Source organism: Salvelinus alpinus, chromosome 13, assembly GCF_045679555.1.
Source record: "Salvelinus alpinus chromosome 13, SLU_Salpinus.1, whole genome shotgun sequence".
Classification (NCBI taxonomy): domain Eukaryota; kingdom Metazoa; phylum Chordata; class Actinopteri; order Salmoniformes; family Salmonidae; genus Salvelinus; species Salvelinus alpinus.
The window spans coordinates 11293050-11437228 of NC_092098.1; the positions used below are offsets into that span (position 1 = coordinate 11293050).

The window sequence follows — 144179 nt, forward strand, 5'->3', positions numbered from 1 at the left end:
CCTCTCTAACTTTTCTCCTGAAAACCGGATGTTTCTGTTTTCAAACAACCCTGCGGAGCGTGCTGTCAGACAACCACCTGTCACATAATGAGCTGCTGTGATAGAGCTCTTTCCCCCTGTTGTTGTGGTGTAATGTGGAGAAGGATTGGGGGCTGAATGTGAGGCGGTCCCTAAGAGATGACCCTGTCCCTGGGCAGAGAGAGAGAACGCCTGCCTGCCTGGCGGAGCTCATTAGGACCAGGGCGTCTGGGTGCAGGGGCGTGGTGGGGTTAACACTACAGGAGACAAAGGAGACAGTGACCTGGGACCTGGGGGCAGAGAAAGACATGACAGAGCGGAGCTCATTAACTGCCTCCAGTGGAGCTTCTCTCTGTTCTCTGCGGCGAGCCAGCCAACCGAGACGCAACACACCTGCGGGAGAACTGAACAGTCAGCTGGATTTTGGAACGCTGCACCATGGCTATGTCTGCACAGCCAGAACCTGGACAGAGGAGAGGCAGAGGCAGATGGGATGGATGAGATGGAGGAAAGGGTTTTGCACGTGGTCAAGTGAGCATGTCAGTCAGCTTTCCAATTCATCCCAAAGGTGTTCGATGGCGTTGAGGTCGGGGCTCTGTGCAGGCCAGTCAAGTTCTTCCACACCGATTTTGACAAACCATTTCTGAATGGACCTCGCTTTGTGCATGGGGGCATTGTCATGCTGAAACAGGAAAGAGCCTTCCCCAAACCTTTGCCACAAAGTTGGAAGCACGGAATCGTCTAGAATGTTAATGTATGCTGTAGCGTTAAGAGTTCCCTTCACTGGAACTAAGGGGCCTAGCCTGAACCATGAAAACAGCCCCAGACCATCCACCAAACTTTACAGTTGGCACTATGCATTGGGGCAGGTAGCGTTTTCCTGGCATTGGCCAAACCCAGATTCGTCCGTCGGACTGCGAGATGGTTAAGCGTGATTCATCACTCCAGAGAAGGCGATTCCACTGCTCCAGAGTCCGAAGGTGGCGAGCTTTACACCACTCCAGCCTACGTATGCAATTACGCATGGTAATCTTAGGCTTGTGTGCTGCTGCTCTGCCTTGGAAACCAATTTCATGAAGCTCCCGACGAACAGTTCTTGTGCTGACGTTGCTTCCAGAGGCAGTTTGAAACTCGGTAGTGAGTGTTGCAGCCGAGGACAGATGATTTTTACACGCTACGTGCTTCAGCACTCAGCATTCCCGTTCTGTGAGCTTGTGTGGCCTACCACTTCGCGGCTGAACTGTTGTTGCTCCGAGATGTTTCCACTTCCCAATAACAACACTTACAGTTGACCAAGGCAGCTCTAGCACGGCAGAAATTTCACGAACTGAGTTTTTGGAAAGGTGGCATCCTACGACGGTGCCACGTTGAAAGTCACTGAGCTCTTCAGTAAGGCCATTCTACTGCCAAAGTGTATCTATGGAGATGGCTGTGTGCTCGACTTTATAAACCTGCCAGCAATGGGTGTGGCTGAAATAGCAGAATCCACTAATTTGAAGGAGTGTCCGCATACTTTTGTATATATATATTGTATTTCACTGAGTGATTAGAACAGGAGTACCCTATGAATCAATGTTGGTGATGGTCGTTTGTAACATGTGTCTCCTCCTGCAGACTGGCAGATAGCCACCCTCGTGTTGCTGCTGGCCGGTGCTGCGTTGACTCTGGTGGCCTTCCTGGTGGCCCTCATCTCCCTGTGCCGGGGGACACACAGACAGCACTACCGCACAGTAGCCGTGTTCATGTTCGTTGCAGGTGAGTCCACCAAACTTAAACTATCACAAACCCAACAAACCCAACACCATACAGGGTCACACTGCGCCACAACACAATCACATACAAATCAAATCACATTTTAACCATCATATGCTTGGTAAACAACAGGTGTAGATTAACAGTGCAATGCTTACTTACGGGCCGTTCCCAACAATGCAGAAAGAAAATAGAGAAATAATAGAAAAGTAATAACGTAATAATTAAAATATTAATGAATACACAACGAGTGACGATAACTTGGCTATAGACACGGGGTACCAGTACAGAGTCGATGTGCAGGTGTACGAGGTAATTGAGGTAGATATGTACATATAACTAGGAATAAAGTGAATAGGCAACAGGATAGATAATAAACAGTAGCAGCAGCGTATGTGATGAGTCAAAAAAAATGGTGCAAAAAGGGTCAATGCAGATAGTCCGGGTAGCTATTTGATTAATTATTTAAGCAGTCTTATGGCTTGCGGTAGAAGCTGTTCAGGGTCCTGTTGGTTCTGGACTTGGTTCATCGGTACCACTTGCCGTAGGGTAGCAGAGAGAACAGTCTATGACTTGGGTGGCTGGAGTCTTTGACAATTTTTAGGGCACCGCCTGGTATAGAGGTCCTGGATGGCAGGGAGCTCGGCCCCTGTGATGAGCTACCCTCTTTAGCGCTTTGCAGTTGGATGCCAAGCAGTTGCCATACCAAGCGGGGATACAGCCAGTCAAGATGCTTTCAATGGTTCCACTGTAGAACTTTTTGAGGATCTGTGGGCCTATGCCAAATCTTTTCAGCCTCCTGAAGATGTGTTGTCGTGCACTCTTCACGACCGTGTTGGTGTGTGTATCACAACTCAGGATATGACCCAGATGCAGGCACAGGAGGCGGATAGTTTGATTCTCAGAATATTTAATATAACAAATGGGCAGGCGAAAGGCAGGTCGAGGGCAGGCAGAGGTTTGTGAACCAGGTCAGAGTCAGGCAGGTACAGGACGACAGTCAGGCAGTCAGGCTCAGGGTCAGGACAGGCAGAAAGGTCAGAACCGGGAAGACTAGAAGACGAAACCTTGAGAACAGGAGAAACGGGAAACCCGCTGGGAAGACCTGACAAATCAAGTCGAACTGGCAACAGACAAACAGAAAACACAGGTTTAAATACACATGGGTATAATGGGGGAAATGGGAGACACCTGTTGGGGGGTGGAGACAAGCACAAGACAGGTGAAACAGATCAGGGTGTGACAGTATGTGGACCATGATAGATCCTTAGTGATGTGGACACCGAGGAACTTGAAGCTCTCGACCTGCTTCACTACAGCCCCATTGATGTGAATGGGAGCATGCTCGGACCTCCGTTTCCTGTAGTCTACGATCAGCTCTTTTGTCTTACTGACGTTGAGGGAGAGGCACCACAAGTCTCTGACCTATAGGCTCTCTCATCGTCATCGGTGATCAGGCCTACCACCGTCTCGTCGTCGTCAGCAAACTTAATGATGGCGTTGGAATCATGCGCAGCCACGCAGTCATGAATGAACAAAGAGTACAGGAGGGGAGTAAGCACGCACCCCTGAGGGGCCCCTGTGTTGAGGGTCAGCTTGGCGGATGTGTAGTCGCCTACCCTCACCACCTGGTGGCGGCTCGTCAGGAAGTCCATCATCCAGTTGTAGAGGGAGGTGTTCAGTCTCAGGGTCCCTAGCCTAGTGATGAGCTTGGAGGGGACTTTGGTGTTGAGCTGTAGTCAATGAACAGCATTCTCACGTAGGCACAACATGGAGATACAGTGTAATTCTTTCCTCATACCGCATTGGTCTCCATACAGACAGAATTCACCATTTGAGGTCATAGTCAAGTTGTTTGCACAAAGCTAAATAGACACTGACTGAGACTGGAGAAGGAGAGGGCGGGGGGATGAGAGGGGAGTTGTGGGTGAGAACTCTTTCTGTGGTGCTTTGAGACCCAGAAAGCAGGCTGATGCGTGCCAAGAAAAAGCAGCCGCAGAATTTGCACAGTTACCAATGAAGAGTGGAATGTATTCCCTCATGGATAATATCCATGAAGACAAAAATGAATTCTCCCACAGCTCTCTCTGCTCGGTCTGCTCCCCCTCTCTCTGCCCCCACTCTCTGCTCACTCTCTTCCCTCTCTCTGCCCCCACTCTCTGCTCACTCTCTTCCCTCTCTCTGCCCCCACTCTGCTCACTCTCTTCCCTCTCTCTGCTCTCTATTTCTCTCTCTCCCCCTCTCAATGGTCTCTCTTTCATTTTCTGCTCTCTCTCTCTTTCCCCCTTTCTCTCTGCTCTCTCCTTCACTAGGCCTCTCCTTCTCAGGCTCAGTCAAAACACAATTAAGAGGCCATGCCGGAATAACAGTGCTGTGGAGCATCTCTTAAAACAAACTAATTGTTCAAAAAAAACTAATTTCACAATAGTTTTTATTTATCTTCTGTGAACTGTATCAAATCAACAGCTGCATATTACTACCAATACATCACCATATAAAGCATCCACAGAGAGGACAAGCACAGGAAGCCATACTGAATAAGGAAGCAATATTAAAACCAACATCGCTTTTTGCTGTTTGTTCTTGTAATGAAAAAGAGTGTGTGTGTGCATTTCTGTGTGTGTGTGTGTGTGTGCATGTTTGTATGTGTGAGGTCAGGAATAGAGCAGTGTGCAGTCAGTCAGTCAGTGATGGAGCAGTGACAACAGCCTTTGCCTGGTTTGTATTCAGTCCCACTTTCCCCAACATTCCCCAATTTTAAACTTTCTTATATAACAGACAGGCATCTGTTATTTAATTTATATAGAATGAAAACAAATACCCTTGCTCCCACTCCCTGCACTTTCTCAGGCCTGAACACATACAGTGCATTCAGAAAGTATTCAGCATCGTTCACAACCTCTTAAGCTTTAGCCCCACCCATCTCTTTAAGGGTTGATCTGAGTGTTCTGTCTTAACAACAGCAGTCAAGCAACCAAGCTAACTAGCTAACGTTGGCAAGCTTGCTAGCTACTGCCAGACACAAATGAGAGAACAGCTCACTCTGACCATGTGCTGCTGGCAAAAAAATACGTTTTTTTGCCAACGTTTACTGACACTGGCCATATTCAACAGGTGTTGAGCGTTCGTAAATTTGTCAGTTTTCCTACACTCTGGCACACTCAGACGAGAGTGCTCTGACATCGGAGTAGGTAGGAGTAGGTAGCCAGAGCGAATTTCCCAGCTATGTCTATCAACAGCTGTCGCAGTGGCATCATGAACATTCTATTGAAATGGATACTTGCATAGTGGAGTCTTTTGTTAAGACATGTAGGTAGCTCGCTAGCTAATCAATGAACCATAATCCCAACTCATAGCATTACTACCCTCAATTAATCTGCAGGTAGCTAACCAACCAGGTTTAATATTAGCTAGCTAGCTAACATTAGGCTATAACTAGCAAAGCAAATGGCTCTGAGATACGAATAATATTGCTACACAGATCCTACATGTAACGTTAACTTAACATTAGCTAGCTAGCGAGCCAGCCGGCTAACATTAGCTAGCTAGCTAACAGTACACTTTAGCTTGAAATGAAAATGACTTTCTGACAAAATTAGAAACGTGTAATATCTGAAAATATCTTACCCATATACATGGTTGGACACTTCTCACACTCTGTCACGGATTCCATGGTTGCCCTTAGTTTGAAGATGTAATCCGGAGACAGGTGTTTTCTCCATCTCCTAGCTATCATAATCTAATTCCACTGATTTCAAAACTCGGTCCTCCAGAAAGTGGAGAGCAACACTTATGCAGTTCTACTACGCAATGTATTTTTTTTAAAGCAGAGTTAGAAAGGATTACCTCCACATTCTTACCAGCTCAAATAGACAGAAGCGTGCCACATGGCAGACCAATCCAAACTCATCTCTTGACATGTTCAGCCCACTCATTATCTCAGCCAATCATTGCTAGCGGGAAGGTTTCTGACTTTTTCTGTGGCTTAACCAACTAGGCTCGTATTTAAAGATGCCATACACGTTTGTTATTAAGGCACATGAAAGTTCACATGTTCCAGAAGGCATTTCTGCCAAAAAAAGCATTTTGATAAAAAATTTAAAAAAAGTTTACGTTCAAATGGCTCTCCTGTGAAGTAGTGACCCGCGACATACTCCTAGTTTCCTGAAACGAGTTACATTTCAATTTTCAATTTTTTTTTGTTGTTGTCACTTTGTCATTATGGGGTGTTGTGTGTAATATATATTTTTTATTTATTTCACCTTTATATAACCAGGTAGGCTAGTTGAGAACAAGTTCTCATTTGCAACTGCAACCTGGCCAAGATAAAGCATAGCAGTTCGACACATACAACAACACAGAGTTACACATGGAATAAACAAACATACAGTCAATAATACAGTAGAAAAAATAAAACAAAAAGTCTATATACAGTGAGTGCAAATGAGGTAAGATAACGGAGTTAAGGCAATTAGTAGGCCATGGTGGCGAAGTACAATATAGCAATTAAACACTGGAATGGTAGATGTGCAGAAAATGAATGTGCAAGTAGAGATACTGGGGTGCAAAGGTGCAAGATAAATACAGTATGGGGTAGTTGGATGGGCTGTTTACAGATGGGCTATGTACAGGTGCAGTGATCTGTGAGCTGCTCAGACAGCTGGTGCTTAAAGCTAGTGAGGGAGATATGAGTCTCCAGCTTCAGTGATTTTTTTTTGCAGTTCGTTCCAGTCATTGGCAGCAGAGAACTGGGAGGAAAGGCGGCCAAAAGAGAAATTGGCTTTGGGTGTGACCAGTGAGATATACCTGCTGGAGTATGTGCTACGAGTGGGTGCTGCTATGGTGACCAGTGAGCTGAGATAAGGCGGCGCTTTACCTAGCAGAGACTTGTAGATGACCTGGAGCCAGTGGGTTTGGCGACGAGTATGAAGCGAGGGCCAGCCAACGAGAGCGTACAGGTCACTGTGGTGGGTAGTATATGGGGCTTTGGTGACAAAACGGATGGCACTGTGACAGACTGCATCCAATTTATCAATTTGTTGAGTAGAGTGTTGGAGGCTATTTTATAAATGACATCGTCGAGGATCGGTAGGATGGTCAGTTTTACGAGGGTATGTTTGGCAGCATGAGTGAAGGATGCTTTGTTTTGCGAAATAGGAAGCCGATTCTAGATTTAATTTTGGATTGGAGATGCTTAATGTGAGTTTGGAAGGAGCGTTTACAGTCTTACCAGACACCTAGGTATGGTGTGAAATAATTATTTGATACATTTTAGAACAAGGCTGTAACGTAACAAAATGGGGGTAAAAGTGAATGGGTCTGAATACTTTCCAAATGCACTGTATCTTTCTGCTTGGAAATGTTCTGCTTGGAGTCCATTGAGAGACAGGTGTCAGGATGTATACAAGCAACCATTGGTTCCATCAGCTAGTTACTTAGCCAGTTGCTCTTATAAAAAGCCAAAACAGCCAAGCAGTCTCCAATACTGTAGGACCAGTATGTGGTGGGATAGATTGTGGTAGATGTCTGAGGCTTTCGCCGTTTGTCATTTACTGAGAAATGTGGGAGATGCAGTGTTTTCTTTCCCTCTCTGTAATTGCTTTCAGGCCTGTTAAGGATAAAGGTCTCCTTATGCAGGAGAGCCTTCAGTCACAGGATGGAGGGGGCAGGGGGGCTGTGTAAATGCCCCCAGTCAGAGAGAAAGGCTGAGAGTCATTGTTGTGCCTGTCTGCTGGCCAGAAGTACGGCCCCAGCCCAGCCCAGCCCAGCCCAACCGCCTCAGTCTGGCCTCTGTCAACAGTCACGTTCCTGAGCTTATGTCTCACGCCTCTTCACCCCTTCCCCTCCAGGTGGAGTCTCAGTAAATTTCACAATGTCCCCTCTCTGAGTCAGTCGACATATACGCACACTCACACGTGCACATACACACAGGTTTTAGTAGGGAAAAGGAACAGTAGTAACTTTAGGTCTAGAGAGCCGACCGTGTGCTATTTCCTCTCCCCCTCTCCCCCTCTTTCAACTTGACGCCTTACTGTTTGACCATAAAAGTAGGAGGAAGACACATGCCTCACCGCACACACGTGAGTACACACACACAACACACACACGTGAGTACACACACACAACACACACACAGACGGACCAACACTCACTCTGATTCATTGCCCAACACAGTGACTGCTTTCCTGCTCTTAAATATATTCATTAGGAATGTGTTGACTCGGAATGTGATGTGACGGAGGAGTTTACACATTGTGAATCCCAAAGTTAATAGTTATGTCTGTGTTGGTATTCTAACAAAGTTCAATCGACTAACATTGGTGACTGTCCCACGGGATGAACAGGACACTCACGGATCCTTACAACAGTCTAACAACTGTGTGGCAACGCATGCGTCAAACCTTTCTTACTCCACATACAAAGTACACAGAGAAATGGTAACACGGGATACACACGATAAAAGTTCTGTCGCTATAGGAATATTTTACTGTGACCCAATGTGTTTTCTATTATAAGCTCTGCCACCACAGTTCCGACCACAGTCCAGTGGAACACAACGTCACAGGTTATAAAAGCACACTTTTTACTTTACTTTGGAAGTTTAGGGTTATAGGCTTTGGCCACTTGACAGTATAAGACCACAACGAGTTTGAATTATAATAGGCTTTTACCTACAGCCTTCAGTTCAGTTCAGACTTTTTCAATACAATAATCCTATATTTAGGCTGTGGTCAGTAAAGGCTAGGAAAGTTCTGACACAACCATATGGTAGAGCGTTTCTCAGTGGAAACCTAAGGAGGATGCATTAGAACTTCATTAGAGAAGTAGAGATTGGATACAGGATACAGTAATATGTTTTGTTTGTTTACTGTGTAGTGGAGCATGGGTTTGTTGTTGGCTGCTGGCTGCAGTAATTAGCAGCTGTTGGGTCTCTGAGGGAGGGACACAGAGAGTGTGAGGGGAACCCAGGAGGAGGAACAGGGTTTGTAGAGTGTAGAGGACATTGAGGGGAGGGGGTGTGATAGGACCCCCTGGGTAGCGGCTGGTTGGGGGTATCTATCACCCCTCTCTGAGCCTGGCTGTGGTCCCTACTCTGACTCGCACGTGGCTCCAGTTTCCCATCAGCAGACTTGGCATCACTAGCTCTCTACCTGCACACAGGTAGTCATTCATTCATACAACAAGGCTAGCTGGTTCCCTTTTACCAGGATACATTTTAAATAGTAGGGCCCTATAAAATGTGTTTTCTCAAATTAAATCAAATCAAATTTTATTTGTCATATGCGTCGAATACAACAGGTGTAGTGAAATGCTTACTTGCAAGTCCTTAACCAACAATGCAGCTTTAAGAAAAATACCTAAAAAAATAAGAAATAAAGTAACAAATAATTAAAGAGTAGCAGTAAAATAACAAAAGCAAGGCTATATACAGGGGGTACCAGTACAGAGTCAATGTGCGGGGGCACTGGTTAGCCAGTGTAATTGAGGTAATATATACATGTGGGTAGAGTTATTTAAGGGACTTATGCATAAATAATAACAGAGTAGCAGCAGCATAAAAGAGGGGGGGGGGGGCAATGCAAGTAGTCTGGGCAGCCATTTGATTAGATGTTCAGGAGTCTTATGGCTTGGGGGTAGAAGCTGTTTAGAAGCCTCTTGGACCTAGACTTGGCGCTCCGGTACTGCATGCCGTGCGGTAGCAGAGAGAACAGTCTATGACAAGGGTGGCTGGAGTATTTAACAATTTTTTGGGGCCTTCCTCTGACACCGCCTGGTATAGAGGTCCTGGATGGCAGGAAGCTTGATCGTACGCACTACCCTCTGTAGTGGCTTGCGGTCGGAGGCCGAGCAGCTGCCATACCAGGCAGTGATGCAACCAGTCAGGATGCTCTCGATGGTGCAGCTGTAGAACCTTTTGAGGATCTGAGGACCCATACCAAATCTTTTCAGTCTCCTGAGGGGGAATAGGTTTTGTCGTGCCCTCTTCACGACTGTCTTGGTGTGCTTTGACCATGTTAGTTTGTTGGTGATGATGATGATGATGATGATGATGATGAAGATGATATTGCAATTTTATTTGGTATAAAAACACCACAATTGGGTGTTCTATGTCCACAACAATGCTTAAACCACATCAGAAGACCACTTTTGAGGTCTGGAAAAAATCTAAGAAATTTCTATTTTGGGCTGTAGTTACCGTTTAATGTCAGTGTGCACCAACAAGAGACTGTTGTTACTTTAGTGATGTTTCTGTAGCGCTCATGTGATTGCAGAGTTTGCAAAACAAATGGCCACTGGATTTATGCAAATAATAATGATATCATTCCGCCAGGTAGGCATAGGCTACTTTGTAGTTAACATTTAATTGAGAAGGTTTTTGGGAAAGCCTTTCCATCTCCCAGAAGACCGTTGTCATTACATTAGCGTCATCGCTAACGGCTACACAAAGTGGTAGACTAACACGCACTCACAGACAGCGGCATTCTTGTGTCATTGCCTCTTCATAAAGTTGAAGGAAAATATAAATCATTGATGCATTTTTTTCATGTCTTATGATAATCATGCGCATATTAAGGAATGTTGTAATAAGTTCAATACATTTAGCTGATTTGCTACTTCCCAAAATGTTTTTATATTGTTGAATTCCCTTTTAGTGTCTGTATTCCGTGATTCCGTTGGCAACGTGGATTTTATAGGGCCCTAAATTAGTGTACAGAGATAGAAGACATACATTGTCTAACTATAAAATGTTAACATGTTTATATCTTTCTGTGGATTTATTATCTAGATTTTTTCCCTTTCTTTCAGTGGTCCTTCAGGCCTGTGCACTGGTCCTCTACCCAATCAAGTTCATTGATGGAACCGTCCTGCAGACCTACCATGAGTTCAACTGGGGCTACGGACTGGGCTGGGGAGCCACCATCTTCATGCTAGGAGGAGGCATCCTCTTCTGCCTCCGGACGGACATGTATGAGGACGCTATGTACTGAGTCCTCATCTCTCTCCTTCTCCTACTCTCTCTATCGCTCTCTTGCTCTTTCTGTCACACACACACACACACACACACACACACACACACACACACACACACACACACACACACACACACACACACACACACACACACACACACACACACACACACACACACACACACACACACACACAGATAAATATTCACACACAAATAAATATTCACACCCATACTCTGGTACAACAACACACACATACACACATAAACATACACACACATGTACACACACCGCCTTCCTCTGCCAACATAGACACCTACATATATCTCACAGACACCACTCCACGCTGTTATTTATAGACCGAGTGTGAGGACCTGTTCTAAGACAGGGCTCCTGGCTCTGGCTGATCAACAGGAGAGATGAAGTCGGAGGAGCAGCTGTGTAGAGAGAGTGTCTGTCCTCAGTGGGCTCCCAGAGACCCCCACCACGGTCAGACAGATGGCGATGCTGTTAAAGCACAGAGATGGTTTTGGACAGAGATGGGCCATTCGACCTATGAACTTTTCTACAGCACATCCCATGGATCTCCATTCGTAGAGGAACAAGAAATATTCTCCGAGCCCTCCCCTCTGAGCTGAGGTGTTTATATAAGGGATTGGTATATATTCATTTTATTGGGTGTATTTTTTTGTTGTTTAGAATTTCATGATGACAAATCAAATTAGGGATGTATTGATGTTATCATTTATCTTGCTATCCGATCTCCCACAGGAAGATGTATTTTATGTATTGCTGTTTGATAATTGCAGTTTCTGAACACTGATAACTTAACATGGGATCAGAGGTGAATCCCTAGCTACGTGTCTTCATAGCTGAAACATATCTGGTTTTGCCAGTTCCTTACATTTGAAGTGTAAAATAAACAGTACTGTTATATATGCAAAAATGAACATGTGTTTCTCATTTGTTTTGAATTATTACAGCAGTCTTCAGCTTTTGCATAGCTCTGGCTCTGGGTTATGTCAACTGACCTTAGCAAATTGATTTGGTGGTCTTTATCCAGTCTTTGGATCTGTTCACGTTTTTTCATAATGAAGAACACAAAACATTTGAACAACATACATAACAGAGGGTCTTTGAATAGTTGCACACGTTTAGTTTGTCGAGTAGAATCTGTCTAACACCCCCACCATAAGACCTCGGGCCCAGAAATAGCCAATCAAAGCTATGGCAGGAATGTACCACTGAGCAGGGGAGGAGGGGGGTAAATGATAGGTGCCTTGCTTTGGAGGAAATGGCATGGCAGGGAACCACTTGCTAAATGTCTTACTGTACCATTCTCTCACGACCCAGGACACAAGGGCCTCGCAGGCCAAAATGAAACAGCCGCAGCAACCCAATTATAGTTGCCATTACCAGTGTGGCTGCTTGTGGATCTACGGCTAAATGGGATGTGGGAATGAGACTCCTGGGCTGGAGCGTAATGAGGTTTGGAGGTATTGGCTGGCAGGATATTGATGGTCTCTCAGGGCTTTACCAAACACTAATAGTGCTACTTCCTGTCCACGAGATGAAAGTGGGGCCAAACACCAGAGGCAAAATAGTTCAGGACCTCCCATGTATTACACGCTTATGGTGCCATTAGAGTGATGAAGTATCATTATTAGCTATTTTGTCAGCTCTCCTCGTAATGGGTACGTAAATATCAACTACGTCCAAAGGCTGTGCCATTCATTTCACTTGTGAAATATTCATTTGACAGGCTATGAGTAAACATATGGGTATAACGGTACATTCAAGTCAAAGTCATTCTCCTAGAGTCAGTCCACCCTTTCCCTCAATGCATTCCTTTGCACACCTGTAACTACCGCTCCATACATTCCCTTTTCCCCCTGGATATTCTACAGAAGCTCACTGTTACGTAATCAAGTTGTCGTTTCAGGGGCTGTTGTAAATGACTTGTTTATTAGCTCCTCAAAACAAACCATCAGCGTTCTTGTTCCCCCTCTGTGACTCCAGACTGTTTTCCCCTGCAGGCTGTGTTTTTAAGACAGAGAGGGGAAGGGAATGCACTGCCTGGGATGTTGTTTCAGTTCAGCCCATCTCATCTGGTTTCAATTTCATGGATACTGAGAACTGTGATAAAATTAGCCTTGATATATATATATTTTTTCAAGAAACAAAAAATGATGATGGCATACTCAGCGAGGGAGGTCTTGAGCCACTCTCCCTTGTTGTCATGCTCTCAGTAACGAGACTCATGTTGTGTCTGCGGGCCCCAGCAGGGTTGCTATGTAACTGTGTGACTGTGTGTTCAGTAACGCTGGACCCAGAGAGGGTGTCCAGGCACGCCAGTGCTCAGCTGTTCCTCCCGAACCACTGACTCTCAGGTGTCAGGTGGAGAGTCTGGCCTCCTGGTGCCTGTCCTCCCTGGTGCTGCTTGCCCACTCCTCTGTCCCTGGCCAGCAGAGCGCACATTGCAACAGCTGGGGCTGTCTGCCTGGACTAGGGAGATTCTCAACACCATCTAACTTCAACCTGTTTTGTATTTTAGCTGCACCAGCGAGAAAAGGGCCCCATGTTATTGTGCGTGGGTGCTCTTGTAAAACACTTCTGCCACGGTGTCGGCCTCTTGTCCCCAAGCTGTCAACAACTTGTCACAGGAGTCTGGAGGGCGTTAGCTCAAAATGGATGCTTAGCTTCTCTGATCGTTACTGGAGTGGCTGTGCTAGGGTCAAAGTTGATCATTTTCTTATTTTAGAAATGATGTTTCAAAAATCCATGGACTGCAGCTTGCTGGTTAGTGGTGCATGGTCACGTGGTGTGTAGAGTATTGGGTCCATATACTTTACATAGGGGGAGCTTCTATAGAATGACAGGTGTGCAGCTGTGTTATGCCATGGGCGTATCCTAGGTTGTAACTGGAGGAGTGTAATCTGTGGCTCATGTCATGTTGCACTGACATGTGGAGTTTGGTAGCGAAGGAGTACCACGTATTTATTTCATCATGCATGCATGCACTTATTAATACACAATAAAAGTTTGCACAGACACTGTCATTATTTAAAATTAGAAAAAAATCAACAATCAACTTTATGGAGCTGAAGAAACATGTTCACTGCCACAATTATTTTGTTAGCTTTACAATCCCTCTCATTATGGAAGAGCATCCGACAGCATTGAGGTCATTTGGAGAATTTAGTCTGACCACACCTGCACTATAAACATGTCTCCCTCTCATGCCTCACTTGCCTGCTAAAGGAAGTTTTTGTGATGATGTGTTGTTGTTTGTAGATGCTGTCTCCTCAGTAGGGCCTTTGTCTTGAGGGTGTCTCCTCTTGGGCAGGACGTTTCTACAGCTGCAGCTACAGGTCCTGCTGCTCACCTCTGGAGGTGTGGAAGGTGACACCATACAGGCTCCACAGTCAGCACCTCCTGACTGGTCCTGACGAGTCCTGACACCATCACACCTGGCCCTTCACTCCCCTCCCCCTTCTTCCCCCTCCCCAGACTTACACCAGCTCAGCTCTAGGTCAACATTCACACTGCTAAATAAACAAAGTAGGAAATAGTATCCCAGGACTACAACAAAACCAGTTAGAAGTGCAACTGGTTGGAAAAACAGATGTAATTGCCCATATGTTCAATATAAATAATAAGTCCAGACACAAATGGAGTTGATGGTCCTTTATTTGCAAGTGTTGCGTGGTTCACACACACATACCCTGCCCATCTTCCGAAAACATCTGAAACCCTTCCTCTTCAAACACTCTTAAATAATCCGCCTCCCCCCTTCTTTAGCTCTGACTCTACTGATAGCTACTTGTGACATGTGGTTGTCCCACCTAGCTACCTGTAAGTCACTCTGGACAAGAGCATCTGCTAAACGGTTCAAATGGAAATGTGATGTTCACTGGTTCACCTCATGGATCCACCATGAGGTATTGTACTACACATTACAATGTAATCAATGTTACTACACCGGCCACTCCTACCTAAACATTACAGACGTGAGTCCAAATGCTGATATGTAGTCAGTGATATAGCTATACAAACAAAAAACTCCCACATGCAAACTATATACAATACATAAAACTCTCCAGTGAGTCCTCTAAAAGCGTGAGCAGCCAGGGCGAGCAGCCTGACCCCAGGGCGCAGTAACCAGCCGGCCCTGCTCTACAGTGTGTCTGCAGGGACAGATTCCAGTTACTGAGCATGGGGGACAGAGGTAGGCAGGGGATGCAATCACAGGCTTGGGCAGTGAAACCATTAACAAGGGCAGGGCCGGCCCTGGGAATAAGTAATAAGCGGTCGATTAGTGACTCCTGACCTAAAAACAAATAAAGACAAAAACACATAAAAAAAACTGTTGAGAGTAAGTAGAATACATAAGGTGCCATTTTGGAATTTGTTTGTGCATCATCAGTTTTTCTCTCGTTATGTCAGCAAAATAAACATGGATTGGTAAATTAGTCTAACCAGCTATCTAAACCTTAATCATGGCCAAATTACCCAGGGGCCCTGACCTCCAGGGGACCCCATTGATTTTGTTAGTCACTCTCACTCAGATATCATATTAGCATGGCAAAATGTGTAGAATTGCATGAAATGAGTTATAGAATTGCAAAATGTTCTCTACGCCCAATTGCAAAATGTGTAGAATTACAGGAAATTAATTTGTCAACTTTAAAAAAAAATCTCACCTAGGGCCCTCAAAAGGCTTGGGCCTGCCCTGACCAAGGACCATTGTCAGCACTGTTAATTAATATAGCATAATAACTGAGTAATTAAAAATATATGTAAAGAAGTTAGTCAAATTCCAAGCAAATTGTTGATTAAAGTAAAGACTACCTCTGGTTGGCACCTTCCTCCTGAAGCGAGGGATCCACAGCAACTCCACCACATGGCCCAGGAACAGGTGGAACAGAACAGGTAGGACACCTCAAGTGGCATGTGGACACTACCTAAACCCACCAGCAGCCTGAGTGGACCAGAGAGCTCCCTAGCTGTCCCAGCCCTATGTCAGAGGCTGAGAGGTGTTCTGTAGCTCTGCCTTCCCCTCTGACCCTGTACTTCAACACAGCCCCTCCTAAATTAAACATTAACTAGAGGAACAAACAAACCCCCCCCAAGCATCTGCTCTTTACGCATCATGCTGGCCGGGTGCTCTGTGCTTACACCCCATGGAGGCTGGGCCTTTTCAAGTGTATTGCCTTATTAATTATCAGTGAATTTCAATTAGTAACAAATGATTCATCAATGCTGAGTGCCTAGTGAACTCAGCTGTGTGAGTCAGGGCTTTGGCTCCCAAACTGATTGTTGGACTCAATAATTTGATTCCTCTGATGTTATATAATGACTACATAACAGCCACATTCCATCTAAGTATGTACCGGTCATGCGCTATTACAAAACATGCGAGATCAAAATCTGACAATTGTGTGTGTGTGCGTGTGTATGTGCGTGTGTGTCCACGTGTATGTGGCTATGAGTGTGTGAGCCAGTCTGTCACTCTGACACATCCCTGAGGCGCTAGCTATGCTTTCCTCAGCAGTCTTGTCACATCAGTGCCTCTGTTCCCTGAGCTATTGAACCGAACCGTGTGTGAGTGTGAATGTGAATGTGTGTGTGTGTGTGTGTGTGTGTGTGTGTGTGTGTGTGTGTGTGTGTGTGTGTGTGTGTGTGTGTGTGTGTGTGTGTGTGTGTGTGTGTGTGTGTGTGTGTGTGTGTGTGTGTGTGTGTGTGTGTGTGTGTGTGTGTGTGTGTGTGTGTGTGTGTGTGTGTGTGTGTGTGTGTGTGTGTGTGTGTGTGTGTGTGTGTGTGTAGCTGTCCTCTGTCTCTGGCGGTTTGTGAATAATTAGTAGAGAAGTGTTCCTGAGTGATAGTAGAACGGCGGGATTGTCTGGCTGTATAACTCCTCTGACTCCTCACTGGGCCCTCACTGGGATGAGTCCATTATATAATGGTAAAATTAGACACACAGCATGGAGAGTGTTACTATTACTCCGTTCATGTAACCTGGTGAGAGTAGACCAGTATGTGGTCTTTATCATGTGTCCTGGACAGAGAGCCCCAATGCTGTGGGAAGTGCTCAGCTGCTTCGGTGGCCTTGGGCATGTCCGTTGGTGAAACAGTACAGAGGAGAAATACCAGGACAAACACAAACCAGGTGGTCATTCTCCCAACACCGCAAAGGGTATTTATTTAATCATATTTACACTCTATAGCACAGCCAGAGGGTAATGAGTTACTATCTACTCGAGGCAGCTCAGAAGATAACATTTAGTTGAAACAGACCAACCCTAAAAGTGACATTGGAGTAAAACAGAACATTTCAAGCAGTTATATTGAAAAATGGTGGAACACTTGCATACCCAACGGTTTTGAGCAGGTGCCGTACACAAATGTTCATTAGCAAAAAAGACTCTGCACACTAGAAGAAATGCTCCCTAGTGTGTCTATTATAAGAAGGTGTTGACCTTTCATCAGGTCTCAATGGGTTGAATGGCACTATAATAAATACTTGGAAGTGTATATTGTAGTGTGAACTTTTTTTTTGCTGACTATAATTGTTCAGTTACATGAGGTAATTCACTTTTACTATGTGGACAGGGTAGGTGAAAACCTTTTTGTGTGCATGTCAAAGTGATAACACGTTATATCGCCATCTAGTGGTATTGCATGGCATGTGCTCAATTGAGAGGTGGCAGAGCGGCAGTGTTGCAACTGAAATATACACTGAGTATACCAAACATTAGGAACACCTTCCTAACATTGCGATCCACCCTCCCCCCTTTCGCCCTCAGAACAGCCTCAATTCGTCAGGGCATGGACTCTACAAGGTGTCGAAAGCGTTACACAGGGATGCTGGCCCATGTTGACTCCAATGCCTCCCACAGTTGTGTCAAGTTGGCTGGATGTCCTTAGGGTGGTGGACCATTCTTGATACACACGGGAAACTGTTGAGCTTGAAAATTCCAGCAGCGTTGCAGTTCTTGACACAAACCGGTGCGCCTGGCACCTACTACCATACCCCATACAAAGGCACTTACATTTTTTGTCTTGCCCATTCACCCTCTGAATTGCACACATACAACATTCATGTCTCAATTGTCTCAATGCTTAGACATCCTTCTTTAACCTGTCTCCTCCCCTTCATCTACACTGATTGAAGTGGATTTAACAAGTGACATCAATAAGGGATCATAGTTTTCACCTGGATTCACCTGGTCAGTCTATGTCGAAAGAGAAGGTGTTCTTAATGTTTTGTACACTCAGTGTATGTTCTTTCAAACAAACTTATGGAGGCATGAATTTGTTTTGCAAAGGAGTGATCATAAAACTATTGCAAATTAATCAGGGGTTATAAAAGAGGCTGACTTGGTGAACAAAACACGTATTTATTGTTATAGGTGTTGATTTAATCTAGGCTGAATGTTAGCTTTAGTCTGTGAAATGTATCAACTGGAGTCTGGTAGGACTGAAACTGTGTCATGGGAAGTCTATTAATGGCTCTGTGCAGGTGTGGGCCACTGATCTCAGAGAGAAGTATATTTTCAGAGGCAATTTCCAGAGGTCCATTTATCCTCCGAAGAAAACCCATTAGAAACATAGAGCCGTGGAGAGCTGCAACACTGCGCGGTTTCTTCTACCTAGCCAGGAGACTCCTCAAAGGGTGTGTGCAGCCTCTTCATACCCCACTGTGTCTCTGTGGGGTTCTCTCTACAGGATTAAAGAACAGTACAGACCAATAGGGGGTCACCAGAGGTTAAATAACTCATCTGCGCAGAGTCATCAGTAGAATACTTAAAACATACAGACATCTGCTCTGGGAATATATCATATACTGTATAAAACAAATCAAATGTTGTTAGACACATGCGCCGAATACAACAGGTGTAGACCTTACAGTGAAATGCCTACTTACGAGCCCCTAACCGACAGTGCAGTAAAAATAAATATGGATAAGAATAAGAGATAAAAGTAACAAGAAATTAAAGAAGAGCAGTAAAAAATAACATATACAGGGGGGTGCCGGTACAGAGTCAATGTGCGGGGGCACCGGTTAGTTTAGGTAGTATGTACATGTAGGTAGAGTTAATTAAAGTGACTATGCATAGATGACAACAGAGAGTGGCAGTGGTGTGGAGAGGGGAGGGGGTTAATGTGAATAGTCTGGGTAGCCATTTGACTAGATGTTCAGGAGTCTTATGGCTTGGGGATAGAAGCTGTTAAGAAGCCTCTTGGACCTAGCAAGTCTAGGTCCAAGAGCGCTCCGTTACCGCTTGCCGTGCGGTAGCAGAAAGAACAGTCTATGACGAGGGTGGCTGGAGTCTTTGACAATTTTCAGGGCCTTCCTCTGACACCGCATGGTATAGAGGTCCTGGATGGCAGGAAGCTTGGCCCCAGTGATGTACTGGGCCGTTCGCACTACCCTCTGTAGATTATGGTCTTTAGCTTTGTATGTACAGCTGAAGTCGGAAGTTTACATACACCTTAGTCAAATATTTTTAAACTCCGTTTTTCACAATTCCTGACATTTAATCCTAGTAAAAATTCCCTGTTTTAGGTCAGTTAGGATCACCACTTTATTTTAAGAATGTGAAATGTCAGAATAATAGTAAAGAGAATGATTTATTTCAGGTTTAAGTTCTTTCATCACATTCCCAGTGGGTCAGAAGTTTACATACACTCAATTAGTATTTGGTAGCATTGCCTTTGAATTGTTTAACTTGGGTCAAACATTTCGGGCAGCCTTCCACAAGCTTCACACAATAAGTTGCATGAATTCTGGCCCATTGCTCCCGACAGAGCTGATGTAACTGAGTCAGGTTTGTAGGCCTCCTTGCTCGCACACGCTTTTCCAGTTCTGCCCACAAATGTTCTATAGGGTTGAGGTCAGGGCATTGTGATGGCCACTCTAATACCTTGACTTTGTTGTCCTTAAGCCATTTTGCCACAACTTTGGAAGTATGCTTGGGGTCATTGTCCATTTGGAAGACCCAATTGCGAGCAAGCTTTAACTTCCTGACCGATGTCTTGAGATGTTGCTTCAATACTTCCACATAATTTTCCTACCTCATGATGCCATCTATTTTGTGAAGTGCACCAGTCCCTCCTGCAGCAAAGCACCCCCACAACATGATGCTGCCACCCCCGTGCTTCACGTTTGAGATGGTGTTCTTCGGCTTGCAAGCCTCCCCCTTTTTCCTCCAAACAAAACAATGGTCATTATGGCCAAACAGTTCTATTTTAGTTTCATCAGACCAGAGGACATTTCTCCAAAAAGTACGATCTTTGTCCCCATGTGCAGTTGCAAACCGTCGTCTGTATTTTTTATTGCGGTTTTGGAGCAGAGGCTTCTTCCTTGCTGAGCGGCCTTTCAAGTTATGTCGATATAGAACTCGTTTTACTGTGGATATAGATACTTTTGTACCTCTTTCCTCCAGCATCTTCACAAGGTCCTTTGCTGTTGTTCTGGTATTGATTTGCAGTTTTCGCACCAAAGTACGTTCATCTCTAGGAGACAGAACGTGTCTCCTTCCTGAGCGGTATGACGGCTGCGTGGTCCCATGGTGTTTGTACTTGCGTACTATTGTTTGTACAGATGAACGTGGTACCTTCAGGCATTTGGAAATTGCTCACAAGAATGAACCAGACTTGTGGAGGTCTTCAATTGTTTTTTCTGAGGTCTTGGCTGATTTCTTTTGACTTTCCCATCATGTCAAGCAAAGAGGCACTGAGTTTGAAGGTAGGCCTTGAAATACATCCACAGGTACACCTCCAATTGACTCCAATTATGTCAATTAGCCTATCAGAAGCTTCTAAAGCCATGACATCCTTTTCTGGAATTTCCCAAGCTGTTTCAAGGCACAGTCAACTTAGTGTATGTAAACTTCTGACCCACTGGAATTGTGATACAGTGAATTATAAGTGAAATAATCTGTCTGTAAACAATTGTTGGAAAAATTACTTGTGTCATGCACAAAGTAGATGTCCTAACCGACTTGCCAAAATTATAGTTTGTTAACAAGAAATTTGTGGAGTGGTTGAAAAACGAGTTTTAATGACTCCAACCTAAGTGTATGTAAACTTCCGACTTCAACTGTACATATTATTAAGTACTGATGAAAATGTAACAAAGTCATCTTGACCACACGTTCAGATTCAAAGCTAAAAAAAAGTGTCTGCTTTGAATGCAGGTCTATAAGGCAATATAACATGAAGGTAGTATCATCATCATTAGTATTTATAAGCCCAAGCTATGTGAAGGAGGTATCTATAGGGTCCATAGGATCTTTACGGAAAAATGTATTGTCTAACAGAAATTGCTGCATAACTTGGCAAATAAAACATTTATTAGACAACTAGGATAGCATTAAGCTCAACATGTTACAATTTCATTATCACAATATCACCATCACAAACGGAAAGCATACAGCAATGTGACAGGTGTAGTAACCATTACACAGAGTATATTTAACAATGTATTCGGGTTATATCCTAAGGCCAAGCTGAGCCATCCTCTAGGTGGACAGTCCACCAGAGAGAAGGGTGATTAAGAAGTCACCCTCTTCCCTGGTTGTTTACACTTGACAGTGACTGCTCTCTGCCATCTTCCTCTTCCTCTTATCTGTGGCCTCCAAGCACATCTTACCACACTGTTAGAGCATGTCCCAGTTTGACCGCTAAGTCTGATGAATCCCATTGAGCCCAACAGTCTCTCTGGCAATGGTTGGACAGGCTCCTTCTATCTATGCCATAGGTATGTAGGCCTGGGGTGGGGTGGGTCGTCCTCACCTGTCCATGGAGCTGCATCTGCAGGGGGACAGAACACCATCACTAGCTCTACCTTATACGTACTCAATTTTACATAGGCTATCTTCTCTACATTTTACAGAGTGGGATGAAATACAACACAAAGGCAATATTTTGACACAGAAAATCTAATCTTAAAGGATAAACCCATACAGCCTATAGCCCTATTGTTGTCCACTTTTGACCTTGTAAAAAAAAAAAGACATGTTCAAAATTACTGAATAAAACAGAGATTATTCAATAAAAAATATCGAACTGTTAACGATGGACTTACCAAATTGATATGGGAGGTAAAACATCAACATTTCATTTGGAAGACGCAACATCCGCTGTCATTCAACAAGTAGCCTAAAAGCACACAATGGAAAACGTCCGGTAGCATCAATTCATAAATGTGTTGGCTAAAAACAAACAATATTACAAGGAATGTCACCAAATGCCACTGTCCAACAAAAGCCATTGATGCCATTACAAGCCCCGTTTAAATGGCAGCAGTTCGATAAATACCGTTTCCTTACCTTGGACAGTCTGTTACCTCGATAAGTGACCTTCGCTTGTTTAAATGTAGTCATTGTCGGCGTCTCGGCATATATACCAGAGGATGACGTATAGAATGAGCAGGATGGCGAAGAGAAACAAAGCAATGAATATGGCTTTGGTGACAGGGGACACCGACTGCATGGCAGGGAGGACGTTTGAGTGGAGCTGTGTAGACGGTGGAGCTCTCAGACATCTCTGGTGATCAGGATGCAGGAGGCTTCTCCAGTGCCACAGCGCATCTAATATCAGACGACTGGCAGTGCCCATCAACCTTTCGCAGCAGTGCCAATATAAAAACAAGGTGCTTAATGTATGATATTAAAACTGTAACCAATTGTTTGCCTCCAACTCAATTAGCTAAGCTACAAGGAGGTAGGTAGCCTATATCCATCTTCTCAATAATAATACAATATCAAAAAGATTCAATGCATCACTCCATTACTTAGAATAATTTAAAATATGTATTTTTATTTGATTTATTCACAGTGGATTATGGTCTTTAGCTTTGTTTGACTGGGTCTGAGACTGCCCTCTCAAGATGAATCAGGTTAATAGGTGATGCTGGATTACTCAGAAACATCATCCTCATATTCAGATTCATCTTCTTCCTCCTCCCCCTCATCTGAGGGGAAACTGCTCTGGTGGCTGTGGTCTGTTAGGAGTGTTGAGGTAGTATGGATGGGGACTTTTTGTCTTGGGCATGGGCACCAGTGGGGAGTGGGCTGGGACAAACTGTTTTTTAGCATGTTCTCAGTGGGTACAGGAAGTGATGCAGGTGCAGGTGATGCCATCATATCAGTGGGTGACACCACAGTGGGTAATGTGACTGAAGTAAGGGGTGCCAGTGGGTTATCTGGGACAGCTCCCTCTAAGCGACAGACACGCCCCACAAGCATCTCCACCAGCTGAGTGGCATTCCTCGGATCAGTCTTGATCTTCAGGGTGAATTTGGCCTGGGTGTCTCTCTCTGGTCCATCACCTGCTGAGATGATCTATATTTCAGTCAGTTTCCTGCAAAACATCAGACAGACTTTGTTAACCTATGCATTGCATGCTCACATATGGTCTATGTTAAAAAAAAATATATGCCTCCACGTCATTGTGACCCTTTAGCTACCAGACTTTGATCCGATGAGGTCATCCCTCTCTTACTCTGCTGTAGTCCTCTGCGTTCTATTGTTTCTGACGACCCAGCATACTGCTCTCAGCGCCAGGAGGACGAGGAGCAGAACCGCCACATAGATGATGAAGACGTCTGAAGATAACCCACTGGGACGCTGTTGCATACGTGTCCCCGCTGGCACTCGTGTCTGAGTTGTCTTGAGGACGGGCAGCCTCCTGGAATAGTGCCAGTAAGACTGTGTGTGACATATGCGAGGCACATATGTCGGTTCCCTACTCGCTCCCTCAGTCACATCCATGTGTTAGTGAAGGGTTAATGACAGCATACCTTACCATGCCTCCTGGCCATTATGTTTGATCTGATCACACACATATTCTCATGTAGCCTTTATCGTTCTCCCTCTATTGGTTACTAATTATCCATCACCATCAGCATTTCAGAACTAAAGAAACAAACTGATTGCAAAATAAGAAGAGGCTGATAGACATCGGCATGGTAGATTCCATAGTTGCCATGGCACCGTGAGGTAGCCTAGGCAGAGAGCTCAGTATATTTTGTACATTTTGTACCGACCAATCGACAGACAGGTAATGCAGCTTTTTGTTTAATCTGTTTGGAAGAATTACAGCGAGGACTGCATTCTGTTTCCAGAGGTAGCAGAGGAAGTTCAGGGACTGTTCAGGGAATGCTCCTAACCACCGCCAAGATGTGGTGGCTTTTCATGTGCTTTTCAGCAGCCGTTGCATCACCCAGGTGGAGAACCAGTACCAGAGGGGCGGCTCCAATGGAGTGACTGACCATTCAGAGAAGCAGGTGTGGTGGGCTGTTGAAGATCTCCAGGCCTGTTTTTTCAGACTTTCTTTGTTTCTCCTTGGCTGGCCCATCGATGCCCCCTCCACTGAACCTACACTGCCTTCCCAGCCAAAACTGCCTCAAATGCCGACCGACTTTCAATCTCCATCATTTACAGTTGAAGTCGGAAGTTTACATAAACCTTAGCCAAATACATTTAAACTCCGTTTTTCACAATTCCTGACATCTAATCCTAGTAAAAATCCCTGTTTTAGGTCAGTTAGGATCATCACTTTATTTTAAGAATGTGAAATGTCAGAATAATAGCGGAGAGAATGATTTATTTCAGCTTTTATTTCTTTCATCACATTCCCAGTGGGTCAGAAGTTTACATACACTCAATTAGTATTTGGTAGCATTGCCTTTAAATTGTTTAACTTGGGTCAAACGTTTCAGGTAGCCTCCACAACAAGTTGGGTGAATTTTGGCCCTATCCTCCTGACAGAGCTGGTGTAACGGAGTCAGGTTTTTAGGCCTCCTTGCTCGCACACGCTTTTTCAGTTCTGCCCACACATTTTCTATAGGATTGAGGTCAGGGCTTTGTGATGGCCACTCCAATTCCTTGACTTTGTTGTCCTTAAGCCATTTTGCCACAACTTTGGAAGTATGCTTGGGGTCATTGTCCATTTGGAAGACCCATTTGCGACCAAGCTTTAACTTCCTGACTGATGTCTTGAGATGTTGCTTCAATATATCCACATAATTTTCCTCCCTCATGATGCCATCTATTTTGTGAAGTACACCAGTACCTCCTGCAACAAATCACACCCACAACATGATGCTGCCACCCCCGTGCTTCACGGTTGGGATGGTGTTCTTCGGCTTGCAAGCCTCCCCCTTTTTCCTCCAAACATAACGATGGCCATTATGGTCAAACAGTTCCATTTTTGATTCATCAGACCAGAGGACATTTCTCCAAAAAGTATTATCTTTGTCCCCATGTGCAGTTGCAAACCGTAGTCTGGCTTTTTTATGGCGGTTTTAGAGCAGTGGATTCTTCCTTGCTGAGCGGACATTCAGGTTATCTTAATATAGGACTCCTTTTACTGTGGAAAAAAATAATTTTGTACCTGTTTCCTCCAGCATCTTCACAAGGTCCTTTGCTGTTTGATTGATTTGCATTTTTGGCACCAAAGTACGTTCATCTCAAGGAGACAGAACGCGTCTCCTTCCTGAGCGGTATGACGGCTGTGTGGTTCTATGGTGTTTATACAGGTGTACTATTGTTTGTACAGATGAACGTGCTCCCAAGGATGAACCAGAGGATGAACCAGAGGTCTACAATATATTTTCTGAGGTCTTGGATGATTTCTTTTGATTTTCCCATGATGTCAAGCAAAGAGGCACTGAGTTTGAAGGTAGGCCTTGAAATACATCCACAGGTACACCTCCAATTGACTCAAATGATTTCAATTAGCCTATCAGAAGCTTCTAAAGCCATGACATCATTTTCTGGAATTTCCCAAGCTGTTTAAAAGACACAGTCAACTTAGTGTATGTAAACTTCTGACCCACTGGAATTGTGATACAGTGAATTGTAAGTGAAATAATCTGTCTGTAAACAATTGTTGGAAAAATGACTTGTGTCATGGACAAAGTAGATGTCCTGAACCGACTTGCCAAAATTATAGATTGTTAACAAGAAATTTGTGGAGTGGTTGAAAAACGACTTTTAATGACTCCAACCTAAGGGAATGTAAACTTCCGACTTCAACTGTACATGTTTTGTTTATTGTTTTACTTTTTAATGAGGCTTTGAGATTCTTCTTTACAGGGCACCATTTACTCAGAGAGACAATCTGTCCTCAGAGCCGTGAGAGCAGAGTGTCTGACTGTCACTGTTTTTTAATGTAAGAAAAGCTCTAAATGGTGCAATATTCATAAGGGAACCCTGAATGAAAAAATCTTATAAAAAAATAGCAGCAACGTTATTTTTTAAATCCATTTTATTATTTTTTTCAGATAAGCTCTTGAATCTAAATTTGGTTTCAAATTCTAGCAGGATTTAATTTTAAGGATACCTCATTTTCTAAGCAAAGGCAATTCCACAGTAACAGAATTAAGCGGAGGCTCAGATTTTTCACTTTGAAATGTTTACAAAAAAACAACAACATTGATTTCAAAGTTTAACAAACCATACAACTCTCTGCACAATAACTACTTTGAACAACGTGCACAGTAAATAAAAAAATTATTTACTTGAAAAATCTGTTACCAAACTTTGTATCTGCACAGTTCTTCCTGTAAATGTGTTTTTGTAAAATGTTCAGTGGAAATTGTGAAAAGTATTCAGACCCCTTGACTTTTTCCCCATCAGGTTGGATGGGAAGCATCGCTGCACAGCTATTTTCAGGTCTCTCCAGAGATGTTTGATTGGGTTCAAGTCTGGGCTTTGGCTGGGCCACTCAAGGACATTCAGAGACTTGTCCCGAAGCCACTCCTGCGTTGTCTTGGCTGTGTGCTTAGGATCGTTGTCTCGTTAGAATGTGAACCTTCACCCCCAGTCTGAGGTCCTGTGTGCTCTGGAGCAGGTTTTCATCAAGGATCTCTCTGTACTTTTCTCTGTTCATCTTTCCCTCAATCCTGACTAGTCTCCCAGTCCCTACATAATGATGCTGCCACCACTATGCTTCACCGTAGGGATGGTGCCAGGTTTCCTCCAGATGTGACGCTTGGCATTCAGGCCAAAGAGTTCAATTTCGGTTTCATCAGACCAGAGAATGTTGTTTCTCATGGTCTGAGAGCCCTTTAGGTGCCTTTTAGCAGACTCCAAGTTGGCTGTCATGTGCCTTTTACTGAGGAGTGGGTTCCGTCTGGCCACTCTACAATAAAGGCCTGATTGGTGGAGAACTGCAGAGATAGTTGTTCTTCTGGAACATTCTCCCATCTCCTCAGAGGAACTCTGGAGCTCGGTCAGAGTGACCATCGGTTTCTTGGTCACCTCCCTGACCAAGGCCCTTCTCCCCCCATTGCTCAGTTTGTCCGGGCGGCCAGCTCTAGGAAGAGTCTTGGTGGTTCCAAACTTGTTCCATTTAAGAATGATGGAGGCCACTGTGTTCTTTGGGACCTTCAATGCTGCAGAAATTTGTTGGTACCCTTCCCCAGATCTGAGCTCTACAGACAATTCCTTTGACCCCATGGCTTGGTTTTTGCTCTGACATGCACTGTCAACTGTGGGTCCTTATATAGACAGGTGTGTGCCTTTCCAAATCATGTCCAATCAACGGAATTTATCACAGGTGGACTCCAATCAAGTTGTAGAAACAGCTCAAGGATGATCAATGGAAACAGGATGCACCTGAGCTCAATTTCGAGTCTCATAGCAAAGGGTCATGTTGGCCGGATGTCTTTTGGGTGGTGGACCATTCTTGATACACATGGAAATCTGTTGAGTGGGAAAAACCCCAGCAGAGTTGCAGTTCTTGACACAAACAGGTGCGCCTGGCACCCACTACCATACCCCTATCAAAGGCACTTACATATTTTGTCTTTCCCATTTACCCTCTGAATGGCACACATACACAAGCCATGTCTCAATTGTCTTAAGGTTTAAAAATCATTATTTAACCTGTCTCCTCCCCTTCATCTACGCTGATTGAAGTGGATTTAACAAGTGACATCAATAAGTGCTCATAGCGTTCACCTGGTCATTCTATGTCATGGAAAGAGCAGGTGTTCTTCAGTTTTTGTATACTCATATTTCTGCTGTTTGGAAGAGAATAGGATGTTATGCAGAAAATGTGTTGGTAGTACAGGATGTTTGTGCACATGGAAGTGAGTGTTTTATGTTTACTAATGAGGCAATACAAATGTGATGTTACTAAAATGAAAGGGCATTTAGTTAAAAGGGCCCACTTTTTTCATAATTTGACAATAACTAGAATAAATCATTATTCAAATTACAAAAATGTGACTGACAATGATATTTTAGTCAAAATGACTGACTTGACTAAATCTAAAAAAAGAATGCCAAAATTACAGCAGTATTTATGTCTGTAATAAAACCCTTTTGTTAGGAAAAACTAATTCTGATTGTCTGGGCCTGACTCCCCAGTGGGTGGACCTATGGACTCGCAGGCCAAGCCATGGCTGCGCCCCTGCCTAGTCATGTGAAATCCAACAATTATGGTCTAATGAATTTATTTCTATTGACTGATTTCCTTCTATGAACTGTAATTCAGTAAAATCTTTTAAATTGTTGCATGTTGAGTTCATATTTTTGTTCAGTGTAATTTCCCCCAAAAAAATTGCATAATAATTTCAGACCCCACTGTACTTCCTTCCGACTGAAATTTGGAATTAGCTGTTGTGACACATCTTAGTGCTTTCATTGAGGTAATGGCAATAACGCCAGATTCAAAAGATTCATCAAATGATTTTTACACATTTGTTTCTGATACCCCCAAGTGTTCTAAAATGGAGAATGAAATAACTTGATGGTCCATGTTAATAGTATCTTAAAATATCCTGTGTGAATCCATTTGACTTTGTGACTTCTCCCAATCCCCCTTCACCGATGGGTATGGCGGCTCGCGCAGCGAGTTTGCTTCACAAAAGTGTCTCCCTCAGAAATATTAGTGAATACCGCTGCTCTAAGGCCAACAATGTTAGAAAAACCAATACGCAAATCCGCTATAGGGCATTTGAGTACAGAGCTTATTCAGAATTCAATGACTTTAGACTGATGGTCTAAAGATGATTATAATGAACGCCCATTGAAAATATGAAATCCATATACTGTTGAAGTCAGAAGTTTACATACACTTAGGTTGGAGTCATTAAAACTCATTTTTCAAACATTCCACAAATTTCTTGTTAACAAACTACAGTTTTGGCAAGTCGGTTAGGACATCTACTTTGTGCATGACATAAGTAATTTTTCCAACAATTGTTTACAGACAGATTATTTCACTTACAATTCACTGTATCACAATTCCATTGGGTCAGAAGTTTACATACACTAAGTTGACTGTGTCTTTTAAAAAGATTGGAAAATTCCAGAAAAGGATGTCATGGCTTTAGAAGCTTCTGATAGGCTAAGTGGCATCATTTGAGTCAATTGGAGGTGTACCTGTGGATGTATTTTAAGGCCTACCTTCAAACTCAGTGCCTCTTTGCTTGACATCATGGGAAAATCAAAAGAAATCAGCCAAGACCTCAGAAAATAAATTGTAGACCTCCACAAGTCTGGTTCATCCTTGGGAGCACGTTCATCTGTACAAACAATAGTACGCAAGTATAAACACCATAGGACCACGCAGCTGTCATACCGCTCAGGAAGGAGACGCGTTCTGTCTCCTAGAGATGAACGTACTTTGGTGCAAAAAGTGCAAATCAATCCCAGAACAACAGCAAAGGACCTTGTGAAGATGCTGGAGGAAACAGGTACAAAAGTATTTATTTCCACAGTAAAACGAGTCTTATATCAACATAACCTGAAAGTCCGCTCAGCAAGGTAAAATCCACATGGGGACAAAGATCGTACTTTTTGGAGAAATGTCCTCTGGTCTGATGAAAAAAAAATAGAACTGTTTGGCCATAATGACCATTGTTATGTTTGGAGGAAAAAGGGGGAGGCTTGCAAGCCGAATAACACCATCCCAACCGTGAAGCACGGGGGTGGCAGCATCATGTTGTGGGTGTGCTTTGCTGCAGGAGGCTTGGTCGCAAATGGGTCTTCCAAATGGACAATGACCCCAAGCATATTTCCAAAGTTTTGGCAAAATGGCTTAAGGACAAGAAAGTCAAGGTATTGGAGTGGCCATCATAAAGCCCTGACCTCAATCCTGTAGAAAATTTGTGGGCAGAAGTGAAAAAACATGTGCGAGCAAGGAGGCCTATAAAACCTGACTGTTACACCAGCTCTGTCAGGAAGAATGGGCCAAAATTCACCCAACTTGTTGTGGAAGGCTACCTGAAACGTTTGACCCAAGTTAAACAATTTAAAGGCAATGTTACCAAATACTAATTGAGTGTATGTAAACTTCTGACCCACTGGGAATGTGATGAAAGAAATAAAAACTGAAATAAATCATTCTCTCCACCATTATTCTGACATTTCACATTCTTAAAATAAAGTGGTGATCCTAACTGATCTAAGACAGGGAATTTTTACTAGGATTCAATGTCAGGAATTGTGAAAAACTGAGTTTAAATGTATTTGGTTAAGGTGTATGTAAACTTCTGACTTCAACTGTATCTACTCCATTTACATCTTATGGGATCTCTAACATGTCACAGATGAGTCTTCACCACAGTGGCCTGTCACATGGTTACTGTTGGCAACATCCTTGGGTTGTGGCAACTGATGGTGGTCAGGGCTGGTTGGGAGGAGCTGGTGACCAGGGATGGAAGGGGACTGGTGGTCAGAGCCAGGAAGAAAAAGCTGCAGGTCAGGGGAGAGTTTCTTGCTGACCCTCCTGCAGGCGCTGAAGAATATACTGTACGGGACAAAGGAGAGGAGGAACCCCAGCCAAGTAGAAGGCCATGTAGTAATCCCCAAAGTGGTCATGGTCTGTCATGGAGTAGTCCTGTGAAGACATACTACTCAGTATCACACAGAGAGGCATCATTGAGGAGCACTTCATGATGATTCATTCACAACTGACAAAAGCAGTGTCAAAGATAAACCAATTGTACAATAAGGCTCATGTGTGTATAGAGTAGGACGATTTTAACAATAGATCAACTAAAGTTTACAACAGGGTGTATGTGATAAAAAAAGCACACATCAAATCAGTGACCCATTTTATTACAGTCCGAAATGAGGTGAAGGCAGGGTAGACCTGCGAGGGGGGGTCCGGCGGTCATTGGGAGGGCCATGAGGCCCAGCAGGTAGCCAATGGCCTGGGAAGCTCTCAGGGAGCCCACCAGTTCAAAGGCCACAGGGGCCATGAAGCTGACGGAGCAGCCATCACACAGCCCCCCAGCAGTAGACACACTACAACCAGCCCTTCAAACCTGACACACAGGAACCAGCATAGACGCCAAGCCCAGCACCATGAAGGAGCCTATCTGGAGGATGATGACAAGGACAGGGTTAAAGAGGTTTGGCCACCACTGTTTCCTTCTAATCCTACTCAACATCGAGTCCTAAGGACAACCTCTGACACCACATAATCCTGTTCAACATCGAGTTCTAAGGACAACCTCAGACACCACATAATGTTTTTTGGAGCAGGTTAGGAGAATTAGCGTAGCAGGTTAGGAGACTGAGTTAGCTAAATTGCTCTCCTAACCTGCTACGAAAAGTCACAACCCAATGAAGGAGGACTGCGTTCCAATCTTGTTCACAGTAGTTCCTATGTTCTCTTGGATGTGGTTGACTGCAGAAATATCTTGCATACCCCTTGGAGCAGATCTCCCATCCTGCCAAACAGCAGGTGGACCATGTCAGAGAATACCCCAATGCACAGCAGCAGGACCCACTCCTTCACTGGGCTCTCAACAAACTGCTCCTACACAAAACTCATCTGACAAGAGACATCAATAGGATACACTGAATCAACGGGCAGCTTTTGTAGAACGACCAATATTAACAACAGTATGGCCGGGATTCAGAAAGGCAATGATCTCATGTTCGCCGAGATCGTATTCACGTTAGACGCTGCAGATGTCAGATTAATCGTAAATTACCTTTAAATGTCAAGCTTGCTAAAACACGCTTTAGACTGAATCCCAGCGAAGGTCAGAACGGTCAAAAATATTTAGACACAAAGGCACAAAGACTGCTGGAAGTAGCGTGTCTGGATCACCAGGGAAGGCAGGAAGGCAAAGGAGGAGCCAAAGCCAAACAAAACCCCATGGGTGAAGTACCACAAACCCTTGAACACAAAAAACAACATTTTTAGTATTTATTACATCAAATTAATGTACAAAATGTATGAATAGATTTGATTGAATTCTTGAAAATAAATAACAATTATATCACTAGGATTTGCAGATTAACCAGTTTTCCTTTGTGCAATAATTTATGAGAGAAAATATGGAAGACTAGAATTCTCCTAAATTACATGGGTGATCGAAATTGTCCAAAGAAAGTCACCCTGTGGACAATTGTCCAAAGAAAGTGATCTGTGGACATGCTGACCAGGAGGCAGCGGTGTAAAGTACAAATACGTTAAAGTACTACTTAAGTATTTGTTGGGGGGGGTCTGGATCCAGGTCAGGATCTGGATTTGCATGGGCACATGGGACAGTCTGAGATGATGGAACTTTCTCTTCCTCTGTATCAACGTCAAAACAACTTCCATTGCTTTTCATTTCTCCATGCTCGTGATATAAATACATCCATAAGACAGTTCAGCAACATTTCATTGCAAGAGCAACAATATACACTTGGAGGACAGTCATCCTGACCGGCCACATGATGGTGCCAAATAACATACATCAAATACAATACTGTAAAAAAAATACCAAACACATCTTTATAGCTATAGAGAAGCAAAATTGTGTTAAACATAACATAACATTAGTTCAACACCATTCAATGCATTACATTTTAACAGGTCGGGGAATTCTATGCAAAGCACTTAAAAGATACATTCGACTGGATGCAATGGCATCAAACTAAAACTACAAAAACCGACTCCAATAAGTATACTTTGTGATATAAATGAAAGACATGTGGAAAGTAAACAAACTGGAAAGAGCTATGGCATTTTTTAAGTCTATACTGTGTAACGTAACACCTGGAGTTCTACATTACGTAAATGGTTTGGTAAGAACACTTCATATTCTACTGAGTAACATACCGATACATAAGAGATGAATATCAGCATACAAGTCAATACAATTCTGTCTTGAATATGAAATTACACACTGCTTTACTGTCTCATCCTCATTTTGTGTCTGTGCATGGGTGTGTGCTTGCGTGTGTTTGAGCATGTTTGCATGGGTGTTTCAAATAAGTGTGAACACCTGTCTAACTCGTATCTCTTTATCATTTGTCTGCCCAAAGGAAATGCTTGCAAAGGCTATACTACTGGTTCTCTCTTGTTTTATTGAAATGACTGCGAGCAGAGACTCCTTTGGAATATTCCATCAGTTTGTGCAGGGGACCGAAAGGCATCATTTCCCCATCTCTGGCTTTCCACCTAAGAGACAGAGAGAAGATCAATATATGCAATGATCCTTCACCAGTATTTCAGTGCTTACTAGACAGTTTTGTGCGCGTGTGTGTGTGTATACTCACTTTCTCCATAGTGCCCACCCAAACAGAGACAGGATCAACAGAGAGATGATGATCCCGATGACCACGGCACAGCCCACTACAGCATCTGACTCTGTATCTAGGGAAAGAGATGGGTTAAGATACTCCTTCTTACAGGAAATACACAGAGTGTACAAACCATTATGAAAAGCTATTATCCCTTATTGATTTAAATCCACTTCAATCAGTCTAGATGAAGGGGAGGAGACAGGTTAAATTTTAAACTTTGAGACAATTGAGATATGGATTGTGTATGTGTGCCATTCAGAGGGTGAGTGGGCGAGACAAAAGATTTAAGTGCCTTTGAACGGGGTATGGTAGTAGGTGCCAGGCGCTCCGGTTTGAGTGTGTCAAGAACTGTAACACTGCTGGGTTTTTCACCCTCAACAGTTTCCCTAGTGTATCAAGAATGGTCCACCACCCAAAGGACATGCAGACATCTTGACAACTGTGGGAAGCATTGGAGTCAACAAGGGCCAGCATCCCTGTGGAATGCTTTTAACACCTTGTAGAGTCCATGCCCCGACAAATTGAAGCGCAACTCAATATTAGGAAGGTGTTAATGTTTTGTACACTCAGTGTATATGCATAGAGCTGAAGTCGGAAGTTTACATACACCTTAGCCAAATATTTTTAAACTCAGTTTTTCACAATTCCTGACATTTAATCCGAGTAAAAATGTCCTGTCTTAGGTCAGTTAGGATCATCACTTTATTTTAAGAATGTGAAATGTCAGAATAATAGTAGAGAGAATGATTTATTTCAGCTTTTAATTCTTTCATCACATTCCCAGTGGGTCAGACGTTTACATACACTCAATTAGTATTTGGTAGCATTGCTTATAAATTGTTTAACATGGGTCAAACGTTTCAGGTAGCCTTCCACAAGCTTCGCACAATAAGTTGGGTGAATTTTGGCCCGTTCATCCTGACAGAGCTGGTGTAACTGAGTCAGGTTTGTAGGCCTCCTTACTCGCACACGCTTTCTCAGTTCTGCCCACAAATTTTCTATGGGGTTGAAGTCAGGGCTTTGTGATGGCCACTCCAATACCTTGACTTTGTTGTCCTTCAGCTATTTTGCCACAACTTTGGAAGTATGCTTGGGGTCATTGTCCATTTGGAAGACCACTTTGCGACCAAGCTTTAACTCCTGACTGATGTCTTGAGATGTTGCTTCAATTTATCCACATAATTTTCCTAGGCATCATGATGCCATCTATTTTGTGAAGTGCACCAGTAACTCCTGCAGCAAAGCACACCCACAACATGATGCTGCCACCCCCGTGCTTCACGGTTGGGATGGTGTTCTTCGGCTTGCAAGCCTCTCCCTTTTTCCTCCAAACATAACGATGGTCATTATGGCCAAACAGTTCTATTTTTGTTTCATCAGACCAGAGGACATTGCTCCAAAAAGTACGATCTTTGTCCCCATGTGCAGTTGCAAACCGTCGTCTGGATTTTTTATGGCGGTTTTGGAGCAGTGGCTTCTTCCTTGCTGAGCAGCCTTTCAGGTTATGTCAATATAGGACTTGTTTTACTATAGATACTTTTGTACCTCTTTCCTCCAGCATCTTCACAAGGTTCTTTGCTGCTGTTCTGGGATTGATTTGCACTTTCGCACCAAAGTACGTTCCTTTCTAGGAGACAGAACGCTTTCCTTCCTGAGCTGTATGACGGCTGCGTGGTCCCATGGTGTTTATACTTGCGTACTATTGTTTGTACAGATGAACGTGGTACCTTCAGGCGTTTGGAAATTGCTCCCAAGGATGAACCAGACTTGTGGAGGTCTACAATATCTTTTCTAAGGTCTTGGCTGATTTCTTTTGATTTCCCCATGATGTCAAGCAAAGAGGCACTGAGTTTGAAGGTAGGCCTTGAAATACATCCACAGGTACACCTCCAATTGACTCAAATGATGTCAATTAGCCTATCAGAAGCTTCTAAAGCCATGACATAATTTTCTGGAATTTCCCAATCTGTTTAAAAGACACAGTCAATTTAGTGTATGTAAACTTCTGACCCAATGGAATTGTGATACAGTGAATTGTAAGTAAAATAATCTGTCTGTAAACAATTGTTGGAAAAATTACTTGTGTCATGCACAAAGTAGATGTCCTAACCGACTTGCCAAAACTATAGTTTGTTAACAAGAAATGTGTTGAGTGGTTGAAAAACGAGTTTTAATGACTCCAACCTAAGAGTATGTAAACTTCCGATTTCAACTATATATACAGGGGGGAAAATATGCATGGAGGAGAACAAACAGGCAAATCTATTAATTGAATTTAAGGATATACACCAGGAGATGATTTCTGTATGGAGAAATCTGTTACCTGAGTGACAGGACCAACGGCTCCAGTCACTCCAGAAGCCTCTGTCAGCACAGTAGTGGTGCATCCTAGACCTGACCCGGAAGCACTTCCTCTGGGCACCATCCATTGAGAGGGAAGTCAGCATCATCTCATTGGTTACGTTCCTCTGCTGCTGGTGACAAGAACGATATCAGATCTGAACAAAACTTCAGACAGATTTAGTCTATTCTCTAACCAATAATATTATTATTTTCTTCTTCAAAGGTTATCTCAATATCTTAAATTAGGGTATCTTCAATGACGTCAATGACGTCAAAAACTCAAACAACAAGCTCCCGCGCTCAGGTCTGTTCAACGCTGGTCCGACCAATCTGAATCCACGCTTCAAGACTGCTTCGATCACGCAGATTGGAATATGTTCCGCATCGCGTCCAACAACAATATTGACGAATATGCTGATTCGGTGAGCGAGTTCATTAGGAAGTGCATTGACGATGTCGTACCCACAGCAACGATAAAAACATTCCCAAACCAGAAACCGTGGATTGACGGCAGCATTCGCGTGAAACTGAAAGCGCGAACCACTGCTTTTAACCAGGGCAAGGTGACCGGAAGCATGACCGAATACAAACAGTGTAGCTATTCTCTCCGCAAGGCAATCAAACAGGCCAAGTCTCAGTACAGAGACAAAATCGAGTCGAAATTCAACAGCTCAGACACAAGAGGTATGTGGCAGGGTCTACAGTCAATCACGGATTACAAAAAGAAAACCAGCCCCGTCGAGGACCAGGATGTCTTGCTCCCAGACAGGCTAAACAACTTTTTTGCCCGCTTTGAGGACAATACAGTGCCACTGACACGGCCCCCTACCAAAACCTGCGGGCTCTCCTTCACTGCAGCCGAGGTGAGTAAAACATTTAAACGTGTTAACCCTCGCAAGGCTGCAGGCCCAGACGGCATTCCCAGCCGCGTCCTCAGAGCATGCGCAGACCAGCTGGCTGGTGTGTTTACGGACATATTCAATCAATCCTTATCCCAGTCTGCTGTTCCCACATGCTTCAAGAGGGCCACCATTGTTCCTGTTCCCAAGAAAGCTAAGGTAACTGAGCTAAATGACTACCGCCCCGTAGCACTCACTTCCGTCATCATGAAGTGCTTTGAGAGACTAGTCAAGGACCATATCACCTCCACCCTACCGGACACCCTAGACCCACTCCAATTTGCTTACCGACCCAATAGGTCCACAGACGACGCAATCGCAACCACACTGCACACTGCCCTAACCCATCTGGACAAGAGGAATACCCATGTGAGAATGCTGTTCATCGATTACAGCTCAGCATTTAACACCATAGTACCCTCCAAACTCGTCATCAAGCTCGAGACCCTGGGTCTCGACCCCGCTCTGTGCAACTGGGTCCTGGACTTCCTGACGGGCCGCCCCCAGGTGGTGAGGGTAGGTAACAACATCTCCACCCCGCTGATCCTCAACACTGGGGCCCCACAAGGGTGCGTTCTGAGCCCTCTCCTGTACTCCCTGTTCACCCACGACTGCGTGGCCATGCACGCCTCCAACTCAATCATCAAGTTTGCGGATGACACTACAGTGGTAGGCTTGATCACCAACAACGACGAGACGGCCTACAGGGAGGAGGTGAGGGCCCTCGGAGTGTGGTGTCAGGAAAATAACCTCATACTCAACGTCAACAAAACAAAGGAGATGATTGTGGACTTCAGGAAACAGCAGAGGGAGCACCCCCCTATCCACATCGACGGGTCAGTAGTGGAGAAGGTGGAAAGTTTTAAGTTCCTCGGTGTACACATCACGGACAAACTGAACTGGTCCACCCACACAGACAGCGTTGTGAAGAAGGCGCAGCAGCGCCTCTTCAACCTCAGGAGGCTGAAGAAATTCGGCTTGTCACCAAAAGCACTCACAAACTTCTACAGATGCACAATCGAGAGCATCCTGTCGGGCTGTATCACCGCCTGGTACGGCAACTGCTCCGCCCACAACCGTAAGGCTCTCCAGAGGGTAGTGAGGTCTGCAGAACGCATCACCAGGGGCAAACTACCTGCCCTCCAGGACACCTACACCACCCGATGTCACAGGAAGGCCATAAAGATCATCAAGGACAACAACCACCCAAGCCACTGCCTGTTCACCCCGCTATCATCCAGAAGGCGAGGTCAGTACAGGTGCATCAAAGCAGGGACCGAGAGACTGAAAAACAGCTTCTATCTCAAGGCCATCAGACTGTTAAACAGCCACCACTAACATTTAGCGGCCGCTGCCAACATACTGACTCAACTCCAGCCACTTTAAAAATGGGAATTGATGGAAATTATGTAAAAATGTACCACTAGCCACTTTAAGCAATGCCACTTAATACAATGTTTACATACCCTACATTACCCATCTCATATGTATATATACTGTACTCTATATCATCTACTGCATCTTGCCATCTTTATGCAATACATGTACCACTAGCCACTTTAAACTATGCCACTTTATGTTTACATACCCTACAGTACTCATCTCATATGTATATACCGTACTCTATACCATCTACTGCATCTGCCATGCCGTTCTGTACCACCACTCATCCATATATCTTTATGTACATATTCTTTATCCCTTACACTTGTGTGTGTGTGTAAGGTAGTAGTGTGGAATTGTTAGGTTAGATTACTGTTGGTTATTACTGCATTGTCGGAACTAGAAGCACAAGCATTTCGCTACACTCGCATTAACATCTGCTAACCATGTGTATGTGACTAATAAATTTGATTTGATTTGATTTGATGTGTCAAAACAAAAGGAGAACTATGTTCAGTACAGTATGTGCCTGCATTATCTGAGATCATGCATTTCTGTCTTTACTATACCTTGCAGACTGAGTAATGGCCAAGTTGCTATGCTACCTGTTATCTCAGGGAATTACACAATGTTTTGACACATAACGTCATTGAAGATAACCTAATTGAAGATATTGAGAGACAGGTTCAAGAAGGACATTCAGCCAAAGAAGAACATCCAGACAGGTTAAAGAAGGACATACCAACAACGGCTGCCCGCCTACGCCCTCCTCTCTGGCTTCCACTTCATACTCAAGGCAGTGCCTGGGAATCCTCTCGTTGGGCAAGTCCCACTGCACCTTGAGCCTCCTGTCTGGACTAGCTTCCAGATGCACTGTCTCAATGGCTGCAGGTTTCACTAGAATACAGAGAGGCACAAAGGAGTCAATGGATTGTTTACAAAGAAAACAGAACGGAGAACCCATAATGATGTCATTGCAAGTACTGGTGGGTGTAATGAGACAGGAGGAGAGATTAGACTATGCAGATAATATCTGTTTGGATGTGTTATGAACAAAGGACATGATGAAAAAGAACATTATGTGCAGCTGAAGAATGTTTATGGGAGAAAAATATAGCAGTATTGCATTGAATAGGTGAGGGTTATCATGCCTTGTTGTGAAGTTGAGTGTTAAGTACCATAATTCTGAATTTGCAGGGAGAAGAACGCCGACCTCAAGACCACCTTGGGAGAGGAGCTGTTTATGCATATGTTGAAATCACTGAATTCTGAGAGCGATTCCTCTGTGAATTTGCAGCCAGTCCTGACCCCATTGGAGTGGATGTACTGAGGACACTCCTCAGCTTGCTCCATCTCCCGATGCCTGGAGAAGCACACAGACTCACTCAGGCATCAGCACGCCACATTTGTCCAGTATATAAAGGTACAGACATGTAGGTAGGCCATATATTAGGAGAGATGTTCTAATGTGCCCATTTTGGGTGACCTACCAAAAGTACAGGCTGTACTGGGAGTGGGCTGGCTCCTCCAAGCCCGTCTCCCAGGTGCACTCCATGAACTCCTTCTGATAAAACACACAGCCAAACCCCTGGACCCTGGAGCCAACTGGGCCTGGAAGCAAATTAAAAGAGGTTAAGAGATTAATAGATGGTTGAAACTGGTCGACCAAATCGAACCGCCACATTCCGCCCCTGTCAATAATGGTGCCTGTAGAGAATTCAAGCTATACAGCACTACCGTCATTGTTCATTCCTATATAGGATGATGAGAGGATAGAACGGATCTCGCTTTCTGTCAGCCTATTGGTGTCATTTAATCCAAACAATTCCATATCTACAAAAGCACATTGTCCTCCTGACCTCACCTGTGTTATTGGGTGGCAGGACCATCTCTGTGAAGGGGCTCTTCAGCTCAGTACCGTTGGTGCAGGCTCCCTTCAGTAAGGTGGAGATCCGCACCCTGACCTCCTTCTCCAGGTCAAACTGAGCACGGTACCATGTCCGTACAGTCCTGATCACCTAACCATTCACAGACAATAGCACTTTAATATTACGCATACCTCAGGCACCTGGCCACTACTATGGCCTTTGAGCCATAACCACAGTTATTTACATTTACATTTACATTTAAGTCATTTAGCAGACGCTCTTATCCAGAGCGACTTACAAATTGGTGAATTCACCTTATGATATCCAGTGGAACAACCACTTACAATAGTGCATCTAACTCTTTTAAGGGGGGGGTTAGAAGGATTACTTTATCCTATCCTAGGTATTCCTTAAAGAGGTCGGGTTACAGGTGTCTCCGGAAGGTGTTGATTGACTCCGCTGACCTGGCGTCGTGAGGGAGTTTGTTCCACCATTGGGGTGCCATATTGTACAGATTTTAAAAATCTCCAATATATTCATGATATTCTCATGAATACATTCATGAATCTTTCATTCCTGAATTTTTCATTCTTACTCCCTCTAAAAATGGTGTAGGCTGTTTTACATTTACAGGAAACCCCCAGAATAATCCCATTGAAGCTAAATACAGTTTACAGCTCGTCAACCACAAATCTAGACAGATTTTAGGAGATATCATTGGGAAATATTGACTTCTGATGTAAATCATAACTGGTTTTGGCAGGATGTTTATGGACGGTGTATCACGTTGCTCTGTTATTCTGTGTATAAGAATGCAGTAGCATTAGGACACACAGTCCTGTTCTGGCAGACAAGTGCAACCCTCCGGTGTGGCAGGTACACGTTTGATAATGTCTAGTTTTGTGTCCAGTGACTTACAGTCCATCTGCTCTGATATGTGTTGAAGTACTCCAGATGGTATCTCATGGAGCAGGCAGTCAAGTTGGTCAGGCTGGCTGGAGCCGTCCAGTGGATGTAGAGTGGCCCGAGGTGGCCAGGGTCATCAATCCCAACGTTCTCAGGAGGATCCACTGGAAGTCAATGAGGTACACAGTATTTTCAGGTCAAAGGTTAATAGAGCAAAGGTACCTGCAAGCTTGCAGTAAGCATTAAAAGAGGCAATCTGTGATTGGTTCATCAATTCATTATATATACTGTTGTAACTCATCTAAACCCAAAATATAAGCTTGTTTTATCTATTGTTTGTAGACAGATCTTAGGAGATATCATTGTAAACAATGTAATTGTAAATAAGCACGGAATAGCCTCAAATAACTATAATTTTGCTATCATGGATGCTCAGTCCTTGCAGCCATAACTAACACAGACAGCACACATACATCTCGCCGACGTCGGCCTGACAGCGGTATACCGTTAGTAGATTACGTTCCATTTAGAAGGTCGGCCGGAGGGCGGCTGTGGGAGGTCGAAATGCATGCGCGCTGCACAGTCACATGGAGTCAGCATCACAGAGTCGGCCGTAGATGTTGTAGATATTGAAATTGGGACCCAGATAGCACACATACGTCTGCCCAAAGTAGTGACGATGTATACATGATACATCGGGAAGATGTAGTATAGCAGTGTTGGCCAAAAGTTTTGAGAATGACACAAATATTAATTTCCACAAAGTTTGCTGCTTCAGTGTCTTTAGATTTTTTGTCAGATGTTACTATGGAATACTGAAGTATAATTACAAGCATTTCATAAGTGTCAAAGGCTTTTATTGACAATTGCATGAAGTTGATGCAAAGAGTCAATATTTGCAGTGTTGACCCTTCTTTTTCAAGACAGCTGCTATCCGCCCTGGCATGCTGTCAATAAACTTCTGGGCCACATCCTGACTGATGGCAGCCCATTCTTGCATAATCAATGCTTGGAGTTTGTCAGAATTTGTTTGTCCATCCGCCTCTTGAGGATTGACCACAAGTTCTCAATGGGATTAAGGTCTGGGGAGTTTCCTGGCTATAGACCCAAAATATCTATGTTTTGTTCCCCCAGCCACTTAGTTATCACTTTTACCTCATGGCAAGGTGCTCCATCATGCTGGAAAAGGCATTGTTCGTCACCAAACTGTTCCTGGATGGTTGGGAGAAGTTGCTCTCGGAGGATGTGTTGGTACCATTCTTTATTCATGGCTGTGTTCTTAGGCAAAATTGTGAGTGAGCCCACTCTCTTGGCTGAGAAGCAACCCCACACATACATGGTCTCAGGATGCTTTACTGTTGGCATGACACAGGACTGATGGTAGCGCTCACCTTGTCATCAGCATATGCGAATTGCCATCATACAAACTGAGGCAGCAGACTTTGTGAAAATGAATATTTGTGTCATTCTCAAAACTTTTGGCCACGACTGTAGAGAGCATTAGCACATTGGCAAGACGTTTTGCTGATGTATGTAGAATGCCTACATTCTACATCGTTTATATAAATAGGCCAGGCATCAACATTCTATTCGGATATCTCGGCGTCATTTTACCAATGTGCAAACGCTCTCCAAACGACATATTCCCTACTCAGTTTGATACGTCGGCCAAAGATTTGCGTGCTGACTGGCGTCGAGTATCACAATGCGGCCTTCTCTGGATGTATAATCATTCCTCACCCGTGGGGACCACGTATCACATCTTTTAGGCATAGCTTACCCATGGACAGTCAAACATTTTTAGGTCATGGTTGGCAATACTTTTATCAGAAAATATATATAAAGCCGATAGGCTTAAATAAATGAATAAAAGCACATTTTCTGATTACAGTACTTGTCCCATGCATTCTTTTCACCTTATTTTGTAAATATATTCATCACATATTCAAATCAAATCAAATTTTATTCGTCACATGTGCCGAATACAACAGGTAATAGACCTTACAGTGAAATGCTAACTTACAAGCCCTTCACCAACATTGCAGTTTTAAGAAAAATAAGTGTTAAGAATTTATTTACCAAAATAAACTGAAGTTTTAAAAAAACTAAAAAAAACAGGTAAATAAATAGAAAAGGTAGGTTTTCCTTTTGTCAAGGTGGGAAATAACAGTGTGGAGTGCAATAGAGATTGCGTCATGTGTGGGTCTGTTGGGGCGGTATGCAAATTGGAGTGGGTCTAGGGTTTCTGGGATAACGGTGTTGTGAGCCATGACCAGCCTTTCAAAGCACTTCATGGCTACAGATGTGAGTGCTACGGGTCGGTAGTCATTTAGGCAGGTTACCTTGGTGTTCTTGGGCACAGAGACTATGGTGGTCTGCTTGAAACATGTTGGTATTACAGACTCGGTCAGGGACAGGTTGAAAATGTCAATGAAGACACTTGCTCAGAGTACACATCAGCACATGCTCAGAGTACACATCCTGGTAATCCGTCTGTTCCTGCAGCCTTGGGAATGTTGACCTGTTTCAAGGTCTTACTCATGTCGGCTATGGAGATCATGATCACACAGTCGTGCGGAAGAGCTAGTGCTCTCAAGCATGCTTCAGTATTGCTTGCCTCGAAGCGAGCATAGAAGTAATTTAGCTCGTCTGGTAGGCTTGAGTCATTGGCAGCTCGCGGCTGTGCTTCCCTTTGTAGTCCGTAATAGTTTACAAGCCCTGCCGCCTCTGGATGAGCATTTTCTTGTTTGCTTATGGCCTTATACAGATCGTTGAGTGTGGTCTTAGTGGCAGTATCAGTTTGTGGTGGTAAATAGACAGCAAAAAATATAGATGAAAACCCTCTTGGTAAATAGTGTGGTCTACAGCCTGCATAAGCTATATTTTTGTTAAATGTAATGTTTCTGTTTCTCTCTTCTTTGTGTAACATTTGTGTTGTGGAGAAATGACCAGGCAGGAGACGGGAGTACAGTTAGATTTCATTTAGTCAAAACCTCTCGTGCTCTACAGTTCCCGCATGTGCATTTCCTATTAGGTGTAGTGACGTAACACTGCCGTAATACATCACTGCTTAGTAACAGCATAGTAACTAATATAAACAGATGTAGATCCCAGATACTACACTTTGTGCAGGAGTAATTTAAGAATTTGATGGTATAGCAATAGGTTAATACATTTGACATTAACTCTAGTCTTCCCTCTTCATTTTACCCACAAACAAAATCACTTCCAATCTATTATATTCTCATTTAGCTCAGTTGGTAGAGCATGGAGCTTTGTGGCTTCGATTCGCACAGGGGACAAGTATGAAAAATGAAAAGTATACAAATGTATTTACTCACTACTGTAACTTTTTATTGTTGCCAGTATAATTTAGCAGCTTTGACACGCATCGTCCAAATAGCGGCTGAAGGGAAAATGTGATCTAATGCAGATGTCTTGGCGACATCTTGCCAATGTGCAAACGCTCTCTGTGATGCTGAGCGGCCATGTGACTGTGCAGTGCGCATTCATTCCAACCTCCCACACTCACCGCCACCCACCTAGCCATGTGCTGTCTGGATATAACCACCTATATAGCCTATATAGTACAGTGTATTTGACAGCCCATTACATTCTTGTACAAACATAATTTTGAACGGAAATCTGCCTGAGATGAGATATTACACAGTAAAACAGTGATTAATGAATGGAAAGACACCTGCAGAGACTAACCTGTAAATTCTTGTGACTTGATGCACTCACTCCAAACAGATATAAGCATTAATATGGCTGTAAACTGCCACGTTTTACTCTTCAACATTCTTCTGGCCCCTGGAACATCATGAGAATGTAATTGTAGAATTTACTATTGATAAATCAATCATATCTATCCAGTGTTGGGGAAGCTACAGTACTAAGATACCAAGTTTACTAAGATACCAATTACTAAACACTGGAAGAAGTTAAGCTACAATAAAACTACAAATAAGTAACACATTGTTTACTTAACTAAAGTCACTTTGAAAAACTAGTTCACCACATCCAAACTACTTAGTGAAAAAATGATCAAATCTTAATCTGAAATATCAGACGACAAATTGCAAGAATAGATCAATCTGGGGTCATATGTTAACAGAATGCGTAATTTAGCCTTTTAAACAAAAACAATGTTTCAAGTGAGAATTAGGTAGGTCTACCTACTTCACTTACAATTTGTTATTTTTGCAATAAAATGTGTGGTTTCATTAGTTGTTTGGGTTGGGTTGTTGCAATATGGTCTCAGAGTATTTTGTATGATTCTGTACGTAAAGCTGAGAAATCAGTATCATGTATTACTATGGGATGTATTAATTTGTGGATGTCCATCACCAATTTCGTATGATATGTTAAGAATTACAATTGGTATTATATGTTACGAATTTGCAAAACGTACAATATACTATTAATTTTCTAAATGTAAAATATGTTAAGAATTTGCTCAAATGTATGATATGTTAAGAATTCTAGCTAGGTGACTAGGTGGCTAACATTAGCTAGCTCGCTAATGTTAGCTAGGCTAGGGGTTAGGATTAGGGGTTAGGGTTAAGTTTAAGAGTTAGGTTAAAGGGTTAAGGTTAGGATTAGCTAAAAGGGTTAAGGTTGGGGTTATGCAAAGGGATGGCTAAAAGGGTTAAGGTTAGAGTGAGGGGAAGGGTTAGCTAACATGCTAAGTAGTTGCAAAGTAGCAAAACATTTGTAAATAGTTGAAAAGTTGCTAAAATGCTAAAGTTGTCTGTGATGAGATTCGAACATGCAACCTTTGATTTGCTAGATGTTTGCGTTATACGTATTACAGCACTTTTTGTACATAGTTCCCCGATTTTAGGGGACCAAAAGTATTGGGACAAATTCACTTACATGTGTTTTAAAGATGGTAAAAAGTTAAGTATATTAAGTAAGTGGTGCCATATTCATAGCACGCAATTGTAACAGTATAACTTTAGACCGTCCCCTCGCCCCGACACAGGCGCGAACCAGGGACCCTCTGCACACATCAACAACAGTCACCCACGAAGCGTCGTTACCCATCGCTCCACAAAAGCCGCGGCCCTTGCAGAGCAAGGGGCAACACTACTTCTAGGTTTCAGAGCAAGTGACGTAACTGATTGAAACGCTAGTAGCGCGTACCCGCTAACTAGCTAGCCATTTCACATCCGTTACACTCACCCCCATTTCAACCTCCTCCTTTTCCGCAGCAAACAGTGATCCGGGTCAACAGCATCAATGTAACAGTATAACTTTATGGCGTCCCCTCGCCCCGACCCGGGCGCGAACCAGGGACCCTCTGCACACATCAACAACTGACACCCACGAAGCGTCGTTACCCATCGCTCCACAAAAGCCGCGGCCCTTGCAGAGCAAGGGGCAACACTACTTCTAGGTTTCAGAGCAAGTGACGTAACTGATTGAAACGCTAGTAGCGCGTACCCGCTAACTAGCTAGCCATTTCACATCCGTTACACAATGACTACATCAAGCTTGACTCTACAAATTTGTTGGATGCATTTGCTGTTCGTTTTGGTTACATTTCAGATTATTTTGTGGCCAATAGAAATGAATGGTAAATAATGTAGTGTCATTTTGGAGTCACTTTTATTGTAAATAAGAATAGAATGTCTCTAAACACTTCTACATTAATGTGGATGCTACCATGATTACTGACAATCCTGAATTAATCGTAAAATCATGATGAGTGAGAAAGTTAAAGAAGCACAACTATGATAACCCCCGCCCAAATAAAAATGCTAACTTCCGTTATTGTAATAGTGAGACGTTAGCACAGCGTTTCCTAAACTCGGCTATCAGGACCCCAAGGGGTGCACGCTTTGGTTTTTGTCCTAATCAGCTGATCCAAATTATCAAAACTTGGTGATTAGTTGATTATTTTAATCAGCTGTGTAAGGCTAGGGCAAAAAACAAAACTTGCACGCTTGGGGTCCTGAGGACAGAGTTTGGGAAACCCTTGGTCAGCATGTCTTGGGGTTATGATATTTGTGTGTATATCTTTCTCACTCATCATTATTCACATCAATTCAAGACACTTCACTCAGAGCATTTCATATTATTCTGTACGTAAATCCGAGACACTCCATTTAGTATGTTATGTTACATTTCTTATGGTATGTTTTAATTTGTGAATGTCCTACAACCATTTCTCATGATATGTTTACAAATTACAATTGGTATGATATTGTAACAACCCTGGGGTTATAAGCGCGGATATCAACTCTGCCGCTGGAGCATTCTTTTGCGGCACAGTCGATAACGCGCTGGACTTCGGGCTAGAAGGTTGAGGGTTCGAGACCTGTTCCCTGCCTGTTTCATTACATTGGTGTCAGAAGTGATCGGACCTTGCATCCACGACAGTGTGTGTGCTTGGCCAGTGAGCGCGTTCCTATTAGACGTAGAGTTGCAAGCTAGCGCGAGGACGCACTCTTTGAAAGGAGGGAGTTGTGTAATGATCCTGTGGTTATAAGCGTGCATATCGACTCTGCTGCTCGAGAATGCTTTTGGGGCACAGAAGGACAAGGGGTCAAGGCCTGCTCCCTGCCTGTTTCATTACAATATGTTAGGAATTTGCTAAATGTACCACATGCTAACATTAGTTAGCTAGCTAGGGTGAGGTTTAAGGTTAGGAGTTAAGGTTAGTTAAAAGGGTTAAGATTAGGGGAAGGGTTAGCTAACATGCTAAGTAGTTGCAAAGTAGCTAAAAAGTAGTAAGTAGTTGAAAAGTTGCTAATTAGCTAAAATTGTCTGTGATTAGATTTTTAAAAACTTTAGGTTGCTAGATGTTCGTGTTATTCACCCACCCTGACCAACCAACCTCTATTCGTTTTTGCCTTAAGTAACTTTCTGTCTTATGTAACCATACCAAACATAATATGTAATACTAAATAGAACGTCCGGATTTACGTTTACTATGTAACGTGTAATGTGAGACTAGGCTGCGCTAGCTAACATAGTTTAGCCTGGTTTATGCCGAAAATGGCAGTGTGTCAGCGAAGATGGGCGTTTGGCATTCGTTTGAAGATTTAGAAGCTGAGGGACCATTTCACACGGACTGCGTTTCTGGACTCGGTTGAACAATTGGGCGCGGGCGATTAGGATGACTATGTTGGCATCGGCCGAAGAGGGGTGTTCACTGAACTTAGTCAGGACTTTGGTCTGAAGAAGAGCACGGTTTGCATTGTTCATTAAGAGACGGAGTCTGGCTGGAGCCGAAGAATCGTTGCCTAAATACAAACTTGGCGTTCGGCCAGAGGATTACGTGAACACGCACAGTGTGACATACTCTGCTGGGTTATTGCGTGACATTCTGTGTTTAATAGCCAAATGGATTATTGTGAACTGCAAACTCTTTGTCAATTGTGTCCACAGCACGCTCGTCCCCATAGTAGGGTATACTACAATACCATGGCTATAATGTAACACATTTGCCTCTAGAAATGTGTTAATGTGCCGGTGGAAATGTTCAACATCCACTGAAGTAGCTAGCTAGCAAATTTACCAGATATCTATAGTAGTTTCCTTGGTAACCAAACAAACAGAATTACTTCAAACCAGCAGTCCTAGCTTGCTATTATGAAAATCGAATTCAACAATGTCAATAATGTTTTAAATTCGACTTTTGCTTTCAAATGCAGCTCAAACATAGAACATGTAAGAATGAACTATAGCCACTGAATTCTACCGTGCTGGTATAGGGAAATAATGTACGTTCTAGAATGCCCTTCAAGACAAATCCATAATAATAATAATAAATGCCAGCAAACGTGCAAACTACTTCAGTGGATTCAATTATAGCCATGGTATAAAAGGGACATATCAAATCGGGGCTCTATGCGTTCTCTGGAAAATAATGAGCGTTCATTATTTTCCATAACGTATAGCCAGCCCCTCGTTGATTATCCCTTACTTATTTAAAATAGGGTTAAGTGTGTAATAGTCTTGATATAAACCTTTGTTTATATTCAGAGGGAACTATTAAAACAGACATACATATTTCATGTGACTGTGAAGCAAACTACAATTCACAGCTTTAAAGAATCTTGTGAAAATAATACATAGTTGATATGCACAAATTATAATATATTGTACAGTAGCTATATTCATTAAATTCAGTGGGAAAAATTCATAAAAATCATTAAGGGATTAAAATACAGTAGACAAAGTTAATATACAAAGTACATGTTTTTCAAGCATAAGGTAAAGAATTCTTACACAGTGCAAGCATGCTTTTAAATCAAAGTATGTCTATACAAATGCACCCCACAATGAAAATCATACCATTTTATATAAACAGTTTATGAGAATATAAAGATGAGATCATTTGGATCCAAAACAGAAAGAACAGAGGATAGAAGTGCATATCCACAGACAAGTACTTACTGTGAATCGAGTCAAGGTCTCAGCAGGGGTCATGTACTGTACTCTGCCTGTACGTCTGGACCTTGCCAACCTGTCCTCTCAGCCTCGGAGTGTGGTCATGGATGTATTGAGGTGGAAGGGAAATCAGGGCTGGGCTGTGGCACTGATCTAGATGGGTGGGTGCTTCAGGGTAATGGTTTCTCATCCTGTTGGAGGTTTTGGTTTCCCTGTTCCCAGAAATTAGGTCCTGGTTCCTGTGAATAAAGTTGCAACGCTTCTCTTGAAGCTCACAGTATATTATAGCAACTTGGCGTACATATTGACTCTAAGTAGTGTACTTTGGTGCACCAGTATCAACCAGTTAGCCTTGATCCAATTTCAGTTACTAGCACTAGAGTTATTGTTCAAACATGTAGCTACCCTTTCCTGTATAATGTCTGAGAGACATTTCACTAATTACATTGTCCTGTGCGACTCAGTTGGTAGGACATGGTGGTTGCAACACAAGTTTGTGGGTTCAATTCCCGCTGGGGCCACCCATACCAAAAATGTATGTATGCATGACTGCAAGTCACTTTGGATAAAAGCGCATGCTAAAAATGGCATACAGTAACTTCTTACGATAATGCATACTTGTTGGTACATCAAAGATCCACACAAGGCCTGTCAAACCTAACTACTCGATACAAAATGTTTCACAAGGCAATAAAAATGTAATTACTATGTTATTATTTTGTAATACTTTGTAGCTTTTAACAATGATCTGTCTTCAAGTGTAACCAGTTATTTTAAAGAATTACACTTTATTTTTCCTTTGTTTTCATTTATTTTTATTTTTTAGAAACACACCACAATTTTTTCAGAGGATATATACACACACACACATGGGGCTCGGTCATCCAGGATCCTTGCATGCATTGTTTCTTTCTAAATACAAAACCTGTATGTACAGAATACATCAGAATGATTCTCGGCAGTATAGTGTGTAGATGATTCTTCCTGCTCTTTTAATCAAAGAATTGAAAGCTCAAAACAGCATGAGTGACGTAGACGTGAGGGACAAGTGGGAAAGCAGACTAGGCTAATGTGGATGGTCTGGAGGAAAATGGGGCAGGTTTACATTATACCATGACACAAAGCTTACTAATATTCTGACGTCGCAACCCATTAGGAATGAACAATTAATTTGGTATTAGGATTACCGAAGTATAAGGCTTGTATGAAAGTTGTTTGATATAAAGAATAAGGAACAATAGCTGGTAATTATGTTCTGTCAACAAACAATTGTACATTTCTATGTCTTGTGTCAAGAAAAGCTCAAGGAATGATCGCCGTGTCCAACTCAAACGTTTGAAGAGTCTTGTCACATTGGTAGGCTACTTGATGAGTATAATTACAACTAAGCCTTGTTGAAGTGTTGCCTTGGGGCCTTGGCACTTTCAATTAGAGGAGGAGATGGGCTATGCTGCATGTTTCTGGGATGAGTATAGAGATAAACAAAATGGGAACACAGTAACTTTTTACAAGTCAGAGACATCAACAGCTCTTGTTCTGGCAATTGCGATGCAGTGGGTGGTCACTGGCAGGTAAAAGACGCGTAAGGCATTCTGAACAGGGGAGGCAGCCAAACGGAATACATACTGAAACCACCAATCATCACTTAGAACATAATAAAATAATCTATACACGAAAATTGAACTGCATCAGAGATACATTCCCAAAAAAACGTCAGTCAAAGCAGGCTTCCGTGGCCAGCTCGGATTTCAGTGTGTACAAGCACAGCACGTTCCAATTAACAGATAAACACAGACACAAAGCCAACTAAAAGAATGGAATGTTCTCTCTTGTACAGGTAATGTATTTACAGTAGTTCCACCATCATGTCATTAATAAAATGCTTGGCATATTAAAAAACTGTGATACCACGCACACACACACACCAAATAAGAGATGAGCTTCATTGGCAATGTGACAATAAAAAAAACAGATAGACATGGGAACAACAGTGTTACTGACAACATAAATATTTAACTCCTTACTCATACTGCTGTTTATCAGTGACTAACACTGATTAAATCAAATAGGACATTGCAGAGACCTGGCCGTGTGGTGCCAGGACAACAACCTCTCCCTCAACGTGATCAAGACAAAGGCGTTGATTGTGGACTACACGAAAAAGAGGACCGAGCACACCCCCATTCTCATCGGCAGGGGTGTAGTGGAGCAGGTTGAGAGCTTCAAGTTCCTCGGTGTCCACATCACCAACAAACTAACATGGTCCAAGCATACCAAGACAGTCATGAAGAGGGCACGACAAAACCTATTCCTCCCCAGGTGACTGAAAAGATTTGGCATGGGTCTTTAATAACTCTACCTACATGTACATATTACCTCAACTAACCGGTGCCCCCGCACATTGACTCTGTACCAGTACCCCCTGTATATAGTCTCGCTATTGTTATTTTACTGCTGCTATTTCATTACTTGTTACTTTTATTTCTTATTCCCATCTGCATTTTTTTTTTTTAACTGCATTGTTGGTTAGGGGCTTGTAAGTAAGCATTTCACTGTAGGTCTACACATGTTGTATTCGGTGCATGTAACTAATAAAATTTGATTTTAAATACCATTGTTCCTGCATCCCACACAAAAGCACATTTGAAGTTAGGAATGGATATTTGCAATTATAGGACCATCATTACTAAATGGAAACCAAATGAAACTCCTTTTAAGTGAAACTATTCGCAGCAGGAACAATGGTTTAGATTTCCTGCAATTTGAGGGTAATTGAATCGGACTTTGAGACACCTAAGAACAAACCGTACCGAAATGCTAATATATTAATAGGGTTTTTAAACACTATCATTTGTTTACAAACCTGATAGCTATACTTTTAGTTAATGTTTGAGACAGCTTTTTGGCTATTAGCCAATCGGGGGTTTCTCAACGAGATCAAGGCACGTGAATGCATCCAACTGGTATTTACGATTTCACAACTGGTCAATTCCTACCTCCCACTCAAGGATGAGACAAGTTTTCCACTAGTAATTACCAATTGGAGGGCTGTTCAAATGTATTTTTCCTAGTCGTATGTGGTAAACATAGAGAATGGTAGAGATCTTTATACATGTTCCATTATGGCCTCTGTGAGAGCACAGGCAGCGCCATTGAGGCCGTTGTCAATTTTCTTAATCTACTACTTCTGTGAGAAACTGAAAGGGTGCATACTGCCATCTAAAGTGTGTTGTTTGAACAGGTATAAAGCCAAGGATGGCGATTTACTGCCACCTAGAGTTATGGAATGTTTGCTCATGAGTAATATTGGCTGATCCCTCCTGTTGACCCGGATGGAATGATGTGATCCTTCCTTCACCCACAGGAAGTCCCACCCAGTTGACTCCTTTAAAAATGGTGATGCCCTCAATGGCAATGCCAAAACAGGTTTTTATCAAGCTAGAGTCCTCTATCTAACTCTATGGTGGTAAATTACCACTTCCCACTATTTGTATTTTTACAAATGCAGCATTAAAGCAGGACAATATCATAAGTTTGGAGCTGAAAACTCCTGTCACATAACTTAAGGGGGTCATCAGGGGTGAAACACAAACAAACAAAGCACATAAATAGAAAAAATAAATAGATAAATAGTTTCCCTGATAAAATATTTCAATGGTCAAGATTAATCTATGGGATCACCTAATTGCTTATTTTGTTTTCCTTATTTGACATTTTGCAGATGTGAATCCAACCAGAGGAGCAAGTTGTAAACTTAAAGATGAAATATTTCAACATAATTTTTTTTTTTTTTTTTTTTTTTAATGTTTCATTGCATCAAATGACCAAAAGATACAATCTCAGGACTGTAAGTGTATATGGTACAATCTCCCAACTACATACCCCTGTGCTTTCAACTAGTCCTATTCAGAATGAACATGTGATTCGAATCAAAACTACATGCAGTCACAGTAGTCTTATGTCTTTATGTCTGCATTTGACAGAAGGTCCTGTGACAGTGGGATAGCTCTCTCATATACTGTACAGTGTGGTGAGCTATCAAAACCACCTGCAGTACCTCAGAACATCCTCCCTTCACCACAGCAGAGCAGTAGACAGATGGGTCACTGGACATGAGACCAACACCATCAGCAACCTTGTGCAGGTGAGAAAGTCTCTATCCGGATGTGCTGCAGTTTTAACCTCCATCTGAATCATGGACACCATGCTTTTAAAAGTCAACTTAGCATTCTTCCCCCAAATAGCACTGTTATTGACAGTACAATAATTCTAGTCAAATGCAAACTGTAAGAAGTGTGTGCACTGGGGTTTAGCTACTGCTGGCTCCTCTGAGGTAAAGCACTGTTAAGGACATCCCAAGCTTTACCTCTGTGATATCAAACAGAGGTATACTGTGATAGAACACAATGCTCTTGTACAAATATGACTCAAAATCCAATTTGAATGCTAATTTGTTCTACAAAGAAAAGTCAAAGAGGTTAAGGACCACTTGAGTTATGTGGTATGGCTGGTGGGCCAGCATGCAGTTAAGTTCTCTGAGTGAAAGAGTGAGTACATGCCTTTAAAACAGCTATCACTTCACTACCAATGTATTTTAATACCGAGAGTTGAAAACCCAGTGACTTCAGTGTTGGCACCACTAGGTTCAATGGTGTCTGATCATGGGTCAGTCAATATCACCATGGTGACAGACAGGTCTTTATCTTCACTGCGATTCCCTCCTTAGTCTGACCTCTGACCTGGCTTTAGGTTCACCAGCACTCATAAAGTCCACACTGCGCAGGTCACACAGACAGTCACACTGGTACTCTACACACACACAGTACAGTAGGGTCCCCTGAGGGTAGGACATGACAGAAGCTAACAATCTGATGGATGGGAGGCGGGTCCCAGCTGACATCATATAGGAAGGGTGGGAGGATCTGAATTAACCCCTCCTTCTCCTGGCTCAATCAGCTGACAATGGACTCCCTGCAACCCCCCGGGCCCTCGGCCCTAAGGGTTCTCTGGTGATGAGCGGAGCGGGCTGGAAGCCCCCTCCTCTGTGGGGTGTAGGGCTGAGGGGGTGAATGGCTTGATTGGACTGGACAGGGAGGGTGGAGGCAGTGTCCAGGCTGCTGTTAGACAGCAGACAGCTGGGTGGGCTTGGAGGCTGGCAGATCCAGTAGAGCCTGGACGGTCATGCCCACCTTCACCAGCCCACGCTCCTCTAGGATGTGGTGGGGCAAACACAGCTTGTCCTGCCAGGGCCAAAACACAGCACGCAGTCATCACCAGACCTTTCAAAACACTTAAAAGGACAGTACAAGTGAATTGATGTTTATATCTCTGTCATGCTGCTCTGGGTACCAGTCTATTTCTTTGTTGAAAGATGTTGTTGGGAAGACAACGCAGTTGGCTAAACCAAAAAGAGTGGCACAGCTCAACCCATCCATCTTAACCTATCCACATTAACTTCAGGAATCTGACAAAAGTTTATTTACAGATGGTTATCCAAAGATGTTTTTCATATCTGTAGCTGTTCTCCTGGTTAGGGAGTGTACCACAACTGGGGAAAGAGGCATATCAGATCTATGGGTCATGACAGGGAAAGATAGTAGTGATTATAAACTGAGCGGTTCAAGCCCTGAATGCCGATTGGCTGACGCCGTGGTATATCAGATCGTATACCAAGGGTATGACAAAACATTTATTTTTGTACTGCTCTGGTTACGTTGGTAACCAGTTTATAACAGCAATAAGGCACCTTGGGGTTTGTGTTATATGACCAATATACTTTGCCTAAAGGCTGTATCCAGGCACTCCGCAATGTGTTGTATGTAAGAACAGCCCTTAGCTGTGGTATATTGGCCATATACCACACCCTCAGGCCTTATTGCTTAATTAAGTGGTGTGTGTTTACCTGTGGCACACCCAGCTTCTTACAGGCATCCAGGAAGTTTTCCACATTCCTGCGGCACTTGGCCATGCTAAGCTTTGGCTGTGGGACAGAGTTGGTCAACAGTTACAGGCATTTTGTTTATTCTTGGCTGGTGGTTTGCTTCGGCTTTGGAGATTTCAAACAAGAGGTTTTCAACTGGTGCTTACCACTGCGGGCGAGGGTACATGGATGCTGGCCACCGACCGAGGACGAATGTGATTGGCCAGATGGCACAAGACAACGCCATCCATCAGAGCAGCTCCCACATCGTCCGGCAGCAAGACCTTCAGTCTGGACTCCAGGTTCTAAGAGGAGTCACAGAAACAACACACTCAACATGGATTCTGTAGATCCCTGTGGAATACTGTAGATCACCTAGTACAACCGCTAACGCAAGACGTGGACGAAGATTATTTTACAGGAGGAGTTTGAAGTAACACACAGTGTTACCCAGAGTGACCCACCTGTGCTACCTGCAGCTGTCTGGAGGAACAAGTAGCGACACGTTGAGAATTCTGAGGAACTCCAGACAGCATGAAAGAGCCCATTCAAGGCCCATCAGAGGAAAACATCTCAGAATTGCAGTATTATATTGTATTCTTTGGTAAACTCTGTCAACTGCTCGCTGTCAACTCTGCCAATAGGCTATTGTTCACACCTCTGTAGGAAAGCTGCTGATTTTCCATAGCAGTTTCACTCGTACCCGTATACAGGTTGAAAAGGGCAGATTTGGGCATTGATAAACACCTAAATTGTAATGCATGAGGTGTACAGTAACTTCACAGCGCTGTATGGGTTTTGACTGACAGACGTTCTGAACTTGAGCACCTCGGGTGACAAGAAGTTGCCCTCCTGCTAATTGTGAAACTTTAGCACATTTTTTGTTGTCCAAGTGAGGGAAATGCTGTAAATAAAGATGACTATGTATTTTGAAAGATAAGACGTTGAGGAGTAAAATAAATACAGCTTTGATGTCATACAGGCAAGCCGTGCACTTCACATTTCCATATCATAAAACTCATGTCATATACAGCATCAGCCTTTACGATCACTATGTTTGATGTACAGTTATAAGATGACATGGCGTCATACCCTGGGTTGTTCGGAACAGATTGAGGTGAACTGTTGTGTCCTCACCTTTGGTTTAATAGTTTTACCATCACCTCCAAACTCTTCCCTTTGAATTGCTACCATGGTTATGCATATGCTTTTCATATTTCTTCTGTAAGAAATATTATTTCAATTTATCCTCGTCCATATGGGCCAATAAAGGGTTAAAATGAATGAAGAAATAATGCAGGAAATTTGTAGAATGAAAAGGACTGCTACATAATACCTTTTGTAAAGTCTATAAAGTCTAATCAGGTTATTGGTGGTGTCTTTTGATCATGGTGTGTCATCCTGTGTTTTCTGAATCTCCTGACCTGCCGTAGGAGGCCAACCTGCTCCATCTCCTCCTTTAGGTGTTCCATCTTCCTCCTCATGGTGAAACTGGGGTCTGACGGCTCCTGACGGCTGCTTCGACAAAAAGCTACGACAACATATAGGAAACATATAGCATGTGACATACGGTAATTACACAACTTTCAAACAATAGACTCCTGGGTATACCCCTGGGCCCTGCCGAGATGAGCTCAGAGTCTAGACTTTTTAATTACACTAATTAACAAGTGTTGAAATTCATGTTGTAAAATTGTACAATCTGATATGTCTGATATTAGTGTACATCCCTTTTGTTGTTGTAAGTGCCCTTTTAAATGTTGCATACGTCTTTCTGCATTACCCCTTATAAACATCCCCTGCCCCCCTTACCTCTTCCATGTGGAAGAGAGAGGTTACTAAAAAATGTTCCCATGAAAATCATAATCAATTCTATATGTTAAAACACAGAAATTGAGTTTATATTGTCACTGACCTTGTAATATTAGGGGTTTCTACCAGTATATTTTGAAATGCATGTATTTCATGCATTTATTCGCTTTGTATCTGTTGATTTGCGAATGCTGTACATGCTAGCTAGTTCCTGTCATTTTCTCTGTACATGTCATCACTGGGCTAACATGGCTATTCATGTCCCCCGTTGTTCATTTGTACTTGACAGAGGAGTTGGTGCATAACGGCAAAACAACACTTAATGTATGGATGTTGTTTGTTTCTTTATCAGGTATGTCATGTTTTTGTTTATGATATTTTGACGATATTTGACTGTTAGTTTGCAAGTGCACGTCATGCACGAGCTGTACGTAACGTCTGGCTGTTATTGATGAAAGTTAAGCCCGTAGGCTATACTGTACATTAGCTACATTTTATACTGTACATTGCATTATATCGTTGTCAAACGAGATTGTTATTCTTAGCCCTGTCTACAGTACCCATGTGGAAGACAGGAGTTTGGCGTGTTAGGGCAGCACAGCATTTGTTGATGGAAGTTTTTCCCCGTCATTATCAGAGAATAAAAAGATCAACACCAACCTTGATCCGTTTGTCATCTGTAAGCTGATCAAAACGCAATCTACACCGGTCACATTTACTCACAGGCTTCATTCCAACCATTACTGTAACTTTGGAATGTCCGTGGTTACGTCTAGGCCAGTGGAGTGTGTATTTGAGTGTTAAACAAGTTTTGTTTAGTAACTCCCTTTAGTGTGGAAATCCTGAGCCCTCACTAAAGATGAAAATGCATGGAGGATAATAAATAATATACATTATATAATAAAATCTATTGCTACTTCTAAGGAAATCTCCTTAGTAGCCTTTCTGTGGGTTCAACATAACATTTCTTCTTTTCGTAAACTATTTATTGATAGCCGGATACCATGGAAATTCCACTGAACTCCTCCAACTATTTTACTTGGAAGGACAGTTCACAGGGTCATCTCATGCATCATTGTTAACTTTGTCTCTTTTGCAATGCTAACTGGAACTGCAGTCAAAGTGTGGTCAGAATGTCCAGTGATTGACCGGGGAGTGCAGAACAGAGTGTAACGGTCAGGAACACATTGCCCCGTTTGTTGGATTTCTATGGAATCCCTAAATAGTTCCTCTTCTCTATTTATTCATTTTTAAAAGGGCAATATGCAGTTCAAACAAAGTGGCCACTGATTTGGTAAACAGCTCAGGGATGGGGCTGGAGAAAAGTAACCACTCACAAATCCAGAGAGCTATGGATGCAAGGACTGATCATGATATCAAAATGATATGTTTTGAGGCTATACATGTCTTATTTGTATATATATTTTTTACAATTAAATTGTTTACAAACAATGGAGTAAAAAAAGCATATGTTCTGATGGGGTACGGGTTGAACAAAGCTCATGAGGCATTTATAAGTAAAATTATTCAAGAATCAATGAGAGAGAATGCCAAGAGTGTGCAAAACGATCATCAAGGCAAAGGGTGGCTATTTGAAGAATCTCAAATATAAAATATATTTTGATTTGTTTAACACTTTTTTGGTTATTACATGATTCCATATGTGTCATTTTATAGTTGATGTCTTCACTATTATTATACAATGTAGAAAATAGTACAAATAAAGAAAACCCCTTGAATGAGTAGGTGTTCTAAAACTTTTGACCGGTAGTGTATATCATTAATTTAAAATCCATAAATGGATGTAGCAATCACAGATTGCCCCTTTAAAGCCGCCCACAGGTAAATTCAATCTTTTACGCGTACGAAAAAGTATGCACGGACTACTGGATAAGAGCTTCTACTAAATTACTAATATGTAAAATGTACACTGAGGCACACGCAACAGTTATTGTATTTGCATCAAACTAAAATATCTCGTGTCACATAATGATAACTACTGGGGTTTAGCTCATCACCCTTCTGCTCTCCCAAGCAAAAAGGCGGTAACTGCTCATTTGGTCGAAAATTAGTTAATGTCATTTTTGTTACATTAAAACGCATGCTTAATCATGTGGACAAGTATCCCGCCTCTATTGTATTGTGTTTTGGAGAAAATGGGGGTCGTATTAGCAGTAACTGCAAAAAGTTACTGTGAAACCAAGGTAAATGGCAGTAACTGAACTTACTGCCTTTTAGCTTGGTTTCAACCTGCCCTTGGCTGCAGTTACTGCGTTTTTACCTTGTTTTCATATCATTTTAAAGTGATGCAATTGAACCTATATGACACTGATTGACAGCTACACACACATACATTGCTAATCTAGGGATACAGCACCATGGCACAGCATTTAAGGGGGAAAACTGATGGTAGAACTTGCTCTGAAACGCCTACATCCAGACACTGGTAAGAACTAGCTAGCTAAGTAGATCTGAGATCAACATTAATTAGTTAGCTAGCAATATGATGATGAACATGTAAATATGTTTAAAATGTATTCTTAAAGCTGTTATTTATTTAATCATTCAGAAGTGTCATTTGAAAAAAATAATAGAATGTTATTAGCAATCTCATGGTCATTTTTTATAATTTGTATTATCCTACATCATACTTCTATTATGTCCCATCATTATATATTACAGGACAGGTAATCATTTCATGTAATTCAAACAATTGCAGTGCTGCTTTTCACATTTATTCTCATAACAAGACATGGGCTACTTGTTAAACACAGTATGTAATGTGACTGACGCAGAACCTACATCTCTATGTAAATGCAACTGGTATCTCAGTGGAAGACACACACAGGATGCCGTTTCAACTCTGTTACACTGTCAGTAGTTACACTGCTGTTGTATTAATAGCATAAATGAGAATTATAGTGAACTAACAAATGAAAATGGCAGATACTGCTCTTTGCTTTAGTATTACCCTGCAATTTATAACATATCATGCCAAGGAAGAAGGCAGTAACTGCCGTTTAAGGGTCAGAGGTCATGTCAGAGGTCAGGGTCAACATTTTTTTTTTTTTTTTTAAGTACTCATAGTAAGGCAACAGATCATTACATCTCCAATGATCTCCCTAGAATTCATTTGGCTGGACAATTTAAAAAAACTTTGAAGCCAATTTTCTTAGCTCCACTCGATGAGCAGTTACTGCCTTTTTGCTTGGGAGAGCAGAATAGTATGCCTAAGAGGTCATAAGCAATGTATCGCCATTCTTGGGACATGCCCTGACTGACAAGCTGTAGCAGTCCATACTTCACCAGAATCCCTATATTACATTACAGATACAGTAAATGGCACTATTAATAGCCTGCATCATAATTGCACAACAACCTGTTTTAAACTCATTGCTCCACCACATGTTCTCTGTTTTACAATTACTTAGAGTTAAAAAACCTTGACTTGAAAATATGTGCCACTTGTATTGCCTAATCATACAATAATAATTAAAAGCCTTATAAAAGGAATGACTAACCCCTGAAAAGGTTAAATAATTCAGGTTTACCTGATCTTGGTTTAAGGCCAAACACTGTGAGGGTGGTGCTGAAATCAGCATTCCGCAATACCTCCTGCACACAAAATACATCATTCGATTATTGGTCAGATAGAACAACCAATGAGGATATTTGCTTGAGCATGTGCTTACATAATTTGATTGTAATGTGCTTTTACTGTGCATGTGATTGGATAGCTAATCTCACCTCACACTCGTCATTCCCACTGGAGTTTCGTCGGGCACTCTGGCACTTGTTCTGTGAGGAGAGAAGAAGCATTAAGAAAGAGATTTAATCCATGCCCTAGAACCTAGTTCGTCGTAATGTAAATTGCTCTCCGTTACTCTTTTTTTGTATAGTCATGAGCAGAGTTTACATGTTCTCAATTTTTGCTTCAAGACTCCAGCAATTTGTAAAAAATGAAAAAGTAGATATGAGCCATAGTTGAACAACTCTGTGGATAGTGCTAAAACAATGCTATATCTGAATTCTGCCCTCAGGCTTGGAGGGAAGCAAAAGTACTTAAGCTACTCAATAATAGTAAAGCACCCTTACTGGCTCAAAAAGCCAATCAATCAGCCTGTTACCAACCTTAGTAAAACTTTGGGAAAAAATTGTGTTTGTCCAGATACAATGCTATTTTACTGTAAACAAATTGACTTTCAGCACGCTTATAGGGAAGGACACTCAACAAGCACGGCACTTGCACACAAACGACTGATGATTGGCTGAGAGAAATTGATTGTGGGAGCTGTTTCGTTAGACTTATCGATCATAGTCTGCTGCTGGAAAAACTTGTGTTATGGCTTAACTTCTCTAGGGGGCAGCATTCGGAATCTTGGATGAAATGCATGCCGAAATTAAACTGCCTGCTTCTTGGGCCCAGAAGATAAGATATGCATATAACTGGTAGATTTGGATAGAAAATACTCTAAAGTTTCCAAAACTGTTAAAATAGTGTCTGTGAGTATAACAGAACTGATTTGGCAGGCGAAAACCAGAGAAAAATCCATTCAGGAAGTATTTTTTTTTTTTTTTTTAGATTTCTATTCAATTCCATTACAGTATCCATTGACTTAGGACTCAAATTGCAGTTTCTATGCCTTCCACTAGATGTCAACAGTCGTTAGAAATTGTTTCAGGCTTGTATTCTGAAAAATTAGGAAGTAAGAGCAGTCTGAATGAGTGGACCCTAAAGTGTCACAGAGCTTTTTCTTGCGCGAGACCGAGAGAGAGTGCCTTTCTTGTTTACCTTTTAAATTGACGACGTTATTGTCCGGTTGAAATATTATCGATTATTTAGGCTAAAAACAACCTGAGGATTGAATATAAACATCGTTTGACATGTTTCTATGAACTTTACAGATACAATTTGGATTTTTTTGTCTGCCTGTTTTGACTGCGTTTGAGCCTGTGGATTACTGAAGAAAACGCGAACAAAACGGAGGTTTTTGGATATAAAGAGACTTTATCGAACAAAAGGAACATTTATTGAGTAAATGAATGTCTGCTGAGTGCAACCATATGAAGATCATCAAAGGTAAGGGATTAATTTTATCTCTATTTCTGACTTGTGTAACTCTTCTACTTGGCTGGTTACTGTTTGTAATGATTTGTCTAGTGGGCTATGTTCTCAAATAATCGTAAGGTATGCTTTCGCCGTAAAGCATTTTAAAAATCTGACACTGTGGTTGGATTCACAAGAATGTAATCTTTAAACCCATGTAAAATATGTTTTGTTTTCTGAATTTTTATAATGAGTATTTCTATATTTGAATTTGGCGCCCAGCAGTTTCACTGGCTGTTGAAGAGGTGGGACGCTAACGTCTCACGTACCCAAGAGAGGTTAACACCCCCTGCTATATTGTGGATAAAGAGTTACCTGTCTAACAGAGCACAGAGTGTGTTGTTTAATGGAAGCCTCTCCAACATAATCCAGGTAGAATCAGGAATTCCCCAGGTTAGCGGTCTAGACACCTTACTTTTTTCAATCTTAACTAATGACATGCCAGTAGATTTGAGTAAAGCCAGTGTGTCTATAGTGCGTTCGGAAAGTATTCAGACCCCTTAACTTTTCCCACATCCCCCCCTTATCAATCTACACACACCATAATGAAATTTAAAAAATGAAATATCACATTTACATAAGTATTCGGACCCTTTACTCAGTACTTTGTTGAATCACCTTTGGCAGCGATTACAGCCTTGAGTCTCCTTGGGTATGACACTACAAGCTTGGCACACCTTTATTTGGGGAGTTCCTCCCATTCTTCTCTGCAGATCCTCTCAAGCTCTGACAGGTTGGATGAAGAGCATTGCTGCACAGCTATTTTCAGGTCTCTCCAGAGGCCACTCAAGGACATCCAGAGACTTGTCCCGAAGCCACTCCTGCGTTGTCTTGGCTGTGCGCTTAGGGTTGTTGTCCTGTTGGAAGGTGAATCTTCATCCCAGTCTGAGGTCCTGAGCGCTCTGGAGCAGGTTTTCATCAAGGATCTCCCTGTACTTTGCTCAATTTGTCTTTCCCTCGAGCCTGACTAGTCTCCCAGTCCCTGCTACTAAAAAACATCCCCACAGCATGATGCTGCCACCACCATGCTTCACCGTAGGGATGGTGCAAGGTTTCCTCCAGACGTGAAGCTTGGCATTCAGGCTACAGAGTTCAATCTTGGTTTCATCAGACCAGAGAATCTTGTTTCTCATGGTCAGAGTCCTTTAGGTGCCATTTGGCAAACTCCAAGTGGGCTGTCATGTGCCTTTTACTGAGGAGTGGCTTCCATCTGGCTTCTCCCATCTCCACAGAGGAACTCTGGAGCTCTGTCAGAGTGACCATCAGATTCTTGGTCACCTCCCAGACCAAGGCCCTTCTCCCCCGATTTCCCGGGCGTACAGCTCTAGGAAGAGTCTTGGTGGTTCCAAACGTCTTCCATTTAAGAATGATGGAGGCCACAGTGTTCTTGGGGACCTTCAATGCTGCAGACTATTTTTGGTACCCTTCCCTAGATCTGTGCCTCGACACAATCCTGCTTCGGAGCTCTAAGGACAATTCCTTTGACCTCATGGCTTGGTTTTTGCTCTGACATGCACAGTCAACTGTGGGACCTTACATAGACAGGTGTGTGCCTTCCCAAATAATGTCCAATCAATTGAATTTATCACAGGTGGATTCCAATCAAGTTGTAGAAACTCAATTAAAAGCTCAATTTCGAGTCTCATAGGTCTGAATACTTATGTAAATAAGGTATCAGTTCTTTATTTTTAATACATTTGCCAACATTTCTAAAAACCTGGTTTCACTTTATCATTGTGGGGTATTGTGTGTAGATTGATGAGCACATTTTTTTTATTTAATCAATTTTAGAATAAAGGCTGTAACGTAACAAAATGTGGAAAAGGGGAAGGGGTCTGAATACTTTCCGAATGTACTGTATTGTACACGTAAGCTACTACAGCGAGTGAAATGACTGCAACAACCTCTTAAGGATGGCCCCTTTTTTTTATGTTGCCTAAAATGACATACCCAAATATAACTGCCTGTAGCTCAGGCCCTGAAGCAAGGATATGCATATTCTTGATACCATTTGAAAGGAAACACTTTGAAGTTTGTGGAAATGTGAAAGGAATGTAGGAGAATATAACACAATAGATCTGGTAAAACATAATACAAATAAAAAACTACCTAAACTATCTTTGAAATGCAAGAGAAAGGCCATGTCTTGCACCCAGACAAACTAAACAACTTCTTTGCTCACTTTGAGGACAATACAGTGCCACTGACACGGCCCGCCACCAAAACCTGCGAGCTCTCCTTCACCGCAGCCAATGTGAGTAAAACATTTAAAACGTGTTAACCCTCGCAAGGCTGCCGACCCAGGCGGCATCCCTAGCCGCGTCAGAGGATGCGCAGACCAGCTGGTTGGTGTGTTTACGGACATATTCAATCAATCCCTATCCCAGTCTGCTGTTCCCACATGCTCCAAGAGGGCCACCATTGTTCCTGTTCCCAAGAAAGCTAAGGTAACTGAGCTGAACGACTATCGCCCTATAGCACTCACTTCCGTCATCATGAAGTGCTTTGAGAGACTAGTCAAGGATCATATCACCTCCACCCTACCGGACACCCTAGACCCACTCCAATTTGCTTACTGCCCCAATAGGTCCACAGACGACGCAATCGCAATCACACTGCACACTGCCCTAACCCACTTGGAAAAGAGGAATACCTATGTAAGAATGCTGGGTCTCCTGGGTCTCGACCCCGCTCTGTGCAACTGGGTCCTGGACTTTCTGACGGGCCGCCCCCAGGTGGAGAGAGTAGGAATCAACATCTCCACCCTGCTGATCCTCAACACTGGGGTCCCACAAGGGTGCATTCTCAGTCCTCTCCTGTACTCCCTGTTCACCCATGACTGCGTGGCCATGCACGCCTCCAACTCAATCATCAAGTTTGCAGATGACACTACAGTAGTAGGCTTGATTACCAACAACGTCGAGACGTACTACAGGGAGGAGGTGAGGGCCCTCGGACTGTGGTGTCAGGAAAATAACCTCACACTCAACGTCAACAAAACAAAGGAGATGATTGTGGACTTCAGGAAACAGCAGAGGGAGCAGCCCCCTATCCACACAGACGCGACAGTAGTGGAGAAGGTGGAAAGTTAAGTTCCTCGGCATACACATCACGGACAAACTGAAATGGTCCACCCACACAGCCTGCGTGGTGAAGAATGCCAACAGCGCCTCTTCAACCTCAAGAGGCTGAAGAAATTTGTCCTGTCACCAAAAACACTCACAAACGTTTACAGAGCATCCTGTCGGGCTGTATCACCGCCTGGTATGGAAACTGCTCCGCCCACAACCTTAAGGCTCTCCAGAGGGTAGTGAGGTCTGCACAACGCATCACCGGGGGCAAACTACCTGCCCTCCAGGACACCTACAACACCCGATGTTACAGGAAGGCCAAAAAGATCATCAAGGACAACAACCACCCGAGCCACTGCCTGTTCACCCCGCTATCATCCCGAAGGCGAGGTCAGTACAGGTGCATCAAAGCTGGGACCGAGAGACTGAAAAACAGCTTCTATCTCAAGGCCATCAGACTATTAAACAGCCATCACTAACATTGAGTGGCTGCTTCCAACATACTGACTCAAATCTCTAGCCACTTTAATAATTAAAAATGGGATGTAATAAATGTATCACTAGTCACTTTAAACAATACCACTTTATATCATGTCTACATACCCTACATTACTCATCTCATATGGATATACTGTATACTGTACCATCTACTGCATCTTGCCTATTCCGTTCGGCCATCGCTCATCCATATATTTATATGTACATATTCCTATTCATTCCTTTACACTTGTGTGTATAAGGTAGTTGTTGTGAAATTGTTAGGAATTGTTAGATTACTTGTTAAATATTACTGCACGGTAGGAACTAGAAGCACAAGCATTTCGCTACACTCGCATTAACACCTGCTAACCATGTGTAAGTGACTAATAAAATTTTATAATAATGTATTATTCCAGCACAGGTGCAATTTACATTTTGGCCACTAGATGACAGCAGTGTATGTGCAAAGTTTTAGACTGAGCCAATGAACCATTGAATTTCTGTTCAAAATGTTGTTTCAAGACAGCCCAAATGTGCCTCATTTGTTTCTTAATAACTTTCCATGTTCAAAATTGTGCACCCTCCTCAAACAATAGCATGGTATTCTTTAACTGTACTAGCTACTGTAAATTGGACAGTGCAGTTAGATTAACAAGAATTTAAGCTTTCTGCCAATATCAGATATGTCTATGTCCTGGGAAATGTTCTTGTTAATGCTAATCTCATTAGCCTACGTTAGCTCAACCGTTCCGTGGAAGGGACACCGATCCCGAAGAAGTTGCTGCAGTCAGTTTCAGAAAGGGTGGCACGGAATATGTTAGTACTAAATATTTCAAAAACTAAAAGCATTTGGGACAAATCATTCACTATACCCTAAACCTCAACTAAAACTTCTGATTAATAAAGTGGAATTTTAGCAAGTTGAGGTGACTAAACTGCTTGGAGTAACCTTGGTTTGTAAACTGTCGTGATCAAACATGTTGATACAACAGTAGCTAAGATGGGGAGAAGTCTGTCCATAATAAATCGCTGCTCTGCCTGCCTTTTTAACAACACTATCAACAAGGCAGGTCGTACAGGCCCTAGTTTTGTCGCACCTGGACTACAGGTGTGGTCAGATGCCACAAAGAGGGACCTCGGAAAATTACAATTGGCTCAGAACAGGGCAGCACGGCTGGCCCTTAAATGTACACGGAGTGCTAACATTAATGACATGCATGTCAACCTCTCATGGCTCAAAGTGGAGGAGAGATTGACTTCATCACTACTTGTTTTTATGAGAAGTATTGACAAGCTGAATGAACCCAGCTGTCTGTTTAAAATACTAGCACCCAGCTCGGACACTCATGCATACCCCACAAGACATACCACCAGAGGTCTCACAGTCCCCAAGTCAAGAACAGATTATGGGAGGCGCAAAGTACTACTTAGAGCCATGGCTACATGGAACTCTATTCCACATCAGATAACTGATGCAAGAAAGTAGAATCTGATTTTTTTTTAAACATGTAAAAACTAAAATACACAGTGGGGAACAGTGGGGACTGTGAAGAGACACATTAAACATGCACATGATAAGACACGCACGTACAGATGGATTTTGTATTGTAGATATGTAGTAGTAGAGTAGTGGCCTGAGGGAACACACTTAATGTGTTGTGAAAAGTGTTATGAAATGTAACGTCATGTAATATTTAAAATTGTATATAAAACTGCCTTAATGTTGCTGGACCCCAGGAAGAGTAGCTTCTGCCTTGGCAACAGCTAATGGGGACCCTTAATAAATACATATAGAAATCAACATCATGGGACTCAGAGTGCAATGTGGTAGCCATGGTCTCCTACCTTCAGATAATCTTTCCTCAGATACTTGTTCCTCCTGCGCTCCTCGTTCTGGTTGAGTACAGGTGGAACCTCTGGCCACTTTGGCTCCGTGTCTGACTCGGACTTCAGGCTGCCATCGTAGGAGCATGAAGAGGAGGGCTGCAGAGAGAGAGAGAACCAGGTCAAGATACTGGACACTGTATTAACCAAATGGCAATGCAATAATGGACAAAACCCCCTTGGCTTTAGCAGCACTAGAACTTAATTTAAAGAGATGATTGACCTAAAGCCTCTCCCTACGTCACTCAGTTATAAAAGGCTAACATGCACACAGCCACGTCTTCACATGGACGGTGATGAGGGTGAGGAAACAAAAGGCACGAATGAAAATGGGGGACCTCAGAGAAAGCGGCGTCGTCGTCTGTGAAGTCAGGGTCCTTGCCAGAGACAGACAGAGAGAGGTGGACAACATGAGTGAAACCCAGACACCAAAACCAAGGCCTCACACACGGACACAGTGGAACTGAAAACATGACCATGATGTAGTATTACTCGCACAAAATGGGAAGAATGAGTAGCATGTTTCCTGTAGAAAACAGAGAAGGACAGTAAGTCCTTACCTGCCCACTCAGCACTGCCGTGCCACTGCTCCCTTCATCCAGAGAGGCACTAGGAGAGAGACAGGAAAACACACTGACTCACTCAGTCACACGTATTTACCTTCATGGACAATACCCTCATTTATTGGACAGTGTGTCATCACGAGGGCAGCCAACAATCAATAACAACAGACAGACAATGGAACCTTTAATACGTAGACATGGAATCACTGGCCACCTTAATAATGGAACACGAGTCACTTTAATAATGTTTACATACTGCTTACTCATCTCATTTGTATATACTGTATTCTATTCTACTGTATTTTAGTCAATGCCACTCAGACATTGCTCATTCTAATATTGATATATTTCTTAATTACATTCTTTTACTTTTAGATGTGTGTATTGTTGTGAATTGTTAGATCCTACTGCACTGTCGGAGCTAGGAATACAAGCATTTCGCAACACAGGCAATAACATCTGTGACCAATAACATTTGACTTGATTTGGTGTAGCTCAATTGGTAGAGCATGGTGGTTGCAACGCTATGGTTGTGGGTTCGAAATCCCAACGGGGGACCAGTACAAAACAAAAGTATGCACTTACTGAGTCGCTCTGGATAAGAGCGTCTGCTAAATGTCTAACATGTCAAATGTAATTACTCGTAGTTATAGCTACAGTGCATTCAGAAAGTATTCAGACCGCTTGACTTTTTCCCACATTTTGTTATGTTACAGCCTTATTCTGGATTGAATCGTTTCCCCCGCCTCAATCTACACACAATACCACATAACGACAAAGAAAAACAGTCAATCAATCAATAATATAATAATTATTTTTAGCAAAAATGTTTATTTTTAATTTACAATCTGTAGAAGCTATGAGAATAGAAAGGTTCAGTACTTTTGTCAAGCATCACAGCACAGTTGAAAAATATATGGCAAATAGAAATCCAAATGGATTGATTGGATGATGTTGAGAGAGAGATGGGAGGGGTTGAATGAAGCTGAAGGGTGGGACTAATAACAACATAACCAATGTAAAACATATGGGGTCTGTAAAATGTGTATAAGTTCAGAACTTTTGTGAAATAGCACAGTTACAAATATAAATCAAACTGGATGGACATCAGAAATAGAGGAAGGACTAAAAACAAACTAAATATAACTATTGTAAAATAGATTGTGTCTGTAAAATGTGTATAAGATGTATAAACTGAAAGTAAAAGCCTAAGTGTTTTAGTTTACTCCAATTGGGGGAAGGGTGGTAGGGTTTGCGGGGAATAAAGGTATATTCTTTAAAAAGTATGTATGTCTATATAGGTATGTGTATGTATATATGTGTATATGTATGCATGCGTGTATGTATATGGATATATACATTTACCCCCAAAAATATATGGGGGATTGGAAATGATGCAGACAATTACATTGATGGAAGCAACATTCTTTCTGCAATATTAAGCTGATCCACCCCTTAAAAAAAAAGAAGAGTTTTTGTAATTTTTTTGGGCTAATTTATAAAAAAATATAAAAAACATAAATATCACATTTACATAAGTATTTACATAAGTACCAACCCTTTAGTCAGTACTTTGTTGAAGCACCTTTGGCAGCGATTACTACAGCCTCAAGTCCTCTTGGGTATGACACTACAAGCTTGGCACACCTGTGTTTGGCGAGTTTCTCCCATTCTTCTCTGCAGATCCTCTCAAGCGGTGTCAGGTTGGATGGGGAGAGTCGCTGCACAGCTGTTTTCAGGTCTCTCCAGAGATGTTCGATCGGGTTCAAGTCCAGAATCTGGCTGGGCCACTCAAGGACATTCAGAGACTTGTCCCAAAGCCACTCCTGCGTTGTCTTGGCTGTGTACTTAGGGTTGTTGTCCTGTTAGAAGGTGAACCTTAGCCCCAGTATGAGGTTCTGAGTGCTCTGGAGCAGGTTTTCATGAAGGATCTCTCTGTACTTTGCTCCGTTGATCTTTCCCTCGATCCTGACTAGTCTCCCAGTCCCTGCCGCTGATAAACATCCCCACAGCATGATGCTGCCACCACCATGCTTCACTGTAGGGATGGTGTCAGGTTTCCTCCAGACGTCACGCTTGGCATTCAGGCCAAAGAGTTCAATCTCGGTTTCATCAGACCTGAGAATATTGTTTCTCATGGTTTGAGAGTCCAATAGGCGCCTTTTGGCAAACTCCAAGCGGGCTGTCATATGCCTTTTACTGAGGAGTGGCTTCCGTCTGGCCACTCTACCATAAAAGGCCTGATTGGTGGTGTGCTGCAGAGATGGTTGTTCTTCTGGAAGGTTCTCCTATCTCCAGAGAGGAACTGTGGAGCTCTGTCATAGTGACCATCGGGTTCTTGGTCACCTCCCTGACCAAGGCCCTTCTCACCCGATTGCTCTGTTTGGCCGGGCGGCCAGCTCTAGGGAGAGTCTTAGTGGTCCCAAACGTCGTCCATTTAAAAATGATGGAGGCCACAGTGTTCTTTTGGATCTTCAATGCTGCAGAAATGTTTTGGTACCCTTCCTCAGGTCTGTGCCTTGAAACAATCCTGTCTCGGAGCTCTACAAACAATTCCTTCAACCTCATGGCTTGGTTTTTGCTCTGACATGCACTGTCAACTGTGGGACCTTATATAGACAGATGTGTGCCTTTCCAAATCATGCCCCATCAATTGAATTTACGACAGGTGGACTCCAAGTTGTAGAAACATCTCAAGGATGATCCTGGGCTCAATGTTGAGTCTCAGAGCAAAGGGTCTGAATACTTATGTAAATATGGTTGTTCTGTTTTCCATTTTAATGCATGTGCAAACATTTCTAAAAACCTGTTTTCACTTTGTCATTATTGGATATTGTGTGTAGATTGATGAGGAGAAACAATTATTTAATACATTTTAGAATAAGGCTGTAATGTAACAAAATGTGGGAAAAGTCAAGGGGTCTGAATACTTTCCGAATGCACTGTATTTTGAGACAAGATCCTATAACACGAGTCATGGGGACAGTTTCGATGTTGGCATGCTTTTGAGTCTATGACTAGGCTCAACTTGCGCCCAGGAAACCGGCTAGTTTTATGCAAGTGACCCAAGGTCTTAGAGTGTAAGGGGCAGGAGTAATGCGTTTAGGTAGAGCTGTGCTGTACGTACCTGCGGATAGCCTGAGAGGGGGACCTTTGTTTGCTGCCGGAGCTGCCAGAGTGACTAAGGAACCTGGACAGGTAGACAGAGGGGTGGTTAGTACCATCTCTCCATTTTCTCTCTGCAGACACAATGTGTTCAGGCAGTCATGACATGGTATGGGTTCAGGTGGATTTAAGAACTGGAGAACAACAGACAATCTATCTAAGGGTGTGAATTCATCTCACAAGGCACAGAAACATGCATGTAATTCTCCAGCTTGACATTTTTCACTATTATAATTAACAGACACCACATTAGTTTTCTATACATACATCCACCTCCTTAAACTTTCACAACCTCACTCTATCACACATCTGTGTCTACCTGTGTGCACGGCCAGCAACCCTCCTTCGATGAATTAGACTCTCTGCTCTACAAATTAAGGACCGTCGTCTAGTAGCCACACATCATGTGTGCACCAATCAGGTCCAAGGAAGAGGCGAGGTGGAGGAGCAGGAGATGGATGAAGCAGGGAGGGAATAAGAGGAGAGAAGAGGGGAGCCAATGACAGGCAGGTTCGTTAGATGCAGAGCAGGAATAGAGATAGTTAGAGCGGGGTGATGGAGTAACTTCAGGAGAAAGAAGAGTAGTAAAATGTCTGGAAAGGAACTAAGGTCTGCACATACAATGGATAAAATACAGGTAATACACTCTTGGAAAAAGTAGGTTATATCTAGAACCTAAAAGGGTTCTTCAGCTGTCCCCACAGGAGAACCCTTTGAAGAACAGTTTGTTTTTTGGTTATAGGCAAAACCCTTTTCCCACAGAGGGTTCTACATGGAACCAAAAAGGTTCATCCTGGAACCAAAAAGGGTTCTCGTATGGGGACAGCCGAATAAACCTTTTGGAACCCTTTCTTCTGAGAGTGTATAGAAGGACCCAATGCAAGAGAAATGATAACGTGCACTCTTCACGTATCACCTGCTGTCTGCAACAGCTATGGCTGGCTCACGCTGACAATTGATTATTGTTAACCTAATAACTATGGGTAGAACCCCAATAACCAGTCAGAAACCCATGACTGTCAAGGTTGTAAATCAAGTCCTTTTCTTTCCTGTCTTGTAGAATGAAAAGAAGAGTCCTTCCCCCTCCCAGCCCTCTCCTCCAAGAACATCCCAGGATCTTCCTGCCCTTTCACTGATAAGGGGTCAAGGATGGAGTGAGAGAGCGCGAGCAGAGGTGAGGGTGGGGGATGCTGAGCTCAGCAGAGGCGAAGAGGAAAGAGAGATATGGGGCTAGGAGCAGGGATCAGAGTGAGGTGACGTCAGAGAGGAGGGAAAGACCATGGGGGTCAGAGGTCAGCCTCTCACCTGTTCTGTTGCTCCTGCTGCAGGAGCTGGACGGCAATCTTCCTCAGGTCCAGCACCTCCTTCAGCTCTTCCTCCTCCTCCTCTTCCTCCTCCTCAGCTAGCTGATCTTTATCAGAGCTGCAGGCCACAGGGACATGACAGTTAGAAACCTACGCCAACTGCTTCACACTCACTGTAATAGCATGAACTCACAATGTGGCCACACTATAGTGGCAGCTATCCAACGACAGCCTTCTCAGCATGTCTACTGTCCCGGCCTGTTGTTATTATTATTTCACTACTGCTATCATCTAGCTGCTAAGTATCACTAATCACATTAACCAGGGTTGTAAATAAATTATCTCAGGAGACTGATAGATCATTATTATTTCAGTTCAAACTTAAATAACTTTAAGGTGAATTCTCTGCCCTTCCTCCTCCTGTCTATCCGTGTAGTCAGGACTTACCCAGACTCCTCTTTCCAGCTTTCCTTATCTTTGCTTTGGTGTGACTTGTTAAGAACCTTCTCCAATTCCTGAAACACAGAACAAAAAGTAAGATTCATTAATTCAATAAAAGCATTTAAAAAAAAAAAGTTATAGTTAAGCAATAAGGCAAGAGGAGGTGTGGTATATGGCCAATATACCACGGCTAAGGGCTGTTCTTATGTGTGACGCAACGCGGAATGCTTGGATACAGCCCTTATTGTTAGGTGCCTTATTGCCATTATAAACTGGTTACCAACGTAATCAGAGTAGTAAAAAGTAATGTTTTGTCATACCCGTGGTATACGGTCTGATGTACCACGGTTGTCAGCCAATCAGCATTCAGGGCTCGAACCACCCAGTTTATAACAAGATGTGTAAAACCCTTACACTACTATCCAGGTTCAATCACAAGCCTGTTTTCCATTATCGATCCAAGTCAGGCCGAGACACATTTCATTTGGCCTTTAAGCGCTGTGCCTTGGCTTATTCCACAAGCCCCCCCCAAAAAAACTAACAAGATGATCTATTTGCCTATTCCATTTGTAAGGGAGGCCATCCTTTTGGTGGAGGTTTCAGTGAGGAGGCAACAAGAAGAGGAAGTACAATGTCCAGGCTGGACATATATTTACAGTGCAGGAGTGGCAAACTGCACGCTACGTATAATTGTACAAACAATTAAACAAACAGGACGTAGACAGGTATCACAAACAAACAATAACTGAAAATAAATCAAAGAAACGTTGAGCTCAATAAATCAAACAAACCCCAATCACGCCTGAAACCAATGGCAGCATTCCATCCTTACCCCGTCTCTCTCTGTCCAACAATGAAATGACAGGGCTTAAGTACATCTCAACACGGCCTTCACCTTGGAAGAAACCACTTCCGACCAATCACAAATACACGGTCAAAATACATACTTGAAATCATCAATAACCACAATAAGGTAACCCCATTGACATTTCATAAATATGCACACTTCATTAATAGTATGACACCATGCATAAAGCAGAAATAGATAGGCGATAACATTTAGCTCCCCCCAGCTTGGCACTAGCCACCATACAGGATACAGCACTTCAGACTGCGGACCTGGTTGGCCAACCCTCCTGACGCAGCAGGATGAAATAATTCACCTCCTAAATCAATGCTTAACATGTACGTTTGTAACAGAGTATATATGAACAGAATACAGGCCGACACCAGCTCTGTGACGACTCCACAAACGCACTAATCTACACTACATGGCAAAAGTCATGTGGAAACACCTTCAAATTAGTGGATCTGGCTATTTCAGCTCACAGGTGTTGCCGGCAGGTGTACAAAATCGAGTACACAGCCATGCAAACATTGACAGTAGAATGGCACGTTTTTGGCAAGTCAGAACGGCCTGTACTGAAGAGCTCAGTGACTTTCAATGTGGCATAGGATGTCACCTTTCCAACAAGTCAGATCATCAAATTTCTGCCCTGCTAGAGCTGCTCCTGTCAACTGTAAGTGCTGTTATTGTGAAGAGGAAACGTCTAGGAGCAACAACGTCTCAGCCGCGAAGTGGTAGGCCACACAAGCTCACAGAACAAGACCACCGAGTGCTGAAGCACGTTAAAAATCGTCTGTCCTCAGTTGCAACACTCATTACAGGGTTCCAAACTTCTTCTGGAAGCAATGTCAGCACAATAACTGTTCATTCTGAGCTTCATGACATGGGTTTCCATGGCTGAGCAGTGGCACACAAGCCTAAGATCAGCATGCACAATGCCAAGCGTCGGCAGGAGTGGTGTAAAGCTCGCCGCCATTAGACTCTGGAGCAGTGGAAACGTGTTCTCCGGAGTGATGAATCACGTTTCACCATCTGGAAGTCCGACAGAATAATCTGGGTTTGGCGGAGGCCAGGAGAACGCTACCAGCACGAATGCATAGTGCCAACTGTAAAGTTTGGTGGAGGAGGAATAATGGTCTAGGGCTGTTTTTCATGGTTTGGGCTAGGTCCCTTAGTTCCAGGAAAGAGAATGCTACAGCATACAATGACCTTATAGATGATTGTGTGCTTCCAACTTTATGGCAACAGTTTGGGGAAGGCTCATTCCTGTTTCAGCATGACAATGCCCCTGTGCATAATGCGAGGTCCATACAGAAATGGTTTGTTGAGATCGGTGAGAAAGAACTTGACTGGCCTGCACTGAGCCCTGACCTCAACCCCATTGAACACCTTTGGGATAAATTGGAACGCCGACTGTGAGCCAGGAGTAATTGCCCAGCATCAATGCCCGACCTCACTAATACTCTTGTGTCTGAATGGAAGCAAGTCCCCGCAGCAATGTTCCAACATCTAGTGGACAGCCTTCCCAGAAGAGTGGAGGCAGTTGTAGCAGCAAAGGGGGGGACCAACTCCATATTAATGGCCATGATTTTGGAATGAGATGTTCGACGAGCAGTGTCCACATACTTCTGTCCTTCTCCCAGCACATATCAAAGCTGCAGGCTAAAGTTAAATCTAGACTGGGTTTCCGCTATCGTAATCGCTCCTCTTTCACCCCAGCTGCCAAACTACTGCAGCCCTCATCCTCCATATACAACACCTGTTCTGCCAGTCACATTCTGTTAAAGGTCCCCAAAGCGCACACATCCCTGGGTCGCTCCTCTTTTCAGTTCGCTGTAGCTAGCGACTGGAACAAGCTGCAACAAACACTCAAACTGGACTGTTACATCTCTTCATTCAAAGACTCAATCATGGACACTTTTACTGACAGTTGTGGATGCTTTGCGTGATGTATTGTTGTCTGTGCCCAACAAAGTTAGTAACTTGTTTCGTGCTGCTACCATGTTGTGCTTCTGTCATGTGTTGGTACCATGTTGTGTTGGTACCATGCTGTGTTGGTACCATGCTGTGTTGGTACCATGCTGTGTTGGTACCATGCTGTGTTGGTACCATGCTGTGTTGTCATGTGTTGCTGCCATGCTATGTTGTTGTCTTAGGACTATCTTTATGTAGTGTTGTGTTGTCTCTCTTGTCGTGATGTGTGTTTTGTCCTATATTTGTTTATTATAATTTATTTTTTTATCATAGCCCTCATGCCCGCAGGAGGCCTTTTGCCTTTTGGTAGGCCGTCATTGTAAATAAGAATTTGTTCTTAACTGACTTGCCTAGTGTTAGGTTCTAAAATGTCAGAGTAAGAAATCGAGGGACACTAGGAAAGCTCCAACCAAGTTTATTCACCAATTGGGTCCATACAGCTGCATAAGACAAAATACATTCACACAAGCACTGATACTCAACCCTGAGTCTCCTCCTACACATCTGAACAGCCAATGCATCTCTGTTGCTAGACAGAACCTTAGTGATATCTATTCTTCCTCACTTCCTCTAACCTGACCTCTGCCCCAAAGTGTTCACTCCTCCCCAACTCACGGCTGTCATGTTGACTCGTACCAGACTGGGTCTTCTCCCATAGGATCCCTGATGGCTAACATTAACATATCGGGACATAATGTAAACGTTATACATTCCCCTCTCTCCCTCAGTGACATGAATAAGTAGATTTCATATTTTCAGAACCAAACACTAGTTAAATAAACTTTTTTTTTCTTTTTTTTAATGTATTGTACTTTAATTCTTTGCCTGATTTAGGGCACTTAAGAGCTGTGAATGTCAGGTATGGGATCGCAAGTTTTATGACTTGATGAAAGGTATGATTAGTTTTAAGCACGGAATAAGCTTGTACGGACAATCTCCTATATCCCCCGGAGCTAATAGTGGAAAAGGAACAGGCAGTGGTAGCACAGTACCTCACCCGCGGATAGCTCGACAGAGGAAGAAAGGCTAGTTAGTGGTGTACGTGTAGTGGCCATACAGCTCCCAATGGATTTCTTGTGATGTACCTTTATACAGGAGATGTAGGGTCCACCACTCTGCTGCCCGTCCCCCTCTGACAGGGCAGCATCCTCCTCTGGGTTGGGCTCGATGAAGTCATAGGGTTCCTGATCTACGGGCACAACACACCAGGTTGAACCTCAGACTAATGTGCTTGTTGCCAGTTGAGCACAATATTGCTCAAATACTGTTCCCTAACAGTCAAATCCACTGCATCTAAAAACAGGCCTTACCTTTGCCTGAGTCCATCTTGGAGAGGAGAGAGAGCGCGTCGGCGCGGGCTGTCTCTGAGACCTGAGAGTGCAGGCTGATGGTGTCATCGTCAGAAGGCTAGAGGAAGAGAGGGAGGGGCGAGGAGGAGAAGGGAACTTAAGAGGTAAGTGAGCGTGACCCATAAACGAGTGTACCGAACATGTCTGCATGTCCTACAGAAGGTGGTTGACTTGGGCCGGAGCTGACAGGAACATTGTACAGGCACCTCAAATATTCTACTGCTTTAGTTCCTGCAAAATATTGTAATGTTCCAGCACCTAAAATGAGTACCGGCACCTACTTCAGTCCAAGTCAAGCACTAACTATAGAATAAATACAAAAGGGCAGTATCAATTTGCCGTGGTTGAACGCACACCAATAGGCTTCGTACAGTCTAAGCCTCACTACAGTCTGACTACAGTGTGTTAACTCTGACCTCCGTCGTAGACAGTCTTTTATCCCCGTTGTCACTGCCGATACCAGAGTCAGGACCGTGGTTCTTACTGGGGTAAAAATCCTCCATGCTGCAGAGACATATAAAGGGATAGTCAGAAATAAAAGAGAGTCTGATAAGGGAATTATATGCTTAAAGGTAATGATTAGAATATTCCACCCTGAAACCATATAATTGTATGAAATTTATTAGACTCATAAAACTATAATCTGATGATGTGTGTAGTTTTAGTCAGAATTAGATCAAGGACCGTCTGTTCCTTTTTAGTACGTAAGCAGGCTGCAAGTTGTACTACTGTGTTCCTTACAGGACATTCTGTCTCCACCCGTGGAGGGGAGAAACTGTTAGGCTTGCAGACAATTATGAAACATGTTGCAGATTAAACAATGTCTCTGTGTAGTAGAAAAACACAGGCTGTCTGAGCAAGGCGTAGCTTAAGTTTTGAACTTGTAAGTATGTGCGTAGGATATCTGCTTTTTGTGTGAAGGTATGTGCGTAAGGAGCCAGTATAAAATGGATGTTTTTGTATAATGGACTTCAGAACGTTCTCGTGAATAAACACTTTGATTTTTGTAAGCTTGGACTCTTGTCTGCTTCATTCAACCAGAATCTTACAAACTCTGGGTTGCAGACTGATTAATTGAAGTTTATGAACATTGATAACAAAATTCACAATCATGACGACATCATAAGCACTTCATAATACGTCGAACCTGTGTCATTAATCTTAAAATATATGTTATACCAGTTGTCATTATAGTTTAATGTAACACACCGTTCATGATGCATATGGTCTATTGTCTTGTCTGTAGTATACGTAGTAGTATGATATGATATGATATAAGAGTGTACCTGTCGGTCAGAGGCTGGGGAAGGCAGCGTTTGCCCAGGGAGGGGAGGTCCAGAGAGTCAGGCTTCTTATTCAACCTACATGCTTGGATGTTCAGGTACTTAAAGATGTGCACCTTGCCCTTCAGGCAGATCTGAAACACACAAATAGTTGATGAAATGAAGTGTGCAACTGATGGTGCAACTGTTCCTCAGAGATGGTGGTATTTCATGAATACTGTCACAGCTGGGGGGGGGGGGGGTTCTAGGCACATTGCCGAGCTGAGGTTAACCTGTGTGTTACTGTAACCACATCCCTGATACACATCCAGATGGCAGCGGATATTCCCATGCAGCGCCAAATGTCAAGTACAGCACAAACTACCACAGATGTTGCCACATAAGATCACACACACACACACCTGTGCAGGTGGGGACTGCATAGGGTTGTTGTCGAGGATGATGTGCTGCAGCTGCCTGAGTCTCCTATAGACAGGAGGGATCTCTGTGATCTTATTGCAGGAGAAGTCTAGTCTGGTGAGTGGCAGGTCCGCCAACTCTGGAGAGAGAGCGAGGGGTAGAGAAAAAGAAAGAAAGCATAAAAGGCATAGGGTTGGATATAGAATAGGGAGAGAGTACGGTAAACCTATATAGTTGGTATCTGTCACTGCTCTGGGGTCCAGAGAGGTGTTGGGAAGGGAGAAAGAGTGAAGAGGACCAGGGGAGAGAACGTAAACTGCTACATACCCTCAGGCAGCATGTGAAGACAGTTCCTCCTGATGTTGAGTTCCCGTAAGGCCTGGAGCCTCCCCACCTGAGGGGGCAGCACCTGGATCTCATTACAGCTGATGTCCTACAGGGGGAAGACCGAGAGCAGGCGGTCATACAGAGGCCTAAAAAAAAATTACTGGACATCGATCACAAATACATGTGGAAAGACACACGCACTCATGTGCTCTGGGCCAGTGCTCACCAACTCCATCAGCTCTTTGGCCTTCCCAATTTCCTCTGGGATGGACACTAGCTTGTTGTTGCTCACCACCAGCACTTTGAGTGGGAGGCTAAACAGGTATTTTGGCAATGTTGAGAGAAGGTTCCGGCTACAGAAACACAAAATACACATATACACTATAGTCAGTATTCAAGCTTTATCCTGTGTGCAAGGGGCAGTATCTGGATACACCAGGAAAAGATCAAGCAACAAAAGGACTCTGTCTTAAAAGAATGTTAGTGAAACAAGAGGAGACTGCCATCTAATTGTGTTTAGGAAATGAACAGTACTGTCTAGATATAATCATCTTCAAAACTTTAAAAACAACATCACAGCGTATTTCTCACACTATGAAAGAGGAAATGCTCTTGTTACGTGATCCTGTGAAGTCCCTGAAAGGGGAACACCATTCTCCTGAGATAAAGCAGAATAAAACTGAATATAGTTGTGATCAGCAATGAACGGGGTTCACAGGATGACAGAAAGGACACAGGATCAGCTGGATAACAAAGCAAGCACTCTGTCACGTAGCAACTATATTTTTTGGTATTCTATTAGGATCCCCATTAGCTGTTGCGAAAGCAGCAGCTACTCTTCCTGGGGTCCACATGAAACATAATACAGAACATTAATAGACAAGAACAGCTCAAAGACAGAACTACATACACTATCGGTCAAAAGTTTTAGAACACCTATTCATTCAAGGGTTTTTCTTCATTTTTACTATTTTCTACATTGTAGAATAGTGAAGAAATCGAAACTATGAAATAACACATATGGAATCTTGTAACCCCCCCCAAAAAATGTTAAACAAATCAAAATATATGTTATATTTCAGATTCTTCAAATAGCCACCCTTTGCCTTGATGACAGCTTCGCAGACCCTTTGCATTCTCTCGACCATCTTCACCTGAAATGTTTTTCCAACCATCTTGAAGGAATTGCCACATATGCCGAGCACTTGTTGGCTGCTTTTCCTTCACACATCCCAAACCAGCTCAATTTAGTTGAGGTCGGTGGATTGTGGAGGCAAGGTCATCTGATGCAGCACTCCATCACTCGCCTTCTTGGTAAAATAGCCCTTACACAGCCTTGTGGTGTGTTGGGTCATTGTCCTGTTGAAAAACAAATGATAATGGGACTAAGCCCAAAACAGATGGGATGGCGTATCGCTGCAGAATGCAGTGGCAACCATGCTGGTTAAGTGTGCCTTCAATTCTAAATAAATCACAGACAGTGTCTCCAGCAAAGCACCCACAAACCATCACACCTCCTCCTCCATGCTTTAAGGTGGGAAATACACATGTGGAGTTCATCCGTTCATCCACATCACGTCTCACAAAGATGTGGCGGTTGGAACCAAAAATCTCCAATTTGAACTCCAGATCAAAAGGACACATTTCCACTGGTCTAATGTCCATTGCTTGTGCTTCTTGGCCCAGGCAAGTCTTCTTCTTATTGGTGTCCTTTAGTAGTCGTTTCATTGCAGCAATTCAACCCTGGAGGCCTGATTCACACAGTCTCCTCTGAACAGTTGATTTTGAGATGTGTCTGTTACTTGAACTCTGTGAAGCATTTATTTAGGCTGCAATCTCTGAGGCTGGTAGCTCTAAATGAACTTGTCCTCTGCAGCAGAGGTAACTCTGGGTCTTCTATTCCTGTGGCAGTCCTCATGAGAGCCAGTTTCATCATAGTGCTTGATGGTTTTTGCAACTCCACTTGAAGAAACTTCCAAAGTTCTTGAAATTTTCCAGATTGACTGACCTTCATGTCTTAAAGTAATGATGGACTGTCATTTATTTTTGCTTATTTGAGCTGTACTTGCCATAATATGGACTTGGTCTTTTACCAAATAGGGCTATCTTCTGTATACCCCCCTACCTTCACAAGAAGGAAAGAAATGCATTCCAGGTGACTACCTCATAAAGTTGGTTGAGAGAATGCCAAGAGTGTACAAAGCTGTCATCAAGGCAAAGGGTGGCTATTTGAAGAATCTCAAATATAAAATATATTTGTTTAACACTTTTTGGGTCACTGCATGATTCCATGTGTTATTTCAATGTTTTGATGTCTTAACTATTATTCTACAAAGTAGAAAATAGTCAGAATTTTAAAAAAAAACTTGAATGAGTAGGTGTTCTAAAACCTTTGACCAGTAGTGTAGATTTAAAAATGGCACACATAACACGTACAGTTGAAGTCAGAAGTTTACATACACTTAGGTTGGAGTCATTAAAACTCGTTTTTCAACCACTCCACAAATTTCTTGTTAACAAACTATAGTTTTGGAAAGTCGGTTGGGACATCTACTTTGTGCATGACACAAATAATTTTTCCAACAATTGTTTACAGACAGATTATTTCAATGTATCACAATTCCAGTGGGTCAGAAGTTTACATAAACAAAGTTGACTGTGTCTTTTAAACAGCTTGGAAAATTCCAGAAAATGATGTCTTTATTAATTTATTTTATTTTATTTAACCTTTATTTAACCAGGAAGGGCTCATTGAGATTTAAAATCTATTTTTCAAGAGCGTCCTGGCCAAGATTGGCAGCACCAAGTCATTACAAAAATGACAGACAAACAACATGAAAAACTACAAGTAATCTATTAAAAACCATAGAATTCACAAGAGTATAACAAAATCAAAAAAAGCAAATTAAAAACATTGACAGGTCAGGGAATCAGTCTCAAGATCATTCATCAGTGATTTAAAAATACCAATCGGGACAAGTTCTTCCAGTTTAAAAGTATTTTGTAAGGCGTTCCAAGACCATGGCGCAGAGTACATAAAAGCCCTTTTACCAAATTCAGTTGGGACATTTGGAACAGTTAGCAGGATAAAGTCCAGCGAACTAAGAGAGTACCCACCACATTTCTGAACAATAAAAAAGCTTTAGAAGCTTCTGATTGACTCAATTGATGTCAATTAGCCTATTGGAGGTGTACCTGTGGATGTATTTCAAGGCCTAACTTCAAACGCAGTGCCTCTTTGCTTGACATCATGCGAAAATCAAAAGAAATCAGCCAAGTCCTCAGAAAAAAAGATTCTAGACCTCCACAAATCTGGTTCACCCTTGTGAGCAATTTCCAAATGCCTGAAGGTACCACGTTCATCTGTACAAACAATAGTACGCAAGTATAAACACCATGGGACCACGCAGCCGTCATACTGCTCAGGAAGGAGACGCGTTCGGTCTCCTAGAGATTAACGTACTTTGGTGCGAAAACTGCAAATCAATACCAGAAGAACAGCAAAGGACCTTGTGAAGATGCTGGAGGAAACAGGTACAAAAGTATCTATAACCACAGTAAAACAAGTCCTATATCGACATAACCTGAAAGTCCGGTCAAGCAAGAAAGAAGCCACTGCTCCAAAACCGCCAAAAAGCCAGATTACGGTTTGCAACTGCATATGGGGACAAAGATCGTACTTTTTAGAGAAATGTCCTCTGGTCTGATGAATGACCATCGTTATGCTTGGAGGAAAAAGGGGAAGCTTGCAAGACGAAGAACACTATCCCAACCATGAAGCACAGGGGTGACAGCATCATGTTGTGGGGGTGCTTTGCTGAAGGAGGGACTGGTGCACAAAATAGATGGCATCATGAGGAAAGAAAATTATGTGGATATATTGAAGCAGCATCTCAAGACATCAGTCAGGAAGTTAAAGCTTGGTCGCAAATGGGTCTTCCAAATTGACAATGACCCCAAGCATACTTCCAAAGTTGTGGCAAAATGGCTTAAGGACAACAAAGCCAAGGTATTGGAGTGGCCATCACAAAGCCCTGACCTCAATTCTATGAATGTGATGAAAGAAATAAAAGCTGAAATAAATCATTCTCTCTACTATTATTCTGATATTTCACATTCTTAAAATAAAGTGGTGATCCTAACTGACCTAAGACAGTGAATTTGTACTAGGATTAAATGTCAGGAATTATGAAAAACTGAGTTTAAATGTATTTGGCTAAGGTGTATGTAAACTTCCGACTTCAACTGTACATATCAATACATACACACAAAATCTAGGTCAAATAGGGGAGAGTTGGTCTGTGAGGTGTTGCTTTATCTGTTTAAAAAAAAAACTGTTTTGTTGTTCATTTGAGCAATATGAAATGCGAGTTCCATGCAATATTGGCTCTATATAATACTGTATGCTTTCTTGAATTTGTTCTGGATTTAGAGACTGTGAAAAGGCCTCTGCTGGCATGTCCGGTGGAGTAAGTGTGTGTGTGTCAGAGATGTGTGTAAGTTGACTGTGCAAACAATTCGGAATTTTCAACAATGTTTTTTTATAAAAAAGAAGTGATGCAATCAGTCGCTCCTCAACTCTTAGCCAAGAGAGATTGGCATGCATAGTATTTAGATCAGCCCTCTGATTACAATGAAGAGCAAGACGCACTGCTCTGTTCTGGGCCAGCTGCAGCTTAACTAGGTCTTTCTTTGCAGCATTTGACCACATGACTGGACAATAATCAAGATAAGACAAAACTAGAGCCTGCAGGACTTGCTTTTTGGAGTGTGGTGTCAAAAAAGCAGAGCATCTCTTTGTTACAGACAGACCTCTCCCCATCTTTACAACCATTGAATCTATGCTTTGACCATGACAGTTTAAAATCTAAGGTAACACCAAGTAACTCCTCAACAGCCACACCATTCATTACCAGATTCAGCTGAGGTCTAGAACTTAGGGAATGATTTGTACCAAATACAATGCTCTTGGTTTTAGAGATTCTCAGGACCAGTTTATTACTGACCACCCATTCCAAAACTGACTGCAACTCCTTGTCTTTCTTTATGTGTAATAAAAGTTAGTCTAGTTCTGTAGGTTGGTTATCTTTCTCAAATTCAATCGAGGCTAATTCATTGAGTCTATAAACCAAATCTGGAGTCAATCTGGCTTATGGTTCATGAGAAGATGATTTTGAGCATTAGCATATGTGCATCTATAGGTACACTCCATTTTTAAATGCAGCAACTTATTTTCTCATTACCATCAAAGACTGATGAAAAACTCTCTAATCTAATTATTCAGAAATACAAAATCTGGAGTGAGTCTGACGTATGTTTCACGAGGAGAAGACGATTTCAGATGATTTGGAGCGTTACTTATGCAAAGAATGAGTTGTTAATAGCTTCCTTGGTTTTTGAGATGTGAATACCACATTCAGTGTGGTTCATCTAAGGGACATCCATGATAGCGATGACAAGTTTCAAGTTGATAGGCCACTGTGGAGTGGATTTACAGTGGTTTAAAGACACATAACATCTGATATTTGTAACGAACTCAGACATCTTTTGACCAATCCGTTAGCTTTTCTCAAACTAAGTTAAGATATATACCATGGGCCTAGAATTTGGTGTCATTTGGTCCTATGACTTCATGAGATGATTTTTTAAAGTATTTTTAGCATATCTCTGTGCTAAAATGCATCTACTGGTATAGTGTGGTATTGTTGAATGCGTCAACTTTATTTTCTCAAACTTTTTAGGGGCTATTGTAATGAGTCCAAAGACCAAATTTGTAGTGAATATGACTTTTAGTCATTGTGAAAAATATATGTTATGATGATTTTAAGCATTAGTTAGTCAAAAAGTGAATTGTTAATAGTTTCCTTATTTTGTAAGATATAACATGGTTCATCATGGTAATGTATTTTATTACAAATTGATAGGCCATTGTGAAGTGGATTGACAAAGGATTTAAATGGACATGTAAAATATGACTCTTTTCTCAAACTAAGTTAAGAGATGTACCATGGGCCTACTATTGTTATTTTACTACTGCTCTTTAATTATTTGTTACTTTTAATTCATTTTTTTGGTTGGTATTTCTATTAAAACCGCATTGTTGGTTAAGGGCTTGTAAGTAAGCATTTCACTGTAAGGTTATATTTGGCGCATGTGACTAATACAATTTTATTTTATTTAATTGCTGATGTTACTTGGACTTTTGGTTCATGAGACTACATTTTTCAAAGGTTATCCAAAATTTCCAAGATGGAGGAAAATCTATCCTGACGGACCTTATGGGCCTTATGGGATATCATGGTGATATCAAACAGTATTAGGTCATTGGGTCAACAGATCACACCACAGTAATCCATGAGTCATCACTGACCTGATGTTGAGATAGGTCAGCATTTGCAAGTTGATGATGGTTTCTGGGATGCATTTGATGCAGTTGTGGTATAGGTTGAGGGACTCGAGTGGGGCGAACAGACACACCTCTGGGGGAATCTCTGTGAGCCTGTTCTTCGACAGATCTGGGGGAGGGAAAGAGAAACAGACAGCAGGTGAGGGTCATGGGTACCCAGGAACTATATACACAGTACTGTACCTACACTACATGATCATTAGTATGTGGACACCTGCTCGCCGAAAATCGCATAGAATTTGGTGTCATTGGAGTTGGTCCCCCCTTCGCTGCTATAGCAGCCTCCACTCTTCTGGTAAGGATTTCCACTAGAGCAGATATGCTCCCACATTTTTCAGCATGTTTTTAAAAATAGATAGATTTAGAGTTAGACTAAATTAGATTTTTTGGGATGGACATATACAGGATGCTACCCTAAACAACATAACCTTTATTTCAAATCGAAACTCCAAAGCTACAACCTGATTTTGGATGGAATTACTTGGAATGCTTCCTACACTCAAGGATTATTATTCCCAAACTATACATCAAATGTTTTGGCAAACAAGCAGAGACCTGAAAACCCCATACAACCTGGAGCTGAGTGAGTAATGCTTAGTCTGAAGCAATTGTTTTACCTTCAAAAGCCAAGAAGAAAAATACATTAGAATTATATATTTGACTTAATAAGGACTGAATGCTCAGGCTACCAAGCTTTGCTAGAGACAACTTCAATTAGCACTGACGTGTGAAGCGAGAGGTGTCGAAGCCTTTGAGCCCAACAATTGGCAGGCTACCCTAAGTGGGTGACACCTACTCCCTTTGCCTGCTGCACTGCTGCTTGGATTCCACCTGGCGATCTGTTCACCGTCTACCCTGGCCTGTCTCCCCCCTCTGTCTCTCTCCCGAGCTTTCGCTCGCCTCCAGCACACATGCACTGTTGGGGCGAGTGACTCTAAATTTACAATGGCTACCCCCAAGTCATTTTTACTGTGCATTTTGCTATTTACCTCATGACTCCTGCATGCTTTGTGGACTACGAACTTTCTTTACCCAACCGTGTTTGTTCCCACACTCGAGACTCCGACTTTCTATTGGTTACACAGACTTTTGGCCTCCCATCCCATTCTAAACACCTCTCGCCGGCTTTGTATTCATGTTACCGGATGAGATTGCTGTACAATATGATCTTGTTGCCATCTGATGCACATTCAGATGTCATAAATCAGCACGGCAGAGCTCTCCCTGTCCTCTGCCGTGCCTTGATTGTATTACTGCTGATGATATCTGGAAATGTGCATGTACACCCTGGCCCATCTACGGTTGCTAGCCCCAATGACTTGTGCTCTGATATCTGCTTCACTGATTTCTGCTCTCGTAAAAGCCTGGGTTTTCTGCACGTTAACACTGGAAGCTTATTACCTAAAATGAATCAATTGAAAGTGTGGGTTCAGAGCTCCAATCCAGATGTGTTGGTCACTGAGACGTGGTTAACGAAGAATGTTTTGAATACTGATGTTAACCTTTCTGGTTATAACCTTTTTCGGCAAGACAGATCTTCCAAAGGTGGGGGTGGCAATCTTTACCAAGGATCACCTTCAGAGCTCGGTTGTCTCCACCAAGTCGGTCCCCAAACAATTTGATTTGCTGGTTTTAAGTATTAAACTTTCAAATAGCTCTTTGTTGACTGTTGCTGGGTGCTATCGTCCTCCATCAGCACCGGGCTGTACCCTACCTGCCCTAAGCTCTCTCTCCTGGCCCCTTACACTAAATCTGAATTTGTCCTGCTAGGTGACCTAAACTGAGAGACATGCTTAAACCACCTGACCAAGTCCTAAAGCAATGGGACGTATCAAAAGTATTGTATTATGCCCTGTTTATCAAAAGTGTTGGAAAAACTTGTCAATAATCAACTGACTGGCTTTCTTGATGTCTATAGTATTCTCTCTGGTATGCAATCTGGTTTCCGCTCAGGTTATGGATGTGCCACTGCAACCTGAAAGGTCCTCAATGATGTCACCGTTGCCCTTGATTCTATGCAATGTTGTGCTGCTATTTCTATTGACTTGGCCAAAGCTTTTGATACGTTAGACCATTCCATTCTTGTGGGCCAGCTACGGAGTATTGGTGTCTCTTAGGGGTCTTTGGCCTGGTTTGCTAACTACCTCTCTCAGATTTTCAGTCAGAAAATCTGCTGTGTCAGCCACTGCCTGTCACCAAGGGAGTACTCCAAGGCTCAATCCTAGGTCCCACGCTCTTCTTAATTTACACCAACAACATAGCTCAGGCAGCAGGAAGCTCTCTCATCCATTTATATGCAGATGATACAGTGTTAAACTCAGCTGGCCCCTCCCCGGATTTTGTGTTAAATGCTCTACAACAAAACTTTCTTAGTGTCCAACAAGCTTTCTCTACCCTTAACCTTGTTCTGAACACCTCCAAAACAAAAGGTAATGTGGTTTGGTAAGAAGAATGCTCCTCTCCCTACAGGTGTGATTACAACCTCTGAGGGTTTAGAGCTTGAGGTAGTCACCTCACACAAGTACTTGGGAGTATGGCTAGACGGTACACTGTCCTTCTCTCAGCACATATAAAAGATGCAGGCTAAAGTTAAATCTAGACTTGGTTTCCTCTATCGTAATCCCTCCTCTTTCACCCCAGCTGCCAAACTAACCCTGATTCAGATGACTATCCCACCCATGCTAGATTACGGAGACATCATTTATAGATAAGCAGGTAAGGGTGCTCTCGAGCGGCTAGATGTTCTTTACCATTCGACCATCAGATTTGCCACCAATGCTCCTTATAGGACACATCAATGCACTCTATACTCTTCTGTAAACTGGTCATCTCTGTAAACCCGTCGCAAGACTCACTGGTTGGCACATATCAAAAAAAAAAAAAAAACTTGGGCCTCACTCCCCACTATCTGAGATATCTACTGCAGCCCTCATCCTCCATATACAACACCCGTTCTGCCAGTCACATTCTGTTAAAGGTCCCCAAAGCACACACATCCCTGGGTCGCTCCTCTTTTCAGTTCGCTGCAGCTTGCGACTGGAACGAGCTGCAAACAAACACAAACTGGACAGTTTCATCTCAATCTCTTCATTCAAAGACTCAATCATGGACACTTTTACTGACAGTTGTGGCTGCTTTGCGTGATGTATTGTTGTCTCTACCTTCTTTCCTTTTGTGCTGTTGTCTGTGTCCAATAATGTTTGTACCATGTTTTGTGTTGCTACCATGTTGTTGTCATATTGTGTTGCTACCATGCTGTGTGGTCATGTGTTGCTGCCTTGCTATGGTGTCTTAGGTCTCTCTTTATGTAATGTTGTTGTGTTGTCTCTCTTGTGATATGTGTTTTGTCCTATATTTATGTTAATTATTTATTTATTTTAATTCCAGCCCCTGTCCCCGCAGGCGGTCTTTTGCCTTCTGGTAGGCCGTCATTGTAAATAAGAATTTGTTTTTAACTGACTTGCCTAGTTTAAAAAAAAGGTTAAATATTTTTTTTTAAAGATGTTGGAACATTGCTGGGGGGGACTTGCAGCCACGAGCATTAGTGAGGTCGGGTACTGATGTTGGGTGATTAGGCCTGGCTCGCAGTCAGCATCCCAATTCATCCCAAAGGTGTTCGATGGGTTTGAGATCAGGGCTCTGTGCAAGAAAGTCAAGTTCAGAGAAGATGTTCCACTGCTCCAGAGTCCAATGGTGCTGAGCTTTACACCACTCCAGCCAACACTTGGTATTTCGCATGATCTTAGGCTTGTGTACAGCTGCTCGGACATGGAAAGCCATTTCATGAAGCTCCAGACAAACAGTTATTGTGCCGATGTTGCTTCTAGAGGAAGTTTGGAACTCGGTAGTGAGTGTTGCAACAGACAGACCATTTTTACACGCTACAACACTCGGTCGTCCCGTTCTGTGAGCTTGTGTGGCCTACCACTTCGCGGCTGAGCCGTTGTTGCTCCTAGACATTTCCACTTCACAATAACAGCACTTACAGTTGACCGGGGCAGCTCTAGCAGGGCAGAAATTTTACAAATTGACTTGTTGGAAAGGTGGAATCCTATGACCGTGCCACGTTGAAAGTCACGGTGCTCTTTAGTAAGGACATTCTACTAGATTTTATACACCTCTCAGCAACAAGTGCGATAGCCGAATCCACTAATTTAAAGGGGTGTCAACATACTTTTGTATATAGTATATATGGTAAATAACATTCTTCATCAAGTAGCACAGACCAGGTGTGCAATATGTATCCAAATGTAGTGTAAGAAAGGATCCAAACAGTGGCTCCAGAAACTGCTATAGGGTGAGTCGGATGAAATCCTCGGAGAGTAGATTGATACCAGGCAGTCCTGACTGATCAATATGTCTGAATGAGTGATCGATGGGAACAAGGCATGATCCTCAAAGACAAGAGCTCAAATTACACTAGGCCTTAGCACAGTTATTTTACACACAGACTATCAACAGATCCAGTCGGTCTTTCCCATATCGATTGAATGACAGTAGTCCGGCCTATTCCACTGCTGTATCTGTGCAAGTGCTCCTTCGCGGCTCTGTTGCAGTGGATACTTTTATAAAATATATGCCAGGGATTCACTGGCCAATGGTGAATCTGAGACATTTAATCAGCCAGAGTTCAGACCTCATCATGACATCACATAATACTTTATTGGCTTCAATGACAGGTACTATTTAACCACGCTACAATAAAAGGTTAGGGTAAGGAGTGCTTAATTATGCTTCCCTCATTAGACAAATATTTCGCTGAAATAATTAGACTCACAGAGCGAACACTAATTTCAGACAGCCATGAAGAACACGTGTCACTGTCCCCTTCAGATAAAATGGTATGGTTGTGATGCAGGAGGCCCATCCCTCTGTCCAATAATTAATGTGATAGCAAGTGGAGTGGACAGCACACATTACTGTACCCCTCCTCAGCCCCAGCTGTGCTATCTGGCAGCCGCCACTGCCTCTCCAAGAGCCAGCGAATGAGGTGCTGCCTAGAGGAAGAACCTCCTCCTCCAATCAAATCAATGAATAAATACAATTTTAAATTTGTCATGCGCCGAATACAACAGCCTTTACAGTGAAATGCTTACTTACGAGCCCATTCCCAACAATGCAGACTGAAAATAAGACAAATATTTGCTAAATAAAAAGGAAATATTAAAAACAGAGACTCACTGTAGCTCCTCCATTCACAAATAACACTGCAATACAACTACTATAGATACCTACTTCAAAACCCTCCATTCACAACAAGCTGGCTACTCTGGTTTACCACCTCAATTCTTATTTACACACTACTCTATCACAACCACACTTTACATTATAAAACCACTGATATTCCATCACATAGTTTACACTGTGGTTGGAACGCTTACTAACCCTCTGCTCATTATGTATTATGTCTATTCTAACAACGTCGAGATAATAGACACCCGCGTCATGTAGTGTAAGGCAGCCCCTCGCACCTCTCTGATTCAGAGGGGTTGGGTTAAATGCGGAAGACACATTTCAGTTGAAGCCATTCAGTTGTACAACTGACTAGGTATCCCTCCCCCCTGTCCTTAGTCAACTGATAGCTGATGTATGGTGAGCGTTCTGGCACAGAAAATGGTCGGCGTGCATCGCTGAGGTGGGTGCTACACATTGACGGTGGATGAGGTTTCCCCTACTATGTAAAGCACTTTGAGTACCTCAGTTAGTAGAAAAGTACTACATAAATCCAATCAATTATTATACAATCCCTTCTCTCTATTATGCATGGGAATACTTTGGAACAGATTTCCAAAATTAAAATAACATTGTTACAAAAAAAACTTGGGGAGCCAAATAAAACCACTTTGCCCCGCGGGCTTCCAGTTGGGGAACCCTGGTCTAGTAGGTCATTGTATGCTGTAGCATTAAGATTTCCCTTCACTGGAACTAATGGGCCTAGCCCGAACCATGGTTAACAGCCCCAGACCATTATTCCTCCTCCACCAAACTTTACAGTTGGCACTATGCATTCAGGCAGGTAGCGTTCTCCTGGCATCCGCCAAACCCATATTTGTCCGTCGGACTTCCAGATGGTGAAGCGGGATTCATCACTCCAGAGAATGCGTTTCCACTGCTCCAGAGTCCAATTGCGGCCTATTAATGTCTGATCACATAAATCAGTAGTCTAGTCTCTGTCTGTGTCCCTAACCTAACGTAGCAGACGTAAAAGAAACACCTGAAACTAGATCCCCTACATACTGGTCTTGACAAGAAGAAAATAAACTGTCGGGGGAGGTTCTCTTCTGCACTGTTCAACCAATCCAGTAAATGTGGAGGAGGAGTTAAGATGGAGTGTCGCCTTAACATTCAAAAGTGAAAGTCGCGTCACACAGCTCCCTTTCCATTTGCCCTGAAACCCTGTGTCCCTGAGGCTGGGGCTCTGCTGTAGAGCACAGGCCGGTCTGTGAAGGAGAGCTCTGCAGTGCTCCGTGAAGGATTATGTGAAGGCTCTGGCTACTGATACCATGGCAACCATACGCAGAGTGAAGGGGAGCGGCAAGTAACTGAATCTGCGAGATGCTCACATGAGGGGACGTGTGTGTTTATCCGCATTTGTGTGTGTCTTTCTTTGCTTCAGTAGTGCATGCAAAGGAGGGAAGGAGGTTGTGCTGATACAACTGATTTCTAAATGAAAGTTTAACAAAGGTTGAGTTCCCCAAATACAGAGGGAGTTGGTTCCTGAGCAGTCTAATAAACTGACCCCAGCCCTGTGTCTGTGTGTAGGGGCGAGTGTTCAGCATGGTGAGTAGGAGGGTGTTAGCTGCCAAAACAACGTTGGTTATTTAATTAGAGAGGGCAGATACGGCAGGACTAAAACTTTAGGCCACTCACAGGCCTTGGCAGCCTACCTGATATATTGGCCTCGTTTTTCTCTCATCACTAAACCCAAGACTGCATAAAGACGCCCAACGAATCCTTGCATTTAAAAAAATCTAAAATCCAGACATTTGACTGAGTCTCTCATGTACATCTTTAAGCTCAGTTAAAGCCCAATCCGGATGAATTCCAATTTGATCTCCTCCACTCACAAGAGACGTTTTCCTTTCTTTCGGGTTTTCTGGGAATAACCAGTCAGGCAAATGAGAATAAGAGGAACCTGGGGCTACCATCCAGTCAGATCTCACATGGCAGACAAGCCATTGAAGGCAGAGTGGGAACACAACAAACATCAATACTTGTCAGTCACCCACTCAGTCACCCACTCAGTCAGTCACCCACTCTCTGTTCAGAGAGAAAGAGATATGACAAGTTGTTTTGGCCCAACATAAGGAGGGCCATCTCTGAGCCCGTTACAAATTGCAGCATTAACTGTGTGGGAGACATTTTGCATAAGGAAGTGTTTGTGTTAAACTCCCTTCCTGAGGCAGTGGGTCAGGAGAGTTCTGAGCGGAGATACATGCCTGCTCCACAGAACAACAGCCGCCACTAACACGCGCACACAGTCCGGTACAAAAGGTACAGACCAAAAATAGAGCCGAGGAGACCAACAGATCTGTCTCTCCATCACACAGAGCACCAGCCAGGCTGTTCAGTCGAACATATCACACAACTAATGAAATGTGACAAAACCCCCAAGAACCTCCTCAGAGATGTCAGCATGCACACCACATCAAAGAGTCTGAAGCACAGGGAACACAATCTGCATTCCAGTGAGACGGGTCCTCAAGAAATACAGTACCAGTAAAAAATGTGGACCCACCTACTCAGTCTTTTTGTTTTTACATTGTAGAATAATGGTGAAGACATCAAAACTATGAAATAACACCCATGGAATCATGTAACCAATAAAAAAAAGTGTTAAACAAATCAAAATATTTTATATTTGAGATTCTTCAAAGTAGCCACCCTTTGCCATTATGACAGCTTTGCACACTCTTGGCATTCTCTCCACCAGATTCATGAAGAATACTTTTCCAACAGTCTTGAAGGAGTTCCCGCATATGCTGAGCACTTGTTGGCTGCTTTTCCTTCACTCTGCGGTCCAACTCATCCCAAACCATCTTAAATTGGGTTGAGGTCGAGTGATTGTGGAGGCCAGGTCATCTGATGCAGCACTCCCATCACTCTCCTTCTTGGTCAAATAGCCCTTAGACTGGAGGTGTGTTTTGGGTCATTGTCCTGTTGAAAAACAAATGATAGTCCTACTAAGCGCAAACCAGATGGGATGGCGTATTGCTGCAGAATACTGTGGTAGCCATGCTGGTTAAGTAGTTAAATGTTCTATATAAATCACTGACAGTGTCACCATCACGCCTCCTCCTCCATGCTTCACGGTGGGAACAACACATGCAGAGATCATCCGTTCACCTACTCTGCGTCTCACAAAGACATCTCACAAAGACACGGCAGTTGGAACCAAAAATCTCAAATTTGGACAATAAGGACAGATTTCCACCGGTATAATGTCCATTGCTCGTGTCTCTTCTTATTGACATACCTTCATGTAATGATGCACTGTCGTTTCTCTTTGCTTATTTGAGCTGTTCTTGCCGTAATATGGACTTGATCTTTTACCAAATAGGGCTATCCTCTGTATACCACCCCTACCTTGTCACAATACAACTGATTGGCTCAAACACATTAAGGAAAGAAATTCCACAAATTAACTTTTAACCACGAACACCTGTTTATTGAAATGCATTCCAGGTGACTACCTCATGAAGCTGGTTGAGAGAATGCCAAGAGTGTGCAAAGCTGTCATCGATTCAAAGGGTGGCAACTTTGAAGAATCTCAAATATAAAATATATTTTGATTTGTTTAACACTTTTTTGGTTACTACATGATTCCATATGTGTTATTTCATAGTTTTGATGTCTTCACCATTATTCTACAATGTAGAAAATAGTCAAAATATAGAAACCCTGGAATGAATAGGAGGGTCTGAACTTTTGACTGGTACTGTATACCTACACTTATTCCAATATAATATCAAAGTCAGTGTCCTTGTAGAATAATGAATAATGCTAATTCAATATCCTTGACAGGTGAACTTGACCCACTTCATCAGTGAGAAGGAATGCCAGTTAGTCAACTAGGGTCTGGAGACTGTGTGCTTTTCCATTCCACAACATGAGGATTAGTGATTACCATAATAGAAGAGACCCTTCTTGCCTCTCACCGGTCAACCACAGCAGCAGCCCGTTCCTCTACTCCTGCCTGCAGGAAACCTGGGCACCTCAAATATTCAGACGGCAGCCCATTCAGTGAGGTCAGCATACGACTGGCACGCATATGAGAGCGAGCGCAAGAGAGAAAGAGCGAGCGATGAGCTCAGGCATGCACTCAGAGCTGGCCTAGATTTCAGCCATTATGGGATATAGAGCCAGCACTCACACAATGTGGGAAATGGGTGTCCCTAAACCAAACTACATTACCCACAACTCTCCATGTGTATCTGAAACACCTTCCTGTGTGCTCCATGTCTTAAGAGTCCCATTGATTTTCTCCACACCCTATCATCACCTTGGCTGTAGACATGTAGAGCACAGCACCGGGAGGAATCATTCAGAGCAACACAGGAAGAGAAGTAGACAACAGTTCCTCAACCTAAGCTAAACCCCATCCTTGCCAAACATAGAAAGAATTGTTCTAATAATTACATAATGCATTCGTTAGTGATAATCTTTATCTTTATCTAGACCTGGCAACACAGTCCTTTGGTTTGGCATGAGACAGACAGACAGAGAGAGAGAGACAGACAGACAGAGAGAGACAGACAGACAGACAGACAGACAGACAGACAGACAGACAGACAGACAGACAGACAGACAGACAGACAGACAGAGGCAGTGATGGGAACCCCATGTGACAGTGACTTCTCTAATCCTCAACCTCCTATTCAACACAGCACAGCACAGCCAGAGAGGTGGGGCATGTGATGCCTGAGAGGACTGCTGTATAACCCTGGCCACATCACAGAGACAGCCAGGCAAATACACCAATAGATCTTATACCATGGTTGTGGGCTAGCACACACACACTAACCCCTGATGCTGCCTTACTGCTTAGCGTGTGTGTTTCTGTAAAGTAGAGAAATCACATTAGTCGCTACCGTGGCCTATTTCACAGCTTTTCAAGTGGAAGGGTTGTGTTTCGGGGCTGCACATGATGGAAAGGGACGGGGAGGGGTGCCCATCGTCTCAGCTGTGTACCAGAGGGGGGTATAATCCCCCTGCCCTACGTCACCTCTCCATGGACCATCTCCCTCCACAGAAGGGTCACCCTATATCACTCCCACTCACAACCTGCCCCCCAAACTGAGGATGTATCACTTACACCTCTCCAGAGACAGCGCTGCAAATGGATACATGTAGGGCTCTTCTCCTCTATTAGCCAGAGGGGATGAGGGGAGAGAGCAGGCCCACAGCATTGTTTGGGGGCAGTGGACCCCAACAGAGATGCAACCCCCAGCCCTCATTAATCACCACAACCTTGACCTACATACTCTGTTTTAGGTGATTTAATCAGAATGAAAAATAGTCCTGACCAAAGCAGGGCTCCAGACTGTGACCATTTCATTTTAATTATTGGCATCAGTGCGAGCTGAACATTGTACATGGTCACCTCACTTAAAAACATCCTATTTTTTGAGGAGGCTAAAACCATGATAAGTTGCTCATGATTCCTGTAATTAAAGTTTCTGCCTGCCCCAGTACCGGTTTCGCTCAATATGGTCTGACTGCGACCCGCCCTGGACGGTTCTTACCTGAGCATGCAAGAACCGCCCAGGGAAAACCCACCCAGTCTTATGATTGGCTCCTGGCTACTTCCTTGTTTTACGGGTCGCAGTAGCAACCAGTTTTATTGACGAGTTTACCATTGACCTACTGCGAGAGTTTGGACTTGGCCAGAGAGGATGAGTCAGATTTCACTGTTAATTTTACACAGAATAATTGTACAGTTTCGGTTAGTAAAACTGACAACTGTTTGTTTTTGATGAAAGTACTGAAGAGTGCTTGTATGCGTTGCATGAGTGTGCTTGCTGTGACTGTCACCCCCTGACATTGGCCTCACTTGTAGCTACTTCCCACGGCATTGTGGGATAGCAGTGCTTGGAAAACAGGAGCGAGGGACACTGTGTCTCAGTGCTTTTGCCGTTAATGCTCTCCCCATTGAGTAGACTGTATCACAGTGACATCTACACTGAGTGCACAAAACATTAGGAACACCTGCTCTTTCCATGACAGACTGACCAGGTGAAAGCTATGATCCTTTATTGATGTCACCTGTTAAATCCACATCAAATCAGTGTAGATGAAGGGGATGAGACAGGTTAAAATAAGGATTTTTAAACCTTGAGACATGGATTGTGTATGTGTGCCATTCAGAGGGTGAATGGGCAAGACAAAATATTTAAGTAACTTTGAACGGGGTATGGTAGTAGGTGCCAGGTGCACCGGTTTGAGTCAAGAACTGCACCACTGCTGGGTTTTTCACATTCAAGTTTCCCATGTGATCTCAAGAATGGTCCACCACCCAAAGGACATCCAGCCAACTTGACACAACTGTGGGAAACAGAGTCAACATGGGCCAGTATCCCTGTGGAACATTTTCAAAACCTTGTAGAGTCCATGCCCCTAATTAATTGAGGCTGTTCTGAGGGCAAAAGGGGGTGCAACTCAATATTAGAAAGGTGTTCCTAATGTTTTGTACCCTCAGTGTATATGGCTACCAATATTAGTTATTTCTTGTGTTAGCTGTTATCCTACCTGAAATATAATCTTGGGAGGGAAGAAAAATGAGCCACATTACTAGCTATGGCCGGTGACACAGCGATACAGCTGCCAAGTGAGAAAGAAAATGTGGTCTGACTGTATATTGTAAAATCCAAATTGCGGGGGAAAACACAGCAACTGTTGTCACAGTCGAAGAGGTTCTCAGTTTTGTGTAGGTATAATGTTTGAGCTCAATAGCGACTATTTTACAACCAATATATTTGATATGGCTTTGAGGTACAGAGCGCGCAAAATGCACGTCAGCCATTTTGCGATTGCATAGGCCTCATTAGGTAGTAGTCTAGGCTACAACTGCAAAGTTATTTGGGACATTACATGTACTGTTAGATTAATGCATGGCTATTAGCAGTGGCTATTATTTAGCGATCTAGCGAATGTGTTTTGAGTTTCCACCTACTGAGGTGGTGAATTAGCCCCGAATAAAGTAGCCTTTGATATCAGAGCGCATAGATGCAAGCAAATTAATCTACTGAACAACAACAACAAAAAAATCGGAACATTCTGGAGCCCTATTTTAACAGTAAAATATAACTTTGTCAATGTACAATTCATGACAATCACTGGATTAGGTTGCACATTCAAATATTTTGAATCACACCATGTTAAATAAAACATTTGTTGAAAACCATCTCAGTAGTCTATTTCACTTCTTAATAAAGCACTGTGAATGACCTTCTAAGATGCCGGTTGAATGAAAATGTGACTTTCAGAAATAAGATTAGATGGTTGCTTCTGTTTGCTGTGAGGAAACAATCTAACTATACGCCACAACAACAACCAAAAATGGCGCCACCAAATCATGGGTTGGTGCCACCAACCGAAAAAAAATAAAAAATGTTAGACTGGAGCCCTGCCAGATCAGTAGATGGACCTTAAATGATCTCATGTCCTTGCACCCAAATCTCATAACCATTGGAAGGTTGCGAGTCGATTTACTCTTTGTTTGCCCTGTTTCTAAAGAAACATGTGTTGATTCACACAAACTCTGATGCATTTATGAGATGCATTAAGACACGCCCATTCCCAGAAACTCATGCACTTCGACACACATATTTTCATGTGGTGATGCGTCTCTGCTGATGCGTCTCTGCTGATGCAGGTTTCATTGGCCCATGTGGGCCTGTGTGTGCTGGGGCCTGAGCTGATACAGTAATTAGAGACCCGTTTAAGGAGCTGCACAGCCCCTGGTAAACACACACAGCACAGGCTTTTCAATTACTCTCTTTGTGGCTGCTCACACACACACCATCTCCATTATTACATACAAGTACACAAGTACAGCAGCACCAAATAAACTATTGAGAAATACATTAATTGGCTTAACTGAATACAAGCCCATATCTTTTGGGAAGTACTGTATGCATGTATGTAGAGTCATGTAGATTCAGGAGACAGGAACACCTCTTTTCTCTCCCACACAAACACATAGCCAATACTGTCTTTATCTCGGTCGCTCAGACTAAACACAGAGACATATCAGGGCTCCCGAGTCGTGCAGCGGTCTAAGGCACCGCATCTCAGTGCCAGAGGAGTCACTACAGACCCTGGTTCGATTCCAGGGTGTATCCCAACCGGCCGGGATTGGGAGCCCCATAGGGCGGCGCACAATTGGCCCAGTGTCGTCCGGGTTAGGGTGTGGCCTGGGTGGGCCGTGATTGTAAATAAGAATTTGTTCTTAACTGACTTGCCTAGTTAAATAAAGGTTCAATAAAATAAAAAATAAATAAACATACAGACAGATAAAGTCTCTCTTGGACCCTCTAATGGGAAGCTTAAGGTGTCCGGCGCAGCTTTAACAGCTAGTAAAGGCTTTGCGGCCAATTCTATGCTGAGAGCTAGTCTTCCTAAACGCATCATTCATGTTGTACAGCATAGGTAAGCATTGATTTCCCCTTTCTGGCATGAAAACGCATGTATGTGTGTGTAGATATTACCCCCTCGTCCCAATCCTGTGATGTCAGAGCGTTGCATGGGAGCGCCGTGTGAGAACAGTCCTACAGGCCTTTGTTCTCTCACATAGCCCAGGCACACAGGGCCTAACTACCTGGAGCGTTGGGCCAGTAACTGAAAAGTTGCTGAATAGAATCCCCGAGCTGACAAGGTAAAAATCTGTCGCTCTGCCCCTGAGCAAGGCAGTTCCCCGGGCCAAGATGACGTGGATGTCGACTAAGGCAGCCCCCCGCACCTCTGATCCAGAGGGGTTGGGTTAAATGCGGAAGACACATTTCAGTTGTACAACTGACTAGGTATCCCCCTTTTCACTGACTGACTCAACATAACCCAGACCGTACCCACAGACACAGACAGTGAGAATGGCTGACTGACAGAGAGAGATAGACAGACAAAGCTGGGGGAAAGACAGAGAGGATCATGGGAGCAGACAGACCGGCTAGACAGACATAAGAGACAGATATGAGAGAGGCAGACTCGAGCATCACGTCGCTCTTCTGCTAATATGTACAGGAAGAGAAAGGTCGGGTGAATGTGCTGTGAATGTAAAGGCAAAGGGATCTCTCCCATTCAAAATAAAATCAACTAACAGACATTCCCCTTTCCCCCTGAGGGGAAGACCAAAGTTGGCCCAGGCCCTCTTCTACAACTGGAGGTTTTGATGATGCAGGCTCCCATCTGTACATGAAGGGACCCCCCCCCCCCCCCTGCTGGGCTCAACAAAGACCCAGCCACTATTGTTTGGGGAGCGTTTGAAGCGCACGGGGTCGATGACGAAGGGGGTGGGGAGAAGAGTGCTGCTTTGCTTTTGTGATGCTGTCCATTTCTCTGTCTCCATCCTTGCCCCTGACCAAACGCCATCTGTGGCAGGAGCAGGGAGGCAGGCAGGCAGGCAGACAGCAGGCCCTTTGTTAGTGCCCACAGAGTTCCAGCAAAACACAGCCGGCCAGGCTGACTACCCCCCCAGCCAAACCATCATGCTGCAGCCTCTTCATCAAGTCCAGAAAGGGCTCTTTTATTCAAAGGACATTCAGACTAATAGATGAAGCCTGGCTGGTAGTGACGCTGAGAGCAGGAGGAGGTAGGAGGGTTGAATGACCTTGTAGTGTAATGTGAATAGGTAATGCCCCGTTCACACCTTCTCCAGTGGATGTGGTCTATCGTCTCGCAACAGACCGATGTAAATTAGCCTTAAAATAGGCTTGATATGTGACTAGGCAAGGCTTGATTTCAGTGGAAGTATGAACTAGACTTAACCAAACCACGACATTTAGCTCATACTATCCGCTTCTACCATCAGATAATTACCCCTCCGGTAGTGGCAGAATAAATCTTCACTTAGCCATAAGGCATTGAGGCGTGGGGTGCGCTCGGCTGAAAAATGGCTGCCATTTATCACCAAGGTTAGGGTAGAACAGCGTTGGTGGATGAAGAGGAGGCACAAAATGTCACCTTTTACTGGAACATTTCCTTTCAATTCAGTTTTTAGTGTAAATTCTTGTCTTAAAATGCATTATGCGACCATGGTACATTGTATGGAGCAAGAGAGCTTGGCTCCAATGAAATGTACCAACTCAGTCCGTTTGGTTGACTGGGGCTGCTAGGCTAATTTGATGTGTATCTCCCGAATGCTAGCTGCTGATGGAGGGAGATGACCTGTGGGCAGTTGCTCCGCACACAGGGCCCTCTGCCGTTACCACAGCACACACATGGCTCCAAATTAAACACATTCTAAGCAATGTTCTCCTCAGCTAATCACATTCATTTGGACCGAGATAAAACTCCCTAATAGAATTCTGTCCCTAATAGAATTATCAGCCGTCTAAAGCACACCAGGCATCAACAGAAACAGGGGGGTGACGGTGGGAACTCTTCTCGCCTAATATAGGCCTCCGTCATTTCATTTTGTGTACTGGATTAACCTTCTCACATGATCCTTTCTGTTACTTGAAACTAATTAGTAGACTAGCATGGATAAGTGTCAATGGACTAGCATGGATAAGTGTCAATGGACTAGCATGGATAAGTGTCAATGGACTAGCATGGATAAGTGTCAATGGACTAGCATGGATAAGTGTCAATTAATGCAAAAGTGGCATAGAATGTATAAATCAACCGTTTTGGAAACATAATAGTGTCAATGGCAAAAAGACTGATATCTGATTGACTTTAATGTTATTGTATGTTAACAATGAGCACGTAGACTTTATCAACAAAATATTTAACAATAGAACTCAGGTCTGTCTGACAGGCATGCATGTGTTCAGCCTGTTTGTCCCCCAGACATGTTGAGGCAGACTAGCAAATCTACACAGAACCCCGAGGGGCGAAATGGGAGTTGGGGTTTTCAGCCATCTGTGAGAATCCCAATCAGATTGCCAAGAGTGTGGCAGCTTCATGAGTCAATATGTGCGCGCAAAATGGGAAAGTGTTAGCATTCTGGAGCCAGCGGAATGTGTATTTATGTGTGTGAGAGTGGTGGGTTGTGCGATTTGGTCGGCTGGGAAAACCTAAGAGTGTTTACGTGTGTATATGGAGGGGGTGTTGGTGTGTGTGGGAGGTGGTACTGTAGTTGAGGGGACTATGGAGGGTGTTGGTGTGTGTGGGAGGTGGTGCTGTAGTTGAGGGGACTATGGAGGGTGTTGGTGTGTGTGTGGGAGGTGGTACTGTAGTTGAGGGGACTATGGAGGGTGTTGGTGTGTGTGGGAGGTGGTACTGTAGTTGAGGGGACTATGGAGGGTGTTGGTGTGTGTGGGAGGTGGTGCTGTAGTTGAGGGGACTATGGAGGGTGTTGGTGTGTGTGTGGGAGGTGGTACTGTAGTTGAGGGGACTATGGAGGGTGTTGGTGTGTGTGGGAGGTGGTACTGTAGTTGAGGGGACTATGGAGGGTGTTGGTGTGTGTGGGAGGTGGTACTGTAGTTGAGGGGACTATGGAGGGTGTTGGTGTGTGTGTGGGAGGTGGTACTGTAGTTGAGGGGACTATGGAGGGTGCTGGTGTCCAGTATAACCATACCCTCTTTTGTTTTCATTGGTTGTAAGTGATCACATGACAGAAAGTCAAGCTTCACCACTGTAGCCAAATTTCAACTGACAGTGAAATACTATAGTGCTCAGGAGTCACGACACAATCAAACAACCAAATGTTCCTGTTCAAATATCCTATATCTACAGCATTTACCCCCATCCGATCATTGTTTTTTGTTGGAGGGAAAGTCTCTCTCGTTCTCCTGTATGTGCAGTGCAGTGTGTTGGTGCCCTTTGGGGTAGGGTGGAGTTGCATAGCGTAGAGTAGGGTCATGCAGCAGCATGTTGGCTCAAACATCTGGCCAGGTTGGGCCTCTGCTCTCCAGCCTCCCTCCAAGGTCAGGGCATCGGCTTACAGCTCTCACACATTGCCATGGGAAAACAAACTGTACTGCCGGCAAACTGTCAACAACATACTGCAAACACACACATACACCTTTGTGTCAGCTTGCCTTTCTCGGTCTTTGTATGCATCTCACGTAAATACGACACACACACACAAGCTCCAACTCGTGAGTTTTGCATGAACACATGGCCTAGGTCTATGTTGACAGCTCCTGCAAGGACCCAACCACTTAAGAACAATGGAAATAGCATTTTTCTTCTAATTATTTTACAACACTGTTGCTGTGCTGCTCTAAGTTGTGAAGCATTCTCAAAGGACTCTGATTGTATTCTGTGGTGTGGTTTCACGCTCCAGCATTCCATCTTTGACGATTCTGTTTGAGAGTTCTGTCTGCTGAGGATTCCATCTGGGAGGTTTATCTATGGAGTATATTATATACAGGGTTATGTCATCAGGGGTTCTGTCATCAGGGGTTCTGTCAAGAGTTGACCCCGTTTAGTTGACAGGTCGATTGTTTGGTCGATATATATTTTTAAATGTTATGGTGCACGAGCCACCGGTCTGATTCACGCCTGTCTCAGTGGACGATCCTGTGAAAAAGAAAAAATGCCTGCCTGATTACTTATCTCTTGCGCAATTAGCCTACAGCTGTGTCTGTCTGTACAGAGCTCGCTGGCACAGGAAACTGAGGGCTCAGACCATTTTACACAATGGTGCTAGAGTGAACCTCCGGCTGTATCCAGGTTAATAGTTGTTGTTTCCAGTTCCTTGCTGACTGGCCATGCATAGCCAAAGCGATTCATAGGATATTTATTTTTATAAGGATATTTTCTACCTGCGGGCCGCAATGTTTTTGTTGGCTTTATGTAGGCTATTTTTACATATTGGTAATGGCAATAAGTTACTTTTAGAGTTGTATCATTTTCATTGAGATATAATTTGTATTAACCACATGACATTGATTTCGCAATATGAAGACTTTTTTTTTTATAATGAAATGAAACTGTTCCAAAATTTGCATATGAAATCATAACTAGCATGCGGATCAGTAGAAATGGTACAATTATATGGCATTCCAAATGGAAAAGGTTGCTGACCTCTGGAGTAGCAGAATCCACGAAGGCTAGCAGCAGCTGGGAGCTGTGTTTTTTCTTCTGGTTAGGTTGTATTGGTTTCTGGCTCCCTCTTTAGTCATTTGTGTGTCTTCATTTTTACATTTCAGTGCTTAAAGCATCAGTCAAATTGCCTACATACTGTATATTAGATTTTATTCAAACATAGGGTGCGTCTACAGTGCATTCGAAAAGTATTCAGACCTTTTCCTAATTTTTTGTTACAGCCTTATTCAAAAATTTAAAATTGTATTGTTCCTTAAGCTACACACAATACCCCATAATGACAAAACAGGTTAAGAAATGTTTGTAAATATATTAAAAATAAAAATAAACAGTACCTTATTTACATAAGTCTTCAGACCCTTTACTCAGTACTTTGTTGAAGCACCTTTGCCAGCGATTACAGCCTCGAGTCTTCTTGGGTATGACGCTATAAGCTTGGCACACCTGTATTTGGAGAGTTTCTCCAAATCTTCTCTGCAGATCCTTTCAAACTCGGTCAGGTTGGATGGGAAGCGTCGCTGCCACAGCTATTTTCAGGTCTCTCCAGAGATGTTCGATCGGGTTCAAGTCCGGGCTCTGGCTGGGCCACTCAAGGACATTCAGAGACTTGTCCCGAAGCCACTCCTGCGTTGTCTTGGCTGTGCACTTAGGGTCGTTGTCCTCTTGGAAGGTGAACCTTCACCCCAGTCTGAGGTCCTGAGCACTCTGGAGCAGGTTTTCATCAAAGATCTCCCTGTACTTTGCTCCATTCATCTTTCCCTCGGTCCTGACTAGTCTACCAGTCCCTGCCGCTGAAAAACATCCCCACAGCATGATGCTGCCACCACCAGGACTCACCGTAGGGATGGTGCCTGTTTTCCTCCAGGTGTGATGCTTGGCATTCAGGCCAAAGATCTCAATCTTGGTTTCATCAGACCAGATAATCTTTTTTTTCATGGTCTGAGATTCTTTAGGTGCCTTTTGGCAAACTCCAAGCGGACTGTCATGTGCCTTTTACTGAAGAGTGGCTTCCATCTGGCCACTCTACCATAAAAGGCCTGATTGGTGGAGTGCTGCAGAGATGGTTGTCCTTCTGGAAGGTTCTCCCAGCTCCAGAGAGGAAATCTGGAGCTCTGTCAGTGACCATTGGGTTCTTGGTCACCTCCCTGACCAAGGCCCTTTTCACCCGATTGCTCAATTTGCCCAGGCAGCCAGCTCTAGGAAGAGTCTTGGTGGTCCCAAACTTCTTCCATTTAAGAATGATGGCGGCCACTGTGTTCTTGGGGACCTTCAATGCTGCAGAAAGTTTTTGGTACCCTTCCCCAGATCTGTGCCTCAACACAATCCCGTCTCGGAGCTCTATGGACAATACCTTCAACCTTATGGCTTTGTTTTTGCTCTGACATGCACTGTCAACTGTGGGACCTTATATAGACAGGTGTGTGCCTTTCCAAATCATGTCCAATCAATTGAATTTACCACAGGTGGACTCCAATCAAGTTGTAGAAACATCAAGGATGATCAATGGAAAACGGGATGCACCTGAGCTCAATTGAGTCTCATAGCAAAGGGTCTGAATATTTTTATTTATTTAAGTAGGCAAGGCCGTTAAGAACAAATTCCTATTTACAATGACGGCCTACCCCGGCCAAACCAGAGGACCCTGAGCCAATTGTGCGCCCCGCCCTATGTGCCCTAAGTTACAGTACCAGTCAAAAGTTTGGACACACCTACTCTTTCAAGGGTTTTTCTTTATTTTACTATTTTCTACATTGTAGAAAAATAGTGAAGACATCAAAACTATGAAATAACACAATCATGTAGTTAAAAAAAAAAAGTGTTAAACAAATCAAAATATTTTTTTTATTTTTGAGATTCTTCAAAGTACCCACCCTTTGCCTTGATGACAGCTTTGCACACTTGGCATTCTCTCAACCAGCTTCACAAGTCTTGAAGGAGTTCCCGCATATGCTGAGCACTTGTTGGCTGCTTTTTCTTCACTCTGCGGTCCAACTCATCCCAAACCATCTCAATTGGGTTGAGGTTGGGTGATTGTGGAGGCCAGGTCATCTGATGCAGCACTCCATCACTCTCCTTCTTGGTCAAATAGCCCTTAGACTGGAGGTGTGTTGGGACATTGTTGTGTTGAAAACCAAATGATAATCCCACTAAGTGCAAACCAGATGGGATGGCGTATCGCTGCAGAATGCTGTGGTAACCATGCTGTGCCTTGAATTCTAAATAGATCACTGACAGGGTCACCAGCAAAGCACCCCCACACCATTACACCTCCTCCTCCATGGTGAGAACCACACGTGGAGATAATTCGTTCACCTACTCTGCATCTCACAAAGACACGGCGGTTGGAACAAAAAATCTCAAATTTCCACCTGTCTAATGTCCATTTCTCGTGTTTCCTGGCCCAAGCCCAATGACGTGAAAGCTTAAGAATGCCACTAAGTTTAGACCTTTGTCTCCGGAGTACACATCTTCGTCTTCTGAATACAAACCAAGTAAAAACGTCACTTTAGGTCTTCTTGCTCTCCTCAGAACCTTGAGGATCTCGAAATGGAGTAGGTTGGCAGTGGTGAGCACTCTGAAGTTGAGCCAGACCAGGACGAAGTGGGTCTACCTGCGGCGACAGGTGTGGTAGAATCCTACCAGAGAAGAGTTTGGACCGGTGGGAGTGAGATTTTTGGGAAGAGTGGATTCCTGCTTTTTGGCCGACACAAAACAGCTCAGACGTGAAATGGTAGGCCACACAAGCTCACAGAACGGGACCGCCAAGTGCTGAAACACGTATCACGTAAAAATTCTATCCTCGGTTGCAACACTCCCTGAGTTCCAAACTGCCTCTGGAAGCAAGCTTCATGAAATGTGTTTCCAAGGCCGAGCAGCCGCACATAAGTCAAAGATCACCATGCGCATTGCCAAGCGTCGGCTGGAGTGGGTGTAAAGCTCACTGCCATTGGACTCTGGAACAGTGGAAACGCCTTCTATGGAGTGATGAATCACAAATCTGGGTTTGGCGGATGCCAGGAGAACTCTACCTGCCCGAATGCATAGTGCCAACTGTAAAGTTTGGTGGAGGAGGAATAATGGTCTGGGGCTGTTTTTCGTGGTTTGGGCTATGCCCCTTAGTTCCAGTGAAGGAAAATATTAATGCCACAGCATACAATAACAACACAGAATCATCTGGCATATCGTGATATGTTAATATATCCATGTTTTATGCGTTGTCCACACTCTCGTCCTCATAAGAACGTCCTTGGAGAATGCACTCAGAGCATGGTAATATGCATATTGAGAAACTGCTAGAGTTTCTACCTGATAAGGTCAGGTTAGGTTATATTTGCTATTCTGTGAGGCCCTATATTCAAATGAAAAAGTGTCACATGCACGGAGTACAACAGGTGCAGACCTTACTGTGAAATGCTTACTTACAAGCCCTTAAACCAACAATGCAGTTCAAGAAATAGAGTAAAGAAAATATTTGCAAAATAAAAAAATAACACAATAAGATTACATATCAATAAGGAGGCTATATACAGGGAGTACCGGAACCAAGTCAATGTGCGGGGGTACAGGTTAGCCGAGGTAAATTGTACATGTAGAAGAGAGAACAGTCTATGACTTGGGTGACTGGAGTCTTTGACAACAACAAAAAATCCTGGGCCCACTATGTTGCTTTAGGTGCCAAGGATTCGGACATGTTGCAGCAGTGTGTAGAAAGGAGAACCCATGATGTGAGAAATGTGCAGGAGGGCATAGTCAGAGAGAGTGGCATTTGGGCCAGTCGTGGCGCTTGAAGAAGCATTGTGGCCAGTTGCTTCACCTAAGGTATTTGCGCCAGTTGCCACACTTGCTGATTTGAAGTACCCTGTGAGAGAGAAACAGGTTGAGAGAGTGCCAGAGTTTGCGTGGGCCAATAAGTTTCCTATGCTGACGCAGTGAAGAGAGTAGAGGATAGCCAAAGTGTGAGTGATTTGACGGGGAGCCACCCAGTGAGTCGGCCTGAGGAGAGAGAGATCCAGAAAGTACATGTTTAAGTAAGATTGGATTTCTTGCATTTATAACCATGTTGATCAACTGCACTGCGCTGAAGGAGCAGAAATCACAGAAGATGGATGTGGTAGTTACAGCAGCAGAGGAATGTAAGAGATATTTTAGTTCAGAAAATCTACAGGAAGTTTTGAGATGAGAGAAGGGGTTCCATCCTCCCAGGCCGATGGCCTGGTGTAGGATTGTTTAGGGACAAAGTAGTGGGATGGGGTGGTGGGTTTTGGGGATAGTGTATAGGTGCAGGGTTTGATGGTGGTGAAAAATGTTTGGGAACGGAATTTCTCCAAAATGAAATATAAAAGTGTTGATATTAGTTGTCAGGGGTCTTTACTTCAACATTATTGTGTTTTGATGTATTTCTAACACCCTTTAAGACTTTTTCTGCTAGATGTTTTCTAAGACCCCTTTTCCATTTGTTTGACCTTTTTCCAAATGTTAAGATGGAAAATTGTTGAAAAATGTACAATATATGCCTTAATTTCTCTTATCTTTCATTTGACACCCAATTTGATATACTCCTATGAACTTAACTTGCTGGCGCCCATGTGTCCTTTTACATGGGAAATGCCCTGGTGCCCATGTGTCCTTTTACATGGGAAATGCCCTGGTGCCCATGTGTCCTTTTACATGGGAAATGCCCTGGTGCCCATGTGTCCTTTTAAATGGGAAATGCCCTGGTGCCCATGTGTCCTTTTACATGGGAAATGCCCTGGTGCTCATGTGTCCTTTTACATGGGAAATGCCCTGGTGCCCATGTGTCCTTTTACATGGGAAATGCCCTGGTGCCCATGTGTCCTTTTACATGGGAAATGCCCTGGTGCCCATATGTCCTTTTACATGGGAAATGCCCTGGTGCCCATGTGTCCTTTTACATGGGAAATGCCCTGGTGCCCATGTGTCCTTTTACATGGGAAATGCCCTGGTGCCCATGTGTCCTTTTACATGGAAAATGCCCTGGTGCTCATGTGTCCTTTTACATGGAAAATGCCCTGGTGCTCATGTGTCCTTTTACATGGGAAATGCCCTGGTGCCCATGTGTCCTTTTACATGGGAAATTGCCTGGTGCCCATGTGTCCTTTTACATGGGAAATGCCCTGGTGCCCATGTGTCCTTTTACATGGGAAATGCCCTGGTGTCCTTTTACACGGGAAATGCCCTGGTGCCCATATGTCCTTTTACATGGGAAATTGCCTGGTGCCCATGTGTCCTTTTACATGGGAAATTGCCTGGTGCCCATGTGTCCTTTTACATGGGAAATGCCCTGGTGCCCATGTGTCCTTTTACATGGGAAATGCCCTGGTGTCCTTTTACACGGGAAATGCCCTGGTGCCCATATGTCCTTTTACATGGGAAATTGCCTGGTGCCCATGTGTCCTTTTACATGGGAAATGCCCTGGTGCCCATGTGTCCTTTTACATGGGAAATGCCCTGGTGCCCATGTGTCCTTTTTACATGGGAAATGCCCTGGTGCCCATGTGTCCTTTTTACATGGGAAATGCCCTGGTGCCCATGTGTCCTTTTACATGGGAAATGCCTTGGTGCCCATGTGTTCTTTTACATGGGAAATGCCCTGGTGCCCATGTGTCCTTTTACATGGGAAATGCCCTGGTGTCCTTTTACACGGGAAATGCCCTGGTGCCCATATGTCCTTTTACATGGGAAATGCCCTGGTGCCCATGTGTCCTTTTACATGGGAAATGCCCTGGTGCCCATGTGTCCTTTTACATGGGAAATGCCCTGGTGCCCATGTGTCCTTTTTACATGGGAAATGCCCTGGTGCCCATGTGTCCTTTTACATGGGAAATGCCCTGGTGCTCATGTGTCCTTTTACATGGGAAATGCCCTGGTGCTCATGTGTCCTTTTACATGGGAAATGCCCTGGTGCTCATGTGTCCTTTTACATGGGAAATGCCCTGGTGCTCATGTGTCCTTTTACATGGGAAATGCCCTGGTGCTCATGTGTCCTTTTACATGGGAAATGCCCTGGTGCTCATGTGTCCTTTTTACATGGGAAATGCCTTGGTGCCCATGTGTTCTTTTACATGGGAAATGCCCTGGTGCCCATATGTCCTTTTACATGGGAAATGCCCTGGTGCCCATGTGTCCTTTTACATGGGAAATGCCCTGGTGCCCATGTGTCCTTTTACATGGGAAATGCCCTGGTGCTCATGTGTCCTTTTACATGGGAAATGCCCTGGTGCCCTTTTACATGGGAAATGCCCTGGTGCCCTTTTACATGGGAAATGCCCTGGTGCCCATGTGTCCTTTTACATGGGAAATGCCCTGGTGCCCATATGTCCTTTTACATGGGAAATGCCCTGGTGCCCATGTGTCCTTTTACATGGGAAATGCCCTGGTGCTCATGTGTCCTTTTTACATGGGAAATGCCCTGGTGCCCATGTGTCCTTTTACATGGGAAATGCCCTGGTGCTCATGTGTCCTTTTTACATGGGAAATGCCTTGGTGCCCATGTGTTCTTTTACATGGGAAATGCCCTGGTGCCCATATGTCCTTTTACATGGGAAATGCCCTGGTGCCCATGTGTCCTTTTACATGGGAAATGCCCTGGTGCCCATGTGTCCTTTTACATGGGAAATGCCCTGGTGCTCATGTGTCCTTTTACATGGGAAATGCCCTGGTGCTCATGTGTCCTTTTACATGGGAAATGCCCTGGTGCCCATGTGTCCTTTTACATGGAAATGCCCTGGTGCCCATATGTCCTTTTACATGGGAAATGCCCTGGTGCCCATGTGTGCTTCTACATGGAAATTACCATGAACAGATCCTCCATGAAGAAGAGAGTCTTACCAAAGTGCCTGCCCTGGTTCGTCCAACCATCTATCTGTAATGTGTTTTTCTTTACTAATGACAATTATTTTCATGCCATGACTGTCAGTGTCATGTGCAAGAATTGTCTACTGACTTACAGTATCCTGGATAAAGAAATCACAATCATTAAAACCTTCTCTTTACATGATCCGTCTGTCAACTGCTATTCAAAGTACTACTGACTCAATCGTCCTAAAACTAAAATAGAGAGGTTTCTTTTTCTGAACCAGAAGTCATGTACTTGGACTTAAAACCAGCGTAGAAATAGAACACATTATTCATGCAACTGACGCATTTCTCCTTTCATCCCAACAGTGTTCTTTGAACAGGACCATCTCCATCTGCCAGTCGAGATTTAATGGAGGATTTGATAATGCCAGCTTAAACAATGTATGCCTTCCATTTCTTCTCTCTCAAAGATGACAAAGTCATCATCAAGAGGAATCCCTTGTGGAAAATGGCAAAAAGGGGGATAAAATGGCAGAGCCTACTCCTTTCACGCAAAAGCCTTTTTCGCCACTGTTCACCTATCCTCACATTATACACTACAAGGTGTTACAATCATGTGTGAATGGAAATGCACCTTCTATAAAACAAAACAGCCTTCTTTATCCATCTGAAAGGCACTGCTTGTCCTCACTTCCTTTAGCAGCACTAATCTACAGCAAATATATCCTTTTGTAGAGGAGAGAAAGGTGAATGTAGCAGCACTGACCAAACACACCACACCCATAGCAGTATATTCAGCCAATTGTCTTCTTGCCTTATATACTGTCTGCAACAATACTCTAAATTACTATCAACACTGCATGCATTCAATCTCAACATGGACGGCATATCTCTCTTCTTTCACAGGTCCTCACTATCCTTACACTTAAATAACTTGTCAAGTAACTTCTCGCTGGCAGGTCTTGCCTTTGATGGGAACATTGCATCCTACCTGATAAGACAATAAGCCTGGTCTGTCACCACTACACACACACAGCTATGCCAGAAATAGTGCACACAAACTTCCTGTATTCACAGCTTCTCATGACTCGGTATGATGCTTTTTTTTCTTCTTTTTTTTTTTTTAACACGTCGCTCTGGTATTCTTCTCCAGTGATAGACCATAGCAACGTATACACTTAACACTTATTATTATGTGCTGAAACCAACTCACACGGTCATCATGTCACAAGATTGAAGTCAGTCAGATCATTTGTAGAACTGATAAACTGTGAAGTTAGTATGTTTGTTTTTAGCAGCTAACGAATGCATCTCGTTCCAAAAATAGACCAACAAGTATCTCGTTAGCTGGCTGAAGGAACATTCCATGTATAATTCAAACAGAGCACTTCAAAGTAGGCTAGAATAAATGAACATCTCTGATGCAGTCTAGTAGGCATACTGTAGGTCTCTCCTATCTACACTGGAAGAAAAAAAAATATATATATATATACAGTGGGGAGAACAAGTATTTGATACACTGCCGATTTTGCAGGTTTTCCTACTTACAAAGCATGTAGAGGTCTGTAATTTTTATCATAGGTACACTTCAACTATGAGAGACGGAATCTAAAACAAAAATCCAGAAAATCACATTGTATGATTTTTAAGTAATTAATTTGCATTTTATTGCATGACATAAGTATTTGATACATCAGAAAAGCAGAACTTAATATTTGGTACAGAAACCTTTGTTTGCAATTACAGAGATCATACGTTTCCTGTAGTTCTTGACTAGGTTTGCACACACTGCAGCAGGGATTTTGGCCCACTCCTCCCTACAGATCTTCTCCAGATCCTTCAGGTTTCGGGGCTGTCGCTGGGCAATACGGACGTTCAGCTCCCTCCAAAGATTTTCTATTGGGTTCAGGTCTGGAGACTGGCTAGGCCACTCCAGGACCTTGAGATGCTTCTTACGGAGCCACTCCTTAGTTGCCATGGCTGTGTGCTTCGTGTCGTTGTCATGCTGGAAGACCCAGCCACGACCCATCTTCAATGCTCTTACTGAGGGAAGGAGGTTGTTGGCCAAGATCTCGCGATACATGGCCAAATCCATCCTCCCCTCAATACGGTGCAGTCGTCCTGTCCCCTTTGCAGAAAAGCATCCCCAAAGAATGATGTTTCCACCTCCATGCTTCACGGTTGGGATGGTGTTCTTGGGGTTGTACTCATACTTCTTCTTCCTCCAAACACGGTGAGTGGAGTTAGACCAAAAAGCTCTATTTTTGTCTCATCAGACCACATGACCTTCTCCCATTCCTCCTCTGGATCATCCAGATGGTCATTGGCAAACTTCAGACAGGCCTGGACATGCACTGGCTTAAGCAGGGGGACCTTGCGTGCGCTGCAGGATTTTAATCCATGACGGCGTAGTGTGTTACTAATGGTTTTCTTTGAGACTGTGGTCCCAGCTCTCTTCAGGTCATTGACCAGGTCCTGCCGTGTAGTTCTGGGCTGATCCCTCACCTTCCTCATGATCATTGATGCCCCACGAGGTGAAATCTTGCATGGAGCCCCAGACCGAGGGTGATTGACCGTCATCTTGAACTTCTTCCATTTTCTAATAATTGCGCCAACAGTTGTTTCCTTCTCACCAAGCTGCTTGCCTATTGTCCTGTAGCCCATCCCAGCCTTGTGCAGGTCTACAATTTTATCCCTGATGTCCTTACACATCTCTCTGGTCTTGGCCATTGTGGAGAGGTTGGAATCTGTTTGATTGAGTGTGTGGACAGGTGTCTTTTATACAGGTAACGAGTTCAAACAGGTGCAGTTAATACAGGTAATGAGTGGAGAACAGGAGGGCTTCTTAAAGAAAAACTAACAGGTCTGTGAGAGCCGGAATTCTTACTGGTTGGTAGGTGATCAAATACTTATGTCATGCAATAAAATGCAAATTAATTATTTAAAAATCATACAATGTGATTTTCTGGATTTTTGTTTTAGATTCCGTCTCTCACAGTTGAAGTGTACCTATGATAAAAATTACAGACCTCTACATGCTTTGTAAGTAGGAAAACCTGCAAAATCGGCAGTGTATCAAATACTTGTTCTCCCCACTGTATATATATATATATATAAATAAAAGGCAACATGTAAAGTGTTGGTCCCATGTTTCATGAGCTAAAATATATATATTTTTTTAAATCACAGAAATTCTTTGTACACACAAAAAGCTTATTTCTCTCTAATTGTGCACACATTTGTTTACATCCCTGTTAGTGAGTCATCCTTTCCCCTAGATAATCCATCCACCTGACAGGTGTAGCATATCAATAAGATGATTAAACAGCATGATCATTACACAGGTGCACCTTGTGCTGGAGACAATAAAAGGCCACTCTAAAATGTGCAGTTGTCACAACACAATGCCATAGATCTCAAGTTGAGGGAGCGTGCAATTGGAATGCTGACTGCAGGAATGTCCACTAAAGCTGTTGCCAGAGAATTGAATGTTCATTTCTCTACCATAAGCCGCCTCCAACGTTGTTTTAGAGAATTTGGCAGTCGTCCAACCGGCCTCACAACTGCAGACCATGTGAATTGGGTCGTGTGTGTGAGTGGTTTGCTGATGTCAACGTTGTGAACAGAGTGCCCCATGGTGGCGGTGGGGTTATGGTATGGGCAGGCATAAGCTACGGACAACGAACACAATTGCATTCTATCTATGGCAATTTGAATGCAGAGATAACGCAACGAGATCCTGAGGCTCATTGTCGTGCCATTCATCCGCACGGCCCCATGTCGCAAGGATCTGTAAAAAATTCCAGGAAGCTGAAAATGTCACAGTTCTTCCATGGCCTGCATACTCACCATACATATCACCCATTGAGTATGGTTGGGATGGTCTGGATCGACAGCGTGTTCCAGTTCCTGCCAATATCCAGCAACTTTGCACAGCCATTGACGAGGAGTGGGACAAAATTCCACAGGCCACAATCAACAGCCTAATCAACTTTATGAGAAGGAGATGTGTCACACTCCATGAGGCAAATGGTGGTCAAACCAAATACTGACTGGTTTTCTGATTCAGGCCCCTACTTTTTTTTAAGGTATCTGTGACCAACAGATGCATATCTGTATTCGCAGTCATGTGAAATCCATAGATTAGTGCCTAATATATTTCAATTGACTGATTTCCTTATATGAACTGTAACTTAGTAAAATCTTTGAAATTCTTGCATGTTGCATTTAATTTATATTTTTGTTCAGTATAAGTAGAGGGGACTCTTGCATATAGGACACAATTCTTTACCTAAATGTACACAATAAATCACAACCCACTGGGCACAGACCTCAATTCAACGTTTATTCCACGTTGGTTCAACAGAAACCAGTATGTGCCCAGTGGAAACAAACTTTATTTCTCTGTATTCATTTTAACTAAGGCCTTTGTGAAAGCTGATTTAAATAATTTCCCTAACATCACAGGCTAGGAGCTATTTTCAATCTGAACAAGAGGCTGCTGACTAGGCTGGTGTTTGCCATTTCCCCTTCACTTGTTATGAGACTTCAGGCACACTGCCCTGTGTGAACGTCTCAGTGTTTGCATTTGTCAACTAGCCCACCCGAGTAGCCTACATTTCCCACCAAGACCATGCAATGAGATAATTATAGACACCCAAACAACAAATACAAACACACAGAAACACAAACCAACTCATATACAGTCACTTCCTCTTGAGTTAGTTACCCCGGGTTTGCAAAAGGAAGACTCTGTTCCTCTGAAACTAGTGACTTGTTTGGAAACAGTGGGTGTGTTAATTCAGGAGCTGACAGGGGGTTGACCCAGAAACAACAGCTAGTTTTGTTTTAACACATGGTCACTAACTCCATCAGAGGCCTTGACGGCAGACGACTGCAACCAAAACAGACACAACTTCACATACTATACATTATGAATAGCCCTTTAGAATCATTGTCATACTAGATCACTGTCTTATTCACAGAAGAATTTACAGATTAAGCCCACTACAGTACTGTACACCAGGAGAGTCATACACCCCCAAAATCTGAGGGGGCACAAATTACGTGAGGAAGGATTTGGGTGGACCGTAAGTTGGAGAAGTGAAAAAAAATTCAGGCACATGAAACTACTTTTTCCTACAATCTAGAGCCATAATCATTATGCTTAATTGATGTCAACAATAATGTATCTGCATGCTCCTGACTGGTGGTACTTTTTTTTTTAAATTAACTAAATATGCATCTCTGCTCAAATCTTGGTAAAAGATTGAAAGGAATGTGAGTCTTATTCAGTACATTCAGTAATTGCTTGCTTTTCTGAAGTCTACCAACGGTGTCAGCAGGCTTTTTTTAATTTCACCTTTATTTAACCAGGTAGGCCAGTTGAGAACAAGTTCTCATTTACAACTGCGACCTGGCCAAGATAAAGCAAAGCAGTGCGCCACAAACACAGAGTTACACATGGAATAAACAAACATACAGTCAATAATACAATAGAAAAAGTATATATACAGTGTGTGCAAATGAGGTAGGATAAGGGAGGTAAGGCAATAAATAGGCCGTAGTGGTGAAGTAATTACAATATAACAATTAAACAATGGAGTGATAGATGTGCAGAAGATGAGCGTGCAAGTAGAGATACTGGGGTGCAAAGGAGAAAAATAAATAAAATAAATAACAGTATGGGGATGAGGTAGTTGGTTCGGCTATTTACAGGTGCAGTGATCTGTGAGCTGCTCTGACAGCTGGTGCTTAAAGCTAGTGAGGGAGATATGAGTCCCCAGCTTCAGTGATTTTTTGCAGGCTTGCCAGCTAAGATGGCGCCGGAGAAGAATGTTAACATTTTACATGTTCCTATCCAATTGTGTTTTTTGTTTGTTTCTTTGCGATGTTTGTAACGTATTTTGTACATGTTGCTGATACGGTCTCTTATGACCGAAAATAACTTCTGGACATCAGAACTGCGGTTACTCACCACGAACTGGCAGAATCCTTTTTTTCCTTTAACGAGTCCGACGAGCCCAAGCTGAAAGACATACTGCTTTCCCAGGAACAGGCCCAGATCTCCGTCATTTGCGTGAAGAGAAGTCGGAGAAAAAGGGGCCGGTGGGTGGGCTGCCTTCTGAGAATTCATAGGCGATCGAATAAACCCCCACTGCCTTCCATTCTGCTAGCAAACGTGGAATCTTTGGAAAATAAAATCGATGACCTACGTGGAAGATTAAACTCCCAACAGGACATTCAAAACTGTAATATCTTGTGCTTCACGGATTCATGGCTGAACGACGACATTATCAACATACAGCTGGCTGGTTATATGCTGTATCGGCAGAATAGAACAGCAGCATCTGGTAAGACAAGGGGCGGGGGACTATGTATTTTTGTAAATAAACAGCTGGTGCACAATATCTAAGGAAGTCTCAAGGTTTTGCTCACCTGAGTTAGTGTGGTCTACAGCTTATCATGAGATACTCCATCTACCTAGAGAGTTTTCATCTGTATTTTTCGTAGCTGTCTACATACCACCACAGACTGATGATGGCACTATGACTGCACTCAATGAGCTATATTCAGCCACAAGCAAACAGGAAAACGTTCACCCAGAGGCGGCGCTCCTAGTGGCCGGAGACTTTAATGCAGGGAAACATAAATCGGTCTTATCAAATTTCTATCAGCATGTTAAAGGTGAAACCAGAGGGGGAAAAAAACTCTGGACCACCTTTACTCCACACACAGAGATGCATACAAAGCTCTCCCTCGCCCTCCATTTGGCAAATCTGACCATAATTCTATCCTCCTGATTCCTGCGAACAAGCAAAAATTAAAGCAGGAAGCACCAATAACTCGAACAATAAAAAAAGTGGTCAGATGAAGCAGATACTAAGCTACAGGACTGTTTTGCTAGCACAGACTGGAATATGTTCCGTGATTCCTCCGATGGCATTGAGGAGTACACTACATCAGTCATTGGCTTCATCAATAAGTGCATCGATGATGTCATCCCCACAGTGACCGTATGTACATACCACAACTAGAAGACATGGATTACAGGCAACATCCGCACTGAGCTAAAGGCTAGAGCTGACTCTTTCAAGAAGCGGGACTCTAACCTGGAAGCTTATAAGAAATCCCGCTATGCCCTCAGACGAACCATCAAACAGGCAAAGCATCAATACAGGACTAAGATCGAATCATACTACACCGGCTCTGGTGTTGGATGTGGCAGGGCTTGCAAACCATTACAGACTACAAAGGGAAGCACAGCGGAGAGCTGCCCAGTGACACGAGCCTACCAGACGAGCTAAATGACTTCTACGCTCGTTTCGAGGCAAATAACACTGAAACATGCATGAGAGCACAAGCTGTTCCAGAAGACTCTGTAATCACGCTCTCCGCAGCCGATGTGAGTAAGACCTTTAAACAGGTCAACATTCACACAAGGCCGCAGGGCCAGACGGATTACCAGGACGTGTACTCCGAGCATGCGCTGACCAACTGGCCAGTGTCTTCACTGACATTTTCAACCTCTCCCTGTCTGAGTCTGTAATACCAACATGTTTTAAGCAGAACACCATAGTCCCTGTGCCCAAGAACACTAAGGTAACCTGCCTAAATGACTACCGACCCGTAGCACTCACGTCTGTAGCCATGAAGTGCTTTAAAAGGCTGGTCATGGCTCACATCAACACCATTATCCCAGAAACCCTAGACCCACTCCAATTTGCATACCGCCCTAACAGATCCACAGATGATGCAATCTCTATTGCACTCCACACTGCCCATTCCCACTTGGACAAAAGGAATAAGCTATGTGAGAATGCTATTCATTGACTACAGCTCAGCATTCAACACCATAGTGCCCTCATCAATAAGCTAAGGACCCTGGGACTAAACACCTCCCTCTGCAACTGGATCCTGGACTTCCTAACGGGCTACCCCCAGGTGGTAAGGTTAGGTAACAACACATCCGCCACGCTGATCCTCAACACAGGGGCCTCTCAGGGGTGCGTGCTCAGTCCCCTTCTGTACTCCCTGTTTACTCATGACTGCATGGCCAGGCACGACTCCAACACCATCATCAAGTTTGCCGATGACACAACAGTGGTAGGCCTGATCACCGACAACAACAAGACAGCCTATAGGGAGGAGGTCAGAGAACTGGCCATGTGGTGCAAGGAAAACAACCTCTCCCTAAACGTGATCAAGACAAAGGAGATGATTGTGGACTACAGGAAAAAAAGGACCGAGCACGCCCCCTTCTCATCAACGGGGCTGTAGTGGAGCCGGTTGAGAGCTTCAAGTTCCTTGGTGTCCACATCACCAACAAACTAACATGGTCCAAGCACACCAAGACAGTCGTGAAAAGGGTACGACAACACCTATTCCCCCTCAAGAGACTGAAAAGATTTGGCATGGGTCCTCAGATCCTCAAAAGGTTCTACCGCTGCACCATCCTGACTGCTTGCATCACTGCCTGGTATGGCAACTGCTCGGCCTCCGACCGCAAGGCACTACAGAGGTTAGTACGTACGGCCCAGTACATCACTGGGGCAAAGCTACCTGCCATCCAGGACCTCTACACCAGGCGGTGTCAGAGGAAGGCCCTAAAAATTGTCCAGCCAAGTAATAACAAGCATGGAGCTCAGTATGTGGAACTGCATTCTGCCTCTCATCACCACCATCAATGATTCCACCACCTGGCTTCAGAGGCCACACAATCAGTCACCACGTGCATGATGTACAGTTGGCTATTATAGACCCTGCAGTGTGGGAAACCAGCAGCATCATTTCATAAGACAAATTCATGCTTCATTCTGCCAAAACATACATAAACTATCTACATGGATTCAATAAACTGTAGGCTATTGATAGTGTATAGTATAGGCCTGCTATGTGTTCAACCACATAAATAGCATACATTGTACTCTCAAATCGACATATGATATTTGACCTCTTGAGAATAAAATACACATTTACTAATTTCAAATCTGTTCACTTAAAATTAAGCGACTAGAATTATGATTCAACAGAAATTAAACGAATGTGTCTGTTCAATCCAAATCGATCTCGTACATCCCTAAGGGGGTAATGCGCCTATACACCCATCATTGGGGCTATGGAGACGGCGTATCTTTTGTCTTCGTCTGCCGGAGACAAAATAGCCTTTCAGTGAACATGCATAAATATTCATTGGGTAAGGTTTTACGATTCATCTTCCCATTCGCTAATAATTTGTTTCACCTAGCCAGGCTACTCACCATCTAAATGTAGGTTAATGTAAAGCCGCTCTATCGCTCTGACTGGGTTGCGCTTGTCATTTCATTCATGCATATGGTATCAACAAGGGAGCGATTGGGGAGTAAACGACCAAAACAACTAAACAAGCCGTTGCCGCGGCATTGCAATCACAATTGTAGATAACGTGAATACTATGGCACATTTTTACACATTCAGCTCAGCCATTCTATTCCTTGCGAAGACACCACGATAAGAAAGCCAATGCACTGTGTCTATTGCACTATTAATCAAACAGAGCTGTTTGTGAAAATAGCCCATGGTATGCTAATATAATAGTGCGCACCACGTTCAATTGTATACATATTTTGCTACATTGTTGCATGGCACGCCTATTTGTTCAACCAGCTGAAGCCAGCGGGTCTCAGGAGCAGCCAGCATTTCGGAAACCCACCTGCCTGCGTGGTATCAGTAAGATCATAGCACAGTCCAGGGTAGTCTCTCAGCTTCCTCCCGCTAAGATTCAACGTCCCTGAGCACACAGCATCCTCCAGAGCGCGGTCTAAACTCCTGGCCGTGTGGAGCTGATGCTGGTTGATCCCCGGGTTCCAGTGAGGTCCGTTGGATAAGTGATGGTTTGGAAGAGCCGTTACAGCTCCCACACCTCCCTGACTCGACGCCATTTTCATAAGAGGAATTATTCTTACAATAATAACAAGCGGTAGTTTCTCTGCCCATGCGCACAAAGTAGAGACTCCGGGGACTTTAGGCTAGACGTTAGGGGAAGGGCTTCTGAGAGGGCGTGGGCTCGGTTTAGCGCCGATGCTAAATTCGTTTTTTACTGGATATTTGGTGGATATTCTCTCATAAATAGCTATTGAACCAAGCATGCCATAACTTTGAATAATGTATATTCTGAAACAGGGTTGGAGGGATAAAAATCCACACTTTTTTTGTTTTTGTTTTAAATAATAGGATTTAATATTTCAATCTTGAATAGCTCTTACACAACGCATGCCATGACTATGAAAATTATATATTCTGAGCAAGGGGAGGTTGAACAAAAATGGTCCATGTGCTTATGTATAATTGGTTATTTGATTCAAAAGATGACTTGGGAAAAACGGAAAACGGCAATTTTTTTGTTTTTTGTTTCTGCATTTGAAAAACGAAAATCGGAAATCGACTGGATTTCTCATTTATTGTGTCAAAATTATTATTATTATTAACCCTGCATTCAAATTTTTTATATACAAGCCCCTAAAATAGTCTGTGTTTTTATTTACAGTAGTGATGGACAGCTGGACAGCATTCTGTTTTTCACAAGTGTAGCAGGCTGTGAGTTCTGCAAACACCGTTTCTAGGATGGGCTATTAGCACAACAATAGACTCTTTAACCTTTACAAAAGGATAGTGTAATAGCTCGGCTACTGTAGGTGTACCCCAAATTTGAAATGTATTAAGTACTCTAAAGTTTTACATTTATAACTAGTAACCTCATGCAACCGCAAAATGTCAGATCAAGCATATACTGTACAGAATTTATGCTTTCATTCATAAAATGAATAAAATACTCTTTCAAAATGCAGATGTTTATTTCAACAATCAGCAGGGAATAAATATCACTGAATGACAGTGTCAGGACCCGGTGCGAGAAACAGTCACTAATAATCGTCAGAACCCAGAAGATGAGGCAGACACAGCAGTACTAGAGATGGTGGTTTAATTAAAGAATAAAATCTTCAGGCAAAGAAACTCAATCCACAATGTCCAAAAATAAAGCCAAGAGGCACAAAATGGAAATCCTCCAAAACACAAAAGAAACTCCACAAAGTGGTAAAAAACAGCAGGGAAAAACAAACCTCAAAAGACTACTCAAATAATACACAAGAACTAAACAAGAGAACCTCTGGAAAATCCAACAAGATAAATATCTGTATAAAACAAAGCTTGGGCTGGGGCTGGGTGCTAACTTACAAACACTGAGCAAGGAACTAAGGAACACACAGGGTTTAAATACTAACAAGGGAATGACTTACAGGTGCAAACAATAATTGGAGCAAGAAAAACAAAAGGTACAAAAAAGGTGCAAGGGGGACATCTAGTGAACAAAACCTAAACAGTCCTGGCCAAAACCTGACAGAATCCCCCCCCTAGGAACGGCTCCTGACGTTCCTACCAGCCTTCTCAGGGTGGAGGACCCTGAACTGACGAATGAGGTCAGGGTCCAGTATGTCCTTGGCAGGAACCCAGGAGCGCTCCTCGGGACCGTAGCCTTCCCAGTCCACCAGATACTGCCAGGACCGTTGCACCCGGCGGGAATCCAGTATCCGGTGGACGGTATAAGCCGACTGGCCTCCGATGACACGGGGCGGAGGGGGAGGTCTGCCTGCCGGGATAAGGGGAGAAAAAACAACAGGTTTTAATAAGGAAATGTGAAATGTGGGATTGATCTTAAGGGATCTGGGTAAGTGCAGGCGAAAAGTAACGGGATTGACTTTCCTGGCAATCTTAAAAGGACCGATGAACCTCTGGGACAGCTTGCGAGACTCCACCCGTAGTGGTAAGTTCTTAGTTGAGAGCCATACTCTCTGGCCGGGGTACAGGGTAGGACCGGGACGGCGACGTCTGTTGGCTTGTCGTTGGTACTGCTGAGAGGAACGCAGAAGATTAAGACGTGCCTTCTTCCACGTAAGCCGACAGCGTCTGATGAACCTTGAGGCTGAAGGCACTCTGACTTCTGCCTCCTGGTCCGGGAACAATAGAGGCGCATAGCCAAACTGACACTCATGCGGGGATATACCAGTGGAGGAGGAGCACAAGGTGTTGTGCGCGTACTCGGCCCAAACAATGAAGGATGACCATGTGGACGGGTTGTTGGAAACCATGCATCTGAGGGTGGTTTCCAGCTCCTGATTCATCCTCTCAGTTTGGCCATTGGACTCCGGATGGTACCCTGAAGATAAACTGGCCGTGGCCCCTATGAGTTGGCAGAAGGCCTTCCAAAACCTTGAGGCGAACTGGGGACCTCTGTCGGAAACCATATCTTGCGGAATCCCAAAGACTCGGAACACATGGTTAATCACCAACTCAGCTGTTTCCTTGGCAGAAGGTAATTTGGTCAAGGGAACAAACCTGGCCGCCTTAGAAAACCTGTCGATGATGACTAGGATCGTAGTATTACCATGGGACGGAGGAAGGCCAGTAATAAAGTCCAACGAGATATGGGACCAGGGTCGGTGGGGAATAGATAGAGGGTGAAGGAGTCCTTGAGGGCGGAGGTGAGAAGATTTGCCCTGGCAGCACACGGAACAGGCCTTGACGAAAGTGGCAACGTCTTCTTTTATGGTAGGCCACCAGAACTTACGCTGGATGAACTCCAAGGTGCGACCTACGCCCGGGTGACAGGTGAGGCGAGAGGAGTGCCCCCACAGAAGGACTTGGGACCTTGCTGCCTTGGGAACAAACAACCGATTAGCAGGACCTCCTCCAGGGCCCGGTTCGATGGCTTGAGCTTGTTTCACGGTATCCTCCACTTGCCACGAGATCGGAGCCACGATCTTAGCGGCCGGAAGGACAGTCATGTCAGTATCTTCTCGAATGGCAGGAGAGTAGATTCGTGACAAGGCGTCCGGTTTGAGATTCTTCAACCCGGGTCTATAGGTGAGGATAAACTGAAATCGGCTGAAGAAAAGAGACCATCGAGCTTGTCTGGAGTTCAACCGCTTCGCCTGCTGGATATACTCCAGATTTTTGTGGTCCGTAAGCACTTGAAACGGTTGAGAAGCCCCCTCGAGCCAGTGTCTCCATTCCTTCAATGCCATCTTAACCGCTAGGAGTTCACGATCCCCCACATCGTAATTCCTCTCGGCCGGGGTAAGCCGGTGAGAGAAGAAGGCGCAAGGATGAAGCTTCTTGTCTTCACCCCTCTGAGACAGGACAGCTCCAACCCCAACCTCTGATGCGTCTACCTCCACCACAAAAGGTTCATCCGCCGTTGGTAGTGTCAGGATGGGAGCAGAGAGGATGCGCTGCTTGAGTCCTTGGAAGGCCGTCTCAGCTTCTCTTCCCCACAGAAACCTTGTGTTGCCACCCTTGGTTACAGCTGAGAGAGGGGCTGCCACCGAGCTGAAGTTCTTGATGAACTTGCGGTAAAAGTTGGTGAAGCCCAGGAAACGCTGAACTTCCTTAACGGACTTGGGGGTGGGCCAATCCGCTACCGCCCCTACCTTCTTGGGGTCCATCTGGACTCGACCGGGTTCCACTATAAATCCCAGGAATTGTACTCGAGAGGAATGGAATTCACACTTTTCCGGCTTAACGTACAAATGGCTGTCTAGGAGGCGTTTGAGCACTTGTCTGACATGCTTAGTGTGTTCTTGAAGGGAGCTCGAAAAAGATGAGGATGTCATCCAAGTAAACAAACAAAGATGTTAAGCATATCCCTAAGCACATCGTTTATGAGCGCTTGGAACACAGCCGGAGCGTTGGTCAGGCCGAAGGGCATCACCGAGTATTCGTAGTGACCAGTAGGCGTGTTGAAAGCGGTCTTCCACTCGTCCCCGGGTTTGATCCGCACAAGATGGTAAGCGTTCCGCAGGTCAAGCTTAGTGAAGACAACTGCTTCCTGGAGCAGCTCAAAGGCTGTGGCCATAAGGGGTAGCGGGTAGCGGTTACGGACGGTTATGGCATTGAGTCCCCGGTAGTCGATGCAAGGTCGTAATCCACCGTCTTTCTTGGCCACAAAGAAAAACCCTGCTCCCGCCGGCGAGGTAGATGGACGCATGAGGCCTGCTGCCAGAGCGTCCTTGATGTAGGTATCCATAGCAGCTCGTTCGGGAGGAGAAAGGGAAAAGATCCGACCCCTGGGAGGGCAGGTCCCCGGAAACAGGTCGATGGTGCAATCGTAAGGTCTATGGGGTGGTAGTTTGGTGGCCCTCTGTTTGCTAAATACCAGTTTGAGGTCATGGTAACACTCGGGAACTCGGGACAGGTCGATGGATTCTAGAGACTCGGAAGGGGAACTCGGGGAACTCGGGAAGATACAAGTGGCTTGGCACGTAGGACCCCACTGCTTGATAGTGCCCACAGACCAGTCGATGTGAGGGTTATGGCTGTGAAGCCAGGGATAACCAAGGACGAGAGGGAACTCGGAACAGGAGATCAGATGAAAGTTCATCACTTCCTGGTGTTGGGAAACTGAAAGTCGCAAGGGGGTAGTGGCACGAGTAACAAGTCCAGATCCCAAAGGGCTTCTATCCAACGTAGTAACCCTTATGGGGTCACTCAGAGGTTCAGAAGGAACGCCATTCTCTTTCGCCCAGACCCCATCCATGAAGTTACCTGCGGCTCCAGAGTCTACCAAGGCTTGAAGAGAAAACTCGTGGTCGTCCCAGGAAAGGGTAACTGGAATGAGCAGGCGGGAGTTGGATGGATGGGAGGAGGTTATGTTTCCCGTTACAGTCCTCCCAGGCCTGCACGGGAGAGTGCGTTTCCCTGGAGCCCGGGACACGTGGAGCGGAAATGGCCCGGTTTGCCGCAATATAGACAGCATCGCTCCCTCATCCGGCGGTCTCTCTCAGCCTGGGAGATGCGTCCAACCTGCATGGGTTCTGGTGGAGCCAGCGAGGATAAAGGTGGAGACTCGGAGCTGGAACCGATAGGAGCTAGGGTGAGCGGTCTACGGTTGAGTTCTCTCTCTCTCAGACGCTGGTCTATGCGTGAAGCCAACTTGATCAGGGACTCGAGGTTGTCCGGTGGTTCCCGAGTGGCCAGTTCATCTTGGATGGTGTCAGAAAGACCCTTCAAAAAACACACTGTGAGCGCCTCGTCGTTCCAGCCACTTGCTGCTGCCACAGTGCGGAACTGGATGGCATAGTCCGTCACGCTGCGCCGACCTTGGCGGAGAGTCAGGAGCTGTTTGGCTGAGTCAGGGCCGTTGGTAGGACCTTGAAACACTCGCTTGAATTCTTCAGCAAAGGTAGAGTAGCTGGCACAGCAGGGACTTTGGGCATCCCACACAGCAGTAGCCCAGGCTAGGGCTTTTTCCGACAGCAGGGTGATGATATATGCTATCTTGGACCGGTCGGTGGGAAACGACGATGGTTGCAGCTCAAAGGAGAGAGAACATTGGGTGAAAAACCCCTTACAAACACTCGGATCCCCTGAGAACCGTTGGGGAGGCGGCAGACGAGGTTCAGCCAGGGGGTTAACTGCCAGGGGCACTTGAATCGGATGAACTGGAGCAGAAGCGGTTGCCGGGGAAAGTCGATCCGAAATCTGCTTTATGGAAGTCAGCATCTCTAACAGAAGTTGAGAATGTCTAGCCATTAAGGCCTTTTGCTGAACCAGCGCAGCTTCGTGGCGTTGGACAGTCCCCTCGTGGTGGGACAGCATGGAAAAAAGATCCTGGGTACTGGCTGCCTCTGGGTTCATTATAATGGCTCAGTGTTTCTGTCAGGACCCGGTGCGAGAAACAGTCACTAATAATCGTCAGAACCCAGAAGATGAGGCAGACACAGCAGTACTAGAGATGGTGGTTTAATTAAAGAATAAAATCTTCAGGCAAAGAAACTCAATCCACAATGTCCAAAAATAAAGCCAAGAGGCACAAAATGGAAATCCTCCAAAACACAAAAGAAACTCCACAAAGTGGTAAAAAAACAGCAGGGAAAAACAAACCTCAAAAGACTACTCAAATAATACACAAGAACTAAACCAGAGAACCTCTGGAAAATCCAACAAGATAAATATCTGTATAAAACAAAGCTGGGGCTGGGTGCTAACTTACAAACACTGAGCAAGGAACTAAGGAACACACAGGGTTTAAATACTAACAAGGGAATGACTTACAGGTGCAAACAATAATTGGAGCAAGAAAAACAAAAGGTACAAAAAAGGTGCAAGGGGGACATCTAGTGAACAAAACCTGACAGACAGAGCATGGGACTGGTCTTGAGCAAGCCAGTTAAGAACAAATTCTTATTTACAATGAAGGCCTAACCCGGCCAAACCTGGACAACGCTGGGCCAATTGTGCTCCACCTTATGGGACTCCCAATCATAGCCGGATGTGATGCAGCCTGGATTCAAACCAGGGACTGCAGTGATGCCTCTTGCACTGAGATGTGCATTAGACCGCTGCGCCACTGATAGGCAATCAGATTTTTATTTGGAAATGTTAGGATTATTTTACTCTTCACTTGCAGTCCCTTAGTAGCTAAGGCCTACTTCCGACCGGTCCCGTTGTACAGCGCCATATTGTCCTAACTGAAACCCTTAATTAAATCGCTTTAGCCGTCATTGTAAAATGAATCAGCTGATGCATTGGTCCAGACCCAGGTGGTATTGGAGGAGAGTCTCTCGTCATTGGTGGAGAGTCAGGCGGTATTGGCAGAGAGTCAAGCGGAGAATGACGCGTTGAGGAGGGTGAGGAACGAGATGGAGTCACCATCCATGCCAGGAACACCTGTGAGCTCTGGAACTCCACCTCCTTTTTTGTGGACTCCTTGATGATAATACCTGTCTATTTGTGGAAAAATCACCCTGATTAACTCTTTAGTCAAATCACAGTTGACCTATTTGCTTATGGTTTTGCCTACACCTAGCGACCTGTTTAAATTATATGAGCAAATTTTATTTTTTTACATTTTGGAATGGCAAGCCAGACAAAATTAAAAGGGCCTATTGTCTCACCCCAAGTTCAAGAATGGCCTTTTTCCCTTTATTCAGATTACAACCGCTCACTTTCGGTTATTTGAAAACGAAATCATCTCCAAAATATCGTTATTTTTGAAACCATAGAAGTTGGTTGCAATTTCAGTTCGATCCACTAGAAAAGACAAAACAAATAATTCAACAAATATTGTGGTTAAATTCAAATATACTAATTGATTAAAAAAATGTTATCAATTGGAAGCTTTATCAAGTGAAAGGGGGAAAAAGTAAGGAACGTGTCGGTCGGCCCTGCATTAAAGACCAAGATTGGTTAAAGAAAATGGTTATAAAATAAAAATATATACAGTTGAAGTTGGAAGTTTACATACACTTAGGTTGGAGTCATAAAAACTCGTTTTTCAACAACTCCACAAATTTCTTGTCAACAAACTATAGTTTTGGCAAGTCAGTTAGGACATCTACTTTGTGCATGACACAAGTACTTTTTCCAACAATTGTTTACACACAGATTATTTCACTTATAATTCACTGTATCACAATTCCAGTGGGTCAGAAGTTTACATACACTAAGTTGACTGTGCCTTTAAACAGCTTGGAAATTCCAGAAAATTATGTCATGGCTTTAGAAGCTTCTGATAGGCTAATTGACATAATTGGAGGTGTACCTGTGGATGTATTTCAAGGCCTACCTTCAAATTCAGTGCCTCTTTGCTTGACATCATGGGAAAATCAAAAGAAATCACCCAAGACCTCAGAAAATAAATTGTAGACCTCCACAAGTCTGGTTCATCCTGGTCTCCTAGAGATGAACGTACTTTGGTGCGTAAATTGCAAATCAATAGCAGAACAACAGCAAAGGACCTTGTGAAGGTGCTGGAGGAAAGAGGTACAAAAGTATCTATATCCACAGTAAAACGAGTCCTATATCAACCTAACCTGAAAGGCCGCTCAGCAAGGAAGAAGCCACTGCTCCAAAACCGTCATATAAAATCCAGACTACGGTTTGCAACTGCACATGGGGACAAAGATCGTACTTTTTGGAGAAATGTCCTCTGGTCTGATGAAACTAAAATAGAACTGTTTGGCTATAATGACCATCGTTATGTTTGGAGGAAAAAGGGGGAGGCTTGCAAGCCGAAGAACACCATCGCAACCGTGAAGCATGGGGTGGCAGCATCATGTTGTGGGGGTGCTTTGCTGCAGGAGGGACTGGTGCACTTCACAAAATAGATGGCATCATGAGGAAAGCAAATGATGTGGATATATTGAAGCAGCATCTCAAGACATCAGTCAGGAAGTTAAAGCTTGGTCGCAAATGGGTCTTCCAAATGGACAATGACCCCAAGCATACTTCCAAAGTTGTGGAAAATGACTTAAGGACAACAAAGTCAAGGTATTGGAGTGGCCATCACAAAGCCCTGACCTCAATCCTATAGAAAATGTGTGGGCAGAACTGAAAAAGCGTGTGTGAGCAAGGAGGTCTACAAACCTGACTCGGTTACACCAGCTCTGTCAGGAGGAATGGGCCAAAATTCTCCCAACTTATTGTGGAAGCTTATGGAAGGCTACCCGAAAGATTTGACCCAAGTTAAACTATTTAAAGGCAATGCTACCAAATACTAATTGAGTGTATGTAAACTTCTGACCCACTGGGAATGTGATGAAAGAAATAAAAGCTGAAATAAATCATTCTCTCAACTATTATTCTGACATTTCACATTCTTAAAATAAAGTGGTGAGGAATTGTGAAAAACTGAGTTTAAATGCAACTTCTGACTTCAATTGTACCAGTTTCATTTAAGGACCAAAAAATTGACAGCTGTGCCATAGAGATGGCAAAATAGTTGGGAAGAGATTTTCGATGTACCGATTCAATTGCACATGCCATATAGATTGCATAACACGTGGTTTATGAATTGACACGCAATTTTCCGTTCCTCCTGAAAGCCCTAATCTGCTCACTTAAATGAGTAGAGATCCTGGTCATTTTGCTACAGTATGTTGTTACAGTATAATCAAAGTGAGCACAATCGGCGATCTGCTTTATACTTATGGCCTATTGTAAACTGGAGTCACATCTTTCCAGTACTCCTCACTCTGCCCCAAACTCCACCCTTAACACAGTTACCATTAAAAAATGAGCTGTTTATCTAAAACAAAAAAAAGACTTTGCCACCAAAGAGAACAGACGAAATGGACATAGCTTTCATCAAGCCAGCTTCTTTCTATGCCGCTACCCATTCCAGGGTTAGGACTGTAACCACCAGAAGACTTGAAAATGAGATTGTGATCTCTGCAAACAACGTTTCCACTCCGATAATGAGAATGGTAAATGACTGTAATTAATACATTAATTCAAAACATTGGAATAGAAAAGAAGCCGTCCACCCATGATGGGCTATTAGCAGGACAATAGCCTCTTGCCAAGAAGGAGGGTAGGGGGGAGCATTGTTTAAAGACACTGCACATTTGTCATGCCCTGACCATAGATTGCTTTGTATGTTTCTATTTTTTGTTTGGTCAGGGTGTGATGTGGGTGGGCATTCTATGTTTGTATGTCTATGTTTTCTATTTCTATTGTGTTTGGCCTGGTATGGTTCCCAATGAGAGGCAGCTGTCAATCGTTGCCTCTGATTGAGAACCATACTTAGGTAGCCTGTTTTCCCACTTTGAGGTGTGGGTGGTTATTTTCTGTTTAGTGTTTGTTGCACCTTTCAGAACTGTTCGTTGGTCGTTTTGTTGTTTTTGTTCGCGTGTTCATCTTTATTAAAAGTATTATGGATACGTACCACGCTGCACTTTGGTCCTCCTCTCCTTCTCCCGACGACAATCGTTACAACAGCAGCCTAATAAACATTTGCATTTTGTAATAGTTAAAAAAAAACATTGAATTCAATAACATATTTATACCTCGGTAGATGCTGTGTTTTTGGTTGATGGCCAATATTAAAAAGAGTCAAATCCATTCTGTCCGTCGCCCACACAGCACTTTAAACATTTGGATAATAAAGCATTTAAGTTTTCAGCTGTGCTAACATAATTGCAAAAGGGTTTTCTAATGATCAATTAGCCTTTTAAAATGATAAACTTGGATTAGCTAACATAACGTGCCATTGGAACACAGGAGTGATGGTTGCTGATAATGGGCCTCTGTTCGCCTATGTATATATTCCATTAAGAATCCGCCATATCCAGCTACAAAAGTCATTTCCAACATTAATAATGTCTACACTGTATTTCTGATCAATTCAATGTTATTTTAATGGACAAAAAATTTGCTTTTCTTTCAAAAACAAGGACATTTCTACGTGAACCCAAACTTTTGAATGATTGTGTGTGTGTATATACAGTATATATATATATAATGTCTTACAGAGCCTTTCCATAAGCCCACTCAAGTTTCTTTAACTGTCTTCTGACTGTGATGAGAGTGTTGTTGATGTTGATGTTGTGCTGTGATGCCAGCAGATTCCAGATTGCCTTTGCCGATCGCTCATCATCTTCTTCAAACATCAGTGAGTCGATGGCTTGAATAGTCTCGCTGGAAATGAAATTCAATAAGAATAAGACAGTAAAGACCAGCAGTCGATTTATTTAAGCATTCTTTTAAGCATTATTAGGTCTACTTTACAGTATTGTAGCCGATTGTTATTATAGAATTTGAAGCAATAGCCTACCCGCGTGTGGTCAACTATTTCAGCACCGTTTCGGCGCTGCTCTGAGACAAGCATGGGGACTGGTCTTAATAAATCAAGTCGATTTTTTATTTTCACTGAATCTACGTTTGGGTATTGGTTAGCCTACAGTTAGGGTGTGGAAATGTAAGGATGTTTTTGCTCTTCACTCGCAGTCACTTAGTAGCCTACTCCCGAATGTTCACATTGTACAGCGCCATATTTTCCTAACAGAAACCCTGAGGGATTCGTTTTTCTTGGAATAGAAACACCATAATATTAAACAAATTAATTAAGCTACATTTCTTAAAATCAATCCCATATGCTATGTTCTTACAAAAAATGTTTTAAATTCTCTAGTACAGCCAATATTAAAAACAGTCAAATGCTTCTCAAAGATGCCCTCTGGTGGTCAAACTAGCACTAACTAGCATTAATGGCAACAATGGCTGACACTTAAATAACGTGCCATAGAATTCTGCGGCAGCCCTCAAGCAGTGCTGCAATATGGCACAACTTTTAAAGAAAGAACCACTGTAGCTAGTAGTAGTTAATACCTCAACATGCTACAAGATGAAGCTGCCCTTCCAGCGCTATCTGCTGCAGAAAGGTGAGATTTCTCTATTACTTTCTGTAGCTGACTTAGCTAGATCTTCTGGCTGGCTGATGGTGATAATTGACTGAGTAATAATCAACTGCATTTACTGTAAATGGTTACCTATCTGGCACTTTGCATAGGTAACTTACCTGTTGCTTACACATACAACAATATCAAATTAAGCGATAGTCTGTGTGTGTGTGTGTGTGTGTGTGTGTGTGTGTGTGTGTGTGTGTGTGTGTGTGTGTGTGTGTGTGTGTGTGTGTGTGTGTGTGTGTGTGTGTGTGTGTGTGTGTGTGTGTGTGTGTGTGTGTGTGTGTGTGTGTGTGTGTGTGTGTGTGTGTCCGTAGGAGTATGGCACAGTATGGCATCTGAGCAGATCATCATGAACTTTTCATTTAGTTCCATCAGCCAATACAGTAAGTTAAAGTGAGCCTTTTTATTGGTATGGGTATACAAACATCCTTTCCTACTCAATGAAACGTAGACGTTGACTATACTATTCAGTTGTGAACAAGACTATTGCTGTGGCAATTGGCCTACTTCTCTGAATGTATACATGTCTGGGGGGCTGATGATCAATGAAACGGAGCCAGTCTGATATTACTTGATTACTGACCCCCCCCCCCACACACACACACACACACTTCTCTCTCTCTCTGTATCTCTCTATTTCTATCTCCCTCTCCTCTCCCTTTCTTTCTCTCTCTCTTTCTCCTCTCTCCCTCCCTCTCTCTCACACCCACAGAACCATTCAAACAGTTCAGTCACTCAGCCCTATCCAGTGGACATGATGCTCTCAAGGTCCTGCTTTACCGCCTCCTACAACACCCTGATGAGAAGTAATACGCCTGGCCCCATGACTAAGTCTACATATCTCTCTAACCCTGCTGAACCCTACCATGCTGAGACAATATGACTCTAGAACAGTTTTACACTATTTTAAATGGAATGCACTATTTTAAATGGAACAGTGAATATTGATCTATCTTTCTCTCTGTCTTGACCATCCTCACAGTTCACTCACAGATGGTATGTAGGCTGGTTAATGGCACCTGCAGGCCTGTTTGAGGGACAACAGGACAGAACATTTTAGAATGCTTGGACCTCAGCTGAGACCCTCTTCTCCTTCCCTGTCCTTCAAGGACAGTCCCTTCTTCTTCTACACTTGCTGTTAGGCATGATGCCCTCAAAGTATGTCGCTCTCATGTTGTGAGGTATTACCTATAGATGACTCCTAGACACTTTCAAATTGTTTGCCTGTGAATGGTTGTCCACATCAGGCTATTTACCTTTTTAAATACTACATCCCTCACAGAATTTGAATGATCCTGCTTTGCTTTTGACAAACCCCTCGTCCTAAATTCTGCTCACTCATGTTCAACTGCTTTTTGATCAAATTTGTTTAATTCATTGTCATTTTTTTTAACAGAAAGTTGACACGGCACTTGTATGGATGGATGTTGGCATAGGGGATGAAAGTGGATAGATGGGTGTAGATGGGTTTGGTTGAAGAAACTCCCTCTGCCTCTAGCTCCTGTATTCAATACTTCCCAAATACATTCACCATCCACTTCAGCTAGCATTACCTGTTTTTAGGCCTGTTTAAAAATCGTAAGGTCAAGCACTTTGGATGAAGTGTCAAAATGTGATGTAGGCTGCGCTGTCATGTTTATGAACGTGTCGGTAGTGTATGAACAATAACGTATCCAATGAACAGTTTCTTAAATCTGACACAGGTTGATTACTGATTTTTCATCCAGTAGTTGGCAGTAATGTGTTACCCACCTCAGGAACACGATTGACCTGGTCCAGTTCAAATAGTGATTAGAGGCCCAACCTTTGTTCTTTAGGGGTAGTTTACCTTAACCTCAAATGCAGATTAATCCTGTAGGCCACTAACAACCATACGCAATATAGTATAACCTAAAAAAAAATTGTAAGTACACTGTCTCACTGGGTCTTTTCCAAAGAGGTCTAATGTGAGAGGTTTGCTGCGGCTCTGCATGATTATGGATTAGAGTAAAAGAGATTCATAGCCAAAGGCCCGAACCTACTAGCCTGGCTGATGCCTAATTCAAAGTCCTCCTGACTTCAGGGTCTGGAAAGGCTCTTTTAATGTTGTCAGCACGATGCGTTGATAATAAAGGGGGCTGTGCTTTTTTACTGATTGGTTCTCCTCTGTGTCTTTCTCACTCAAACTCCCACAGGCAGAGCCACACAGAGCCCCCCAGAAAAAAAACTACCTTTTTGAAAGAATCAATCAATGAGTCCACACAATTTATGAGTGAATATTGTATTAACAAACGGCCTCCTGTCCAGACCAGTGAGTCGCAGCTCTTCCTCGCTGTGTGGTCATTTGAGTCATGTCAGCCAGGCTTCAAACCGACAGGCACAACCAACAAACAGATGACCGGGTGCACTTACACATAAAAGTTATGGACAATGTAGGCGTGTATTCTCAAAGCCTGAGGAGAGCAGATTGAGGATCACTGAGCAGGTCTCCATTGTCAATACAATATAGTAAAACTGATCCTCTATCTGTCCCCAAAGGCTTTTTGTAGATCATAAAAGAAGACTGTATGGTCAGTGATGAGAGCTTATGGTGAGGCAGGGAAGCCAGACTCTGGTGTGTGTGTGTGTTGTCATCATTTCTGGACCAATGTATTGAATGAATTGCATTAAAGAAATTTACTAGCAAATTAATATTAGATTTCAGTAGAAACTCTTATCCAGAGCAACTAGGGTTACATGTCTTTCTCAAGGGCACATTGACAGATTTTTCCCCTAGTCGCCTTGGGGATTCGAACAAGCGACCTTTCGAGTTACTGCTCCAGTGCTTTAAACCACACATTTCATTATATTATAGCACCGCAGTGGTAGTATTATTGCTGTTTTAAGGCTTGCGCTCCTATTGTAGATGTGTTGCCTAATAGCCAAGATAACTTGTAGAATCTGCAACTCAATTACATTCAACCCTGACCTTTCGTTTTCAAGTGTATCTCCACAAACATTAGCGGGCAGACAAGGCCACACAAAGACCTCAGACACCAGCGGATATTTGAAGTACCCAAAAAGGCCACTAGATATCATACTGACAGAGATTCTTAAAAATAGATAGTACAAGTCATTTTATAAATGTACTGTATCTCTACCAAAACACATGTTAAATGTAGTGTTAGTACAAGCAACCCATACTCTCAAGAAGCGAGCAATACAACCGTAAATGGCAAAAAACAGATACAGCAATATGCAACACTATATACATTGCACCAGGAGATGTCTAGAAAACCACTAGATGAAAGTAAAGGGCACCCGTGGTACAACTGAGCAGATTTTCCTGACTCAGATTAAGCCTAGTCCTAGACTAAAAAGCCCTTTAAATGAATAATATCCATTGATCTTGCTTTTAACTCTAGGACTAGGCTCAATCAGTGTCAGGGAAACCATCCCTTAGCCCATTAGCAACAACATCAATATTAGGTAGGGACAGAGCCATAGTGAGGCAAACAATTCTCCAATTTGGCATTAAAATTACCATGACATTAACATGTTTTATTGTGGCCATAGCTTTTTTTAGAAAGAAAAAAAATGTATTCCCACAAAAAATGAAAGATATAAGTGAATTTATGTCCATCATCCCCCGATTCAGAATATATCATTTTCATAGTCATGGCATGCTCTGTGTAAGCATAATATATCCTTCGTATTATAAAAAATAAAATACAGATACAGAATATGCCTTCTTCATAGTCATGGAATGCTTGGTTCAATAGCTATTGATGAGAAAACGGAATATCCACCGAATATCTGAAATAAAACTAATTTTACCTCCGTGGCCTACCGGACCTTTTGGAATAGAGGTACACGCCTTTTCTTATCAGGGAGAAGGGAACATAATCACGTCTGTGCCATGACCTGTCTATAAACTATTGGAGTTATAAACAGGTTCCAATACAGACCTGTATGATTAGGCACATGAACATTTTGCACCTGGAACTAATCACAACTATGTGTTTCCCACCAAAACGAAATTGTGTGGTTTGATTAACCCTCCGTCTCCAAAAATGCAAAGCTGACAGGCCGACATAAATGTACTGTAAGATAAAGTTGCTGATAGTGAGACTACTATTACTATCATTAACAATCACACTGTGTGATGTCTAATGAAGCATATTGAACCTCCAGAAAGACGTCTGTTGCACACAGTGTCTAGGCCTACTTTGTAAAAGGTCTACCAAATGTTTTGCTTGCCTAGAGGCCTAATGCTACTGTTAGAACATGAGCTATTTTAGGCTCCGTCATGCAATTGGTTGAATTCATTTTAGGCTCTGTCATGCAGTTGGTTGAATTCATTACAGGGTTGGGTTGCCTCTTCTCTGGACATTATCAGCGCAGCAGACAAACTTTACCAGCTGCCTAGGAGCAAGAGGGCCCCAATGTATGAGAGAAGTTTGAGTAAAATATAGTGTATAATCTTTTTTTGACCATTATCATTACTTTACTCGTGGAGGAAGATATAGGGTACATTTGAGACCATAACAAGTGAGAAGTCCATACAGGGCGTCAAAGGTTTGCCCCTGCGTGCGACACAGGAATAATGGACATCACGGCCACTGCAGATGCAGCCACTGCCAAACCTGAACCCACTGCTATGGAGGAGTCAGATCTGCAAGAGGCGCAAGAGCCCCGCACATCGGAGAAGATTGACTTGTCACTAGGTTGGACATTTTCTCATGATTCTTTGCCGTATGCGTGTTACCCAATCCAATGTTGTTACAGAAAACAAAGCAGAATCAAGTTCATGTCTTAATATGTTCCATAGTGCAACAATAATTGCTTTATTATTCAATCTTATTGAACAATAAAACAAAATGCATTCAACACAAGTAGGCATCTTGGTGTGACATGGACCTGCACCACACGTTACATAGCCTACACGTCTACAATCTGATTTCTTATTCTCCTTTAGTCTTTATGTAATATGCCACTTTAAACTGTAGTGCTTTAATGGAGATGTAGACCTGCTATTAAAACACCATCCAGTTGAGATCTTAGGGGAGCTCATCCATTACTGTCATATTGAGTTGAACATCGCAGACATAATGCCACTGTAATTTTGGATCCCATTAGCTCCCCTTACACGTAATGGATTCAGATTCTCAAGTGACAAGTTAAAGTGAGTGATTTCAGCTTGGAGTGAATGCTTCAATTGTCAATGACTACTCTCATCTGAATCACAGCTTTTACTTCCCTGTTCCCAGATGACATCATCAAACTGAACAAAAAAGAGAACAAGGCAAATAAGGCTGCCAACAAGGCTCGGGACCGACGTACCACAAACAAAAACACTGTCCTCAAGAAACTGGACAGGGCAGGACAACAGCAGATATTTCCTTTCAGGCGTGGCCCTTATCAATTCCAGCAAGGTATGCCTACTGTATTGGTCACTCATCGCTTGCATATCCCTCCATATGAAGACATTCATCATTACCATATCATCACACTCTTGGAGAAAGGAGCTGATTATACTATAACTATTTTTTTTAGGACCCTACAAATCGCGTTACATGGGACCCCCCATTCCTGGCTATTACAGAGTAAAACCATATCTCAGAAAGACTCCTTTTGGAGCACATCACCTCAAAGGTGTGAGCCCTTTAAAAAGACCTTCTTTGAACACGAAGGTATGTGCACAGAAAATGACTGACATTTGCACTTTTCCAATATGTGAATATGATGCAATGTAGTAAGTGCACACACTGTTTAGTCCAAGTTATTGGTCAGATGTGACAAAAGGTAATTGTTTGGGGGGTTTTTTACCCTCAGGGAGGAGCACAGTTTGGAAAACGTAAACCGTTGTTCAAGGGTGCGTTTTATCAACCATACAGAGGTCCCCCAGGGGCATTGAGAAGGTACAGCATGTTTGCTTAATGCATTATCACAGGACTTTTATAATGCATAAGATTCTCTTAGACTCTGACATGGCTTTCCTTCTCTCTGAGCGCATGGGTTTTATGTGTGCATAGTATATACATGATCTGTAGGCATGGGTTTTATGTGTGCATAGTATATACATGATCTGTATGCATGGGTTTTATGTGTGCATAGTATATACATGATCTGTATGCATGGGTTTTATGTGTGCATAGTATATACATGATCTGTATGCATGGGTTTTATGTGTGCATAGTATATACATGATCTGTATGCATGGGTTTTATGCGTGTATAGTATATACATGATGTGTATGTATGGGTTTTATGTGTGTATAGTATATACATGATGTGTATGTATGTCATTATGTTAAGTTAGTGTCAACACAGGATTTGTGCATCAGTTATGCAGTTAAGAAACATTCAAATGAGTAGCTTCAGGGTCAGATGGACTTGAGCTTTGGGAACCTACTCGAGTCTTATGTAAATGTACGAAGGCCTAGACTCCTGTTCTTCCAATATGGAAAATTATATTAGCAATTTACTGAGTTATGACATATGATTTTGATAGATAGGTTTATTTGTGAAACACATTGATTCCATTTGTTCACAATTCCATGCACTTTTAGGGATTTTGCTAGGGATATTGTTTGTCTTTTTCATTTGATTTGTACAGTCTCTTTATGGGCATGATTCTTGTGTCACCGTATTAGGCCTCCTCCCCAAGTCAGAGGGCAGAAGAAGCCACCATTCCAGCCCAAACAGAGACAGGGCGGTGGGAAGCCATTCATCCTAAACAGAGGGGTATTTTGTTATTTTCACATTTATAACACTTATACACAACCTTTAGTAGGCCATGCTATTCAGAGGAATGAATGTACAGTATCTCTGCACTTACAGTAAGAGCCATGCAAACAGAGGTCATGTTCAGCATGAGTAAAACAAGGCATATTACTGGGTACTGTTCAATGAATACTGTTTTTTTATGGTTTGCAATCGATGATCTTAGTACGGTGTCTAATACCTACTAATTCATCTGAATGAATACAAAATAATAGTAAAAGAAACCCTTACATGTACATTTGTCATCTTTCCCCTCCTTCTAGTTTCCTGCAGCAAATGGAAAAATGGATAAGTACCAAAAGGTTAGAAGGTGAGATAACATCACTGTGGTTGCTTGTGACAAATAAACCAAATTATATTGGTAGTAGTGTTCATTATTATATGTTCTCATGACATTACCTGCAATAGCTGGAAAAAGGCGCCCTCCGGTGTTTCTACCTTGACGGTGTCACTGCCCAACTCCAAAGCCAACTCAGAGCCCGCGTGAGTTGCACATACATTAGTACACACTGCAGCCATGTTTTACAGAAGGCCTTTGTGGGTTCTGTACAAAACAAACGTTTTATTACTAATTATGTGCATTCAGATAGGCTACAAAAGCTAATCCTTATCTGTCCTGTGTCTTTACCTGATCTCTCTCAGGGCCAAGGCTAAACAGGCCACAGTGATGGACCGATCCAGTCCATCAGGGGCGTCCCCCCAGCCCAAAGGCATCCCTCTCAGATTTAACTTCAAGGCCACTATAAATCAGGTGATATGCCATTACCCGTATTTAGAACATTTCGATGTCTTTAGCATAGAGAGCCTATGAAATTCAGATTCTAATTCTGTCGTTCCACCAGCTACCTTCTCCTTATAAATAATGAATATGTCACCATGACTGTTTCCTGGTTTTCAGACGGGAGTGACCCTCAATGACCGCTTCACTGGTATGAGGATCTGGGCAGGCCCAGGACAGGGTCCACAGAGGGGCAGTGGCAGGGGAAGAGGCAGAGGCCGAGAAGGCCGGACTGTCATCCTACAGTGATCATTGTTGAGGACCTGTGCTGTCTGTAGCCTATATAAAAAAAACATCTCATTAATCCCCCTCTTAACCCTTCCAATATGCTCACATTTTGAAGACACTTTATATTGATGTTTATTTTAGTATGTATGGCACACATTTAGTTACTTCTTGTTTATAAAATGTTTGGACCTTGGAAAAAGTCTAGACATTCAATTAATTAAATGACAAGTGATAAAGAGCTGAAGTGACAGGCTACACAGATTTATATGCAACACATTTATTTTGGGAACTATCATGTGAAGTTAGGACATCTCAGCCTGTTACCCAAAGTATTTTTAGCTCTTGTTAATGGGGTTGGCATGTACAGTGCCTTCGGAAAGTATTCAGACCCCTTGACTTTTTCCACATTTTGTTAGGTTACACAGCCTTATTCTAAAATGGATAACAAACAAATAAATCCTCATTGATCTACACACAATACCCCATAATGACAAAGCAAAAACATTTTTTTTAGAATTGTTTGCTTATTTATTAAAAATTAAAAATGGAAATTTCACATTGACATAAGTATTCTGAACTTTTACTCAGTACTTTGTTGAAGCGCCTTTGGCAGCGATTACAGTCTCGAGTCTTCTTTGGTATGACACTACAAGCTTGGCACACCTGTATTTGGTGAGTTTATCACCATTCTTCTCTGCAGATCCTCTCAAGCTCTGTCAGGTTGGATGGGGTATGTTGCTGCACAGCTATTTTCAGGTCTCTCCAGAGATGTAGCCACACCTGCATTGTCTTGGCTGTGTGCCAAGGGTCGTTGTCCTGTTGGAAGGTCAACCTTCACCCCCCTCTGAGGTCCTGAGCACTCTGTAGCGGGTTTTCATCAAGGATCTCTCTGTACTTTGCTCCGTTGATCTTTTCCTCGATCCTGACTAGTCTCCCAGTCCCTGGTGCTGAAAATCCTCTCCACAGCATGATGCTGCCACCACCATGCTTCACCGTAGGGATGGTGCCAGGTTTCCTTCAGATGTGACGCTTGGCATTCAGGTCAAAGAGTTCAATCTTGGTTTCATCAGACCAGAGAATCTTGTTTCTCATGGTCTGAGAGTCTTTAGGTGCCTTTTGGCAAACTCCAAGCGGGCTGTCGTGTGCCTTTTACTGAGGAGTGGCTTCTGTCTGGCAACTACTATAAAGGCCTGATTGGTGGAGTGCTGCAGAGATGGTTGTCCTTCTGGATGGTTCTCTCATCTCCTATGAGGAACTCTAGAGCTCTGTCAGAGTGACCATCGGGTCTTGGTTACCTCCCTGACCAAGTCGTTTCTCCCCCGATTGCTCAGTTTGTCCGGGCAGCCAGCTCTAGGAAGAGTCTTGGTGGTTCCAAACTTCTTCCATTTAAGAATGATGGAGGCCACTGTGTTCTTGTGGATCTTCAATGCTGCAGACATTTTTTGGTACCCTGTGACTCAACACAATCCTGTCTCTGAGCTCTACGGACAATTCCTTCGACCTCATGGCTTGGTTTTTGCTCTGACATACACTGTCAACTGTGGGACCTTATATAGACAGGTGTGTGCCTTTCCAAATCATGTTCAATCCATCAATTGAATTTACCACAGGTGAACTCCAATCAACTTGCAGAAACATCTCAAGGATGATAAATCAGGATGCACCTCATCTAAATTTCGAGTCTCATAGCAAAGGGTCTGAATACTTATGTAAATAAGTTATTTCTTATTTTTTTTATACATTTGCAAAAATTTCTAAAAACCTGTTTTCGCTTTGTCCTTATGGGCTATTGTGTGTAGATTGCTGAGGAATTGTTTTTATTTAATCCATTTTAGAATAAGGCTGTAATGTAACAAAATGAGGAAAAAGTCAAGGGGTCTGAATACTTTCTGAAAGCACTGTATATGGAGGCCATTTTACATTATGTTTACAGCAGCGCCTCTGGAAATGTGCTGATAAAATGTCAAACATTAATTTTAATGAGACTATGCAGTTGTATGAAATCATGAGCAACTTGTGTATTTCGATTTGCTTGATTACTTACGGTCGTTCAGTTACTCACATTAATTGTAAATTAACTACGAAATATAGCAACTTATTTAAAAACGTAATATTAATGTTTCATTTATTTGGTAATCAACACATTTTCTATCCATGTGGCCTACTTGCACTTACATGTGTATTGAGTAAAGATCACACATCCCAAATGTTTTTGGGTTTACAATAGATTTAATTAAATGTAATAGATTTTATAGCTAAATAACATTGCATGTATGTTATGATATTCTGATTTTATTATAGCCCACTGAAAGAGCCGACAACTCAGGTGTGGGTGGGGGGTCAACTAGATAGTACAGCCACAAAGTAGCACAGGCTATATAGTAAACATTTATGAAAACATACATGTGCTTTTTGGTCTTAATTTCAGGTTAGGCATAAGGTTAGCCGTGTGGTCACGGTTGAGGTTAAGGTTACGGTTAGATTAAGAAGGTCAATTGTGTAAATGGGCGGAGTTTATGACTTTGTGGCTGTGTTAACTAGTGACGACAGTTTTATTGGCCAGAGCGAGAAGTGACATCGCTTTTCCGCTATGTCCATTTTTGTCTATTCAAAATGGTGGAGCAATAACAAACGCATTGTACATTTCTACGGTAAGAAATGTGTAACTTTTAGTGTCAATGATCCATACTTATTGCGATGTAGATAATTCAAAACAGCTTTTATTTCATTTTTTTTTATTGCAGTAAGTTAAAAATGATCGCCGTAGCAAAGCTTCACGCCAGATCACACGACATGCATGCTAGATGTGGCCTAACGTTAGCTACCACAGTGATTGTATGGGGGGGTTGTCAGGGCTCGTATCAGCAGAGTTAGCTAGCTAACTAGAGTAAGGAAGCAAATGATAGCTGTCTAGATATTAATTAGCAAGGGTTCGTATCTGGCGACAGAAATGTGCAGGTAAGTTACAGTCAACAAATATGATGACGTGTAGCTAGCCAGCTTTACAATGTTAAGCGGATGGCCACATCTAGCTCGCTACTGCTAGCTAAACAGCTAGTTTACGTACCTGGCTAGCTACAGCACTTTGCTAACTATTTACTATACACCTGCAGATGTAATAAGTGTGCATGAAGTTGCATACAGCGAGCTTTTGCAAATGGGCACCCACAGTTCCAGAAGAACTGTAACTCGCAACACAAATACAATACGTTTGTGCGTCGGGTGTATGTACATTTCCTCCACTGACACTGATACGGTATTTCCGTTTATTTGCAGTATCAGCATGGCAGACAAAAATGGCAAGAAAGGGAAACCTGTAGGTGTTAAGAGAACATTGACCAAGAGAGAACAAGAAGATCTGAAGAAAAAGGTAAGATATTTGACCCTTTATAGATATCTGCAACAAAGTGTAGGTTTATTATTACAATTTTAAAACAATATCACATTTCCAGGAACAAGAAAAAGCAGCTGACGTTTTCGAAGAGTTTTTGGCATCTTTTGACAGTAACGACAAAAGTGGGGTGAAAACGTTTGTTCGTGGGGGAATCGTGAATGCAACTAAAGGTGAGCAGAAACATGCTGGCTAATACAGCTCTGGTGGGGTCTATGTTGCGAACACTTATTTTAGTGCTGCATGGTTACTCTTTCTATTAAATAATTTTGCAGAAGAGGAAGCAGCAGAGATCAAAAAGAGCAAGCTTTACCGACCGAACACGAAGTTTACTTCAGTGTCCCAGAATGTCTCACCAGCACACTCTTCGGAAGTCAGAAGGCCGGTGAGTCACCATGTGAATCTCTTACTGTAACCAAGATAATACTATACATTATTTTGCCCCCTTATGTTTGTCTGGTCCACAGATTGTTAAAAAGAAGACGGAAGAGAAGAAGAAGAGCAACCTTGAACTTTTCAAAGAGGAGCTAAAGCAGTATGTTTTTGACACGTCGTAGTAAATCATGTTTCACTCTTTATTTGACCAATTTGTAGTTCACATTTTTCGCTAAAATGACTGTTCTCATAGAATACAGGAGGAACGTGAAGAAAGGCACAAAAAAAAGAAAAATGAGCCTGGAGGAGGATATGGAGACTTGGACATACCACTAACACGACGATCAAGTAAGAGCCAGATCTGTCCCTTGCATTGGAAAAATAATGGCCTTTGTCCAAATCAAAGATGAACCCTCAGTAGCTTTTACATGTTTAGCTGAATATGCACGTCTTCCTCCAGTATTTGATGATGACCCAGCAACACCGAACACAACCAACCTGTACATTGGCTGCATTAACCCAAAGGTAAAGGAACTCTTATCTGCGTAGGATGTTTTGACAAAGGAGATATAGTCTAGCTTGCTCTTCTTTTGTTTGGGATAAGTTCAACTTACTTAAATGCTGACTTCTTTCATTTTTGTGAAACTGTGTTGATATGATACTTTATATAATGTGACAGATGAATGAAGAAATGCTTTGCAAAGAGTTTGGCAAGTATGGTCCCCTGGCAAGCGTGAAGATCATGTGGCCTCGTAGTGACGAGGAACGTACCAGGGTCACAAACAGAGGCTTCGTGGCCTTTATGACCAGGAAAGATGCAGAGAGGGCCTTGGCTGCTCTAGACGGTGAGCCTGTGATAAGAGAATGTTAAACATACTATTCAGTAAACGCTGCCAGATGATAAATGCACTGTCAAATGTTCCATTGACCATGTAGGCTCATGTAGGATCATTACTCCTTTTGCTGCAGGTAAAACAGTTTT

At 43.1% G+C, this 144179-nt stretch overlaps 4 protein-coding genes and 1 long non-coding RNA gene across 8 annotated transcripts in view; 2 read left to right on the forward strand and 3 right to left on the reverse strand.

Moving 5' to 3' along the window:
• Positions 1–11692, forward strand: part of LOC139537054 (transmembrane protein 47-like) — a 15195-nt gene extending 3503 nt beyond the window's left edge. Inside the window, exons 2-3 of the mRNA XM_071337892.1 lie at positions 1633–1773; positions 10579–11692. Coding sequence (XP_071193993.1) covers positions 1633–1773; positions 10579–10760 — 323 coding nt within the window. The 3' untranslated portion in view covers positions 10761–11692. The remainder of the gene's footprint in view (positions 1–1632; positions 1774–10578) is intronic.
• Positions 11693–21076: 9384 nt separating this feature from the next.
• LOC139537055 (uncharacterized) lies at positions 21077–22297 on the reverse strand. Its single transcript, XR_011667456.1, has 3 exons — positions 22079–22297; positions 21835–21908; positions 21077–21560 (listed from the first exon to the last, which is right to left on the reverse strand). It is a non-coding gene; the product is annotated as an uncharacterized lncRNA (long non-coding RNA).
• Positions 22298–31914: 9617 nt separating this feature from the next.
• On the reverse strand, positions 31915–49242 carry LOC139537057 (interleukin-13 receptor subunit alpha-2-like). 4 transcript variants are annotated; one of them, XM_071337898.1, is made up of 10 exons: positions 49104–49242; positions 44409–44507; positions 40707–40858; positions 39785–39938; positions 39411–39531; positions 39099–39283; positions 38663–38817; positions 35619–35766; positions 33269–33359; positions 31915–33170 (listed from the first exon to the last, which is right to left on the reverse strand). In XM_071337898.1, the coding sequence occupies exons 2-10, from the start codon at positions 44494–44496 to the stop codon at positions 33056–33058; spliced, it is 1209 nt and encodes a 402-aa protein (XP_071193999.1). In that variant the 5' UTR covers positions 44497–44507; positions 49104–49242; the 3' UTR covers positions 31915–33055. The 4 variants fall into 4 exon arrangements, with proteins under 4 accessions (XP_071193999.1, XP_071193997.1, XP_071193996.1 ...); XM_071337896.1 differs by having other exon boundaries at positions 32486–33170; positions 33269–33365; XM_071337895.1 differs by having other exon boundaries at positions 32486–33170; positions 33269–33365; positions 35619–35769.
• Positions 49243–52913: 3671 nt separating this feature from the next.
• On the reverse strand, positions 52914–120436 carry LOC139537056 (leucine-rich repeat and calponin homology domain-containing protein 2-like). Its single transcript, XM_071337893.1, is given in 22 exon segments — positions 52914–54337; positions 55000–55077; positions 55185–55322; positions 56442–56548; positions 60381–60444; positions 60577–60627; positions 67333–67470; positions 67710–67748; positions 67932–67980; positions 71062–71124; positions 72405–72521; positions 72851–72918; positions 76751–76854; positions 76976–77072; positions 77431–77518; positions 78301–78431; positions 78699–78835; positions 79024–79129; positions 79250–79376; positions 85394–85538; positions 120153–120385; positions 120387–120436. Coding segments are annotated over 22 exon segments (2250 nt in total). The 3' UTR covers positions 52914–54217.
• Positions 120437–141973: 21537 nt separating this feature from the next.
• The window catches only part of LOC139537059 (U2 snRNP-associated SURP motif-containing protein-like), a 7772-nt gene continuing 5566 nt past the window's right edge, over positions 141974–144179 (forward strand). The window contains exons 1-9 of the mRNA XM_071337902.1: positions 141974–142082; positions 142708–142801; positions 142884–142995; positions 143098–143207; positions 143290–143357; positions 143451–143545; positions 143658–143722; positions 143877–144042; positions 144167–144179. The exon at positions 144167–144179 is cut by the window's right edge and continues 193 nt beyond it. Coding sequence (XP_071194003.1) covers positions 142715–142801; positions 142884–142995; positions 143098–143207; positions 143290–143357; positions 143451–143545; positions 143658–143722; positions 143877–144042; positions 144167–144179 — 716 coding nt within the window. The 5' untranslated portion in view covers positions 141974–142082; positions 142708–142714. The remainder of the gene's footprint in view (positions 142083–142707; positions 142802–142883; positions 142996–143097; positions 143208–143289; positions 143358–143450; positions 143546–143657; positions 143723–143876; positions 144043–144166) is intronic.

Bases quoted from the DNA above. Each gene is read 5' to 3' on its own strand.
- LOC139537057 (XM_071337895.1), bottom strand. From the start codon at position 44,496: ATGTTGAAGAGTAAAACGTGGCAGTTTACAGCCATATTAATGCTTATA. The intron at 38,818-39,098 runs GTACTTAACACT...TCTGTATTCTAG, and splicing joins CCTGCAAATTCAGAATTATG to TGAAACCTGCAGCCATTGAG. The intron at 33,366-35,618 runs GTAACAGATTTC...CTCTTTCCCTAG, and splicing joins CCGTTGGTCCTGTCACTCAG to ATACAGAGTCAGATGCTGTA.